The sequence below is a fragment of the Schistocerca nitens genome, chromosome 2 (genome assembly GCF_023898315.1).
Source record: "Schistocerca nitens isolate TAMUIC-IGC-003100 chromosome 2, iqSchNite1.1, whole genome shotgun sequence".
Classification (NCBI taxonomy): Eukaryota; Metazoa; Arthropoda; class Insecta; order Orthoptera; family Acrididae; genus Schistocerca; species Schistocerca nitens.
Genome location: NC_064615.1, coordinates 703,417,183 through 703,561,361, shown reverse-complemented (window position 1 = coordinate 703,561,361; position 144,179 = coordinate 703,417,183). Strand labels below are relative to the sequence as shown.

General features: G+C 43.5%; 1 protein-coding gene across 1 annotated transcript; it reads left to right on the top strand.

The window, feature by feature from the left end:
* Window positions 1–25,082: 25,082 nt before the first annotated feature.
* Window positions 25,083–143,870, top strand: LOC126235275 (gastrin/cholecystokinin type B receptor-like). Its single transcript, XM_049944004.1, has 9 exons — window positions 25,083–25,123; window positions 49,752–49,842; window positions 70,685–70,872; window positions 83,573–83,657; window positions 90,401–90,576; window positions 110,200–110,317; window positions 121,228–121,420; window positions 131,910–132,155; window positions 143,242–143,870. The coding sequence occupies exons 2-9, from the start codon at window positions 49,780–49,782 to the stop codon at window positions 143,868–143,870; spliced, it is 1,698 nt and encodes a 565-aa protein (XP_049799961.1). The 5' UTR covers window positions 25,083–25,123; window positions 49,752–49,779.
* The last annotated feature ends 309 nt before the right edge of the window (window positions 143,871–144,179 follow it).

Below are 144,179 nucleotides of genomic sequence, written 5' to 3'. Positions count from 1 at the left end.
CGCAGAATCGTATAACTATTGATGAATAAGCTCTTACAGCTAGAAGGAAGAAAGATTACAGTTTAAGTGTCGTCACAAGGAGACGTATTGCAAGCTCGGATTAGTCAGAGATGAGGAAGGCTGTCAGCGTGCTCTTTCAAAGGCACCACGCCAGCACAGACTTTAAGTAATTTATGAAAAACACGGTGAAACCTAAATGTGGATGGCCTAATGTGGATTTGAACCGCCACTTTCTGGAATGCGAGTCCGGGGTCTTAGGGTATTATCACTGCGCCATGTATTTCGGCCTCTTATACTAACAGCACAGAGTCAGAATTAATGTACCCAAATACCTCAACGATTCGGGTCTGCCTGGCGTATGCCAGCGTTTGTTAATGTGTTTCATCGTCGTACGTGCTGTGCAAAAATGGAACAACACTGATACCGGGGGTACCTGCAGGTCGTTAGTATCCCAAATCATCCTTTCCTGTTGTTAGTTTCGTCTTTCGTTTTATTTCGTCACTATTAAGGTTCAATAAAAGCAGTTTTTATTCTCAGCTGCAAGAGTATATTGCTTAATGTCAAATACAAATAAGGAAAATGATGGGGACACAGGTGTTTTGTGATTGGATTAAATTATTATTACACGATACAGTATAAACGTAGAACTTAGGGGAGCTGAAATAAGTACAAAGACCAATAACAGCGTGCATTTTGACTTTAACGGTAGATCGCCTTTAAAAGTTACGTATTTTTACTACCAGCTGTTTAGAAGATAGCTAAATACGAGTACAATACATTATAAGTGTTAAACGAATTGGATAAATTGCTGCTCTGCAGAAAAATCTGACAACACGGTCCCATTGAAATGCCAGTCAATTACAAGCGTACCTAAATTGTTAATAATCTCTCTGTGTAAATCCCAGCACGTACGCCATGATTTGTTGCAGTTATTCACAACACCGTCCACTACATCACTGTATCCATATAATTTGGAGGCTCTACCAAATTTTTCAAGAGCGGTTTTGAGATCTTACACGCTAATGAACTACAAACATCTAATCACAGCGGTTTGCGACATGCAAAATTTTATTCATTGATGTTCTAATGTTACACTGCATTTATCTTATCAGCAATACATTTGTTTCCTGTTTAATCATGAGGCGTAGAAGTTATCTGTGCGACTGGCTATCAACAGAGATTTGTTGTGTACACAAACTGTTCCCGTTGAACGATATCTTTAGTGGATTACTTTGATCGTCATTTGAATTTTTCATGCTCTATAGCTCTAAACCATCGGTCGGATCATCTACAAATATTACATACCCTGTGTATCAACAAAGCCTTACATTTAATTTCAGAGGTTAGTTTTTACAGCAGTCGGGGCAAAACAGCCTAAGAAAATTAATTGAGCTCAGTAGCAATGATACACTCTGCCTGTAAACAATACGACAGTTGAAACAATGAAACTCTTCCGTCTATTTCAAGTAAGGGATGTATGAGGAGCCGGCCGAAGTGGCCGTGCGGTTAAAGGCGCTGCAGTCTGGAACCGCAAGACCGCTACGGTCGCGGGTTCGAATCCTGCCTCGGGCATGGATGTTTGTGATGTCTTTAGGTTAGTTAGGTTTAACTAGTTCTAAGTTCTAGGGGACTAATGACCTCAGCAGTTGAGTCCCATAGTGCTCAGAGCCATTTGAACCATTTTGATGTATGAGGAATACCAACAACAACAAAAATGGTTCAAATGGCTCTGAGCACTATGCGACTTAACTTCTGAGGTCATCAGTCGCCTAGAACTTAGAACTAATTAAACCTAACTAACCTAAGGACATCACACACATCCATGCCCGAGGCAGGATTCGAACCTGCGACCGTAGCGGTCGCTCGGCTCCAGACTGTAGCGCCTAGAACCACACGGCCACTCCGGCCGGCTACCAACAACATTCATACTTCTCAGAACAGGAGAATTAACGCAAAATCACATGCTCGTTATTATCATGGAAAAAAACGTATCGATGTCGCCAGGAGAACAGCACACTGACTCTGACGTACCAACTACTTGGAGAGCAAAAATTAAATTCTTAGCCAGTACTCAGTTTGTATACCACATTTGGCGTTCGTTGTCCTTTCTTTGTACTTTACCTACGACGATTTGTGAAGAATTTAATGGACGCCAATTGTTTCTGTTAAACGGTAGAATGTTACTTTTTAAGATGATTTTATAGAAACAGCACCTGCACCGTGAAAACCTTTGCAAAGTATTACACATATGTGTGTCCGCCTAAAAACTAACACACAAACTGATTTCATGAAAGCAGCATAGTCACAATTTTTAACAAACGACTATCTTTGCAGATTCACAACAATGCTGGAATGTCTGGCCGCTTGTAACGCTTATCCCATAGAATCAACGATCTCCTAATCCAGAAGGTGGGTACACATCCAGGAACGATTTTTGTTTTTTAGACTAAGCGCCAAGTTTAGTAACTCCAAACGCTTTTTTTTAAAGTATAGATTCCAGAATTTCACTGTAGTTTATCTAACATTCGTATTTTACATACAAATGAGATCGGCCTTCTTTCAGAATGCATTATCCATTATGTGGAAAAAGTATTTAATTCGAAAATGAATATTAACTTCTAGATTATAGTGAAATAAGTCTACAGATTATAATAGAGCAGCAGTGCTGATTAATCATGATGCTTTGACTAATATTATATCCATTGTCTTCTGAGAATTATCCGTGCCGATGCGTTGAGACTCTTCAACTCTGCTTCCTGGGATAATTATAAAGAGATTTTATCGTTTACACGAGCACTGAGAGCCCATGCTCACACACATATGTTTTCGTCTGTTACAGGGCACATCAGATCCTCCCATCATCTGACGGCGTCCTACTGAAAAATAAATCACATTACTCAACGTGCTGAAGCTTTGACAGAAAACAGTATTTTCCTATTTGCTATTTTCTGTTTACTTATGTAACTGATTGATTTCTTCTAAGAAATGTATCTAAATTTTTATTAGAAAAGTGAGAACGGAATTCGAGAACTGTCAGCCTTTTTTGTAGCTAAACTATGTGCTAACCGTAGAGGCATTATAACTCGCTTAGTGTCACTCAGTTCTTTCTGCAGTCCCTCTTTTCCTACTAATCGCCTAAAAATAAAAAATAAATGCATTTCTAATTCGTAAATCAAGTTATTAGGAGCTACAATGGTTAAATTAACAATTATTGTATTCACTGAAATTATAGTTCAAGAGTAATGTTCCACAGAAAATAAATATACAGGCCTAACAAGCTTGGAATTGTAAAGCGTTCATTATCGCCAAAATCTAGCATATTCAATGGAAGTCAAGCTGGTGTCCGACGAAGTTCTGACGACGTTTTTATAGACACTCATGTTACTGTGTGTGTTTTTCTGACGAAACGGTATTGCTGCATACTGCTCCAAGCTCGTAGGGAGGTCACAAGATAAGCAGGAAGAAGCTAGAAGGTTATAATTTGCAGCATTCTGGTTTTTCCCGACAGTGCACGATAATAAACCAGCGCTTTTAGACAAAGTAACAGCTTCAATTTATTCTTGAGTTACTAGTCCATTGTGCATTCATAGAGGAAGTTCCTAAGAAAACTGAGCGATGTGGTACGATTTTTAAGGTACTGGACTTGATTTCAGGAGAAACCGGGTCAAACCCACGTCTGGCTTTCCAAATGTAGGGGTTTCGTGGTTTGCCTGTATCAATTAAGCTAAATGACGGGGCGGTTGCTTTGAACTGTCGCTTTCCAGTTACATTCTAGTCAAATACGGGCTTCTGCTCCGTCCATAATGCACTTGTTGTCGACAAGATGTTAGACACCAACAATACTAAAAACAGCTAATGAGGAATATAATGGAACAGCTATTTCGATACTAAAAGACATCCTGTTTAACAAGGCATGTGGTGCAAAAACAGTGGTAATTTACCTTACTGGTAGAGTGTGAAAGGGATGTGGCAGTAGAGGAGTACCCCACATCGGAAGGGTGGGTCAGACAGAGAAGGGAAAGAGAGAATGATCCAGATTAGCCAATGGAATCTGAGAAAATTTAATAAATTGTGGAAGACTGTTACACGGGCATAGCAAGTCTATATCGTAGTTTTGAGAGAGCTGTATTTAAAACAAGTGATCAGAATAAAAGCCAGATTTGTAGTGTTAGAGAAAGACAACTAAATAACAGGAATAAAAAGTCAAATATCACAACAAAAAATCTAAAACTTCAAGCAACACTGACTGAAAAAAACCACAACATAAACGAAAGTTGGTAGGCGTGTTTCTACATCTGAAACAAGATGTCTCTTCAAATTTCACGTCAGTCGTATAAGACTCTGAGGATATAAATCAGGTTTGCTTTAAATACACACTGTAACTGTTGTGACCGTTAGTTACCTGTGAGATTGGACATATTGAGCCGATGTTAGTCAAGAAAGCCTTTAAGGCGACAAAGACGCCATTATGAACAACTCACTAAATTTGAACATGCTCGCGTAATAGGGCTAAGAGAAGTTGGACGTTCCGTCCGCGATACTGCAGAGAAACTTGGCAGGAATGTGGCCATTGTACTTGATTGCTGGCAGCGGTGGTCGTGAGAATATACGGTCGCAAGTAGACATGGTTCCAGACGACCACGTGGCACTACCGAGAGGGAAGACTATCGTGTACCGAGACGCAACCACGAATCCAGCAGTGTTAGGTTGGCAAGCCGCAAGATGGTTCCTGGAATAAAGCATCTGACGGTCGCCATAATATCACGTAATCGTCTAGCGTAGCGCTGCACCTACTGTCTCATCCGGACCGCTATTGATCTGATGGTGGCCCGTCCGTCAGGTTCCTTACGTGTAACTTTATTTTGTGTTTCTACTTCTGAAAGATCATGTCTCTTCAGATTTCGCGCGAGTCGTGCAAGAGTGTCGGTAGTCGCACCACTGTGAGAATGCAAATCAGGTTTGCTTTAAATACACGCTGTAATGGTGGTGAGCGTTAGTTATTTTTTGAGATTCGACGTGGTGAACTGATGTTAGTCAAGAATGCCTTTGAGACAACCAAGACGCCATATTAACTCCTCACTGGGTTTGAATGAGGTAGAGCTGTAGGGCTACCAGAAGCTGCATGTTCCTTCTGCGATACTGCAGACTTGCCAGGAACTTAGCCAATGTTTATGATTGCTGGCAACGGTGGTCACTAGAATGTATGGTCGCAAGAAAACAGAGCTCCGGACGACCACGTGACACTACCGTGAGGGAAGGCCATCGTGTTCGACATATGGATCTGTTGAATTGTACTGCATCTGCAACAGCAACATGAGCAGCAGTTGGCACCACAGTGGCACGACGAACTGTTACAAGCCGGATACTTTATGCACAGTTCCGAGCCAGGTGCCGTGTAGCGTGCATTCCTCTGACCCCAAATCACCTCCATATGCGTCTTCAGTAGTGTCAAGCGAGAGCTCATTGGAGGGGAGATTGAAGGTCTGTTGTGTTTTCTGATGAAATTTGGTTCTGCCTCGGTGTCAGTGATGGCGGTGGTTAGTTAGGGGGCCAGTTGAGGGCCAGCAACCAACCTGTCTGAGTACCAGACACACTGCATTTGCACCTGTAGTTATGGTCTGGAGTGAGATTTTGTATGACAGCAGGTTATCCCATGCAACCTGATTGCAAATTTTTACGTCAACCTGGTGATTCGACCTGCTGTGTTTCCGTTCATGAACAGCGTCCCAGGGAGTATTTTCCAAAAGGATGAAGCTCGCTCACATACCGCTGTTTTAACCCAACATCCCTACAGAGTGTCGACATATTGCCTTGGGCCACGCGATCACCAGGTCTGTCTCCTGTCGAGAACATACTGGACATCATCAGGCGACAATTCCAGCGTCATCCACAACCAGCAATAACCGTCCCTGTACTGAGCAATCAAGTGCAACAGGATGGAACTCCATGCTACAAACTGACATCTGGCACCTGTGCAAGACAGTACTTGCACTTACGCATGCTTTCATGCAATAGTCTCGCATTTACACCGGTTATTAATGAACCAGAATTTCACATTTGCAATGGCTTATTCCGCGTTTACATTAACCTGCGGGCTTGCTATTTTAAACACTTAAAGATTTTCCTAGACAAATGTGTTCCCCAAACTTCAGCACTCTTCATAATTTTTTGGTGTTTTTTCCGTCAGTGTATCATCTGACAAAATTTAAACACAGTCCGTAGTAGGCTGTAATGTGATTTTTAATTAACTGTGCGATTAGCTAATTTCTACTACTTGACAATGACAAGTAGTCGAAATTAGCTAATCGCACGATTAAATAAAAATTACGTTACAGCCTACTAAGCACCATATCTATGTTTATTAAGCATCTGGAGGCTGTGGATTCCCACAAATACAAAATCTGACAAAATACCAGATAAACTATAGCAGATCTTCAGTGAATAACTGAAGACTGAACGAGAGCTTACTCTCGAAACAAGAAATTGTGCAAGAAAACCATTAGCGTAGCGGAAATACGTATATGCATGTAGTTGACTCCAATAACGAATTAGCAGGTGACGGTGTTGTATACAGGGAGTTCGGAGTCCAAGAAAGTTGTATCGAAATGCGGGAGATCTTATAGAGGAGGGCCGTTTAACGCAGCGGCTGGGAGTTGATCCTCACGACAAACTAAGTAGCGTACAACTATACAAAAATACTTATTATTTTTGGATTGCCTGATTACTCATTGGTCACTAGGAGCAAGAAAGATTTGGGTTTTACGTCCCGCCGACGAAGCCATCATGTACCTGGACAGAATCTCGATTTGGGTAAGGGTGGGGCGAAGGAAACTGGCCGTGTCTTTTTTCTGAAAGGAACCGTCCCGGACTTTGACTCAGCTGATTTGTTATAAAAATGAGGGAAAAGAAGTAAACAATATTGTGTATAAATTTCGTTGATACACTGCACTCAGTTTTTGAGAAAATGTTCCTCATAGATGAAAATTTTAAAGCTTCAGGAAATGGCTTGCAAAGTTTTTTAATACATTCGTGCCCCATGTGATGGATTATCAGCATCTTCTTCTTTTTCCAGTGCTTGTTTCCTTTTCACTGGTCTTTTCTTCCCTTTTGCTGCATGTTGTAGGCTTTTGTCTCTTCTTCCTGCACCTCTTAGTCTTTCTTCATCAGTTAGGCGCATTGTGGAAATGGTGTTGTGTCCTGGTTGAAACCTAAACGTTTCAGCACATCATATTTGATCATGTTTCCTTCATTGTATGTTGCCACTGCATCATACACTTCAAAATGCAATGTTGTTATCTGTACAAACACTCTTTTGGGAAACCTAATCCAAATTAAATTATTTGCACTTTCATTTGGATTTTTTGTTTTCCCATGTAAACACTTTTCCAATAAACTTGGCTGTGATAAATCTCTGAATATGGGCTTAATTACATCAGTTATAGCATTTGGCAAACTGTTTTTATTGGCATACTCCTTTCCCGATTGGTACCTACACTGTATCACCTGTGGGGCTTAATGCATTTTGTGGGTGCTCATTTGTTGATGCAGTATGAAAAAATAATGCCCATACTGCTCTTCTCATATGCTCAATGATTCTTGTATTTTGCCTAATTGCACACAGATAATACTTCTGCAACCCATCAATTGCATCATCTGTCAATCTTCCTCTTCCTTCAAGGGTCTTACCATCACTAAGTTTCTGGGATCCTAATGTCTGCTTTAGTTTGCGCAAGCGAGCCCCCATGCGTTTCTGCACATGTCCAATGCACTCCTGTTTTTTAATGTGAATTTCATTGTCATAATGTTTGAGTTCCTTTACAACTTTATATCCCTTAGAATCAACATCTCCTAATAGTTAGTGTATCGTCCATTATACCACTCCTGTGATCTGGAAAAAATTGCTTTCACTCCCACTACTTCCATCGCTCCACTCGTGCCGTGAAAATTTGCTTCACAACTTTCACTAAGTTCGTCCTTGGTATTGCCCTTACATCTACAATGTTTTGAGAGAACAGCAACATAAATTACTTTGCAACTGTCTCCACTGGTAGCTGTCAACCCCATTTAGAGATTTATGACCTCTACGTTGCCATGATCCATCTAAAGCAACAGTTAAATCTCTACGATTCCCATTATCTGTCACAGCTTCTTCAACTCCTTTCTTCATTGTTGCCTGAGCAATTTCCTCAGCAAAAGATTCCACCAGTTCATTATAAAATCCGAACTTGGTTGGTGGTTTTGGCAAGTTCATAATTCCACATAACATTGTCACTGCAGCACTGCCCTTGCCAATGCAACGCAAGCCATACACTAGCCTAACATTTATATCATATACCTTCTTTCCACTATTACCACTACGAGGAATACTGTTAGAATTAGAAAACGAAACTTCTGTAGCACATTTGTTACACTTCAATAACATTTTACATGCCAAACCAATGTGTGAAGTTATTTTCAATTCCAGTTCTCTTTCTTTGCAAACTTGGCATAATACGTAATGTTTCAAAATATTAGTGAGCAAGGAAATGTTAATTATTTCATTCACATCATTACTGTCACTTTCATGGTTTTCAAATCTTTGCTGTCACAAAGTCTTGCTGGAAGAAGTTCTATCACATTCATTTGGATTCAGTCTGAGCAGCATCTCCCTTCGAAACAACAGAAGATTTCGTCTTCCACTCATTGTGCCTTTTCTTAAACACTCGTTTGCTGAAACGGGGCATATTGATATCCACAAACCAAATACGTAAAACAGGTACGAACAAAATTCGTCAAATGCGTAAAATTGAACAGCTAAACAACACAAAGCAAACTCCACAAGTCAACACACGCGGTATAGCGTTTATGTTCACCGATATGAACAGAGCTAAAGCCATACAACGTTGGAAAACGAAACACTGTCTAATTCCGCAAAGATTCCCCAGTTGCAGCCAGCGAGCGGCGCCGTCAGAGTTGACCACACCAAGTCGCTACAATCGTTTACGCGGCGCGTCAACTTTGCAGCAATAAAAAACACACTTAGAATTCACTTACAGGGGTGTTGAACCTTGATTTGTTTTATTCAGAAAACTCCAAATAATTTTATAAGGAAAAACAAAAACAAAACGTTAATTTTGTCATTTTCATCGTTCCGGCTCCCCTTAAGTTCAGAGAGTATATGCCGCGAATGACTTAAAGTGAGACAGGCACATATAACCATTTACAAGTTCGGCGGATGCCAGAGTGAGATTCATTGCAAGAATCCAGTAGGTATATAATCTACAAAGTACCGGGGTTAGATAAGTAATATGAACTTCAGTGAAAACAAAATCTTTATTAGTAGTCTGTTACCTCTCATTTACGGTGAAGTGCGGCCTATATCTGACGTTGGTCGAACAACAGTATGTCATACACAAAAGGCAGAGGGATACGCATATCTCATCCTGCATAAAAAGTTCTAATTCAAAAAGTGACTTTGAAAGATAGATCGCGTAGCTTGTCCTTCAAAAATACCAAACACAGATTTACTTACATTCAAGTCAGGTAACTGAGGGGGCCTCATGGATACTTGCATCATCATTGTATTCAGTGAAAAAGTCTCTGACAATTCCAAAACAGCGAAAGAATGAGATCATTATCACCTAGGTACACAGGTACACATACTGACCACCACGGAACACAATTCACAGTGTTGGGGAAGCTGATCGCTCACAATACTGGCGATCTCAGCCTGTAAACCACCCACACAGGAAAAATAAGGAACAAGACCACACTACAACATCGCTCCCCACAGCGTCAGGCGCTAATAACCTCGACGCTGAGCGCCCATAATCCACAGAAACACTCGCACACACACACACACACACACATATATATCAGCAATAGACCCGTGCAATGATTCACAGTAGCAGGAAGACAGCAAGCTAGGTAGGCTTTACTGGTGATTTCGAAACGTAATTTGGGAATAATGTCAATGACGATCCGCCTCGTCAGCGCTCGTTTGCACAGGAGCGAACACAAGAATCCTTTCTAGTGTAAATGACAGGCGAACGCGAGCGATAAGCAGTCGGTCGTATTCGGTTGCCATTCACAGGTGCCCGCTCGTATATCGCTAGCTGTTGGTCTTTCAGTACTTTGGTGCTCGTTTCAGTGTGAACAGAACAGAGTACATTCGTTTTGAAACTCTGCTCTTTTCGGGCGTGAACAACTTTTGGTACTGAACGTGAGTTGTGCGAGTGATGGAGAGGTCAGAACGGAATGTAATGTTGCTAATAAGAGAATATAAATAACATAGAAGCTTTTGGATTCCATGAGCGCAACAACACGTAATTACGAACAAAAAGAAATATGTTTGCTAGGATTTTGGAGAAGTGCGCATAGGCCCAAGTGCGTTCGTGAAGGAGATGAAAAATTCATTTCCTGTTTCCATCAGCTGGGAACAGTGAAGACGCACAAGCTTCTGGGAAGAGCCGGCCGATGTGGCCGAGCGGTTCTAGGCGCTACAGTCTGGAACCGCGCGACCGCTACGGTCGCAGGTTCGAATCCTGCCTCGGGCATGGATGTGTGTGATGTCCTTAGGTTAGTTAGGTTTAAGTAGTTCTAAGTTCTAGGGGACTGATGACCTCAGATGTTACGTCCCATAGTGCTCAGAGCCCATTCTCAAGGTAGCTGCAAATACATCACAGATATATGGCTGTTATTTTAGGAGCTTCTAATGTAATAACTTGTAAAGTCTTCCCGCGACCGCACGGGTAGCCGCGCGGTCAGGGGCGTCTTGTCAGGGTCCGCGCTGCTGCTACGGTCGCAGGTTCGAATCCTCCCTCGGGAATGGGTATGTATGTTGTCCTTAGCGTAAGTTAGTTTAAGTTAGATTAAGTAATGCCTAAGCTTAGGGACCGATGACCTCAGCAGTTTGGTCCCATAAGACTTTACCACAAATTTCCAAATTTTTTCTTCACGTTGTTACCTGAGGTATTTTACTACCTGAATTTTCTGCATGGTCGAAGCTGCACCACGAAGTGGACTACACCTCTCAGTATAGACTACCCGTTTTGCGTCCCAGAGTCACACTTCAATATCTGACCTGCTGCCTAGTAGGAAATAAACGTTAATGGCGTACTTGTGTCTTGCGTTTTTCCAGGTAATAGCCAACCTAAATATTTACTGCTCCTAATATATATACGGTATTCCAGAAGGAGTAGTCAGTAGTCAGTATTTAGTGATACGACAGGAATGATCATTTGAAGCAAAAACGTGTAGTAAATATGAGATTTAAAATGCATGCCTTAAGACCTAACCCTATGAGCACTTGTTCATCTTCTATACAGTGAAATATATCTTTTCTAATGGAAACAGTTTGCTGTCCGTATTTTGGGAGGAGACAGTACAGACCAAAACAAGAAAACTTTGTCTAGTAAATGTGGACTCTATAAAACGCATTCTTAAGAGCTATGAGAACTTGTTCAGTAGAAGAGACGTATTTCACAGTAACATGCAAAGCTCTTAGGGTATGCTTTTTAGAGTCCTTGTATTCTGGAAAATTTTCTTGTTTTGGTCTATATCATCACCTCTCAAAATATGGAAAACAAAGAGCTCGCATTAAAACATTTTTGTTTCAAAATGTCGAAGATGATAAACTGTTCACAGCTCTTAAGATGTGCATTTTGGATTCCATGTTTACTATCTGTTGTACTCGAATGAACGTTCGAGTTATATGCATAAATATTGAACATTAAGCTTGGGACATCCATTATATACTGTGTTGTGGATTGGCAAGAGAGCCAACCCGTTATGAGAGGAAGCCGAAAGGCACGCGTTTTAGCTCACGCAGGCTGGCGTGAGGTCTGGAACAGGTCAAGGAAATTAGACTAGCAAAAAAGGACGTAGCTGTGGAATACTTAACTTTAATCCATAAATGGTGAACATCGCTCTTGACGGTACATGTTTTACAGCATCAATAGTAACTGGTAACGGCGCCTTGCTAGGTCGTAGCAAATGACGTACCTGAAGGCTGTGCTAACTATCGTCTCGGCAAATACCAAACGTCCTTTGCCGACCCGCATTCGAAACGATGTTCATCCGTGTCAATCACTTGGCATGGGGCACACAAGGGTGAATCAACGAGGTGGATGTGATGTAGGCGGGACTGGCACAACTGTTTCCCATTAACAGTTACGTACCATACAGATTGCACGTCAGTATCAAGGGTGGTGTCATTCACTGCCTGCCACACAGTGCGCCACTTTGTAGTGGGGTGTTTGCTTTCAATCACATTCGGCGTCCTGTTCATTTGCATGGCAGCATATATCGCCCTCGTCATCATCAAGCGTGTGGGTAGTAGTGCGGTACGGATGTAGCTTAATTCAAGGAAGAATTGGCTAATGTAGAAGAAAGGTGCTGGGATGTCCGTTATCATCACAGGGGGTGCGAGTGAGGTTGGTCGTAAGGCTTCCAGTAAGAGACTTGTGAGGCACGTCGGACTTCGTCGCCACAGTTGCAGGTGACAGCTGACGAACAGGGCCTTCGCTCTGTTCTGAACATGACAAAGGCCTAAACCCCCTCTGCTCCTCGGTAGGGTTAGGGACTCGTAACGAATCTTAAATAACATGCCCGTATTAACAAAGGATCCCAAATCCGCCAACATGCGGTGAGCCAGGGTAGGTGGTATGGGGAGTATCTGTGCAAAATGGGGGATACGTGACGCCAAATAGACGTTAGCATATCGTGTCCGTTGCAGGAGGTCTAGATGTCGCAGACGGTGGTCACTTATTCCTGCTCTCATCTGATTCAATAAACGCCTGTAGTTAAGGGCTGTTGAACGCTTCATGTCAGATGTGAAATCAATGCCAAGACAGCGGATTGTGTCACTGATTCTTAGCGGTGCGACACTCTCGTCGGGTAGGCCTCTGCCTGTAGACAGGGCGTGTGATTTGTGGAGATTGAGATGGCTCCCCGATGCCGCGCCGTAGGTCGCCACCCACGCCAGTGCTGCACGAACTTCGTCATTATTGCGAAGAAGGAGCACCAGATCATCCGCATAGGCAGTGCAGTAAAAAGTGTGTCCACCAAGGGACATTCCAGTCAGGCGTTGTCGGAGGCCGCAGAGGAGTGGTTCCAAGACGAGGGCGTACAATATCGCCGAAAGAGGGCAGCCTTGTCGCACCGATCGCTGGATCTGTATCGGCGGCGGAAGACGGCCATTATATAACACCTTGGACGTCGCGCCGCGTAGGAGACGCATCAGTACATTAACTGTGACGTCCGGATACCCCATGTGTCGCAGTACCTCCATCAAAAATGTGTGGTCGACTCTGTCAAAGGCCTGGCTAAAGTCGAGTGAGGCCAAAACTCCTGGCAGTTGGCGAGCTTTGGCTAGCGCGATCATATCTCTATATCGGCACAATGCAGTGCGAATATTATGGTCACCACCTAACGATGCCTGGTCCTGCGGCACAACACATCGTACTGATCGCTTTAGGCGTGCCACCAGAAGCCGAGTGAAAATCTTCAAGTCACTGTTGAGTAAGGTCAAGGGCCGATAGTCACTGATCCTGGATCCGCCTCGTGGTTTGTGTATAGGCACAATCAGTCCTTCTAGGAAGGCCCCAGGTATCTGCGTCGTGGGAGACATAAGATCGCGGCAAATATCATTCCATGCTGGTGCCAGTAATTGTTGATACGTCCGGTAAAATTCCAGAGGAAGGCCATCAGGCCCCGGGGACTTATGAGCAGCCCCAGCCTGTAGTGCTTCAATGATTTCCTCTTCCGTTACATCTGCAGTCAAATCCGCCGCCGCTGTCGGAGAGATCGAGCCATAAGTGAGTTGAGAGACTTCGGCGATCACCTCTGGGGGATGTCGATGTTCCGAGTACAGCCTAGTGTAGTGAGCATGAAGGGCGTTTCCCATGTCGCGCTGAGTGTCAAGGCGTCGTCCGTCTTCCGCCGTGATAGCTTGGATCAGTGTCCTGCGTCGGCGCCGTCGTTCTGCAATGACGTGGTATATAGACGGTTCCTTCTGGGCCACTCTGTCTTGAGTGCGCGCTCTGACGATCGCACCCATTTGGAGGGTCTCCACTGTAAGCCATGCTGTTGAGTCATGGCATGACACCGGGCCAGAATTAGGCATTGACCGACTTGCCTGAATCAGAGTAGCAGGCCGCATGCATTGCAGTGACCATAGTTGCAGCTGGGAAGTACCGAATGTGTCAGTGTGGTCAGTTGGTGGACAGTCAACTACGGCGCCTACTGCACAGATGGCGTGCCGAGGGGCTGGATTTGCGGCTTCATTAACGGCAGCAGAGAGCGGGCACGAGCAGCCGAGGAGCGCGGCTGGTGTCTCGTCCAGGCGAGAGGACTTAGATTCCGGAGGATATTCTGACATGAACTTCTGTGTCACAAGAGGAGTAATGAAAGAGTGCTTTAGTGGCTAACATTCGTATGTTGGTTGGTTGAGCTGATTCAGGCTATGCTTCGTGAACAGTAAAGTGCACAAATGGTGTGCATAGAGGAACAATTTATCTATCACATTCTGCACTCTAACAGTGACCATCCTCTTATAGCCCAAAGTCGATTAATTAATTTTGAAGCAAATTTGAATTTGGGCGGCTGGTCTCAATTTCACAGCACTTGGCACTCAGAGATATTGACTCATTGCAGAGAGAGGTAGCATCGGTAGAATTTGAATAAAGAGTTTTCAGAATACTTGTGTGTTCTTTTTCTTCCTTGTTGTCGAAAGTTGTAGGCAATGCAAAGGGGCCCGGGTTCGATTCCCGACTGCGTTGGAGCTTTTCTCCGCTCAGGGTCTGGGTGTAGTGTTGTCTTCATCACCATCTCATCATCCCCAAAGACACGCAAGTCGCCGAAGTGACGTCAACTAAAAAGACTTGCACCAGGTGACCGGTCTACCCGACGGGAGGCCCTAGCCACAAGACATTTCATTTCATTCTAAGGTATGATTGGCTTCATATTATTAAAAGATATGAGCACTGGTTAAGTTTCTGGTATCGAATAGATATATTTTTAGTTATTTGGCTTCACAACACAACACATACATAACTCGTTTTCCATACTCGTACTGAACAAGAACAAAGATTTACCTTCAACAAAATGTAGCATAGGAAATATCATCATATGTCTAGCAAGTCCTCTAATCGCTCCTTGGTACAGTCGTTTGACTATTGAAAATGGTTCTAACAAGTCACCACTAGAAAATACCGCTCTGTATCGCAGTAACTCAAGATGTAAAGTAATAGCACGATGCTACTAATATCAGGGAAAACCTTATCACAGATAAGACTGTCCTTAAGGCCTGTAAGCTCACATTTCTTACAATAAATGACATAACTGAAATGTTACCATTCTCATTATTACGTAAGATAGGTAACGCACGTAGTAAGTTCGTCGTATTCATGATTTCCTCTTCAAAGTAACATACAGTACTTATTATGTAACACTAAATGACATTAAAAATTTAAGTTATCCACGAGCTGCTAGTTGAGAATATGTATGAACTTCAAATGACACGACGAACCGTCTCGTTCTGCATATGGATTCAAACCCAGGTCAGGCAGACTAAGCAAAGATTTCGTGACTGACGCAAACTAACAGTCATTCCTGATTAGGCTTACAGAGAGTGATATACCTCGATTTTAGAAAGTATCACTTAGCAAATATCAACTTTAAATTACATAACTATATTTATGAAATGCCACATATGCACACCTCTTGAGTATGACACAGCATACCAATTAAACACAGACCCAATCAAAATCTAAGTGAGTAGTGTTTTACAAATTCGTGTCGATAGAGGCATGCTTGTGTACAGATAGTTTTATTAAAACAGACTTTCGTCGTAAGGTTATCAAGGTAGTTTTATTTCATTTCTTATAATGCAGTGCACAATTTTCGTAAGGTTTCCTTTAGTGTTTTTGAAACAATAGTAAACATGAGAGCGAAATTAATCATCAACGATATATGCAAATTCTCTGATGTTATCTATAACAGTCTGACGATGCATATGCAGCTTATTGATTACATGCATGTAGAAAACTTGTTCTGAGTTAAAGCTGTCAACCAACGTTTGAAGAAGAATAAAATGCCACTACCACACGACAGCTAATGTAGAAAATATTTTTCTGACGTATTTGGGCACGATGCGCTCTCCCCATACATAATACAAAAGTTTCGAGATGCATCTGCTGCCTGGATGTCTATTAAACCTGAAAAGAACATAATGTCACAGAAGTTAGCCCTTTTTCCACATGCGACTATTTTGGGTTGAGAAGTGAAGGGAATTATCTTCAAAGTTACAATATATTGGCAACTTCAGCAGACAGCAGAACTGCGCTTTAAAAAAATTAAACAGTAAATGTATTCGAACTCGCGACATCTTATCGATGGTGCACGGCACTTGCCCTTACGCTACTAGCTGACACATAACCACAACAACTCCAGAGCTTCTGCATACCACAGCGCTGCGAGATAATGCAAATGGCCAGGTCTAGACTTCTGAGAGAAACGGTTACAGCTTTTCTTTTGCACTGCACGAAGATTTTTACAAACAGATAGCGCAATAGAATAGCTCAAGTGGAAAGGAACACTTCCTATTTAAATTTTTGCATCCTACACTGTTCGCAGTTCTGTGTAGGTGACAGTTACGTGATTTTATTTCGGTGATTACAAAATAGAGTCGAATGTATGCACTGCGTAGCCGAGGCAGCTAGTTCATGGTGATTCGGTCAACCAAGTAAATGAATTTACTGAACATGCTGAAATTTACTACAGGGAGCCTGTGTGTCAGAATTCTCATCCAGTGTGGCGCAACTACGTTACGATAGAAAAATGAGTCACAGAAAAGAGGGTTTGGTGGTCTGTTGGACTGATGGTATGTTCTTATACCTATGGTCTGGGTTCGATTCACACTTTCGTCAATGATTTTAGATAGGGAGAGAAAGATTCCATTCTCTTCTGACTACACCAAGTGAAGAAGATATAATGGCAGTGTGGTCTCAGGTTCACATTAAAGATGATATTCCTTCTCTGCCAAGTAGACGTTAGGTTGAACCACAATAAAGTCTGGAGTGGCGACATGTAGAAACTCTATCACCAGTAACCTTTCTTATACTAGTTATTTATTTCTAGTGACGAAACACTTATTCCATCTTTTATCTGAGCTTCTGTATGGCGATAAAATTGGTTCTGAACTGAGAATGCAACTCAGACCGCCTTTAATGCGGAATTTGATCCCTTCGTGACACTACAGCTAGGGTACAATTTGTTGTTTGTTCAAAACTGCAGATTCCTCAAAATCTCCACATATTACGCGTGAATGGGTTCGAATCCGGACCCGGCACTAAAGATTTCGTTATGTATTATCAAGCTCTAGTATGAGAACACCTATTCGCTGGTGGATAGTAATTTTGATTTTTAATGTTTTTTCATTCGTTGTCAGCACTAATGATATCTGACGTTATTAGACTCCCAGTGGGACACACAACTATTTGCGAGATCACTGTAAGTTCAAGATGTTATTCCGAGCTGCTGGTGGAGAAAAATTCGATAGCTGACGTCTCTTTGCGTGTAGTCAACAACGATACATGCGGGGCTCTATTCCCAGTGAGCACTGAACTCTGCGTCATATTACTTCTAGTTCAAACATGCTCACATGTCGTTGCTGGTGCAACAAACCCATATTTAACGTTCGTTTGCTCTAGAATATAACAGCGATAGGTGCCGGGTTGGAGTCCTGGGAAGGAAAAAATTAATGTTTCGCCTCGTCATTTCAGTTAAAACATCTAGCTACTGCCGAGAAAATCCGATATGTCACAGTTGGTTGTGCTTCGATATCAATCCGATTAGGTTCTGGGTTTGAATCCCTGTCCAACACAAAGCTTTACCTCACGGCATTTCAAGTAAGTTACTTGTGAAGAAGCAATATTTAACATCTCTCGTAGTTCGTTAACAGGGACAAGAGATGCTGGGGAGGTATTTGCGTCCGTTAAAAATGTTTGCGTTATGTAATTTAAACTTGATATTTGCTAAGTGATACTGTCTAAAATCGAGGTATATCACTCTCTGTATGCCTAATCAGGAATGACTGTTAGTTTGCGGCCCGCATCTCGTGGTCGTGCGGTAGAGTTCTCGCTTCCCACGCCCGGGTTCCCGGGTTCGATTCCCGGCTGCGTCAGGGATTTTCTCTGCCTCGTGATGGCTGGGTGTTGTGTGCTGTCCTTAGGTTAGTTAGGTTTAAGTAGTTCTAAGTTCTAGGGGACTTATGACCACAGCAGTTGAGTCCCATAGTGCTCAGAGCCATTTTGTTAGTTTGCGTCAGTCACGAAATCTTAGTCTGCCTGACCTGGGTTTGAATCCATATGCAGAACGAGACGGTTCGTCGTGTCATTTGAAGTTCATACATATTCTCAACTAGCAGCTCGTGGATAACTTAAATTTTTAATGTCATTTAGTGTTACTTAATAAGTACTGTATGTTACTTTGAAGAGGAAATCATGAATACGACGAACTTACTACGTGCGTTACCTATCTTACGTAATAATGAGAATGGTAACATTTCAGTTATGTCATTTATTGTAAGAAATGTGATCTTACAGGCCTTAAGGACAGTCTTATCTGTGATAAGGTTTTCCCTGATATTAGTAGCATCGTGCTATTACTTTACATCTTGAGTTACTGCGATACAGAGCGGTGTTTTCTAGTGGTGACTTGTTAGAACCATTTTCAATAGTCAAACGACTGTACCAAGGAGCGATTAGAGGTCCTGCTAGACAGCCGTGTTATGCCGGTTGCATGCGAATCAGGCGAAATGCAGTTCAGGTCGATCGGATACTTTTGAGTATGACTGTACGTATGATAAGTCAGAGTCGTATCTAGATGTATCGGGAGTCCCATATCACTCCAAGTGACCACGCTCTACACCATTGCAGAGCCTCCACGAGCTTGAACAGTTCCCTGCTGAAATGCAGGGTCCATGGATTCCCGAGGTTGTGTCATTACCCGCACGCGTCGAACGGCTCGATACAATTTGAATCGATACTTATCTGACCAGGCAACATGTTTCCACACATCAACCGTCCAATGTCGGTGTTGACGGACCCAGGCGATGCGTAAAGCGTTGTATCGTGCAGTCATCAAGGGTACACGAGTGGTTCGCACGCTGACACTTTTTGATGGCCCAGCATTGAAATCTGCAGCAATTTGCGGAAGGGTTGCAATTCTGTAACGTTGAACGATTTTCTTCAGTCGTCGTTGGTTCTGTTCTTGCAGGATCTTTTCCCGGCCGCAGCGATGTCGGAGATTTGATGTTTTTCCGGTTTCCTGATATTCACGGTACACTCGTGAAATGTCATACTGGGAAATCCCCACTTCATCTCTACCTCGGAGATGCTGTGTCCCATAGCTCGTGAGCCGAGTATAACACCACTTTCAAACTCACTTAAATCTTGATCATCTGCAGTTGTAGCATCTGTAACCGATCTAACAACTGCGCCAGACACGTGTTGTGTTGTATAAGCGCTGCCAACCGCAGCGGCGTATTCTGCCTGTTTACATATTCTGTATTTGAATACGCATGCCCATAGCTGGTTCTTTGGCACTTCAGTGTATGTGTTGACGTTTACGTATTTTCGTGTAGCTATTTGGTAGTCAGCCAACGGCGTTGTCGCTATGGTAAAATCGGTTCCCGTCAGATCACCGAAGTTAAGCGCTGTTGGGCTTGGCTAACACTTGGATTGGTGACAGTCCAGCCTGCCGAGCGCTGTTGGCAAGCGGGGTGAACTCTGCCCTTGTGAGGCAAATTGAGAAGCTGCTTGACTGCCGTCGCGTCGCGAAAACTAGCAACGGCCGGAAGAGCGGTTGGATAACCACATGCCCCTCCATAACCTCATCCAGTGACGTCAATGGGCGGAGGATGACATGGCGGTTGGTCAGTACCGCTGGGCCTTTCCGAGGCCTGTTTGGATGGATGTTAGTTTACTTTTAGTTGTTTACTTGGTAGTGGATTTCTGGGTTTTGAGGTTGTGACTTGCTAATCGGTCATCCCATATTATTCAAGGTCGGTTAATGCATTTTATCTCACCATAATCAGTTTTATTACAACACAGCAGGACCATGTGCAGAGTGTGTTGTGTTGAGGTTAGTGTGTTCATTTACACGTTGTGCATGTGTTTGCTTCCTTGAAAAGAGAAATATGTTAAATTTCATCCGCTATTATCATTATGTGCTCTTCACCAGAACTGAAATGAAATCGTACAGGGAACTCTAATAGCTAATTTACATAGGTAGCGTTGTATGGTTCAAACGGTTCAAATGTGTCTGAGCACTATGGGACTTAACATCTGAGGTCATCAGTCCCCCAGAACTTAAAACTACGTAAACCTAACTAACCTAAGGACAGCACACACATCCATGCCCAAGGCAGGATTCGAACCAGCGATCGTAGCGGTCGCGTGGTTCCAGACTGTAGCGCCTAGAACCGCTCGGCCACGACAGTTTTACCTTTGACGCATCCATGTTTGATCTACAGTGTATAGCGCTTTACAAAATCTTGCAAAAGGCCCATATTGAGAATGGCTAAAACACTGTCAGCCGGAATGTCGTTATAAGAGTTTATAAAATTCCAGACGCACTCGTGAGAAATGAAGGAATAAATGCCTTGAAACCAATGTCATTTAAAATTCTTTGCATTGACGAAAAGCTATCTATGAAGCCAGTTTGTTCAGGCATCATTGTAACGAGTTTTTGTGATGTCGAGTATTCTCTTCTTATATACATTATATACACGAAGGGCTTTTAAAACATCGTTGTCAAAACCGCTATTTGTGTTACAGGTTTCTTGTGATTTCGATGCTTTCCAGGCGAGACAAAAACAAACTTTCCCAAGGTATCTCTAGCTCCGACACTTTTGTTTCCTATTCTTTGTACAGTTTTCTTACCGACCCTTGCTTCTGCAGTTCTCCACTCTTCAAAATGTCCAAAATAGATGCCTCGCTTTCAGATTCATATTTGAAAAAGTTGTAATTGCGGGACATAAACCTCGACTGCTTGTGAAGAATCTACATATACATCTACATCTACATGATTACTCTGCAGTTCACAGTTGACTGGCAGAGGGTTCATCGAACCACCTTCAAGCTATTTTTCTGCCGTTATACTCTCGAACACCGCGCGGGAAACACGAACAGTTTAATCTTTTCTTGCAACTCTAATTCTCTTATTTTATTTTCATGATCATTTCTTCCTATACAGGTTGGCGCCAAGAAAATATTTTCACACTCTGTGGAGAAAGTTGGCGACTGAAATTTCATGAGCAGATCCTGCCCCAACGAAAAACGCCTTTCTTTTCATTATTTCCGGCCCAATTTGACGTTAATGGGCTAGGGCTATATGACCGAAGCGAGAGCCTTTGCTAATAGCACGACATCGCCTGCAGCGCCTCTCCTGGGCTCGTGACCATATCGGTTGGACCCTAGACGACGGGAAAACCGTGATCTGGGTAGATGAGCCCCGATTTCAGTTGGTAAGAGCTGACAGTAGTGTTAGAGTGTGGTGAAGTCTCCACGTAGCCATGGACCCAAGTTGTCAACATGCCACTGTGCAAGCTGGCGGTGGCTTCATAATGAGGTGGGCCGTGTTTACATGGAATGGACTGAACCCGCTGGCCCAGCTGAACCGATCGTTGACTGGAAATGGTTATTTTCGGCTACTTCGAGATCATTTACAGCCATTCATCGACTTCTTGATCCCAAAAACTATGGCAGTTGTATGTATGAAAATGCACCGTATCAGCAGGCTAAGTTATTCGTGATAGGTTTGAAAAAACATTCGAGACAGTTCGAGCGACTGATTTGGTCACCCATCGAACATTTATGGGATACAATCGAGAATTCTTGCACCGGCAACACTCAATATGTCTGCAGGGTACTTGTTGAATAGCTGCACTATGTCGGGTAAAGGAGGTCCAACACGAATCTAGGAGGTATCCCATGAGTTTTGTCACCTCAGTGTCTTGACAACGTAATTTACATTTAGATGTGACAACAGCGACAATTTCATTCTTTTGTTGTTTGATGTCAATGATTTTGTATTCGCCTAATGTGATGTTGTAAATACTTTAAAGAGTCTGATAATGGTCTGTCGACTGAACCTGTTTGTTAATTGAAGAATTTTACCAGCAGCTCGAGTCACGATTGCCCTTGCAGACAGTCGTCCTTCCTGCGCACCAGTCGTGAAAGAAACGGGAAATGGGGAGAAGTCTGTTTCCCGTACAATGACCTCAGTATGATTTTCATTTCATCTTTAGCAACTTTTGTATTGATTTCCTAGTAAATCATTAAGTAGTATTTCCTTTCTGCAGCAAGCATATGACGACTTTAATAGTTTTGCACTAAAATATCTCACTCGTTCTCAAGAAATTTTACTGTAGAACTCTGACATTATATAGCACGACACATACTGTATATGCTGTCAATAACAGCAACTATGCGTTTGCGTAACTGCAGCTTGCTATGCCTGAAGGCGGTAAGCTGTGGTGTTGAGTGACAGAACTTTGTCTGCTCCGAACATGCAACATCCTTTTCACAATGGTTCCAACATGACATGTTAGATTGGTATATGACATGTCTTGCCCATAAACCGGCTGTAATCTTGGCATGGAACTAGACTTCACGTCCGCAGCTCGTGGTCGTGCGGTAGCGTTCTCGCTTCCCACGCCCGGGTTCCCGGGTTCGATTCCCGGCGGGGGTCAGGGATTTTCTCTGCCTCGTGATGATTGGGTGTTGTGTGATGTCCTTAGGTTAGTTACGTTTAAGTAGTTCTAAGTTCTAGGGGACTGATGACCATAGATGTTAAGTCCCATAGTGCTCAGAGTCATTTGAACCATTTTGAACTAGACTTGACGATCTTCGGTAGTTTAACACGAAATATCGTCCGAGGATATTTCATCCAATAACTTTCATCACCTAGATTACTCCACACGAGCAGGATGACTTATCTAGGGACATGGCCTACTGTGTTATGGATTAGCATGCACAAAACTAGCGCGCTTCCATTTTTCTTAACTTACTCTACTTCACATTTAGTTACTACACAGGTACTTTCTCCTTTTCCTACCTACAAAAAGTTTCCTCTCCATAGGTATGCCGTCTTGCATTTCTTAACGCAAAAATTAAGTAACAATGACTCTATATTACACATGGTGTTAGTTCCAAAATTTCGAAATATACGCTGAAGAGACAAAGAAACTGGTACACCTACCTAATATCCTATAGGGGCCCCCGCAAGCACGTGGAAGTGCCGCAACAAGACGTGCCATGACTCGACTAATGTCTGAAGTGGTGCTGGAGGGAACGGACACCATGCATTCTGCAGGGCTGTTCATAAATCTGTAAGAATACGAGGTGGTGGAGATCTTTTCGGAACAACAAGTATCCCAGATATGCTCAATTATGTTCATGTCTGGTGAGTTTGGTGGCGATTGGAAGAGTGTTCCTGGAGCCACTCTTTAGCAATACGTTAGGTGTAGGGTGTCGCATTGTCCTGCTGGAATTGCCCAAGTCCGTCAGAATGCACAATGGACGTGAATGAATGCAGGTGATCAGACAGCATCCTTACGTACGTGTCACCTGTCAGAGTCGTATCTAGACTGCACACGCCCCACACCATTACAGAGCCTCCACCACCATGAACAGTCCCCTGCTGCATGCAGCGTCCATAGATTCCATCTGCTCGAGTCAATCTGAAACGAGACTCGTCCGACCAGGCAACACGTTTCCACGCATCAACGGTGCAACGTCTGTGTTGACGGGCCCAGGCGAGGCTTACAGCTTTGTGTCGTGCAAACATCAAGGGTACGTGAGTGAGCCTTCGGCTCCGAAAGCCCATATCGATGATGATTCGTTGAATCGTTCGCACTCTGACACTTGCTGTTTGCCCAGCATTAAAATCTGTAGCAATTTGCGGGAGGGTTGCACTTCTGTGAAGTTGAACGATTCTTTTCAATCGTCGTTGTTCCTGTTCTCCCAGGACTTTTTCCGGCCTCAGCAGTGTCGGAGATTTGATGTTTTCCTAGATTCCTAATATTCATGGTACACTCGTGAAATGTCGTACGGGGAAGTCCCCACTTCATCGCTGCCTCGGAGATGCTGTGTCCCATCGCTCTTGGACTATAACACCGCGTTCAAACTCTCTTAGATCTTGATAACCTGCTATTGTAGCAGCAGTAACTCATCTACCAGCTGCACCAGACACTTGTTGCCTTATACAGACGTTGCCGACCGCAGCGCCGTATTCTGCCTGTTTACGTATATCTGTCTTTGAATGTGCATGCCTATACCAGTTTCTTCGGCGCTTCACTGTATATATTCTTCTACTTTCACATGAAGAGATTGGCAGTAGCAACTGTTAAGATTCAGCATTCCTTACGTACAGTTGAAATGTATCAGAAATTTTTCTCATTGTCTGATCAAAAACATATAAACTAGAACATTATGAACATGTAGCAAATGATGACCACAGATTCGAGTCAATAGCGAAGAACAGGAAACAAATGATAGCTTCGAAACAGACAGTTGTTTAATCTTCTAGTGAATCAATGCAAGAATCAAATGGCTCTGAGCACTATGGGACTCAACTGCTGAGGTCATTAGTCCCCTAGAACTTAGAACTAGTTAAACCTAACTAACCTAAGGACATCACAAACATCCATGCCCGAGGCAGGATTCGAACCTGCGACCGTAGCGGTCTTGCGGTTCCAGACTGCAGCGCCTTTAACCGCACGGCCACTTCGGCCGGCCCAATGCAAGAAGAGTGGGTAATAGCGTGTGCCATACGGCTATGTTCCTGGACCTTTGTTTTTGTTGAACCAATGGAAGACTTGCCGTCACAGTCGGTTTAGACCAGGAACAGAGCTGCCCGCAATCTGTGCTGTGTAAGCGGCTTATCGATAGTCATAACTGGTGTCGAAAGGACGGACATCGATTCGAACGTCGGCGTCGGCAGCGGCTCGCTCGTGGACGCGTGCCCGTACTGTGCGAGAGTAGATAAGCGGGGGCGGCGCGCGCGCCGGCCACTCGTCGCCAGCCAGGCGACCGCGCGGGAGATGCGAGCAGGCCGCGGGAGGCGCCGGCTGCCGCACGTGAGTACGCTCTCCGTCCGGAAACACCTGCTGTCCACAGGCGCTCAGCGCGCGCAGGCTAGCTGTGCATCTGAGTGCCGAGGACGACTACGATGCCCGTTACTTATCAGCACCACAGAGGCTACGTCTGTCAACCTTCCAGCTCAGTTAAAGCGATTTTGAAAATGGCGTTTCTGTGACCTAGGTGACAATGCCAGCTGTTTACCGTTAAGTGTCGGGATTTTGCTAACGTAATTAATCAGTCAAACTGCCCCGTTCGCGTTTTGTGTGTTACTGCTTTCTTTCATCTGGCGCGAGTGTCAGCAGATATTCATTCCCCGAATCTCGACACGTTAAACAGAGTCTTAAAACTACCGAAGACTATCGTAAGTAAGGTTTTCCTAGCAGCTTTGGTCAGTTAATATCGTAACCACGTTACCCGTACGTTTGGTGTGTTGCATACCTATACGGCGGTACCTCATTTCGATCGCTTTCTGTGTATATGCTCTCAGTGCCTTACTAGAGTCCCTTAGAAAGTGGAAGCGGTGAACCAACTAGAAACTAAATGTGGATATATAAAGCGCCACGGAACATACGGAATATTTTGATCCATATAGTTATACACCTGTCTATTACTTAAAAATAAACAGTATTTATAGAAAAATTGAAAATGTCAATGTTTAATTCCGGTTTGATCTGAATATTATTGATTTGTAACGTGAAATAGGCGGATGCTGAAGTAAAAATTTAAAAAAATTAAAAAAACAATACAGATTTAGCGTATAGCGCTAGAAACCACAGGCTCCACAAAGAAAGGTAAAGTTAAAAATGCAAAACAAAAACTTATCAAACATCGCTTCACTACTTCGTCAAGCTTGTATGAAACATGCGTCTGTTACGACTAAACAACTTTCTCACTTATCACTTGTAACAGGAAACTCTTGCCTTTGAAGGACCGTTGACTGTAGCAGTCTGATCCCTTTAGTCCCACAAACCAACCAACTTCTTGCCTTTGATCATGATGAACATCGATGTCTTAAGCAAAAAATAACAACAATAATTATACAGATATTTTTTGTGTTCGTACATGTAAACTGTACTTGCATGAAAGGCAATTGTTTGGATTACATAAAAGTGAGAAGTTACACGAGCAGCTATTTCTACTTGTAACCTGCAATTTATATTTTCTAACGATACAAAATACAGAATTAACTGAACACTGAACGATGTGCCGTTCTCATTAGTGTACGTGGAAAACGAAGAAACAAGAAACAAAGAGAGGTCGTCGCTCCCAGGTGCTCTCTCGCACATTAATTTACACTTCTTTCCCCATCAACGCTACCAATACTATCGGGAACACCACCCTTCACTATGTCATTTATGTACTGTAGCAAAATTACTGAAGCGTAGTTTTCGTAGTGCACAACCTCCAACGTTAAAGGTTAACACTCCGCTCGACATTGTCATCAAAACAGAATGGCATGAGTCTGGTGTAGACTTTCCATCAGGACTATGAATAAACTTCTCACAACATTATCATCAACAAGGAGTGGTGGGCATTTGATGTGAATTTCTCATCAGGGTAATGAATATCTGACGATACTTGCGTCTAATGAGCGATACTAGTTATAAATAATTTGATACGCGGTCGGTGGCGGTTCATGTACATCTACATGTACGTCTATAATTCGCAACCATTTGACCGTGTGTGGTGGAGGATTCTACTGCCACCACTATCTGATAACCCCCCTTTTTTTCCCCTCCCATTCGCTAAAGGCGCGTCGGAAGCATAATTTCTCAGTAAACAACTTCGTGATGGTCAGCGAATCTGCAGCTGGAGTTTGTCGAACATTTCCGTAACGTTCCCGCGTCGACTAAACAATGCCTCACGAAACGCGCCGCTCTTCACTGGATCTCATCTCTCTCTTCTGTTAATGCAACCTGGTAAGGGTCCGAGATTGATGATAGTCGAGAATCGGTCCAACAAGATTTTGCAAGCTACTTTTTTCGTGGATGAATTACACTTCCTTCTGCCTATGAATCACTGTGGTATCTGCTTTTCCTGTTACATACTCTATGTGGTCATTTCATTTAATGTCGCTAATGATCGGTACTCCTAGATATTTTGCCGTAGTTGCTGTCTCCAGCAAACTGTCACCAATAGCGTAACTGTGCAGTAGTGAATTTCATCTTTTATGTGTGCGCAATATATTATATTTATTTAGGATTAGGCTCAACTGCTAGTTCCTGCATCAACCATCGATTCTCTGCAGGTCTTCAAATGGTTCTAATGGCTCTGAGCGCTATGGGACTTAATTTCTGAGGTCATCAGTCCCCTAGAACTTAGAACTACGTAAACCTAACTAACGTAAGTACATCACACACATCCATGCCCGAGGCAGGATTCGAACCTGCGACCGTAGCGGTCGCGCGGCTCCAGACTGCAGCGCCTACAACCGCTCGGCCACTCATACCAGCTGCAGGTCTTCCTTGAGTTCGTTACATTTTGACTTGGCTACCTTCTTATAGAGAAGCGTATCCTCTGAAAACAGCTATGTGAGGCTTCCGATGTTATCCACTAGATCATTTTCATATATTATAAACAATAACGGTCCTATCACACTTCGTTGGGATACTCCTGAAAGAGCCTTTATATCTGTCGACTTTGTTCCATTAATAGTTCCATTAATAGTTCTTTCTGCAGGGACGTCTTGAATCCAATCACATATCTAGTCCAATAGTCGGTAATCTCGTAGTTTTTTTAATCAAATCATAGTTCGGGGCTGTACCAAATACTTCTGAAATGAAGGAACACAGTACCAACCTGAGCGGCTATACCAACAGCGCTGTCGATCTCATGGAGGAAGAGAGTTTCTCAGTTACGGAACATCTCTGTTTGCGGAATCCATGTTGATTTTTTCAGAGAAGGTTATCGTTTTCCAAAAAATGTCATAATACGTGAGCATAAAACATGCTCCACGATTCCACGACAGACTGATGTCAGCGAAATAGATCTGTAATTGTGTGCATCTGTCCTACGATCGTTTTTGAAAACGAGAATATCCTACGCTTGTTTTCCAGCCGTTAAATACTCTTCGTTGCTCCAGTGAGGTACAATAAACTTCTTCTCGAAGGGGAGCATGTTCTTTCGCTCAATCTCTGTAGAATCTTCCCGGAATCTCATCTGATCTAGCTAGATATCTTTCCTATTATGCGATTGTAACTGCTTTTTTGTATTTGCCATTTCGACTTTCGGGCCATGACTGAAAGGAGGGAATGTATTACTATCTTCTGGGGCGAAACAGATCGTAAACTAGGTCGTCAAAGTTCATGTATTCCCTGAAGCCGACGCCCGCGTTTACCATTGAATGAATTACTTCATCGGGCGAAGCAGAAGCCGTCTGATAAATTAGAACTTAATTATGATGATACTGTAAATAGATCCCTAGCCGTAACGCCGCTCAAATATTTGTCTTTGTCAGTTTCGGGCACTCTCCTGCTGATGCTGCTTTATAGTGATTATTGTTTGTCGTCAGCACTTCAGATCCAGTATCATTTCAGGATTAGAGGCTGGTACATTTTCAGCTTTGGTCGTATGTTTCACCACCCTTAATGAATATACTACAGAAGTAAGTGTATCGTTTCATTAAGAGCTTCGTCATTCCAGAATGAGATTTTCACTCTGCAGCGGAGTGTGCGCTGATATGAAACTTCCTGGCAGATTAAAACGGTGTGCCGACCGAGACTCGAACTCGGGACCTTTGCCTTTCGCGGGCAAGTGCTCTACCATCTTTTTTTTTTTTTTTTGTTTTTTTTTTTTTTTTTTTTTTTTTTTTTTTGTGGTAAAAAAAAAAGAAAAGAAATACAGTTGGACGCGAACAGGCGACTATAAGTTTAGAACGCACGACGCTTGCCACTTTTTTTTTATAACAAAAATGAAAAAAAAGGAAAAAAGATGATTTTGGAAGGTTTGTTTTTCTGCTTTTCTTATTTTATTTTATTTTTATACAAATGGATAAAAGGAAGGCCGTTCTTCTTCGGCTACATAAACAGAATAATAGGAAGTCGTCCCGTTACGACAAAGGATGCTCCATACTATAGCCCGCTGCGAATTTTTCGATGACTGTCTTCTCGTTGCTGTGTTGTTTCCGTTGTTTGTTCAATCTCATAAAAAAAAAAAAAAAAAAAGGAACTGGGAAGAGGTGCTATGGTTATCTTCTCATGTCATCGATAATCCAGCTGCGAGGCGGATTATGGAATGCGCTCCAAAGAAAATTAGAAAAATATTGCCTATATCTAGGGTTCTTGACGATCGCACAATGTCGTTCGTTGAGGTAATACCAAAAATCGGGTACCGTCTTTTCACCATTACCGAAGAGGTAGTGAACAGCGTGGCCGCTGATCCACGTCACAGAGTTCGTTTTTGCTCTTGGGAAATAAATCTGATCGGGGAAAAGAAGTGATCGGGTAGTTATCCTGTCGGGAGTCGTGCGTGTGAGAAAAGCCAATATCTGACGCACCAAATACCAAACGTCCTTTGCCGACCCGCATTCGAAACGATGTTCATCCGTGTCAATCACTTGGCATGTGGCACACAAGGGTGAATCAGCTAGGTGGATGTGATGTAGGCGGGACTGGCACAACTGTTTCCCATTAACAGTTACGTACCATGCAGATTGCACGTTAGTATCAAGGGTGGTGGCATTCACTGCCTGCCACACAGCGCGCCACTTTGTGTTGGGGTGTTTGCTTTCAATCACATTCGGCGTCCTGTTCATTTGCATGGCAGCATATACCGCCCTCGTCATCATCAAGCGTGTGGGTAGTAGTGCGGTGCGGATGTAGCTTAATTCAAGGAAGAACTGGCTAATGTAGAAGAAAGGTGCTGGGATGTCCGATATCATCACAGGGGGTGCGAGTGAGATTGGTCGTAAGGCTTCCAGCAAGAGACTTGTGAGGCACGTCGGACTTCGTCGCCACAGTTGCAGGTGACAGCTGACGAATAGGGCCTTCGCTCTGTTCTGAACATGACAAAGGCCTAAACCCCCTCTGCTCTTCGGGAGGGTTAGGGACTCGTAACGAATCTTAAATAACATGCCCGTATTAACAAAGGATCCCAAAACCGCCAACATGCGGTGAGCCAGGGTAGGTGGTACGGGGAGTATCTGTGCAAAATGGGGGATACGTGACGCCAAATAGACGTTAGCATATCGTGTCCGTTGCTGGAGGTCTAGATGTCGCAGACGGTGGTCACTTATTCCTGCTCTCATCTGATTCAATAAACGCCTGTAGTTAAGGGCTGTTGAACGCTTCATGTCAGATGTGAAATCAATGCCAAGACAGCGGATTGTGTCACTGATTCTTAGCGGTGCGACACTCTCGTCGGGTAGGCCTCTGCCTATAGACAGGGCGTGTGATTTGTGGAGATTGAGATGGCTCCCCGATGCCGCGCCGTAGGTCGCCACCCACGCCAGTGCTGCACGAACTTCGTCATTATTGCGAAGAAGGAGTACCAGATCATCCACCATCTGAGCTACCGAAGCACGACTCACGCCCGGTCCTCACAGCTGTACTTCTGCCAGTATCTCGTCTCCTACCTTCCAAACTTTACAGAAGCTCTCCTGCGAACCTTGCAGAACTGAAGTTTGGAAGGTAGGAGACGAGATACTGGCAGAAGTAAAGCTGTGAGGACCGGGCGTGAGTCGTGCTTCGGTAGCTCAGATGGTAGAGCACTTGCCCGCGAAAGGCAAATGTCCCGAGTTCGAGTCTCGGTCGGGCACACAGTTTTAATCTGCCAGGAAAGTTTCAGCTTCGTCATTATTTTCAGTGACACGTGGTCTGTTACGATCGTGTCATGCTTCATTTTTCACACTGAGAAAGTTAACGACGTGTAATTAGCATGAGTGACTCGCCATAAACGCAGATGTAGTTCTCTTTGAGGGAGGTGTTGGTCACGACAAGCCAGATGGCACGATTACGTTGTCGTTTGAGTATAGCAATACTATGGACGCTCGATGTTGCTAACTCGATAAAAGGGGAGTTTGCTACATGCACCGAGGCCAAAGCAGTGTTTGTGAGCATTTCATTAGTTTTATAGTAGCAAACTCCAGGAACGCGTGGCTGTCACGTTTAAAAATACACAGTTAACGTTTCACCACTGATCGTGAAATTTCAGACGTAAAGCAAAAAGACTGCATCAATTTTTGGATAAGCGTTCGATATCGTTAGTATACTAATTAAACAAGGGAAACCCTCCACCTCGATTAATTTAACTAATTTAGATGTTTCTCTTAAAAGCTCACAAACTGTGAAAATTAGATAATGGCGAATAGAAAACATATTTGCACTTTTCTGTTCTAATGTCAGTGGAGGTATTAAATTATTATGCACTTTCCTCGCTAGGTTGCTAGGGCTGACAAGACGAATCCTTCTTTGAAAAGCACCAAGCACTAAAGAGTTTCTAATTTTTTTATGTATACAGCGAGAGTGATGTAAGCTCTATTTTCATGCGATGTGTTATACTTCATGTCTATACTCTAGATATTTTTCAACCAGTAGTTTTCATTAGGCGATACGTTACGCCACAGAGGTGCTGAATAGCTACAAGGAGTGTGATCTTTGGCTGCCAGTAGGCTTCTGTGAGAAGTACGTATGGAGTCAGGTGTTGGTCACACTATTGAACGGTCTAGAAAAAAATACAGAGGATGTTGAATTTTCGAAACATGATTTGGTAAAGATTTAATTGCGAAGTTTGAAGAGTTTCAGCTAATTTTATTGCTGTTTTGCTTCCTGTGCGTAATTTATGATGTGTTCGGAAAACGGAAAGTTGTTGTGGGATCTTTTCTTTATTGGTTCGGGTTAGTTAGTTCGATGGATGAGACGTGTTTAGATAAGGTCATCATTTCACATGGCCTGCATTCAGAAGTTATAGATTTTCCACTTCTTTAGCATTTTAATGATTAATTTCACGACAGTCATATTTTTAATAACAAGTAACGTTTTGAAGGTGATTGTACTTATAATAGTCAGAGAATGACTTTTATTATTCACAATGTAGTTTTTGGATGCTAGTCTTTTGGCAATCATTTTGTATATGCAATATCCTCCACTGTCTCCTCAGGAAAATTAGAATTTTTGTTACTGTGTGTCGCGCCATTGTGCTTTGTGGAACACAGTGGCTACAGTCAAAGCTTAATGTGTTTAGAGTGGCTGCACGTCCTTGCACTGCACTACGGGAGACTTCTTTTTCTTTTAGTTGGTTTGCTGCTACGCTGTATTTTTTATGTTTATCGCTTTCGGGCAGTACCGAGTTTCCGCTACCGCAGGAAAGCCACATAAATTTGTTATGGCCAGTTTTACATTACAGTCAGGACAATAAAGTTTTCGTGAGGAGACTATGAAGGATATTGCGGGCAGAGTTATTCTTACTGTGCAATTTGACATTTGCGTGTGTATCATCTAGTGTTTGGAATTTTATTTAGTCAGTTTTCGCACGTATAATCATACAGCATTTTCATAGAATCGTTTGGTTATCTATTCTTTCAAAATTAAATTTGTCATTTTATCCAGCATTTTTTATTCTGTTAGTCTTGTACGTTGTTAACTGCAAGTTGCGTATTGTGACGTCACGCACTGTAGCCGTATTCACTACACTGCACAATAGAAAGTCGACAGAACAGCTTATTTAACATACAGTTCTACATTTTCTCATTAACTTGATAAATGTCAGTTCAAATATAGTTACGCAGCGTGATATAGTTTTGGTGACTCATTCTTATCAAATAGCGTTTCCGTAATTACACTATTTACATTTGCTCAGGATTACAACACATGCACACACGAAGTTAAAGATAGGAACTCATTTCAGCGCAGTACAGTTCTAGTTGATAATATTCAGCTTATTATTTATTTTTATTCAGTAAAAGTTATGGCGTTTAACGCTATTTACTCAATCGCACAACTATCAAACTGAGAACGCTAATAGTACATTCTGAAATCTGTAACTAGTAACCGCCTCACTGACATCATTTGAAGCTCATGTCGTAGACATAAATTGTAAACCACATAAGAAATCTTTTTAAGAATTTTCTGTACGTGTACTACAAATCTGTGTTTATCTTAAATTTTAAAGATTTAAGTTCCACAACAATTCAGGACAGTACAGACTCTTTCACGTTGTCACTGAAGTTTCGTGAACAGTGCAGTTGCTGTTTACGAGGCGCTGCCGCAGACAGATGAAGGTTAAGTTGTATGAAACTGTTGGCTTGGAGTCTCCAGTGGTACAAACTGCAAGGGTTCAAAAATGGCTCTGAGCACTATGGGACTCAACTGCTGTGGTCATCAGTCCCCTAGAACTTAGAACTACTTAAACCTAACTAACCTAAGGACATCACACACATCCATGCCCGAGGCAGGATTCGAACCTGCGACCGTAGCAGTCGCACGGTTCGGACTGCGCGCCTAGAACCGCGAGACCACCGCGGCCGGCAAAAACTGCAAGGGTCTTCAATGCGTAATGCAACATATTTTTTCAGAAAGCAGTTTGGGTTTATTCAGGATTCCAGTACGTCATATTATTCCCCTCTCTTTTGGATACAAAACCTTACTTTGGCACGTAATCTTCGTTCAATGCGTCGGCCTTACGCCCACATGGCATCATCTATGTACTGCTTCCCTCGGAGTGCATCTTTCATCCTTCATTGAGAGTTTCTGCATTTCACAACACTGCAAGAGCTGTATGCTGACGGCCGGCACGCGGAACATCGCACAGGTGTGCGCCAACTCGTTGCGATGACGACAGACGCCTTGTCCAACGACCCACCATGTTTCTGTTCACTGCCAGGTAGCCGTAGACATTATGCAAGCGCCTATGAATATCTGCGAAAGTCTTTATTAACGCAAAAAAGGAACTCGATGACAACTCTCTGCTTAGAACGCAACTCCGTCACAGGCGCCATTTTGAAGGCAGCGTTTAGCGCCGCCACCTACAGGAGCTTCCTGAAACTATAGGGGCTGAAGCAGGAACATTTCTCAATGTCTCACAACGAGCTCGGCATTTTTTCAACCGAAATTGGCAGAGAAAAAAGTACTGCGTTACTTATTGAACGTCCCTCGTACCTAGAAAGTTTCCATTATTTCCGCACGTGGCATTTTTCTTTCACAAAGGCTGACCGTAGTTCACCTGTTTAATATACCTATGACGAAATGTGCAATATGTAATGGCTCCTTGTGTTTCTGATTAAGATGAAAGAGAAAGAGAGGAACGTGCACGTGAAACTGACGCGCACACACAGCTTACCGCTCTCGAATAGCACTAACGAGTGTGCCGAGCTGACAGTCATCAACAGTGTCATCTGCCTCACTCCGTGAGACACTGCGAAGAAGTCTGGAATCAACTTAAGACTCTCACACGAGCTGTGCTGACTACGAACTTCACGTTTGCAGGTATGGGTGACACGTATACAACCTCACATCATCTATAGAGAAATGGCTTTTACCCCCTCTGCCGAAACATTTACTCCAAGCAAATAAGTTGATAAGAATTTTTGCAACAATTTAGAGTCAATTTAGATAGAGGGTGTTCGATAACGTTTATGAAAACTATAATAGAAATGACTACGACATGAGTACCAAAGAAATCCTCGTCGAAAACGTTCGTCAAGAGTATCAGTTTTTCATTTTGAAAACGGTGCTGAATAACTTAGCTCATTGTTATCTGGAAAAGAACGTTCTGGTTAAAATCTTTTCTCCCAAAAAATGCATTTTTTGTAGCTTCGCAGTTAATATGAGCAACGATGGAAATGTCGGTTAGATCAATTTTGTAAAACTCGAAACGTGATACAATGGCAATGTTGCATCGATTAGCAGCTTCTGGATGAGTGAAGACCACTTCCGAAGCGCTGATTCCAACACCTGAGTTTTCCAGACGTATTTGCTGAACATCATTAGATTTTAAATAAAATTAGTTTGAAATTTTGAACATGTAATTGAATGATTTGGTCGTAGGTTGTGTTCCAGAAATGAGCAGCATAGAGACAGAAGTGATGATTCTTTCTGCAGGACCTGACCATCATTTTGCTGAACAATGCTCAAGCACGTACAGTGCAAGCTGTTACTGATTTGTTTGACTGATGTGGCTGCTAAGTGCTATACCACCTACTGCACTCCCTTGACTTAAGCCCTCGTAAGTTCAACTCGATTTCTAAACTGAAGGGAACACTTCATGGCATTCGCTTCAGAAATGCTACAAATTCGATGGGCAATACACCGCGCCGCTCGAACTGTCAACACAACTGGCACTGCTAAGAGTATCCTGCGACTTCCACATCGCTGTCAACGGGTTATACACAATGCTGGTGACTACTTTGAAGGGCAGTAAAACTTTGAAACATGTATCTATTTTGTACGAGCTGTAAATAAATAGTCGCCACTATTAAAGTTCCTACCCTCCTAGTAAGGTAGTAAGGATCAGTGAAGTGAAGTGGAAAGAAAACAATGATTTCTAGTTAGACGAGTATAGGGTAATATCAGCAGCAGCAGAAAATGGTATAACGGGAGTAGGATTCTTTATAAATAGGAAGGTAGGACAGAGAGTGAGTTACTGCGAACAGTTGAGTGTTAGAGTTGTTCTCATCAGAATCGACAGCAAAGTAACACCGATAACGATAGTTCAGGTACACATACCGAAGTCGCAAGCCGAAGATGAAGGGATGGACAAAGTATATGAGGATACTGAACGGGTAATTCAGTACGTAAAGATAGATGAGAATCTAATAGTCACAGGGTATAGGAATGCGGTTGCAGAGGAAGGAGTAGAAAAATGGGTTACGGTAGTGTATGGGATTGGATGTAGAAATGAGAGAGCACAAAGACTAATTGAGTTCTGCAATAAATTTCGGCTAGCAATAGCGAATACTCGGCTCAAGAATCACAACAGATGCAGAAATATCTTGAAAATGCCGGGAGACACGGGAAGATTTCAGTTAGATTACATTATGGTTAGGCAGAGAACCCAAAATGAGACGCTGCGTTGTAAGCGTACCCAGGAGTAGACATTGACTCAGATCACAGCTTAGGACAAATGAAGAGTAAGCTGAAGATTAAGAGAGTAGTCAGGAAGAAGTAATGCGCGAAGAGGTAGGGTACGAAAGTACTAAGGAATGAAGAGATACGCTTGTAGTTTTCTGAGGCTATACATATTGCTATAAATAATAGCTCAGTGGACAGTCCAGCTGACGAGAGACAGACATCAGGAAAAAGGGCAATCACAGAAGTTATAAAGAAAAACATAGGTAGAACGAAGTAAAAAAATGCTCAGGGATATTCAGAAATAAAAGTCACTTAGGAAAGAAATAAATTGGAAGCGCAGTGAAGATAAGGCAAAATGACTGCATGAAAAATGTAAAGAAATCGAAGTAGAAATCACTGTCGGAAGGGATGACTCAGCGTATAGAAAATCCAAAACAAACTTCGGTGAAATTAAAAGCAAGCGTGGTAGCAAGAGTGCAACGGGAATTCCACTGTTAAACGCAGAGAAGAGAGTGGATCGCTGGAAAGTAAATTGAAAGCCCCTATGAAGGGGGGAACACTCGTCTGGTGACGTGATAGAAGAAGAAATAGCAGTCGATACAGAGGAGATAGGGGATACAGTATTAGAATTTAAAAGAGCTTTGGAAGATTTAAGATCAAGTAAAGCAGAAGAGACTTTTAACATGCCATCAGAATTACTAAAATAATTGGGAAGAAGTGTCAAAAACGACCATTCACGTTGGTGTGTAAAATGTGTGTTCGGCGATGTACGATCTGATATTGCAATTCCGAATTGCGATGCGAAGTTCCTTCGGACATTCACGCGTGTGAATATGGACTACTATCAGCTGTAGACTGGAATGAGAATGATAATTTGTGCCGGAACGGGACTAGAACCGAGATTTCCCGCTTATAGCGAGCGATCGCTTTAACATTATCCGCCGACATTGGGCAAGCGACTTTCAACTAAAATGTTTCCCCTGTACGGGAATATACGTAATGTATGTAAGAGTACTCGTTGTTGACACAAGGTTGATGACATATCGAGGTTTGTGTCTGGCCGTGGGCCGTGCACGGATAGCCAAACCGAAGAGAGATCGCACGCGATAAGTGGGATATTCGGGTTCGAGTGCCGGTCCGGAAACAATTTTTATTGCCGTCATTCAGTTCTACAGCTGATAGTAGTCCACATTCGTAGTTACGGATACATTTCATGTATATACCATTTGACTTGCGTAAAAAAATCGCCCCACACAATTCGACGACTGCAAGAGCCGACAAGGCGAGAATTATCGCACAGTTAGCTTAACATACGTCCAATTTGCTGATAAGAAAAAGCTAAAGATGTGTTAGATGACGATCAGTTTGGCTTTAGGAAAGGTAAATGCACCAGGTAGGCAATTCTGATGTTGCGGTTGATGATGGAAGCAATACTAAAGAAAAAGAAAGACATGAGCATAGAATTTGTCGACCTGGAGAAAGCGTTCGACAATACGAAATTGTACAAGATATTCGAAATTCTGAGAGAAATATGGGTAGATTATAGGGAAAGACTGGCAATATACAATGTGTACAAGAGCCAAGAGGGAACAATAAGAGTGGCAGATCAAGAGGGAATAATAAGAGTGGCAGACGAAGAACGAAGTGCTCAGATTGAAAATGGTGTATGGCAGCGATGTAGTCTTTCGCCCCTACTGTTCAATATATGCACCGAAGAAGCAATGACGGACGTAAAAGAAAGGTTCGAGAGTGGAATTAAATTTCAAGGTCAAAGGATATCAGTGATAAGATTCGCTAATGACACAGCTATCCTCAATGAAAGTGAAGAAGAGTTACTGCATCTGCTGAATGGAATGAACAGTCTAATGAGCGCAGAATATGGTCTGAGTGTAAATAGAAGAAAGACGAAAGTAATTAGAAGTGACAGTAGTGACAATAGGGAGAAACTTAACATCAGAATTGGTGATCACGACGTAGATGAAGTTGAGGAACTCGACTATGTAGTCAGCCAAATAACCCATGACCTAAGGTGCAAGGAGGAGGACATAAAAAGCAGACTAGCACCGGGAAAAAGGGCATTCCTGGCCAAGAGAAGTCTACTAGTACCAAACATAGGCCTTAATATGAGGAAGAAATTTCTGAAAGTGTGCGTTTGGAACACAGCACTATTTGGTAGTGAAACATGGACTGTGAGAAAACCGGAACAGAAGACAATCGAAGCATTTGAGATGTCGTGCTTCAGAAGAATGTTGAGAGTTTATGGACTGATAAGGTAATAAATGCGAAGGTTCTGCGCAGAATCGGAGAGGAAAGGAATATGTGGAAAATACTGGCAAGGAGGTGGGGCAGGATGATCTGATAAGACATCACGGGAGTACCATGGTACTAGAAGGAGGTGTAGAGGGTAAAAACACTAGCTGCTGTGCGTATAGTCTTTACGGATTAGGTCTCTGTCTGCGCGATGATATTCTCAACTACCGTACGGCTAGAGTGATGAAAATACACGTTCTACGCCCACTTCAGATCGATGGCATCGATTCTTTACCATTTTAAGGATGATAACTGTATGAGATCAACCAATATGATCTTATTTGCTGTCACCGCTTTTGAATGGTACAAATTAGCTGATTTTCTTCGCTGTTGCTGCTGGCTGAACCACTTGCCCTCGAGAAGAGACGGTTTCAAAACGACAGGCACCATCGAACTGTGGGCAAGTTATCTAGCTTCCATTAAAAAGTTTGCAACCACAGTAGTTCAAGATATTGTCCGCCGAAACATGTGGTTTTAACATAATTGATCTTCACAATTTGGTTTTAATAGCAGTGATCACTCGAGCACCAGATACCGTCTTTCTTGGGATGGAGGACATGTTCCGCGCCCAGAGTGATCGCTGGATCCCAGTCCTGTAGATATTTTTCTTTGGAGTTATATACAGTCGTCTGTGCATCAGACCACAGCAGAAAATGAACTGGTTGGTGAGGCCTTGTTATTGTCTTATTGTACAACAGGCAAAACGGATGTTTCACAGTGTGACAAAATTTTGGTACCATTTTATTGCATGTGACTAGCTGTCGTATTTGAATAGACGTTCCGAGCTTAGATGACTGCTACGAGATGTAAGTTGTTTACGTCAACAAAATCTGAATATCCAGTATCGACCAATAGTTCCTTATCTCAAAGTTATCAGTCTAGGACCCTCTTCTGCTTGTTTAACTTTGATCTCAAATATTTGCGAAAGTCTATATGCATCAATTTTATGAAAACTAAGACAAACTCAGAGGACCTACACATCGTCTCGGGATACTCATCTCTTGTCCAACAACAGCTTGAGAGCCAAGCGTAAAACTTTTTTATACTTTAATGACAGCCGCGAATCGTGAAATCGAGAGGTTATGGGGAGGAGGGCGTGAGTAATATTCTGTTGCAAAAGATTTTTTGCGTGTTAGCGCCTTGACGTACATATAAACGTGAATGTATCTGATATTTTTATTTTCATTTTTTAATCTTCGTATTGGCCAACTAGGATTCCGTAAAAATCTTACTTCTTCTTCCTTCGTCGTTTCGTGTTTTTCTACCATTCCTTCATTTTCTCCTAATGATGTATCTTTCTTCTGTGCATGCGAAATGGTAGGGAGGTAGGATCTGGGAATGGTGAGTTGCTGTACATAAAGATAGGTTTTAAACATGTATTTACTAAAATGAAAAATGCTCCTACCGTAGCTCAAAAGAGGCGAATCTGTGAGGAACAGAGTTGGGGATGTAAGAGAACTAGCTTTTCGACTTATCTGGTACCTTTACAGACATTTAGTCAGAACATCTTGACATATATGCGCTTTTTTTACTTGCTGCTATTAGTACATGTACGTAATTACTTTAGTCATGTAATATAACAGATGATCTCATGTAAAGCAACATGATACCTGGTGTCACGTCGTGTATCACGACACATGCCATCATGCCATCCAACATAGCATTTGTCATGTCTGACACAACATGTCATTAAAGATACACGCATCCCCACTCTAGGATCTTCCTATTATACATGCGTCCCACTCTCTGAAGTACATAAATGTGTCTCTAGATGCTCTTACGCCCCTCATAACATATGTAACACCTTGTGGGTTTGGTCCCCTCGGGGAACAATCCGTCCCAATCTTCTCACCCAGAAATCAAAAATCTACCCTAGAAATTTTATTCCTACTCCACCACAGAAAACAATATTTTAGCCATGATATGTATGCTCTTCAGCCGATGATATTATGTAATGTTTCCTATGACTGGCGAATCTTCAGAATTTTCAACACAGGACCAGGGACTTAAGCCTATAAATTGCAAGAGTCAGGTGTGCCAATACCTTGCGGATGAAAGAGCTCACTGCGCTGGGGAAATAGTTATATTGTAAAAAAGCGCGAGTACGTCAAGACGTTTTGATTTAAAATATTTTTGAAGGTACCAGATGCGTCGAAAGCTAATTCCCTTTTCGTATATCCCTAACTCTGCCGGGACATATTCGTCTTTTTTGTGCTATGATGGGATCATGTTCCATTCTTGTTCCAACTTTTATTCTACCATAAGTTTGACGTTAGACCGCCATATCTTGGCAACCGACGTAGATTTTTTTGTTGACTCGGGCGATGACTGATCTGGTATAGGTTTTTTTGTCGTTTCTCGAATCATGTTGCTTGAGTTGGGCGTCGTTAGTTTGGCTCCTCTACGATTACCTGTCTCATATGGTTGAACTTGTTCAGTATAACAGGTCTCACCACCACGTCAAGGTCACATGCTCGTAGAAGGTTTTGTTTTACTTTTTATGCATTTAATCTTATTATATATTATTTAATTATTTTGTTGTTTTGTTTTATATATTTTTATTTTTTCATTTTGTTTAGTTTTTATTGTCTTTTTTATTTTAGAAAAGGTTATTTTAGATATGTTTACTATATCGCAAGCTAAACATTTCGCAATACAAATAGTAAATTACTGGAAACCATACATCCTGTTATTATCTTTGATCTTAAAATTCTTGTCTTTGTTTATTTAAAGTATGTTGTTGTTGTTGTTGTTGTTGTTGTCTTCAGTCCTGAGATTGATTTGATACAGCACTCCATGCTACTCTATCCTGTGCAAGCTCCTTCATCTCCCAGTACCTACTGCAACCTACATCCTTCTGAATCTGCTTAGTGTATTCATCTCTTGGTCTCCCCCTACGGTTTTTACCCTCCACGATGCCCTCCAATACTAAATTGGTGATCCCTTGATGTCTCAGAACATGTCCTACCAACCGATCCCTTCTTCTGGTCAAGTTGTGCCACAAACTCCTCTTCTCCCCAATCCTATTCAGTACCTCCTCATTAGTTATGTGATCTACCCATCTAATCTTCAGCATTCTTCTGTAGCACCACATTTCGAAAGCTTCTATTCTCTTCTTGTCCAAACTATTTACCGTCCATGTTTCACTTCCATACATGGCTACACTCCATACACATACTTTCAGAAAAGACTTCCTGACACTTAAATCTATACTCGATGTTAACAAATTTCTCTTCTTCAGAAACGCTTTCCTTGCCATTGCCAGTCTACATTTTATATCCCCTCTACTTCGACCATCATCGGTTATTTTGCTCCCCAAATAGCAAAACTCCTTTACTACTTTAGGTGCCTCATTTCCTAATCTAATACCCTCAACATCACCCGACTTAATTCGACTACATTCCATTATCCTCGTTTTGCTTTTGTTGATGTTCATCTTCTATCCTCCCTTCAAGACACCATCCATTCCGTTCAACTGCTCTTCCAAGTCCTTTGCTGTCTCTGACAGAATTACAATGTCATCGACGAACCTCAAAGTTTTTATTTCTTCTCCATGGATTTTAATACCTACTCCGAATTTTTCTTTTGTTTCCTTCACTGCTTGCTCAATATACAGATTGAATAACATCGGGGAGAGGCTACAACCCTGTCTTACTCCCTTCCCAACCGCTGCTTCCCTTTCATGTCTCTCGACTCTTATAACTGCCATCTGGTTTCTGTACAAATTGTAAATAGCCTTTCGCTCCCTGTATTTTACCCCTGCCACCTTTAGAATTTGAAAGAGAGTATTCCAGTCAATATTGTCAAAAGCTTTCTCTAAGTCTACAAATGCTAGAAACGTAGGTTTGCCTTTCTTTAATCTTCCTTCTAAGGTAAGTCGTAAGGTCAGTATTGCCTCACGTGTTCCAGTATTTCTACGGAATCCAAACTGATCTTCCCCGAGGCCGGCTTCTACTAGTTTTTCCATTCGTCTGTAAAGAATTCGTGTTAGTATTTTGCAGCTGTGGCTTATTAAACTGATTGTCCGGTAATTTTCACATCTGTCAAAACCTGCTTTCTTTGGGATTGGAATTATTATATTCTTCTTGAAGTCTGATGGTATTTCACCTGTCTCATACATCTTGCTCACCAGATGGTAGAGTTTTGTCAGGACTGGCTCTCCCAAGGCCGTCAGTAGTTCCAATGGAATGTTGTCTACTCCCGGGGCCTTGTTTCGACTCAGGTCTTTCAGTGCTCTGTCAAACTCTTCACGCAGCATCGTATCTCCCATTTTATCTTCATCTACATCCTCTTCCATTTCCATAATATTGTCCTCAAGTACATCGCCCTTGTATAGATCCTCTATATACTCCTTCCACCTTTCTGCTTTCCCATCTTTGCTTAGAACTGGGTTTCCATCTGAGCTCTTGATATTCATACAAGTGGCTCTCTTTTCTCCAAAGGACTCTTTAATTTTCCTGTAGGCAGTATCTATCTTACCCCTAGTGAGATAAGCCTCTACATCCTTACATTTGTCCTCTAGCCATCCCTGCTTAGCCATTTTGCACTTCCTGTCGACCTCATTTTTGAGACGTTTGTATTCCCTTTTGCCTGTTTCATTTACTGCGTTTTTATATTTTCTCCTTTCATCAATTAAATTCAATATTTCTTCTGTTACCCTAGGATTTCTACTAGCCCTCGTCTTTTTACGTACTTGATCCTCTGCTGCCTTCACTATTTCATCCCTCAGAGCTACCCATTCTTCTTCTACTGTATTTCTTCCCCCATTCCTGTCAATCGTTCCCTTATGCTCTCCCTGAAACTCCGTACAACCTCTGCTTCTTTCAGTTTGTCCAGGTCTCATCTCCTTAAATTCCCACCTTTTTGCAGTTTCTTCAGTTTTAATCTACAGTTCATAACCAATAGATTGTGGTCAGAGTCCACATCTGCCCCTCAAAATGTCTTACAATTTAAAACCTGGTTCCTAAATCACTGTCTTACCATTATATAATCTATCTGATACCTTTTAGTATCTCCAGGGTTCTTCCATGTATGCAGCCTTCTTTTATGATTCTTAAACCAAGTGTTAGCTATGATTAAGTTATGTTCTGCGCAAAATTCTACAAGGCGGCTTCCTCTTTCATTTCTTCCCCCCAATCCATATTCACCTACTATGTTTCCTTCACTCCCTTTTCCTACTGACGAATTCCAGTCACCCATGACTATTAAATTTTCGTCTCCCTTCACTACCTGAATAATTTCTTTTATCTCGTCATACATTTCATAAATTTCTTCATCATCTGCAGAGCTAGTTGGCATATAAACTTGTACTACTGTAGTAGGCATGGGCTTTGTGTCTATCTTGGCCACAGTAATGCGTTCACTATGCTGTTTGTAGTAGCTAACCCGCACTCCTAATTTTTTATTCATTATTAAACCTTCTCCTGCATTACCCCTATTTGATTTTGTATTTATAACCCTGTAATCACCTGACCAAAAGTCTTGTTCCTCCTGCCACCGAACTTCACTAATTCCCACTATATCTAACTTTAACCTATCCCTTTTTAAATTTTCTAACCTACCCGCCCGATTAAGAGATCTGACATTCCGCGCTCCGATCCGTAGAACGCCAGTTTTCTTTCTCCTGATAACGACGTCCTCTTGAGTAGTCTCCGCCCGGAGATCCGAATGGGGGACTATTTTACCTCCGGAATATTTTACCCAAGAGGACGCCATCATCATTTAATCATACAGTAAAGCTGCATGCCCTCGGGAAAAATTACGGCTGTAGTTTCCCCTTGCTTTCAGCCGTTCGCAGTACCAGCACAGCAAGGCCGTTTTGGTTAGTGTTGAAAGGCCAGATCAGTCAATCATCCAGACTGTTGCCCCTGCAACTACTGAAAAGGCTGCTGCCCCTCTTCAGGAACCACACGTTTGTCTGGCCTCTCAACAGATACCCCTCCGTTGTGGTTGCACCTACGGTACGGCCATCTGTATCGCTGAGGCACGCAAGCCTCCCCACCAACGGCAAGGTCCATGGTTCATCGGGGGGATTTAAGGTATGCCATAACAAAAATTGAAACTGAAGAAACAGCCTTTAAAAACCCACATGAATAACTTTGGGGCGAAATATTGCAGCAACCAATCCGAATTAAGTATGATTGCCTGAAATAAGCAGAAGAACTGCGAAATAATGTATGTACGATAAAATACTGTCAACATTTCAAGCTTGTACGAAAACAGGCGAACTTAAGAATGTTTTGTCCAGAAACAAATTTTATGCAAAACAGCATAGTAGTTCTAGATGAAAAACGCAGCAAAACGTTTTTCATTGGTGAGAAATACGGTGATATTTTGCTTGACAATTATGTTCACAGCCGGCCGCGGTGGTCTCGCGGTTCTAGGCGCGCAGTCCGGAACCGTGCGACTGCTACGGTCGCAGGTTCGAATCCTGCCTCGGGCATGGTTGTGTGTGATGTCCTTAGGTTAGTTAGGTTTAAGTAGTTCTAAGTTCTAGGGGACTAATGACCACAGCAATTGAGTCCCATAGTGCTCAGAGCCATTTGAACCATTTGAGCCATTATGTTCACAGTAATTTTCGGGATTAATTTTCTGCGTGGTCATCGATAAAGCTTTAAGCGCTCGATCAGATAGTATATCATTTTGTACCGGACTGTTCATAATTCTAGTTTGGTACAAGCATTGTTTTGGACGTCCGAAGATTTATCGATGAGTTGAAGCCACTGGTGAATAATATCTTTAGCTTATAAACAGCTAAACGATAATTTACTGCAAAAGTCAGTTTCTTCAATTACATCCAAATGCCACGCTAAAATTGCAATTCATTTCTACGAAACGCATTTCCATGTGCATACGCATGGTTTTTTGCACGTAAAATCCGAACAATGAAATATTTTTGCAAATGCTCATTTAAATTACTATACGAATATTTAGTTATTATCATCTGTATCACTTTAAACCGTTTCAACACGTGTGACTAGCGTAAAACTGATTTCATGTATGCCGGCCGGTGTGGCCGTGTGGTTCTAAGCTCTTCAGTCTGGAACCGCGTGACCGCTACGGTCGCAGGTTCAAACCCTGCCTCGGGCATGGATGTGTGTGATGTCCTTAGGTTAGTTAGGTTTAATTAGTTCTAAGTTCTAGGCGACTGATGACCTCAGAAGTTAAGTCGCATAGTGCTCAGAGCCATTTGAACCATTTTTTTGATTTCATGTATATTTTACGTGAAGCTACAGAACGCTATATCGTGCAACTATTAACGCTTTCACAAAACAACAGGACGACCCTTAGTTACTTGCGTTTGTCTACCTTCATACAAAATTTTAACTGATTTGCACAAGTTTGTCACATCATAATTTTGTAACAGCGCATCCACGTGTTACGATTACACAGGCCGAATTTAAAATTACACTTTCTACAATAGTACAGACAATTTTAAAAGCGAATAACGCCTCAGTGGCATTAACTGAAATTCAATGGCCTTTTACATAGAAATCGCTCTTACAAGGACCGCAGTACACGTACACTTTGATCATAAAGCTGTTTTAAGAAAAACATAAAAAGAAACATAATAACAGATACTCCTGTACTGGCTTTAAAACAAATGGCGAACATTGGTAAATAAATACCTACAATTGAGCAAGCACTAATGCAAACATAATACCGCTGAAACGCTTGTGTTAAATAGCGCACGGTAAGCGGCTTGAGATCAGCCTACGCCCCGAACGGTTGCACAATTCAGCACAGATTCTAAAACATACACACAGAAAATACATCCAAGTTACGTAATAAAGTATCAAACATGACAGAAAATTTGGGATGACAACTGAGTCTTTTCGACCCGAAAATACTTTAGCAGAATAGAAATTGACATGAGTAAATAAACTGTAACACACACGGGCCTTTTGATCTTAACTGACATTAAAAGCTTAATACATCCGAACAAACAAAAGCACGCACTAGTAGTGCAAGTAAAAAAGGTAAATTGACAATTAAAAAAATTTTTGAAATACAAAACCTTGAAGAATACTTATACCAATAGTGTACATAAAAGAAATCCTTCATAAACATCTGTTGAATGAGAGTCAATGTTTAACTCATACATGTTCTTATTATTGGGATGCTGAACCACATAAGAGTTCAAAAACGGCTCTGAGCACTCAACATCTGAGGTCATCAGTCCCCTAGAAATTAGAAATACTTAAACCTACACTACTGGCCATTAAAATTGCTACACCTCGAAGATGACGTGCTACAGACGTGAAATACAACCGACAGGAAGAAGATGCTGCGATATGCAAATGATCAGCTTTTCAGAGCATTCACACAAAGTTGGCGCCGGTGGCGACACCTACAACGTGCTGACATGAGGAAAGTTTGCAACCGATTTCTCATACACAAACAGCAGTTGACCGGCGTTGCCTGGTGAAACGTTGTCGTGATGCCTCGTGTAAGGAGGAGAAATGCGTACCATCACGTTTCCGACTTTGATAAAGGTCGGATTGTAGCCTATCGCGATTGCGGTTTATCGTATCGCCACATTGGTGCTCGCGTTGGTCGAGATCCAATGACTGTTAGCAGAATATGTAATCGGTGGGTTCAGGAGGGTAATACGGAACGCCGTGCTGGATCCCAACAGCCTCGTATCACTAGCAGTCGAGATGACAGGCATCTTATCCGCATGGCTGTAACGGATCGTGCAGCCACGTCTCGATCCCTGAGTCAACGATGGGGGCGTTTGCAAGACAACAACCATCTGCACGAACAGTTCGACGACGTTTTCGGGAGCATGGACTATCAGCTCGGAGACCATGGCTGCGGTTACCCTTGACGCTGCATCACAGACAGGAGCACCTGCGATGGTATACTCAACGACGAATCTGGGTGCACGAATGGCAAAACGTTATTTTTTTCGGATGAATCCAGCTTCATGACGGTTACATCCGTGTTTGGCGACATCGCGATGAACGCACATTGGAAGTGTGTATTCGTCATCGCCATACTGGCGTATCACCCGGCGTGATGGTATGGGGTGCCATTGGTTACACGTCTCGGACACCTCTTGTTCGCATTGACGGCACTTTGAACAGTGGACGTTACATTTCTGATGTGTTAAGACCCGTGGCTCTACCCTTCATTCGATCCTTGCGAAACCCAACATTTCAGCAGGGTAATGCACGACCGCATGTTGCAGGTCCTGTACGGGCCTTTCTGGATACAGAAAATGTTCGACTGCTGCCCTGGCCAGCACAATCTCCAGATCTCTCACCAATTGAAAACGTCTGGTCAATGGTGGCCGAGCAACTGGCTCGTCACAATACGCCAGTCACTACTCTTGATGAACTGTGGTATAGTGTTGAAGCTGCATGGGCATCCAAGCTCTGTTCGACTCAATGCCCAGGCGTATCAAGGCCGTTATTACGGCTAGAGGTGGTTTTTCTGGGTACTGATTTCTCAGGATCTATGCACCCAAATTGCGTGAAAATGTAGACACATGTCAGTTGTGGTATAATATATTTGTCTATTGAATACCCGTTTATCATCTGCATTTCTTCTTGGTGTAGCAATTTTAATGGCCAGTAGTGTAACTAACCTAAGGACATCACACACATCCATGCCCGAGGCAAGAGTCGAACCTGCGACCGTAGCGGTCGCGCGGTTTCAGACTGAAGCGATAAGAACCGCTCTTCCACAGCGGCCGGCAACATAAGGGGCGTGGGCCGAATAACAGCCAGCGAAATAAACCAGGACAGCTCACGACAAGAACCAAACGAAAGCCAGTAGAAAAAGCACAGGAGTTTTCACGAACTGTGGTGAGCAGTTAGGGGATAGAAGAGGGTGACGCTCGATTTTGGAACCGGTATTAATTTTTTCAATAAAATAACAAATTATAAATCTAACCTTAGACCTTTTTGTACACGCTATTACGTATGTTTGTAACGTAAAAAACTTGCCCCACGGGGGCACTACACGGCATCGACGAAAGGCCTTCGCGGAGTGCGAGGCGGTTGGGGGGAGCTGTGAACTTCACAATTGCCAGCTTAGTAAAAAATTTCAAAAACGGCTTTAAAACTGCCTATGTTGTCTAGCGTAGCAAGTAGGAGTATTGAAAAAAAAATGCTTTTAGAAAAGTGGTGGTACTCTGAAGAAAAGTCAATTATTCAACAAATAGGTCGTTATAAAAACACGCACCAGAAATCGAAATTGAAATATATCGCAGAAATCCTCCGTACTACACTGAAAAATAAGACTACCCACAAGTTACAAAAAGATGTGAAGTAACCGCAAGTGTATTTCATGAGTTATAGCTCCCGCCATTTCAAAACTGCTGTTTTGGAAATACAAGCGTTTAAAATTTCAACTTGTATTTTTTAATGTTGAAATTGAAGAAAACCTTTAATAGACAGTGCCAGCACCGTACAATTGGCCATTTTTTCGACGATGTCGAAACACACTGCTTTTGACGAAATAATATCGATTAACTGACTTCCGCTTAAGAATGGAAGCGTTTTTTGCGGGGCTGGGTTTACTTTTCGAACCTTTTCTAGCCGTATAAATACGAGTGTTTGTCAATTTCAAGCACTCACATTTTACTTCGTATAAAAACAAGCGAAGTGAAAAGTTAACCAGGCGCAAGACAAGCACGCTCTTTTGTGGTGTTTACCATAAACGAATCATGTTACGAGGAGAAATCTTGTTGAGAATAGCATTTTATTAGGTAATAACGTCCTCTGTGACGCTATCCGAAACTAACAGGACCCCCGTCCCAACGGTAACTATTATAGTATTGGAGCGGTTGCATTCGGGCGCTCGGATGGTGCAGACATCCACGCAGTAAATTGCAGTTTTATCACACTTTTAACATTTATAACATACTAAAGAACATTTTAAGCCAATAAAAACATTAGGTTAAAAACGTTTTTACCCTAACTTAGCCCCTTAACAGCACAATGCTCAGAGTTATTCCTGCATCAGCCTCAGAAGCACTTAGGACGGTATATGTGGGCACGTCTCCAAGCAAGTCAGCAGGAAACAGGTCTGGTCAAAGTCCAGAATACGCCTCTGCAGTCCAGAGACAGAGGAAAGCAGCTACTCTAGTAGGCTGTACACGTGTCCAAAGTTTTCGCTACTACTTCTGATTTTTTTATTTTCATAAAAATTCGCACAGCATGTAAACCATACTATAGATAAACTTTCTGGCAACTAGTGCAAGTGCCCTTCATTAGGATATACTTTAATTGTTTTAAAATATGATGTGGTCTTCAGTCCGGATGGGTTGTCTTGAAACTACGGTCTTTTGTCTGCTTCACAGATCACGTCGGAGATTCGTGACTACTGCAATGTCTCCAGACGCAATCATTGACAGTGAAAAAGTCGCTATTTACAACGGACCCATTGCAACGGTAAGTGACACACGTAATTGCTCTTTCATATTTTTTAATACTTCACAGTTTAGGATGTGTAAAGCATCCCGTGTCGTTAACACTATTAAACATGGTACGATGTACTTAAAATTTACAATGCGTTTATGTTCTGTAGTTCTGCTGGATCATGATCAAACAAACAAAGCATTTGTATTAGTCTTCCCGTGCTATAATCCACGACAATGAAAGCCAGAATGTAAAAATGTTTTGATACTCTCCTTTTTCTTCGTGGGAAGAATTCTTTTGCATTAGCCGTGCTATTGAAACCGTCCACCGCTGGGAGAACCAGACTCTTGAATCTAGCGGTCGTCTCCCTTTGCAACCCTGCCTAGCAACACTGGTGAATCCTTCACGTAGTGAGTCGGCTATACTGTATGCTCCAGGAAGAATAGTAATTATTTTAGGAGCTACAGACTACGTCGAATAAAATATTTCGTGTAAGGTATGTGTAGTAGCACAAGTACCTACGAGCCGAGATAACGATAAGTCAAGGTCACCGCCCACGCCTCTAAGGCAATTGCGTGTGTTATATTCAAGGTCGTGATGTCACCTAATACTTATCACGTATCAAGATAACCCCCATTCCGCCGCCAGCGCCTCTAGGGTAGTTGTATGACACTGATCTAGGTCAATAGAATAACATAAAAATGGCGGGAAAATAAAGTTCCGCTCCCACTACATTTCCCTTCCTCTCACTAGTTCAATTGAGTGAGTCTCATAATTCGATCTGTTTGCACTGTATAATTGGATGTTCTCATAAATATCAATCCATCCACATCTCTCATTATTATTCATATATTAATATTCTACGTACTTTTTGCACATACATACGATTTTTCTTCTCAGAAAGTGTAGTGCCTCCCAGGTGCAGTAGGGTGGGAATCAGCACTAGCTGAAATGTTGGGACGTGACGCATAGTTGTTGAAGTCTCTGTTGCCTGCACCATAGAAGTGGCGCATACTTAAATTATGAGATCAGGAAACGCAGCCGACGTCTGCACCTCGGCAGCAGCAACATCAGCAGCAGCAACATCAGAAGCAGCGACATCAACAGCAGCACCACCACAGCGGCGATCCACAGCGACGGCCAACCTGATACGCGGCACTGTTCCCAGGCAATGAGTTCATATTGTCGCCATCGACGGTACCGCCCGTCAGACAGCTAACATGGTATAAATCGGCCATTAATGTGATGTTATCCTCCATAATGTACAGTCCAAGTGTGAGTGGTAGTATACGTTTGGTTGTTTGTTCTTAGATCGTAGGCTCAACATACTGTTAAGGATCGAAAATCGTCAGTATAGTGGTATGAATGTAATGCGTTCACGCTATGAATGTGTATTATGTCACATTTTTTCAGACATATCTACAATGTTCAGTTCTCCTGTGTTACTAAATTACGAGACAGTATGAGTAGGTGACTACCCGAGAACAGTGATAGTATTTAACAATGTATGGGAATACCGAGAAGTGGAGTTCAAAATTTGGCTTGTTAGCTCAGCCATCAGTGTGCTGCGAAAGAGTGTCTCAAGTGTTGCAAGTATGTGAATGGATTTTTAGGAAATGTATGGCATGTGCTTACAAAGCTTGCTCATCGGAAGACTTCTTGATAAGAAATTCATTGAATGGTTTGCTTATGTATAAATTATTTTACCCTACAATGTTAGCTGAAATTACAAAAAAAGGAAAATAATGAATGTATCCAATATACAGTGCATTATTTAAACAAATGAACTCTCATTGCGTATCAAGTGTGTGTTTCACTGTAATGAACTTGTCTCTGCAGTATTAGTGTGTTTAAACAAATGAAATCACAGTATATTATAAACAGTGGAATTTTCTGCAAGCACTCTAACGTATAACCACCTACCATTGCTGTTTTACAATTTTGGGTTAATTTGTTACATTTATGACCAATTTTCCCTCAGTAGTCAAAAACACACTTTTCAAGTTTGTCAATCAAAGTTCCAGATTTGGGTATTCAACAATTACTGCAGTGCATTGTTTACACAAATAAACTCTCCCTATTTGCCAAGTATTCGATTTTTTACAATGAACTTATCCCAGCATTAGAGGTGTGTTAAAAACAATGGCAAAACTAGAAGACTGCCTTAGAGGAGACTGCTACTATAGGATAATGGTAGACTCGTTAATAACGGCAGAAAATGCAAATAGGCACAAATACACACACACACATAATTACCTCCCACCCACCACCACAACCAGCAAATGATGGTAATAGGATAGGCAAGCAGTTTGTTGGAAACAAACTGAAAAGAATACGATGTGGCGTCCTGCATTAATGATTTCCGTGCTCACATGCAGCTCCCCAGATAGCCAGCTGAAGATCTACTGCTGCAACAGCTCCCTGCCACCAGATGCTGCCCACCCACGTCAGAAGCTGCACTGTCGATAAGACATGGCAGGTCCTAACTAGCAGACATGACGCACCGGCCAGAAACCTACAGAATCGCCCACACACCTGATGGATAACGCTACTGAACAGTAAGAGAGGTGGAGAATGGCCCCTTGGTTGCTTTCCACATACACTGTTATGTGTTTGTAGCATTAAAGCAGTTAGGACCCTGATATACGTCCAGGAATTTCACAGTTGCTACCATTTCTGGAGGCTTGTTGCTTATAGCATAGTGGGATTGAAGCAGATTTCTACATACATTAATTTGTGTTTGTATCGTTAGAGCAGTAAGGGTTCTGGCAAACGGGTGCACATCGAAAACATCACGAACCAATCACTTACGTGACACAGTTTCATCAATGGTCCCGAATGTGTCCTAAATTTAGGAGTCATAACCGGAAGTAATGTTATGTCACACCACCAACTTATAAGCATAAAACTATCTAGTTTTCTGACTGACATTAGATTCTTAAGTGATTCCTTATATCAAAAACAATGAAAGACTAGCTGCAATACCAAGAACGATAGCAGTTGTGTGAGAATAGTAAAGTAGAAATAATGTATGATTTTGTTTGCATGTGATTCGAGGATATACAGGGTGTGGTTATGAGAAAGTACAGCTGAAGCTACATTCCTGTATAGCTGGGTGTCCTTTATAGTATTTGATTCTTTAGAAATATAAGTGTGATATAGGGCCTTAAGTAAAATTCGAGCAACCTACCTTAACGGAGAAATCCTGTACTTCACATACATCTTCATTTGACGAACTTCAAATGGTTCAAATGGCTCTGAGCACTATGGGACTTAACATCTGAGGCCATCAGTCCCCTAGAACTTAGAACTACTTAAACCTAACTAACCTAAGGACATCACACACGTCTATGCCCGAGGCAGGATTCGAACCTGCGACCGTAGCGGTCGCGCTGTTCCGGACTGAAGCGCCTAGAACCGCTCGGCCACAATGGCCGGCCATTTGACGAACTGTAGCGTCGAGCAGAAATGCAAATCGATTTTTTTCAGTTTTGCTTTGAAATAAATGAATTTTTACGTTGAAATAGGTTCTCCTGTAGTTTGTATCTGATAGCGAATTGTAGAGGATGGCTGAGTGCTACATGAATCTTGACACAGGTATGTGTCACGTATAACATATAAATAGGCGAAGAGACCCACCACTGTTGTAATACACTATAAGTGAATTGGAGTCTTTGTCAGCGCATGGTTTATAACTCATTCCACCCCTTTGGGGAAGGGGAGGGAGGGGACGTGACTTGTACAGAGTGCTGCGACCGTATCTGAAAAAAGTGCTGTTTATTGCTTAGTACATTTAGACAGACTTCCGCGGGGTCAAATAAACAGCTCATTCCACAGAGAGAAATCGTAGCGTATAATATCGTAATACCACGATCCTTACCCAAGGAAGATGTAACAGTTTTGTCGTAGTTTACAGTAACATTACTGCTTCCTTGGTAGTCTTCTTCCACGCGGAAGTCATGGATTTTATGTAAGTTCGTCATACATCTCAATTTTGTTAAAAACCACAGGCAAATCGAGACGTTACTCCACGTTTTGTAATGAGAGCCAGATGAGGCGTTTCTCGAAGTGCGGCAACAATTTAACAGTTTACAAGTGGGGCAATATAGAACATTACAACTGACGCGATGTGGAGGCAAGCCTCATTGAGGATGGATAATTTTGCTAAGAAGTGCACGACGTAGAGCGTCACAGGAACATTCTCGGCTTTTACCACAATTTACCTTATAAAAATCCAACCTCTTGTAGTGTACTAGCAGATCTGCGTTGTATTAGGTCATTGCTTTGGCTGGCAAACATCATTCTTCGGAAACAGAATCCGATAAGGTCAGTGCAGTTTTATTTGTAAATTGTTTCAGACCGACAAAAAAAAATCGGAATAAATGTCTGTGTGGTTTCGGGGCACTCAGTTGAAAACTAATTGACGAAAGGACTCTAGTTATGTCCCCTCGTTCGTGCCCGAAGAATCAGCCTATTTTTCTTGTTGTAACATTCAGAAATATTAACATAATTGATTAAAAGACAAGATAATGGCTTGAATCAAAACTGAGCCGACACAACAGATAAATTTAAATAACCTCTATCGAACAAATATTATTACAACTATGACAATTACATCTCGTCAGCTCGAGCTCTCAACAACAACAAAGTGATAACACAACAAGAAGATAAAAGAACAGCCATCTTCCATTTATTCTCAGTGACTTTGTTTGCGTTAACCACTCTGACAACTTCTGGAAGTTTCGGGTTGATAATTGCAATCTTTGATCACATACCAAAATGGTGTTCTTTACAATTAAAATATTGTTTTTTTTCTTTTTTACGCAGCATTACATTATCAATTATGAAATAAAAATTAAGGCAAAAAGACAATGAAACTTTTTAAGATCTTGTGTTATATACACATCCGTGAGGTGGTTAGCGTCTACATAAAATTGATGCAATACTCCAGATACTTGACCCTTTAGAGCACGTATTTTAACACCGGATAGTTCCACATTATACGAGTATGATATAGGCATAGGTTTTTTATATTTCTTCGATATGTTCCAATGTGCCTATTCGTGATACAGTTGTACATATGTTGTGGAATACGGCAGTTTCGTCTTGATCAAAATCTGTAGAATGTCTTGACTTTCCAGTGTTAAAGCACATCCCTGGGGTTGTGAAGCAGCTGAATGGGTTGAAAATAAATAAATCGCCTGGTCCTGATGGGATTCCAAATCGGTTTTATAGAGAGTACTCTACTGCATTGGCTCCTTACTTAGCTTGCATTTATCGCGAATCTCTTGCCCAACGCAAAGTCCCGAGGGACTGGAAAAAAGCACCAGTGACGCCTGTATATAAGAAAGGCAGGGATCCTCAAAATTACAGACCAATATCCTTAACATCGGATCAAATGGTTCAAATGGCTCTGAGCACTATGGGACTTAACTTCTACAAGTTAGAACTACTTAAACCTAACTAACCTAAGGACATCACACACATCCATGCCCGAGGCCGGATTCGAACCTGCGACCGTAGCGATCGCTCGGTTCCAAACTGTAGCGCCCAGAACCGCACGGCCAGTCCGGCCGGCCTTCTATCTACATAAATGATCTTTTGGATAGGGTGGATAGCAATGTCCGGCTGTTTGCTGATGCTGTGGTGTACGGGAAGGTGTCGTCGTTGAGTGACTTTAGGAGGATACAAGATGACTTGGACAGGATTTGTGATAGGTGTAAAGAATGTCAGCTAACTCTAAATATAGATAAATGTAAATTAATGCAGATGAATAGGAAAAAGAATCCTGTAATGTCTGAATACTCCATTAGTAGTGTAGCGCTTGACACAGTCACGTCGATTAAATATTTGGGCATAACATTGCAGAGCGATATGAAGTGGGACTAGCATGTAATGTCAGTTGTGGGGAAGGCGGATAGTCGTCTTCGGTCCATTGGTAGAATTTTGGGAAGATGTGGTTCATCTGTAAAGGAGACCGCTTATAAAACACGAATACGACCTATTCTTGAGTACTGCTCGAGCATTTGGGATCCCTATCAGATCGGATTGGGGGAGGACATAGAAGCAATTCAGAGGCGGGCTGCTAGATTTGTTACTGGTAGGTTTGATCATCTAGCGAGTGTTACGGAAATGCTTCAAGAACTCGGGTGGGTATCTCTGGAGGAAAGGAGGCGCTCTTTTCGTGAATCGCTACTGGGGAAATTTAGAGAACCAGCATTTGAGGCTGACTGCAGTACAATTTTACTGCCACCAACTTACATTTCGCGGAAAGACCACAAACATAAGATAAGATTAGGGCTCGTACAGAGGCATATAGGCAGTCATTTTTCCCTCGTTCTGTTTGGGAGTGGAACCAGGAGAGAAGATGCTAGTTATGGTAAGAGGTACCCTCCACCACGCACCGTATTGTGGATTGCGGAGTATGTATGTAGATGTAGATGTAGATGTAGATGTATCGTCTCTCTTCTGCATCTAGTGTTTACATTGAAGTCCTACAGGTTCTACCGCAACTTCCGATTACTCCCTCTGCATGATGTTTTTTCTAAGTGTATCTTTGGTTTCATCACTCTCCTGTATCGAGTGCTTACACTGAAGTCTCTTAGTTTTTCTATAAATTTCGATTATTCGCTGTTTACAAGGCTTAGTTTTCTAAGCGCATCTATAAGAAAGTATAGGCAGATAGATGTAACTGATATGTTACAGAAGGTTTGTGTATAACAGAAGTAGGTACGTTTCCATGCAATAAACCTGAGTACACCATCAAGTTGCTGCTAGCGTGTAAGGTGTCAGGCAAATCCAACATCTTCCATGAAAACCCTGACATGAAAAGCAAATCCAGTAGTCCCCCCAGGGGGTCCACAACTCTTTTGTGGATACATGCGTAGCGAGCACGGGACCCCGAGCTAATGTGGCCTTCCTTCCTTTCCGGGCTGCATACCTTCCCTTTCCGCATCCTTCCCTATCCCCCATCTTCGCCCCCCCTCCCCTCACCTCTGGCTCTTTCGTTCCCTTTCTCCCCCTCTGGGAGTATGGTTTGTGCCTATGTCCGGAGACGGACGCTCGTAAATGTAACGCATTCTTCACCTTCCCTGCTTGTATGTCTTCATCCTTCCTTTGTCCTTCTCTTTTCCTTACCTCTTCTCTTTACCCTTTTCTCCACTGCGGTGTTTGAGACCTCTCTTCTTTCCTTTCCCTTTCTTTGTTTTTCCCTTTCTCTTTCTTCCTCCCTGGGCGTGTCTGAAGGCCAACCCACGCATTTTTGTGCATAGCCGGTGATGTGGTAACGCGTAATTCCCCACCCCGGGTAAACAGGTAGGACACGTATGTACCTCATGGTAACGGCCAGGCCCAGGGAGGGGCGATTACCCGAGCTGATACCTTCCGAAAGTGCCGATTGGCCCCTCCGTCCGTTTGTCGTGAGGTGTGAACAATCACCTAAGGTGGGAGTGCCCTCAGAGAGGGCCCCCACAAGGGAGGAGCACGCCATCGGAGACGCCGGTAATCATGGGGGATTCTGTCGCAATGGTTTCCTCACCTTCCACTATGTCTGCTCACAAGTGTAAGTTCACTGAGTCTCGGCCACAGACAGTTCTTCCATCGTTGCCACAGTTCCTTGTTGTTTCTCGCTCTGATGAAGGTCATGACTTCTCCACGGTCAACCCTTTCATTATTCAGAAAGGTGTCGACGCAATTGCAGGTCCTGTAAAGTCTTGTTCCAGATTACGGAATGGCACCTTGTTGTTAGAAACAGTCAGTGCCCTCCAGGAACAAAAATTGCTGCGTACTTCACTTCTCCACACATTCCCTGTCCGGGTGGAACCGCACCGTCCTTTAAATTCCTCGCGTGGAGACGTTTATACACGCTCCCTCGATGGAATGTCTGACGACGAAATTCAGCACTACCTGTCTGACCAGGGTGTAAGGGCTGTTCATAGAGTTATGAAAAGGGGTGACACTAACATCATTCCAACCCGCACTGTCTTCTTGACATTTGACAAAGTTCAACTCCCATAGAAAATCAAAGCAGGCCATGCGATAATTTCTGTTCGCCCTTACGTCCCAAACCCTACGCGTTGCTATCAGTGTCAGCGGTTCAATCACACCAGCCAGTCCTGTTCCAATCTGGCCAAATGCGTTACGTGTGGCAAGGATGCCCATGAGGGTGCTTGTCCACCTCCATCCCCTCGCTGCATCAACTGTATGGGTGACCATGCTGCTTCCTCTCGAGATTGCCCCGTTTTAAAAAGACGAAAAGCTCATCCAGGAAATCAGAGTGAAGGAAAAGGTTTCGACTTTTGCTGCTCGAAAATTATTCGCCAGTCGACAGCCCACCGTGCCTCAGACAGGAAAATACAGCACTGTCCTTGCTTCTCCTCGGCCAACAAAGGAGGTGACCACGCAGACTTGCGACCTCACCTTTAGTGCCACGGTCGTCAGATCGGCCAGCTCACCCTTCATCGGGTTCTGCTAAATCTCGAGCCCAAAAGTCAGACACCAAGACTTCGAAAAAAGAGCATACCCGTGAAGATTTTTTACGTATCCCAACTTCACAACCATCGGTTCCTCCTTCATCTAAACATCATATTTCCAAGAAGGCTACTAAGAAACCCAGTTCATCTCTTCTCCGCCAAGGCATGTCCCATCTACAGCACCACCTGGCGGAAATCGCCCTCGGCCGTCTTCTGTGTCGCCGAGGCGCACTGCTGGCGGCCGATCAACCAGCCGATCGCTGGTGGTAGGAGCTGCTCCTGAACAACCTATGGATCAGGATCTTCTGCCTTCGGCTGAATGCCATTCCATGCTGTCGGTCGCAAGCTCTGAGCAGTCGTTGAGTTGACGGCAACCTTGGTCACATTCCTCCATTTTCTGTTCACCCTATGTCCATTATCCGCTGGAATATCCGCGGCATTCGAGCCAATCGGGATGAATTGTCGATCCTCTTACGATGCTACTCGCCGGTCATCTTCTGTCTTCAGGAAACAAAGCTGCGTCCCCATGACCGCTTTGTTCTCCCCCATTTTCAGTCTCCCCTCTGTTGAAGGCACTCCAGCCCATGGAGGACTCATGATTCTTCTCCATGATACTCTCCATTATCACCCAATCCACTTAAACACTTCCTTCCGAGCTGTCGCTGTCTGTCTTTCCCTTTCTGGATATACCTTTTCTCTTTGTACTGTATACATTCCATCGCCCTCACCAATGGCACGAGCTGATCTCCTTCATCTTCTTGGTCAGCTTCCACCCCCCTATTTGCTGGTTGGGGACTTCAATACCCACCACCCGCTTTGGTGATCTCCACATCCTTGTCCTCGTGGCACACTATTGCTGGACGTCTTCCACCAAGCGGATCTAGTTTGCCTCAACACTTGGGTCCCTACATTTTTGTCTGCCTCCACGACAAATTTCTCTCATTTGGACCTTTCGGTCGGTACTGTTCCGCTAGCTCGGCGCTTCGAATGGTTCGCCCTTGATGATACACACTCGAGTGACCACTTTCCATGTGTCCTTAGACTGCAGCCTCAACTGCCATATATGCGCCCGCGACGCTGGAAGTTTGCCCAAGCCGATTGGACACTTTTTTCGTCTCTAGCGACATTCGATGACCGTCACTTTCCCAGCGTCGACGATGAGGTGACACATATTACCGACGTTATTCTTACAGCTGCGGAACGTTCAATACCAGGCACCTCTGAATTGCCCCGGCGCCCCCCAGTTCCTTGGTGGAACGAGGCGTTCCGTGACGCAATACGTGAGCGGCGACGTGCTCTTCGCGTTTTCCGCCACCATCCTACTTTGGCCAACTGTATCCGCTATAAGCAGTTCCGTGCGCGATGCCGTCGCGTCATCCGCGATAGCAAGAAGGCAAGCTGGAAATTCTTTATTAGCTCATTTAACACCTTCACTCCCTCCTCGGAAGTTTGGAGTCGGCTACGACGGTCATCAGACGCGCCTAGTTTCTCCCCGGTCTCTGGGCTCACTGTCGCGCATGATACATTAGTGGACCCCATCGCAATTTCTAACTCATTGGGTCAGCACTTTGCTGAGATTTCGAGCTCTTCAAATTACCCGCCAGCGTTTCTCCCGAAGAAACGTGCAGCGGAAGTGCGACCTCTTGCTTTCTCCTCTCAAAATCGCGAAAGCTACAATACTGTTTTCTCCATGCTGGAACTCCAACATGCACTCTCTTCTTCTCGCTCCTCCGCCCCAGGACCGGATGCTATCCACGTCCAAATATTGCTGCATTTATCAACCCATAGTCTGCGTTACCTCCTTCGCCTTTATAATCGAATTTGGACCGACAGTACTTCTCCCAGACGATGGCGGGAAGCTATCGTCGTTCCTGTTCCGAAACCTGGAAAGGACAAACATCTCCCCTCTAGCCATCGCCCCATTTCTCTCACGAGTAGTGTATGTAAGGTTTTGGAGCGTATGGTGAATTGCCGTTTAGCTTGGTGGCTGGAGTCCCGCAGTCTTTTAACACCTGCTCAATGCGGATTCCGAAAGCATCGTTCTGCAGTTGACCTTCTTGTTGCTCTCTCCACTTATATCATGAACAATTTTCTCCGGAAACGCCAAACAGTAGCAATATTTTTTGATCTGGAGAGAGCATACCATACCTGTTGGAGGACAGGCATCCTCCGCACACTGTTCTCATGGGGCTTTCGAGGCCGGCTGCCCCTTTTTCTTCGCGAATTTATGGCAGAGCGCACGTTTAGGGTGCGGGTGAACACTACTCTCTCCCGTACTTTCTCCCAAGAAAACGGGGTACCCCAGGGCTCCGTGCTGAGTGTTGTACTGTTTGCCATTGCCATAAATCCAATTATGGATTGTCTCCTTCCTGATGTCTCGGGCTCCCTCTTTGTGGACGATTTTGCAATCTACTACAGCTCTCAACGGACCAGCTTTCTTGAACGACGTCTTCAAGGATGTCTCGATCGCCTCCACTCTTGGAGCTTCGAAACCGGCTTCCGTTTTTCTCCCAGTAAGACCGTTTGTGTTAATTTTTGGCGACGTAAGGAGTTTCTTCCACCCTCCTTACATCTAGGACCTGTCAACCTTCCGTTTTCGGACGTCGCTAAATTCTTGGGTCTTATGTTTGACAGAAAACTGTGCTCGTCCTCCCACGTTTCCTATCTTTCGGCTCGCTGTCTGCGATCCCTCAACACCCTTCGTGTTCTGAATGGTACCTCCTGGGGAGCGGACCGAGTGGTCCTTCTCCGCCTCTATCACACCTTAGTGCGCTCGAAATTGGACTATGGAAGCATAGGCTACTCCTCTGCTCGGCCGTCTATTCTACGGCGTCTCGACTCTTTCCACTAACGTGGATTACATTTAGTGTCTGTAGCTTTTTACACCAGCCCTGTGGAAAGCCTTTATGCTGAGACTGCTGAACCTCCGCTGTCCAATCGGCGAGCAGTCCTTCTGAGTCGATATGCTAGCCATCTGTCTTCCATGCCTGCTAATCCAGCCCATGCCATTTTTTTCGACGCCTCCTTTGATGTAGGGTATGCAGGCCGCCCCTCCCCCTACTACCAGCGGGAGTCCGCTTCCGTCAACTGCTCCATTCTCTTTCCTTCCGCTTTCCTAAAACCTTCTTGTCAACTTGGGGTACAGCACCGCCTTGGCTCCGTCCCCGGATCTGCCTGCTCCGTGACCTTTGTCAGTTTCCCAAGGATGGTACCCCTTCACTTGTTTATCGTCGGGCATTTTCTGCTCTATGTGCACAAATGAAGGAAGCCACATTTATTTACACTGATGGCTCAAAAACATCGTTTGGTGTAGGGAGTGCCTATATTGTTGGCGACACCCCAAATCAATTTTGGCTTCCTGACCAGTGTTCGGTTTATACTGCGGAGCTTTTCGCTGTTCTCCAGGCTGTCCACTACATCCGCCGCCATCAGCGGATACAGTATGTTATCTGTTCAGATTCTCTCAGCTCTCTCCTCAGTCTCCAAGCTCTTTACCCTGTCCACCCTCTCGTCCACCGGATTCAGGACTGTCTGCGCTTGCTCCACCTGGGGGGTGTCTCGGTGGCGTTCCTCTGGCTCCCGGGACACGTTGGTATCTGTGGAAATGAGGCGGCCGATATAGCGGCCAAGGCTGCAGTCTCTCTTCTTCGGCCAGCTATTCAATCGATTCCGTTCGCCGATCTACGGAGCGTTTTATGTCGTCGTGTTGTTCTTTTATGGCACGCACATTGGTCGACACTTCTCCATAATAAATTGCGGGACGTAAAAGCTCTTCCTTGTGATTGGACCTCTTCCTCCCGAACGCGTCGTCGGGAGAAGGTAATTTTAACTAGACTCCGGATAGGGCACTGTCTTTTTAGCCATCGACATCTTTTAAGCGGCGATCATCCCCCACTCTGTCCCCATTGCTCTCATCTGTGGACGGTAAGACACCTTTATGACACGCGCTCGGCCTATCGCGTTCTCGAGTTTATTAGTGCCAGTGAAATGACGTCAGTCATTTGAAGCTTTTTTTGGGGACAACCAACCCCTTCTGTAGTGGATTTTTAAGCCTTCCTTCTGCTTTTAGTTTCTCCAATTTCGTTCCCATTGCTGCTGGTTTCCATTTTCGGTTTTTTACTGTTTCCTAAGTCACGGACCGGGCGCTAATGACCATAGCCGTTTTGCGCCCTAAAACCAAAACAAAACAATAAAAAAAAACAAAAAAATCCAGTAGTATGTCACATAGCTCCGAATAAATCGTGACATTAAATTAACCAAAGTAATACGAGTAACGAGTGAGCAAATAGAATACCACAGACTAACACAAGAATGCCTAAATGCATGTCATACCTTCCCACCGTGAGACAGACGCAGTTCCGAGGGGAGAAACGAGAACAGAAGCCGAGAGCAGAACCGTGTTAAGCTGGAAGGCCCTACGATAAGGGATGGTCGGACACCCACGTCGACAGCTAACCGCTAGGACCACACCACCTGCAAGTTTTAGCGTGAGACTTTTTCGCGTCTCTGTTACGTTGCAAACTTTAAGAAACACTGCCCCACCACGAAAAGCATAATGTTTCTCATTGGATGGACAGAATTTTTGTAGGCAGAGCTTAAGGTTAACATTGAGACCCTGATTGGTCAGATGAAAACACAGCCAGATAGTTTTTTTAAACCAACTTCGGTGAATTGTAGTAAGGAGAAGTTAGGCGAGAGTTGCTTCCGAGATGGCGAGGTGAGCGGAGCTGCGCTGTCCGCCGCCCCCTGACGAACACCGACAAGGTAATGAAAGCACGCGATGCCGCATAACAGCGCATAAAGCTTCACTCAGAACTGCAGAAGTCTCATCTGTTACACCCCCTTTTTTGCGTAATACTAGTGTCGATCGTCAATTAAAGCTCATGGTGTTCACATTTGCCACTTGAAGTAAAAATCTGAAACGCGATGATTTTTCTGTTATATAGTTATTGAGAAGCCACATCAGGCACTGTAATTTACGACAAGTTAGATAAGAAATTAAAGATAATTGAGGGTCACTGTAGACCATTTTGATAGCTTTCTCTTTTGTGAAACTTAATTTAAACCTAGATTATAGATGTGATATGGCATAGGCCATCCTTGTATTAAAACATTTCCTTTTATCAATAGTGCAATTTATAAACGATGTTTTGTGAGTAGAATAAAATTTCCAATGGTAAACTTAACTGCTTTTTCGACGTTATTTTACCAGCTAACTAAAAATAGGAAAACCTTGAACCCCTTCCACTAAATTTAGTTAGTATTAAGATTCTTTTACAGGGAGTGCAGTGGAGCTGACGCTGAAATCATTAAGTATTTGGTTATATCATCGCTAGTCTCACTGAACTCTTCTGAATTCTACATGTCATGTGTGGTCTGGCGTCTCCTTACCAGCAACAGGTCCCAGGTTCAACTAGTCAATTCCCTAAAAAACACGCTCAGTGCGTCGTTGCGCGAAAGTGGTAGGGAGACACGATATAGAACAAACAGACACCACGCAGAATGTTAGAAGCCGGCAGCACAAGCTGCCTCTGGCATGCTTTTCGACCAATGGCACAGACCCAAATGTAAAACCAATAGCACACTGTGAGGAATAAAATGCCATATTTTTAAGCCTGCAGAAGACTGTCCACGTCGTCAAACGGGGATACTGGCTGTCAATTCTAAGTTTTAGTACTAAAATCATGATTCCTCAGTGTTAACCAATTTTTTTTCCAACTAAGAGCTAAGATCAAGATGTAATCACATTAAGAATTGATATATCTAGGCCGGCCGGGTGGCCGAGCGGGTATAGGCGCTACAGTCTGGAACTGCGCGACCGCTATGGTCGCAGGTTCGAATCCTGCCTCGGGCATGGATGTGTGTGATGTCCTTAGGTTAGTTAGGTTTAAGAAGTTCTAACTTCTAGGGACTGATGACCTCAGATGTTAAGTCCCTTAGTGCTCAGAGCCATTTGAACCATTTTTGATATATCTAGATATTACCTGTATGCATGCAGAATGTCGACCTGTCACATCTCATTTTAACAAAAAAGAAAAAAAAACAGCCACAGTGTTCAGATGTCTGCTTAGTTATGCAGCATTTTTTTCCATTCCCATCAAAGGATCTCTAATGAAATGTAAACTCTGCAGATTATCCTAAACACTTGCTTATCTACTGCGTCCGAAGCATTACGTAAACTAATGTGCATCTAGTAAACATCCTTGAAACCATCATTTTTGTCTGCAAAAACAGTAACATATGATCACTCTCCTTTAGTATTTACAGTAAATGCAGATATCCTGTATTCCCATTTCGCATCCGGATTTTTGCTATATTGTACCCATATTTTACATATTTTTTCATATTTTCCGTCCTCTAGGCATAAATGTACAACAATATTTACATTCTGTTTGTTTATCCTAGCACGTTTCTCCCCAACAAAACTAGAGAGAATCTACAAAGTGTCTTGAAGATCATTTCTCACACTTATTCCGAATGTTAACCTAGAAAAACTTCCATCAACGCGCAACTGCCAAGCCAACCCATACATACACTAAAATACTCATGGACTGCGGTGGAGGTAGGGTTCTGACTTCAGGAATCTTAAATACATCTTTATGTTTACTCCCTCTTACAAAGTCTACCTCCACGACCACCCAAGAGTAATGGCACTCATTTGTACTTTCTCCTATGTTGACAACATGGAATATATCCAACCACGGCTGTGAAAGTTTCGTATGAACTCTAAAAATACGAGATGTATGTAATAGATGTAAATCGGAATACTGATCAAATACAGCTCAGAGAATTTGGAAAAAATGTTCAAGAAACTAACGTTATCCACTTTTAAACACAAAGCTCAATTGCTTTATTTTGTGCGCGTGTGTGTGTGTGTGTGTGTGTGTATCAGCTTCTCATGGGACTCCCAAGCCTTATCCCAGACCTATGCTTCTGAATCCATATCCTAATACTGTTTCAAATGAAAGATGGTTGATCCCAGTCTGGATGCTACCCCAGACCCAACGCTGGTAGATCCACCTCCAAACCATATCCAGATGTATTGGGTGTATCCACGAACGTACCCTGTACATTGGCGGCCCCTACTAAAAATGGACACATACATACACAAAATAATGGAATTGGGCTTTGTGTTTAAAATTTGAGAAGGGAATGTTATTTCCATCTGTTACATACATCTTGTGTCTTTAGGCTCCTGGATACAGTTGGGCATGTTATGGTTGTTATGTGGTGGCACACTGGGCATGCTCATTCCTTTTTCTAAAAAGCGAGACTCATATTGAATTTGTTGTTTATATGACATTTGTATGATTTATTTTGCATGTGCCATTGTACAGAAGGTGTTTTTTTTATTATTAGGCTGTAAATGTGGACCATTTATTCATGCGACTGTATCGAGTATTCTCTTGTTATTTCATCCTGTAAGTGATATCTGCTTTGTATGTCATATTGTACAGAAAACTGAACTGAGAAATTTGCATACATAGTCCTGTAGATGGTTGATAGTAGCTTTGCTTCAATGAATAGTTGGTGACTGGAGTACTCATAGATCTATATTTAGTTGAGTGCTAATATAAGTAGCTTTAATTAAGTCAGAGAGTTGTCTTACAATGAGTTGTACTTGATTAATTGCAGAAATTAATTTTATTGTCATTTTATGTCTATAGCCAAGGACCACATAACAGACATTATTATTTTTAGAATGAGATTTTTACTCTGCAGCGGAGTGTGCGCAGATATGAAACTTCCTGGCAGATTAAAACTGTGTGCCGGACCGAGACTCGAATTCTGGACCTTTGCCTTTCGCGAGCATCTGCTCTACCAACTGAGCTACCCAAGCACGACTCACGCCCCGTCCTCACAGCTTCACTTCTGCCAGCATCTCGTCAAGTTTGGAACGTAGGAGACGTGATACTGGCAGAAGTGAAGCTGTGAGGACGGGGCGTGAGTCGTACTTGGGTAGCTCAGTTGGTAGAGCAGTTGCCCGCAAAAGGCAAAAGTCCCGAGTTCGAGTCTCGGTCCGGCACACAGTTTTTATCTGCCAGGAAGTTTCATTATTATTTTTGTTGGTCAGATTTTATCTGCTGGGGAGAAGTCTATTGAATTTTGTTTTCATTGTGCTAAAGGTACTTTGTATTTTTATGCTCTTTTTGAGCCTTGGCTCTAACAACTATCTTGAGGTATACATACAGTTCTGTTTTGTTATCCTTTCTCTGTTGTCAAGAAGAATGTTTATGTCAATGAATTCTTTGTGAAATTGAGCCCAGGACTGCATAGCCCCACTCAGATTGTAGACTAAAATTGGCAGTAGAGCGTGATTGTGCATTGTGCCAGTGTGGGGCCCTTAGCCAGGCAGATAAAAGCCTGCACCTTGCAATTGAAACCAAAACAAAACAATAAAAAAAACAAAAAAAATCCAGTAGTATGTCACATAGCTCCGAATAAATCGTGACATTAAATTAACCAAAGTAATACGAGTAACGAGTGAGCCACATATGAAGTGGTGGTACAGGAGCAGGTCTCTGTGAGCATGGGGGCAGAGCTATCCCAGCTGTTTCAGTGGGTGAAGGATAAGCAGGTGAAGTTGATAGCAGAAAGGTGCAAGCTTGTGATTGCTGAGAATAATACTATTTGGCCAGTCATGTTTGGGTTTAAGTCAGTGTTTGTTATGAGAAGGTGATTCCCCATTCTGGGGTCAGGCAGTACTCCAGCCTCGCTCTATCGTCTTCGGTTTCACAACCTTCGCATGGCACTTCAGTGATGGCTCTCGGACTGACCGTGGTGTCGGCTCTGCCGTCGTCATTGGCGCCACCGTTTTCGGTATCGTCTTCTGGAACACTGCTCGGTATTTACAGCAAAGCTCTTCATCATGTATCGGGCCACTGAGTACATCCGGCGACACAGGATTTTAAATTGCCTCATTTGCTCAGACTCTCTCAGCGCCCTTCAAAGCCTGTGTCTGCTGCACACTGTCCATTCCTTAGTGCAACGAGTCCAGGAAAGCTGTCACTTGCTCACTCTTGATGAAGCCACTGTGGTGTTTATGTGGGTTCCTGGTCACGTCGGTCTGACAGGAAACGAAGCTGCTGAGGTTGCTGCCAAGGCTGCAGTCCTCGTACTTAAGCCCGCTAGTTCCTACACCCTCTCCGATGACTGTGTTGTCCTCTGTCAGCAGGTGGTTTAACTTTAGCATCACCACTGGTACTCCCTTCATGGGAACAAGCTCCGGGATATTGAGGCCCTCCCAGCGGCTTGGACGACCTCCTCTCTGCCCTCTCGCCGCGAGGAGATTATTTTAACAATGTTGCGTATTGGGCACTGTCTTTTTAGCTATCGCCATTTATTTAGTGGTGCTCCCCCACCACTTTGTGCATATTGCGCCCAACCTTTAACCGTCCGCCATTTCGTAACGGAATGCCCTTTTTTTAACCGCTTGCGTTCCCGTTTGTGTTTGATGTCTGAGTTAACGGCCGTTTTAACGAACGACGCCCGGGCTGTCGACTGCGTTCTACTTTTATCCGTGGTCACAATATGGCGAAGGCCATTTAATTTTTAGTTCTGGACCTTCGTTTCTCTACGGCGTATTTTATAGACGTTTCTCCACGTCCCCGTTTTTAACTGTCTTCTCTTCCTTCGATTGCGGTTGACGCGTAGTCGTTTTTAGCTCCTCTCTTTGTCGTCATGTTTTACAGTTTTGATGTAGGCGCGTATGACCTTAGTTGTTTTTGGTCCATAAACAAAAAACAAACAAACAAAGAAATTTTCCGGGGGGCCAGGACGTTAGGTGCAATGATCTTGGAGTATGTGAATGATATTAATGCTTTTTTGACGGTTGTTGAAGGGAAACTAGTCTTACGTTCTACATCTACATGATTACTCTGCAATTCACATTTAAGTGCTTGGCAGAGGGTTCATCGAACCACAATCATACTATCTCTCTACCATTCCACTCCCGAACAGCGCGCGGGAAAAACGAACACCTAAACCTTTCTGTTCGATCTCTGATTTCTCTTATTTTATTTTGATGATCATTCCTACCTATGTAGGTTGGGCTCAACAAAATATTTTCGAATTCGGAAGAGAAAGTTGGTGACTGAAATTTCTTAAATAGACCTCGCCGCGACGAAAAACGTCTTTGCTGTAATGACTTCCATCCGAATTCGCGTATCATATCTGCCACACTCTCTCCCCTACTACGTGATAATACAAAATGAGCTGCCCTTTTTTGCACCCTTTCGATGTCCTCCGTCAATCCCACCTGGTAAGGATCCCACACCGCGGAGCAATATTCTAGCAGAGGACGAACGAGTGTAGTGTAAGCTGTCTCTTTAGTGGACTTATTGCATCTTCTAAGTGTCCTGACAATGAAGCGCAACATTTGGCTCGCCTTCCCCACAATATTACCTATGTGGTCTTTCCAACTGAAGTTGTTCGTAATTTTAACAGCCAGGTACTTAGTTGAATTGACAGCCTTGAGAATTGTACTATTTATCGAGTAATCTAATTCCAACGGATTTCTTTTGGAACTCATGTGGATCACCTCACACTTTTCGTTATTTAGCGTCAACTGCCACCTACCACACCATGCAGCAATCTTTTCTAAATCACTTTGCAACTGATACTGGTCTTCGGATGACCTTACTAGACGGTAAATTACAGCATCAGGTTGTTTGTGTTACTGGAGGGAATGATTGCGATAATAGTTTTAAGTAGCGCTGGGTTCACTGTATCTTCCGTGTTAGGTAGCTAGAGGGATTATACGCGGTTATGAATTTTGTAAGGGTTTTTTCACGCTTTGAGGTACTGTTTCTTGGGGTTACTTTGTTCGGTGTCTGGTTGAGTGTTTCTTTTTCGCTGGACATCATGAAGGTGCTGCCCTGTTGTGGATTGAAACAGGGAAAGCAGTAGTAGTGTGTACTATTTTGTAGATGTTCTTGTTTTTGTAATGGCTATGTATCAGCATGGCATGTTTGGGCTATGCAATATATTGTTGATTGTAATTGGTGTTTTCAACCGGTTTTAAATTGCAGGCTATGTGTGTGTGTGTGTGTGTGTGTGTGTGTGTGTGTCAACCTTGTGTGATGGAGGTTCAGAGACCACTGTTGTGGATGGGAGATGGTACCGTGTATTTATAATTCGTGGCATATCTTGTTTCCTGCTGTGCCTAACCCGCCATGTTAGCATTACTCTCACTATAGCGTTTGGATAAGGGGCACGATTGGCGGCGTTTGTGGAGTTGCTGGCGCTGGTGCAAGCCTGGACAGGGTACTGTGTGACAAGCACTGAGTCTTGGACTGACCAGTACTACAGCCAGAGTCTTGGGCTGACCAACAGGTGAGTTCTTGGACTGTGAGTGGCGGTGCATGGTAGACTTGATTTCGATGGCACCAAAGGACAATCACCCAGAACTGGGTTGCAGACAGCAGGGGTCATTTCTACTGCTGTGCATGCCATAAACAGGACCATCCATGCCGTCTGGTTGTTGTCTGCAGAGAAGATGAATGCAGTCAGTTGGTGAGGAGCAAAGAATGTGACGTTTCCTCCAATCTGCTACGCCAAGGAGCTCTATGGGACCTTCACTAACGATCATCATGGGATGTGTTCACTGTGTGGACCAAAAATGGTTGGAGTCTTTTCCTGGTCGAGAGAACAGCAATTGCAATGGAGACACAGAGGCTTCCAGATTAAAAAAGGAGAGCTAACTGGATGCTTTAGTAACCCATATTTTATTCAACTGAGTGACGCAGCCTAGTGTACGGTGAAGAGTTTAGTATGTATATTTAGTGCATTGGGTGACCAGTAATATTTCACACAGTAGATCCATGCATGCAGTGTAGTGTGTTACTGTTGTTGTGTGGTGGCATACTGAAGGTGCAGATGTTTTCTCTAAAAAGCAAGAGCTATATTGATTTTGTTTTTTATGCACTGTGAGCTATATCGATTTTGTATGTGTCCTTGTACAGAAGGTGATATTGTTATTGTCTCCAAACACCTTTATCAAGCGTTATTTAGAGAAATCAGGACTTCACCCGCCTACAGTCATTGAAATAAATCAGTGGTGGAGGATGCAAATTTGTGCCAGACGGGGACTTGAATCTGGATACCCTGCTTTTCTAGAATGGCTGCCTTAATCGTCTTGGCCATATAGACACAATTGCAATCCTACTCCGATTCTCACCCTACACCCCTATCCATCAGCCCCATTGCAGATAGCATTTGCTAAGTCTGACAGGAATACTAAAGATATCTGTCGAACACATCTGACAGAACGAACACCTCATACCAATACACCTTCATAATTGTTACCTGATCTGTCCAACATCCTGGCTGCTGTCGTTCACTGTGTACCAGTGATTCGTGGAGGAGGCGCAGCTGTAACATGGTGGCTGCGTGCGTGTGTGCAGCAGGTGGAGGCGCCGCGCGGCGCGCCCACGGTGCTGGTGGTGGCGCAGCAGGGCCAGCCGACGTCTGGCTCCGGCTGCTGCACGTGGCCCGCGCCGCTCGCCGCCTGCTCGGCCGCCACCGCCCTCGTCGTCATCGTCGCCGTAGTCGCCGCCGCCGCCATCTTTACCTGCACCTCGGACTACCACCAGTGAGTATGCTCCTCGTGCTCGCTCAACAGGTTTATAGTAGCTTTTTTGTGGTAGAAGCTAGGTGTGGTATTAACGTTTTTGTCGTATTAGCATTGTCATATTTATAAGTACCAGGAATAAATAATTAATATGTTCACTAATTATTTGTGAAGCATGACATTATCGGGAAAGGAGATTGTAGTCTTAACGTAATTTATTAAAATTAAGAAAAACTATACAAAAGTTATTTTTTACTGTCTAGATGGCAGTTTACATTAGACAATTAAAATATGACAATTAGTTTAGATTCCGTGTAGCAAACATCTTCATATTGTTCAAATTGTAAATACAGGTGAGCAGTGTCATAATGTTTTAGCTCATCATTGTAAATGCAAGTGAGTGTGCATAGAACGGTACCAACAGCGAACATCACACAAAAACATGCATCTGTATTAAAAACAACCAGACTAAGACAATATCGTTGTTTAAAGCATCATCAAGAGCAAGTCAGGTCTTAACCTGTAATCTTGTGAGACGCGGGTAAAAAGAAAGAAAGAGGTGGAGGGGCGGGGATCGCATAAGTAAAATTTCATTAAGCATTCATTATGTGCACATGTAAAACAGGTGATACAGTAATAAGCTTTGTCCGTGCGACTGCTACGGTCGCAGGTTCGAATCCTGCCTTGGGCATGGATGTGTGTGATGTCCTTAGGTTAGTTAGGTTTAAGTAGTTCTAAGTTCTAGGGGACTAATGACCACAGCAGTTGAGTCCCATAGTGCTCAGAGCCATTTTTTTGAATAAGCTTTGTTACTGAATTACCTGTTTTACCGATGGTATACCGATGGGGTTCGGGTTGGGTTGTTTGTGGGAGGAGACCAAACAGCGCAGTCATCGGTCTCATCGGATTAGGGAAGGAAGTCGGCCAGGAACCATCCTGGAATTTGTCTGTAGCGATTTAGAGAAATCACTGAAAACTTAAATCAGGGTGGGTGGACGTGATTAGTACAACAATAAATACAGATTACGGGAATGTTCGCTATGATCGTTAGCGGCAACGCATAAAGGAATCCGAGAAGGAGAATAAGAGAAACGAGATACCACCCACCGACGGAAGACAATGGAAAAAAAGTGGTATGACTCACAGAGAACCTTAAACAGAAAGAAACGTAGCTGGGAGAAGATAGGAGAAATGGCTTTACTGTTTGTCAGATGGAAATTTGGCCATACACTTTCCTTCTACTCCATTTCTTAGTGAGAGCACTTCTTAGTGAGAACAAGTGATATATATATATATATATATATATATATATATATATATATATATATATATATATATATAATCATTCGGCATGAATCATTCGTAGTTTGTTTTCTATAAACGGAGAACGCATGTTTGTTGCCTACGACTGATGCCGTGATCTAGAATGATTCATGCCAACCGCAGACTTATAAAGAAGCTGATTTCCGTAGTCTCGTGCATAGGGCAGTCAATATACCTATGAGCGAAAAAGATAGGGAGACTGAAATTAATACCGTTAAGAGAATAGCGATGAATAACGGTTACAGAATAGATATGGTTAAAAAACTGTTGCGGAAAAGTAATAAGCGCAAAAAGAAAAAACCTGATGGAGAGAAAGTGAAAATTATCACGATGCCACACTACGGAACAGTCTCACAAAAGATAGCAAATATTTTTAAGCCATGCGATGTTAAAATAGCTTTTCAGACTAATAACCTAGTGAGGTATAGCCTTAAGCACGATATTGGCGAGAAGAGAAATAAGTTTGAAAGATCGAGAGTTTATAAGATTCAGTGCAGAACTTGTGATGCAAAATATATAGGGCAGACAGGAAGATCATTCGCGATCCGGTATAAAGAACATAAAGATGCGTTCAGGTTAGGAAATTATGACAAATCAGCTGTTGCGAATCATATATATGAAACAGGCCATCCCCTTAATAGCATAGAAGACAACGTAGAAATATTGCATGTAGAAAAGAAAGGGAGGAAACTTGATTTACTAGAGAAATTCGAGATAGCATTTCATGAAAAGAAACAAAGCAATATTCTAAATGCACAAGATAATTTTAAAGAAATGAGATTTTTTAGCGGGTTTTTAGAATTATTTTAGGATAGGTATGCGACTGTAAACTTGTAGCATGTCACTGAGGGAGTTGCGAGAGGCTAACGATGACAGACCAATGCAATAAGGAAATGAGGCGCCCAATAGCATAGCGTTACCGTCAAGCACACGGCTGTAACCACGCCACAACACCTAGGCACGTCAGTCCAGAACAGCTCCCGAGCCGGCACAGTGCGACAGCATATTTGGTAGCTATGGGACGGCCATCGACTTGTGTCAACAACTCCAATGTAAGACGAGGACCCACAGTCCAATATACCTTTAATTCTGTTTTACTCTATGGACTTCCCAACTATTTGTGATGGTATTTTGTCTTTTTAGTCCGTTTAATTTCATGACATAGACTTTACAACCTGATGATGAGAGCATTGTCTCTTGAAACGCGTTGTTAAAATATGTATAAGAATCGCGGTTGAATGCTAACAGTGATAACCAGTATAACGACAACTGCTACCTCGACTCCATAATGGATTATATTAAATTGCTAACTATTGTCCTTGTCTAATGCAGATGCAGGACAGCTGCACTCACTTCCGCCATCTCGCCTTAGTTCATTGCGCGGTCATAATGTTGCTGGCCTAAACACACCTGACCCAGAAATGTATTCCCGCAATCATTGTCAGGCAACAGTGGCTGTCAGTGTTGCCGTATAACATGTGGCTGCAATACGCTTGGCCGCGATTTTGCCGCCCAGTATGCAATTTTATGGCCCGTGGGAACGTACCTTCAATTTTCGTAATGATGAAGACGACTAGAGAGGCTCGAACAAGAATTTTAATGTTAAAATCGCTGTAACAGGAAGTGATATTTTTTCTGTTGGACGATTTTTATTTACTACTGTATCTTCAGAAACTACAATGGAAAGCATAAAAACCAAATTAGGAACACAGAAAATAAAAATTGTATCACTTCTACTTGACAAAGCATACTTTGGAGTAAATATTAAATAGAATATGATCCATACCCGTCGATCAACATATGGTACATGTAATGTAATCAACAAAAGCAAAACGAGGATAATGGAATGTAGTCTAATTAAGTCGGGTGATGCTGAGGGAATTAGATTAGGAAATGAGACACTTAAAATAGTAAAGGAGTTTTGCTATTTGGGGAGCAAAATAACTGATGATGGTCGAAGTAGAGAGGATATAAAATGTAAACTGGCAATGGCAAGGAAAGCGTTTCTGAAGAAGAGAAATTTGTTAACATCGAGTGTAGATTCAAGTGTCAGGAAGTCATTTCTGAAAGTATTTGTATGGATTGTAGCCATGTATGGAAGTGAAACATGGACAATAAATAGTTTAGATAAGAAGAGAATAGAAGCTTTCGAAATGTGGTGCTACTGAAGAATGCTGAAGATTAGATGGGTAGATATCATAACTAATGAGGAGGTATTGAATAGAATTGGGGAGAAGAGGAGCTTGTGGCACAACTTGACTAGAAGAAGGGATCGGTTGGTAGGACATGTTCTGAGGCATCAAGTGATCACGAATTTAGTATTGGAGGGCAGCGAGGAGGGTAAAAATCGTAGAGGGAGACCAAGAGATGAATACACTAAGCAAATTCAGAAGGATGTAGGCTGCAGTAGGTACTGGGAGATGAAGAAGCTTGCACAGGATAGAGTAGCATGGAGAGCTGCATCAAACCAGTCTCAGGACTGAAGACCACAACAACAACAATGTATGTGATATGCGTTGTCATACTAACTGATAGTCCAGGAGATACACGTATGTAGGTGAAATTAGATGTATACAGCTTCTCCTCTCACTCCCAGCGCTACATGCGCGCGTCCCTCTATATGACTTCAAAACAGCAAAACGATTTTATCTGTTGGTATACTCCGGCCGGCTGGAGTGGCCGAGGGGTTCTAGGCGCTACAGTCTAGAACTGCGCGACAGCTACGGTCGCAGGTTCGAATCCTGCCTCGGGCATGGATGTGTGTGATGTCCTTAGGTTAGTTAGGTTTAAGTAGTACTAAGTTCTAGGGGACTGATTGTGGTGTCACCGTCAGACACCACACTTGCTAGCTGGTAGCTTAAATCGGCCGCGGTCCTTTAGTACATGTCGGACCCGCGTGTCGCCACTGTGTTATCGCAGACCGAGCGCCACCACATGGCAGGTCTCGAGAGACTGACGAGAACTCGCCCCCAGTTGTACGGACGACCTAGCAAGGCGCAGTTATCCATATCTGTAGAGAGTCTCATTTGTATTCACCATAGAGATGTACAAGAACAAATTAAAGATAAGTATATGAGAAGCTCCGTTCTTTTCTTTATAGCTTTCATCACCTATACTGTTTCAGATTTAACGCAAGACGGCGTGAGTTACGCGTGCCCTATCGGCTACCTTATTGTGGACTGGCTGCTCTTGTCAGTCCACAACACTGATGACCTCAGAAGTTAAGATCCATAGTGCTCAGAGTCATTTGAACCATTTTGTTGGTATAAATCTGCATATCATTGTCATTATTAACAACTGGAAGGTATGTGAGCATTATAAAATTTTTTATGAAGTAAGATATACATTAAAAGGACATAATAACCAGGAAAAAGTTTTTTAAGGTGGTAGTCCACAACACGATTTTCCACATTAAGGTAAAGTATACATTGTAAAAGAAGGAAAACCAGGATTGAAAACAAAATGGTTCTGAGCACTATGGGACTTAACCGCTGAGGTCATCAGTACCCTAGAACTTAGAACTACTTAAACCTAACTAACCTAAGGACAGCACACTCATCCATGCCCGAGGCATGATTCGAACCTGCGACCGTAGCGGTCGCGCGGTTCCAGACAACCAGGATTTAAGCGCTAAAACTGCAAATACGGGGCATATCGCAGAGAGTTGTGTCGACCATTGATAGCGCCCTTTTTCCGGCAGCAGGGTGTTTACGTTGCTCGTCGTTTGCATGACAACGTCAGCGCTGTTCGAACAGGCCGGCCAGGACCTCGCTGTGCGCGCCAGAGAACTCCATCAGGCATAAACCACAAACACGACAGGATATTTTCTGAACCCCAGGATTTGCATATTTGTCTTTCTTTTGTAGTAGATTGTGAAGCATTCGTACCTTAATGTTAGGTGTTGGTCTAAACTCAGTTTTAATCCCATTCTTCCAAAATATACGTTCTAGCTTTCCTGACTGCTTCCCAATTGCTATCCTATTTTGAAATTAGACATAGAGGATGTGCGAATATAAGGATAGGAGTGGGAGGAGAAGCTATGTACAACTTACTTCACCTATACACACGCACAATCCTGACCTTTCAGTTAGTATGGCAACACATATTATGTACCTTACATTTCATATACCAGCCAAAGGTATGAGCTATATTTTATTTCATATTTATTATAAAGTATGCTTTTTCCAAGTAGAAGAGATACGTTTTTTAAATTAATTGTTTGCAATTTGGTTTTTATGTTTTACATTGTCCCTGAAGATAGTCGACGTTGGACGAAACCAGTCATAAGTAAAAATTTTGTGATTACGTCAGAGAGGAAGTAAAATAAATTATGAAAGAATCACTGTGTTTGGTACATGATATGTCGCTTTTCCAGGAAGTGTTCATGTTCTGTCTACGGATTTTTCGAAACAAAGCAGACTGGTTTCACACATTATCCTGGCTCTGTACTGGGTAAATGGCAAAAGAAAAATGTCATTTAGGACTGTTTAATTAAAATCAGCTTTTAAGCATGTAGTATTTAATTTTTTAAATTTATATGCTATTATTTTTATTTTGTGCGTTTTCGTATACGTCATCCAATATTAGGCCGATGAATTTATTCAAATTTTGGTATTTGCAGAATGCTTTCAAACACCAAAAACCACCAGATGCCACCAGCCTCCTCGTACCTTTTTACTGTTTTTTCTAGAGTTTCGTCAAGTTTCATGATGTTGTTTGCTTTCGGTTACCTTCCACACTTAGCCCTGACTTCATTAACGCACACACTGAGTTTTCTGCTTCTGTCTTCATACAACGTATCACATCTTTAATTTTGGGATTATTTTTCCGAACAAATTGTTAATTTTGTTGTTCCGGCTTTCTACAGCGTTGATGATAGAATGGCGCCATTTTTAGCAATTTCATAGACTGACCGGGACTTCATCCTTTTCCAACCATCTACGAACAAATTAATCGAAAAACTAAGGAAAGTTGGCGACATCCCGTGATTATGAATGCGCCTCCAACCATCCGCAGCAGACATCTTCAGGTTGAAGAAACACAAGTGCAGCACACATGCTGATTTGCAGCCTTACTTCTTTATTTCTCTTCATTCTCACTTAAGTGAGCATGGCTGTGTTGAGTAGCCGCCATCTTGTTGCGCAATGCGGGTGACCTTGAAACGGACTTAGTCGCTGACGAGGCTGCCGCGCAGGATCGCGCTCTAGTTTTAACAGAGCGCGATCCGCTACGAAAAAGAACTTCCGGTGCGGCAACGCCCTTCCGGCGTGCGCTGATTGGCTGCTGGGGCGCTCTTATCAACCGCAACTTCCGCTGGGGGCGCAGTCTCGCTCGTGAGGCAACAGCATGCTCATTCGACTCGAGGCAGCCGCACAGTACACACAGCCATGCCTTACCGCAGCAGCAGCAGAAGATATAGAAGAAGGAGTAGGTTACCGGTGTACAAGAATGTAGATACATTTGATTTGACTCCAAAGAATACAGTACAACAACAGCTACTTGGAGGACCAATTACTTTTGTAGGATGTAAGATTAATTTTTCTTGCACTACCACAGAGGTCGTGAGTGGTAATTATTGGTTGACTGTAGCCATACTACGAGGAGGTGAGACACCTTTGGGAGGACTTGAGAGCTATAATGAGAGAGATATTATAGCTTTTCGTACCTTTTCTATTGGTGTACAACCAAATAAGAGTTATGGAACTTGTGTTGTAACCACAGACAAGTCTTTGTATTTGTATACCAGGAACAAGAGGAAGATCAACGGTAATGAGAGATTAAATGTATGGTCCTTCTTGTAGTTTTCTACTGAGAGATTTCTTCATGTGGAAGTGTAGGCATACACTTCAGTCGAAGGGTACACGAATTTTAGCGCAGAATTCACAGCTGATTCGAAATCAGCGGTGACTTTTATTTTAGGATTTCATTGTGGTAAATTATCGATAACATTGCGGAAAATACAGATATATGACTTTTTCTTTTGTTAGGTAAGAATGCAAAGGGCACGGAATAGATGTTTGTCTCACACTTCGACTTCCAACGTCTGCTTGAATACTTTATGAGAGGTGATCAAAAAGTTTCCATTTCAGGGCGTTGCTGCAGATTATATACAACGTTGTGCGCCTGCTTAGCTGGGTGGTAACGTGCTTGCCTCGCATGCCAGCGGGTCCGGGTTCGATTCCCGGCCGGGTTGGAGAATTTCTCCGCTCGTGGACTGGGTGTTGTGTTGTCCTTATCATCATTTCATCCTCATCACCGGCGCGCACGTCGCCCAGTGTGGCGTCGGATGACATAAGACTTGCACTTGGCGGCCTAACTTTCCCGGCCTGCCGAAGTGGCCGAGCGGTTCTAGGCGCTTCAGTCTGGAACCGCGTGACCGCTACGGTCGCAGGTTCGAATCCTGCCTCGGGCATGGATGTGTGTGATGTCCTAAGGTTAGTTAGGTTTAAGTAGTTCTAAGTTCTAGGGGACTGATGACCTCAGATGTTAAGTCCCATAGTGCTCAGAGCCATTTTCTTTAACTTCCCCGAATGGGGCCTCCCGACCAACGATGCCATTCGCTCGTTTATATGCAACGATGGTCGGCTCCGATGCGGATATAGAACCACCGACTTGTAGGCAAGGGATTAGTGTGATGTTCATGACTTTCTGAGGCGCGTGCGGTCAAATCGAAAACTTGAACTATGGTGACGGTATTACCAATTGTATCCAAACAGGACGAACTTTCTGTTATTATTTTCTTGGCTGCTGAAGGACAAACAACGGTAGGAATACATTGGAAAATGTAGAATATGTTTGGGGCAGCATGTCTGTCGAAAGCCACCGTCGGGTTTGCTTCGTGGTAACTCACGACCCAGTAACGCAGAAGTAACGTCAACTCAAGTGGGAAACACTCGAGCACCCGCCCTATAGTCCTAATCTTTTACCACGAGATTGTCACGCCTTCGTTCCCTTTAAAAGGGCCTGGAAGAGTCGACGATTCTTGTCGCACGAGGTTTAGCAGCAGGCAGTTATGGACTTCTTCACCCAGGAGGACACGGCGTTTTACAGTGCGTGTATCTTCAGCCTGGCGCGTCAGTGAGATGACTGCCTCAATGCTCGCTCCAATTTTATCTGATTGGCACTCTCATATATTTACGAAAATTGCTTGATGCTGCATTTGAAGGTTCCGTCTATAAAAAAAGCCTTGTTTGCTGTTTAGAGTCTGTCTTCCTTCTTCGTGTGTAAAAACTATGCTCCTGTCTCCAAAGTTGTCATCACTTAAAACAACACTGCTACCGTCATTGCCGTTAGTACCCCCGTTTGAATAAAACTTACTGTCGTATTTTTGGTTCTAATCGTTTGAATAACAATTTACTGTCGTATTTTTGGTTCTATCTGGTTTCCGTATGATTTTTCCGGTGATTGTATAACAGGTTAAAATCAACAGTGGAGATCCCAATAATATTTGTTTATTTATCGGTTTCGCCTTATGTTAAAGCCATCTTCACAATTTTTTACCCCTTGTGGCTGCTGCTGGCGGATTCTGGGTATTCTCGTGATACCACAATCATACACAGCCATAGGGGGCCAAAAACTCTGAAGATGGTTTCAACATAAGCCGAAACGGGAAGTAAACAAATATTATTGCGATCTCGACTGTTGATTTTAAGCTAAATATAGCACCAGATCGCTACACTCTGTAGACAGTGTTGTCTAAATGTATGGTTCTAAAATACCCCCTTAGTTGCTTGCTGTTCGGACATTTCAGTAACAAAATCATATCCTCGATTATGCAGGTCAACTAACTCTTCGGCATGTATTTTGGAAGTCAAAGTGTCGCGTGACCTCTTTTTCTCCTGATTCGCTCTCTTTTGTGCTTCTAAGCGAGCGTTATTGGGTGGTCCACGGTGATGCTCGTTTGAACAGTCTCTGGCCTTAAGCATTCCCCTGTCTATGTTCTGAACAATGCCAATACGCATTCCCGCCTACTTGGTTATCTTTGCTATTTAGAAGTAACAGTCGTAGTCACCACATGGCTCACCGCGGATGGTCGTTGACGCTTTCATATCGAACCTGTAAGCACACATGAACACACGAGGCATACTGACTGAACATTGCCAAAGTCAGAATCGTACCGACAGTGATCGTACATACGGTCAGCCACTGGGATGGACTTTTGGAGCGCAGGTAAACTGTGTCCCACAAGGAGCGTTTCCGGTGGACGACGACTTTCGGGGTACATGTAGGCCTTGCCCTTGAGCATCTAGCTTCCAGGGATACTGGATGCAAATTTCACAGATTTCCGTTTGGGTGCAATTTTCACTGTGTGTGGTTTTCAGAGACCCGAAGAACATAAAGTCGAACATTGTTGCCATGTTGCTTTCTGCTGTGAGGCTGCCAACTTCCTTCTACCATCTCGACGTGAACTATAGCCTAGATGGGGCAAGGGTCGAACTAAGGTCCTCCCAGCCCCGAGCCACTGGTGTCCGACAAAGCCAGCGGCCACTCTCCAGCCATCCATCCGCGGTTTGAAACTTGATAACACTGCGACTACTGCTGGGCCTGAACGTCGGCTCTCTCCGCTCACAGCTCAACTGATGCACCACCACCTGGCGGCACAAAGGCAGCTCTTAATCACATGCTAGAAACGCCGTAACCGAGCCGTGCGGACGAGACGCATCTCTGCCTGCCCTTCGCAGCCTGAGTTTCACCGCCTCTCAGCTTACGCCCGCCTCCTGTGGGTACACAGTTTCTACGCCTACATAACTATGGAACCAATAAATTGTACTATCAACCACTAGCTGCTTACATATTCTGCACACCCCCAACACAACCACCAGAGAACCACTCGCTCTCATCCATCTTCAGAAATATGGTTAAAGTAAATAACAGTTGTATAATGATATCCTGTTTGATCATGTTTGGCCGGCCAGTGTGGCCGAGCGGTTCTACGCCCTTCAGTCTGGAGCCGCGCGACCGCACCGGTCGCAGGTTCGAATCCTGCCTCGGGCATGGACGTGTGTGATGTCCTTAGGTTACTTAGGTTTAAGTAGTTCTAAGGGACTGATGACCTCAGGTGTTAAGTCCCATAGTGCTCAGAGCCATTTGAACCAATTTTTTGACATATTTGGGTACAATAGGCTAAGGATTATCATGTGCATGCACATTATACATTTATTTCTGACAAGGTTATTATTACAATTTCAATGATGACATTATTAAGATTTTACACTTACCCCATGTTAATAAGGACCATCCACATATTTTGTTGTAAATTCATATTATCTAATCTCGTTTTAAACATGTTCTGAATTGTTGAGAATCTCTTCATGATGGAGCTATGATACAAAAGATGTGTTTAATCCAAACTAGCATAACGTTGACATTTATATACATACATCAAAAAAAGTTTTGCATCACCTCGGTTCCGAGAGTTTCGGAACCAGTACAGAAAACTGAATTAGAGATCAACAGAATTGCTCATGAAAACCACAACTTGCATGTTGTACCACCATACAACGAGACTTTCACAAGTGGTGGTACAAATTGCTGCACACACCGGTACCTCCAATACCCAGTAGCACTTCCTGTTCCATTGATACATGCCTGCATTTGTCGTGGCATACTATCCACAAGTTCATCAAGGCACTATTGGTCCAGATTGTCGTCCCACTCCTCAACGGCGATTCGGCGTAGATCCCTCAAATTAGGTTGGTGGGTCACATACTCCATAAACAGGTCTTTTCAATCTATCCCGGGCATGTTCGATAGGGTTCAAATGGTTCAAATGGCTCTGAGCACTATGGGACTTAACATCTGAGGTCATCAGTCCCCTGGAACTTAGAACTACTTAAACCTAACTAACCTAAGGACATCACCCGAGGCAGGATTCGAACCTGCGACCATAGCGGTCGCGCGGTTCCTGACTGAAGCGCCTAGAACCGCTCGGCCACACATGCCGGCCTCAATAGGGTTCATTCCTGGAGAACATGGTGGCCACTCTAGTCAGGCGATGTCGTTGTCCTGAAGGAAGTCATTCACAAGATGTGCACGATTGAGACGTGAATTGTCGTTCTTGAAGATGAATGCCTCGCCAATATGCTGCCTATATGATTGCACTATCGAACGGAGAATGACATTCACGTATCGTACAGCCGTTACGGAGCCTTCCATGACCACCAACGGTGTACGTCTGCCCCACATAACGCCATCCCAAAATAGCAGGGACCTCCAACTTGCTGCACTCGCTGGACAGTGTGTCTAAGGCGTTCCAAACACGTCTCCGACTTGTCTGGTTGAAGGCATATGCGACACTCATAGGCGAAGAGAACGTGATGCCAATCCTGAGCGGTCTAGTCGGCATGTTGTTGGGCCCATCTGTACCGCACTGCATCATGTGGTGGTTTCAAAGATGGACCTCGCCATGGACGTCGGGAGTGAAGTTGCGCATCATGCAGCCTATTGCGCACAGTTTGAGTCGTAACACGACGTCCTTTGGCTGCACTAAAAGCATAATTCAACACGGTGGCGTTGCTGTCAGGGTTCCTCCGAGCCATAATACGTAGATAGCGGTCATCCACTGCAGTAGCAGCCCATGGGCGGCCTGAACGAGGAATGTCATCGACAGTTCCTGTCTCTCTGTATCTTCTCCATGTCCGAACAACACTTTGGTTCACTCCGAGATGCCTAGGCACTTCCCTTGTTGAGAGCCCTTCCTGGCACTAAGTAACAATGCGGATGCGATCGACCAGCGATACTGACCGTCTAGTCATGATGGTTGAACTACAGACAACACGAGACGTGTACCTCGTTCCTGGTGGAATGACTGGAACGGATCGGTTGTCGGACCCCTCCGTCTAATAGACGCTGCACATGCATGGTTGTTTACATCTTTGGGTGGGTTTAGTGACATCTTTGAACAGTCAAAGAGACTGTGTCTGTGATACAATATCCACAGTCAACGTCTGTCTTCAGGAGTTCTGGGAACTGGGGTGATGCAAAACTTTGTGATGTATGTATTAATAGGTTCATATTTTAGAAGCACCGTTTGTTTTTGCGTGAAAAGACATCAGTCAGACATTCTTTTAATAACGAAAATGCATTTATTTAGTATCATGGATATTTCATTGCCCACTGACCACGTACAGGAATTTGTCGTTCTATTATTGTGTTCTCATATCTGCAGTATAATTTTTTGTGATAAGACAGAAGAGGTTGCAAATTATTATCCACAGAGCAAGTTTCCAGACTGACACAGAGAACTTGCTCAGTAATATGACCAAGGATGTACACAAAGCACTTCATTAAAATGTTGCTTCATATACACCTACATATCTATCTGAATGATTACTATATTTAATAAATTTAAACAGATGCGAAAACTGCAATCTTTAACGGTCTGACAAACTTTTTTCAGCCCTGGGCAAAGATCCTTACGAGTGCTAACATCACCAAGACGAACACTACTGACGATTTACAATATTACAGACAATGGAACCCAGGTACGTGTTATTTACACCATTTCCTCATATGATGGCAGCAAGTATGAATATATGTGAGCCTATAAGCTGTTACTTGGTCACATACTTACTACAAATAATTATCTTGATATGTAGACACTTTGTTAATAACAGTAATTATTATATCCTTGTTTTATGCCAAGTTTTGCAAGGAAGAAATAAAAATAGCCCATCTGGGCATCTGCTGATAAGCAGTTTTAAAATGAATTAGATAGTTTTTCTTGTACCTCTAAATTAGTGTTACGTTTGCGTTGTCAGATTATATAAAATTACTTAGAAAATAAATATCAGAATAAATATTCAGCGAATTTTATGATGTAAATTTAATGAAACGATACTTGCAGAGAGCTTTGATTTATTCATTCTATGACTTTTATTACCCTCTGTATTCAGCATGTAACTTTCTTTAACATGTAACTCAAACTTTAAATACACAAACACTATTTATATTGAAATATACGCTAATGGTTTGACTCCATTACTTGCTCCCAATTTATTAGCCAAACATTATAAATACTAGTAGTTATATGAGGAGAATTAATAACTGAAGCTACTGAGATTTTGTGTTTATTTCCATAAAGGAATTTTCAGTAAGGTAAATAACTTATTATTTCCTTCTTTAGTTCCCGAGGAGTCGGTAGAAAATTCAAAATTAAACCTTTTCAAACTAAGTTTGAACCTCATTTCATAATTATGACAGGTTGACCTATAACTCAGTTAGCATTTTAACTCCACTGTGTCTAAAATTAAAGCAATAAACCGCTATTTCCCCGTTCTGTGTCTAATTCACGAGCCGAGCGGTCTAAGGCGCTGCAGTCATGGACTGTGCGGCTGGTTCTGGCGGAGGTTCGAGTCCTCCCTCGGGCATGGTCTGTGTGTTTGTCCTTAGGATAATTTAGGTTTCGTAGTGTGTACGCTTAGGGACTGATGACCTTAGCAGTTAAGTCCCATAAGATTTCACACACATTTGAACATTTGAACATCTAATTCACGACATAATCATACAGATTGTCAACAGATGTCTGTACGATTGTGTCTTGCACGATAGGTGGCATTCCGGCCAACGGTCAACCACGCCATCGATGGCGTCAGGACACCTATCAAAAGGGGTAGTGGTTGCTGGGTAGTTCCACATCCACAATCGCTGTGTACACAGTCACAGATGAAACTGGAAATTTGTGCTAAGATCCTAAGGGACCAAACTGCTGAGGTCTTCGGCCCCTCAGCTTACACACTATTTAATCTAAGTTAAACTAACTTACGTTAAGGACAACACACACACGCATGTCCGAGGAAGGACTCGAATCTCCGACGTGGGGAGCCGCCCGAACCGTGAAAAGGCGACTCAGACGGCGTGGCTCTCTCGCGCGGCTAGTCACAGACGGTGCAGTATGGTACAGAGAAGACGCGTGTCAGACACACTGGAGGGTAAGGGGGGGGGGGGCGGGGGTATAGGAAGAATAGAACCAGAAGGGTCACAAACTGATATTACTCGATGGCTTAACGTGAATCGTTTTGTTGTCTCCCAGATGTGGCGACAGTTGATAGAGACAGAAACGGTATCCCGGAGACTAGGGCAGGGCTGACCATGTCTGACATCAGAGAGACAAGACCGTTATTTACCAGTGAGGGCACGACAGTGCCGCCTTAGAACTGCGCGGAGAATGGTATCTGACGTCGCAGCATCCACGGGTCTTATAGCATCGAGGCAACGCTGTACAGAAGGCTTCGGTAGAGTTGCCTTTATTGTCGGATACCTGCTGTATGTGCACCTCTGACGCGTCTTCACAGAAGGGAACGTCTTGAGTGGAGTCGTCAACATGCTGTCTAGAAGGTCGATCAGTGGGCCAATGTTATTTTCACAGATGAATCCCGACTTGGTCTGGAGAGTGATTCTCGGCGGATTCGTATCTGGAGGGAACTTGGGATACGATTTCTGGCCCAAACATTGCGGAAAGACACAGTTGTCGAGGAGAATCCCTGATAGTGTGGGCATGGATTATTTTGATCACTTGACCATCTCCTCATGAAATAGTATGGGTGAGTCAGGTATTGTGACGAGATCTTGGGACCTCTTGTACGGATGTTGAGAGGTGCTGTGGGTCCAGACTTGTACCAGTGGACGATAATTCTCGACCTCGTAGGACGTAGATCAAAGGTGGTTGCAGTACTGGACGCATGGCATGGCCTGCTCGCTCTCCCGCTTTGAATCCCACAGAGCATGTCTGGGATGCAATAGGGAGATGGGTTGCATGACGTCAGCATCCACCAACCACTCTCCAACATTTGCTAGCAGCTCTGCGCGAAGAATATGCGTTATTGCCTCAACATGAGACCGATGACATCATTCACAGCATGCACCGTCTTTGTCAGGTCTGGACTGTTGTCAGAGGCCATCACACCTCATACTGAAAATCATTAACCAGTTGTCGGAATACGTGTGCGAACCTGTTAAGTTCGAAAAAACGAAAAACATTTTTGCCAACAGTTATGCATGTTGCTGTTGTTTACATTCTGAATTCTTCACATTGCTTCTACTCTACTACCACCTAGTAATACAGTTTTGGGGGAAAATAAGGTCAGTCTTGCAAAATTTCATTTGTTTCTTTAATTTTGGACACCAGTTAAGTCAGAAGTTATGATATTAATTTCATTTGGTATGTAATATAACTATTTGTTCTCCTTGTATTATGCCCATAACCATCAACTTACTCAACGTATCTCTCAATAAAGTCGACTATTGCATAGTACTACTTTCGCACAAAGTTGATAATGTGTACAGTGTTACAACTGGTAGTTGACCTGGAACAAACATGCGATGAATAGAACTACTCGTACTTCCAAAAACAATTTATTGACAGATATGTCTATTAACCAAATAACTGTATCTAAAAGTGTTATCTCACTCTATAATGTTACAAATTTTCGATATATAGCAAGTTCTTGTCTGAGTAAATGTTATACTATCATTACCAGAAGTATTATTATTATTATTATTACAGAATGAGATTTTCACTCTGCAGCGGAGTGTGCGTTGATATGCAACTTCCTGGCAGATTAAAACTGTGTGCCCGACCGAGATTCGAACTCGGGACCTTTGCCTTTCGCGGACAAGTGCTCTACCATCTGAGCTACCGAAGCACGATTCACGCCCGGTCCTCACAGCTTTACTTCTGCCAGTATCTCGTCTCCTACCTTCCGAACTTTACAGAAGCTTCGCAGGAGAGCTTCTGTAAAGTTCGGAAGGTAGGAGACGAGATACTGGCAGAAGTAAAGCTGTGAGGACCGGGCGTGAATCGTGCTTCAGTAGCTCAGATGGTAGAGCACTTGCCCGCGAAAGGCAAAGATCCCGAGTTCGAGTCTCGGTCGGGCACACAGTTTTAATCTGCCAGGAAGTTTCATTATTATTATTATTATTTTCATGAAACTTCAAGGTGTCACCTCAGAAATGTCACGTAACTTGCTAAAATCAGTTACATACGGAACTTATTAAACTGAGACAAGTATCATAAATAAGATAATTAGCATTTCATCCGAAAACTGATACACATCATTTTGTCTAATAAGATCGAGAAGCTTTCATTTCTGTGTGTTAAATACTGACGAAAAGCTATCTTCTGACTGACCTCAAAAAGGAGAGAATAGTTTAAGTTTGAACTCGTTTCTCACTTAGAAAAAATATTGATTTGTATTTAAAAAATTAGAGCACTGTGATTGAAAATTAGTGACATGAAATAATTAACATAAACAAACACTGAAAATAATAAGCACTTCCTTCACAGTAAATCAAAGAAACTTTGAAATAATATAAAGTATGTTACGGTATTGTACAAACGGAGCACTCGTACAGTGAAGACGCTCACCAGTGGACCAGAAAATGAGATTTGCTTCACTGACAAAAACAAGTGACATGCGAGCGTCGCAAATTGTCATTCTTCATGAAAACCTGTACGGCACCCCCTATGAAGTCAGAAGATTGTGTACATATGTAGCAGTCCTACTAAATGAGGTCATACTGAATTTCTACTTTAAAATCATTGATTACTTATTATACTGAATACTATGTTGTAGAGCACTTTCAAATAACCCTCAGGTAGTATACAGTATCTGTCAAATTCGTTGTTAATTCAATTCTACAAAATTCCTAGTGAAAAATCACATGTTTCTATATTTAAATATTTGTTTACGAGATATCGCAGTTTTAGGTGCTAACATAGCACTTTTTGGTACACTAGTAATTCGAAGATAGTTATGATGGAGGACTGAAGTGTTGATTTGTGATTAAGATGATGACTATTTACTTCACTGTCCACTATGTTTGTCGTATTACTTCACTGTCCACTATGTTTGTCGTATTTCACCAAAAAATATGCCAACTACGTTAATTATTGCTTACAAAAGGCAACACTTAATCCAATATAATGCCGCATGTATTTATAATGGTTAGTATGTAGTCTCCAAATGTCAGTAGGGCTACCTCGTCGGAAAGGTTCTCAATCCTCGTGTACTGACACCCTTCTTGTAGGATGTGTATACCGAGTACAGGTTACTGTACATTTTATGGACATCGTGTTGTTTATGAACACAAAGAGAAAAACGGCTGTGGACTCCAGTGCAGGCGCATAGTCTGCGCCTGTCGATTGCCTTCAAAGGAACTAATGTATCATTCGGCAGAATAATCGCAATCATCAGTACCCACGAGACAGTGCAGAGCAGTTTGGTATTCAGTCCACGTCGTTTGCGCGCAATCTGCTAGTCAAGAAGGTTACACCACCCAACTGACCGAACACGTGTGACGAAAATTTCTACCGCTACCAGGATTCGATGTGGTGACCTCTGGTTTGAGCGGCCCTCCAATAGAGTGCATTAGTAACTTCTGTCAGCGACAGTAAGTTTCTATTTATGTTTATTTTGTTGTTTGGGTCGTCTAGAAATGTTTCATTTCTGTCAGATTCTTGGAGGTAGTGAAGAAAACTTTGAACAGATGATTAGCTTTATTGCTTTCTTTTTTGAATTTATCGTCAGCCAGTAATTAAGAGTCTGGCTTCTACTTACCTGACACGAAAATTGAATTACTGTGTATCAAACTGCACTAAACCGTCTCCGGAGGTCCTTGTGTATACACGCTGAACAACACAGTAAGTGCATTTGTATGATTTGTTACGTGGAAGATCAGCTACCTTCGAAGCCACACATTCAGAAATAAGATTATACACTGAGATGACAAAAAACATCGGACAGTGATATACACATCACATATACAGATGGCGGTAGCGTCGCGTACACAAGGTACGAAAGGGCATTAGTGGAGTTGTCATTTGTAATTCGTGTGAAAAGGTTTACGACGTGTTTTTAGCCGTTTATGGCCTTTAGACGGGAATTAACAAACATCGAGTGCGGAGTGGTAGTTGGAGCTAGACGCTAACGCCATTCAATTTCCGAAATCCTTAGGGAATCCAATATTCCGAGATCCACATTGTCAACAATGTACCGACAATACCAAAATTCAGGCATTACCTCTCCACACAGACAACGCTGTGGCCAACGGCTTTCATTTAACAACCTTGAGCAGAGGCGTTTGCGTAGAGCTGTCAGTGCTAACAGACAAGCAGCGCCGCGTGAAATAACAGTAGAAATCAATGTGGGACGTATGGCGAACGTATCCGCTAGGACAGTGCAGCGAAATTTTGCGTTAGTGGGCCATGGCAGCAGACGACCAACGCGAGTGCATTTCCTAACAGCACGACATCGCCTGCAACAGCTCTCCTGGGTTAGTGACCATGTCTGATGCGTTGCACCCTAGACGACTTGAAAACCGTGGCCTAATCTGACGAGTCCCGATTTCAGTCGGTAAGAGCTGATGGTAGGGTTCGAGTGCGGGGCACACTCCACGAAACTATGATCCCACGTTGTCGACAAGGCACTGTGCAAGACTGTGATGGCTCCGTAAGGCGTGGGTTGTGTTCACACGGAATCGATCACTGACCAGTGAATGGTTACGTTCGGCTACCTCGAGACTATTTGCAGCTATTCGTGGACCTCCTGTTCTCAAACAACGATGTCACGTAGCGTGCTACAACTGTTCCCCATTGGTTTGAAGAACATTCTGGACAATTCGAGGGAATGATCTGGCCACCCAGATCGCGCGACCTGAATCCCATCGAATATCAGTTCGTGCTCAAAATCCTGCACCGGTAACACTTCCGCAATTATGAACGGCTACAGAGGTAGCATCGCTCAATATTTCTGCAGTGGCTTATATCGACTTGCTGAGTCCACGCCCCGTAAGGATGTTGCACTACCCCGGGTAAAAGGAGGTCCGACGAGATATTAGGAGGTATGCAATTTTGTCCGATGATGACATGGTTGTAGACTGTGGCTGTTACTTGAAGACAAATGTTGATGGTGTTGAGACAGCGACCAGCCACAAATTTATTTTCAGTTCCTTTATTCAAAAGGTACCGTTACCGGTTTCGAATCATTAAGATTCATTTTCAAATAGTTTTCATGCTTTCATTAGAACATATGATGCGCTTTTTTTTACAAATTAATTAACCTACATTTCAAAACACTCCAAGCTGACATTTCACAATTAATCTGTCTCAACACCATCAACATTAGGAGGCATCCCAAGAGTTTTGTCACCTCAGTGTACAGTCACTGTCTGTTCGTCTTACAAAAAGCCACGAGTTCTAACAAACTTCTTTCGGCGGCGTCGCGAGCAGTTTCCCTGGATGGCGAACTGCGAGCTGCCGCCCAACTCGAACCTGTCGCTCGCGTTGTGGAGTGAGAACACCTACCTGAAGAACGTCGACCGTGTCGTCTACCTGGTGCTCTTCGGGCTGGTTGGTGGAGCCGCCATCGCACTGAACGTAGCAGAACTGTACGTCGTCTTCACCAGGTATGCAGCGCACATGCTCAGTGTATTACGACCGTTGTTCACTTCAGCGTCGAAATAGGAGGCACAGTCATTAACTTCATAGATTGATGTCAGTGAGACGCCCGCTAAACCCGCTGGGCAGAACAAGTAATTAGGATTGTGGAAAGGGCCAAATAAGGTGTCGGTCAGTTTCACTCAAAATTGTAATTTATTGTAATTTAATAACACCTTTAAACCATAACGGCACATAGCCGAACCTTTACGACGACGAGTTTCAAAATGAAATTCCTTCACGGCTGAACGGCTCAAAACAGGAAATCTTAAAAATCAACAAGATAAAAATGTAGTTAAAAATAGGAAATAAAATAGTTTATATATAAAGAAAGCCTCAAGGCAAAAGAAGATAGAACAAACATGTACAAGGTGCAATACAAACGGCTGAAGGCCACAATTAAACTTCAAAATTTGAAAATATATTACCATAATCTTTTAAGGCAGAAGGCCGCAATGTTTTCGCTTAAGGACAAATTTTGAGAATAAAGCTTTAAGCGGTCGAAGGCCCACAGCTGATTTTCCAAAAATTCAAAAATACCTTAACCTTTAAATTTTCAATGGCCAAACGCGCACTAAATGAAGAAGCAATGCAACGACAATAACTAAATATAAGAATAAGGTTTTAAGCTGTTGAAGACCCACAATTGATTTAAATAAATTGATTTACATAAAACACAATAAAAAAAATTTCTTTTAAAACATTGGCTATAATAGATTACCAACAGACCGCTAAACACCTATGAAAAGGACAGTACAGACAGCGGCACTTAGACGCCTCCAGGGAGGGGGCGGGGGTGTTGGGCCTGCCCTCGAAACATTAACGTTCTCTTAGGTGAGAAAGGTGGTGGGTCCAACTACACTTGATCCGTCGGTAACCCAACCAAGAGACAGTCAAAGACTGAATGACCAAACGGCTTGCTCGCCACCAATCGGTACATAAAAACTCAAACACCAAACTCTTACGGACGTAATTATCCACAATGAAATATGTGTTAAGCTGTCAAAAATACACACCACGTTGGACAATGACATCAGGTGAGGAAAGGACACTGCCTGAATTTACGTCAGTGGCCAGGGCAGGTAACCAGAACACTAACGGCCACAAGGCAGAAAATTCCGCAGGTGCACTTGAATTGTAGTGAACCCATATAGTTAACTCCACCGCACCGCGGCTCGATTTCACCACTACAAACACTCGGTTTTGCTCACAGGAAAATCTCCCCAACGGCGAACCACCGAAACGAACGACACAACATGACGGACGTGGCATGGGTACTAAACACACCACTCAACTTTGACGTTCTGCGTGTGTGAGCCACGAAGCTCGTAGGGATGGACAGCTCCACATAGGCTTCGACACTGTGCAGGGACTGCCAGCGGACACAGCCGACTGCACCGCATGGAGATCCTCCCTGGTCCGCACCAACCGACCGACTCGCCTTCGAATGCCGACAATATCTAAAATAGTCGTCAGTGCAAATAACGCCAACTACACACACAACCTGACAAACACTTGTATGAAGACCTGTACAATACCCAACAGTAACTAAGCACGCACGAAGACAAATCGGGAGTCGATGCACGCACGCACGCACGCACGCACACACACACACACACACACACATTCACACACACACACACACACACAACAGACTCACGAATGATCGGCGAGCCAAAACGCGTCGTCCGGTACGACGACTGACCGACGATCCACCAAGACCGTGGTCCGGCTCAATTGATGTGGCGGCAATGGCTGGGCAAGCCGTGTCGACGCAGACCTCACAGCTCCAACGCGACTGCACTATTGCCGCTATGTAACTCCCCAACTGGCAGTACCGGACTGCCCTCGTGGCAAGTTTCAACTCACTGGCCGCCCTAACTCGCGACCGGAACTCGCTTACGACAGACAACGACCCGGAAGTAATAGCAGTCGAGCAAAGATACTACGAGAGGGGATATATTGATACGCGCTGCTAGCGCCGCTACAGTCAGGCAAAGCAGCAACTCAGTCTTCTTTCTTTCTTTTGCTAATGCCTTTATCCCGCATTGGGTGCAGGGTCGGCAGGGTTAAGTACGGATTTGGCATGGTGAATTTGAAGGGGTGGCCGGAAGCCCTTCCTGCCGCCACCCCATACCCTGCGGGACGGATTAGTGTACCGCAGCTGTCTGCATCTAGTGTAAATCGTGAAATAGTGTGAATGTGTTGCAAATGTCTGCGAGTCGTGTAACTGAGGCGGGACGTGGGGACCAGCCCGGTATTCACCTAGTAGGATGCGGAAAACCGCCTAAAATCCACATCCAGGCTGGCCGGCACACCGGCCGTTGTCGTTAATCCGCTGGGCGGATTCGATCCGGGGCCGGCGCGCCTACCCGAGTCCAGGAAGCAGCGCGTTAGCGCTCTCCGCTACCCTGGCGGGTCAAAGCAGCAACTCAGTGACACCCGTAATTTAAATTAACGTAGTGAGGTGGAAGTACGTTAAAAACAGGGTTTAAAATACATGATGGCGGGAACATGAGCCACGCACGGCTCAGTCAGTTTATACGATACAGGAAAGAGAACGACTCATATTTTACGGAAAGCCATTAAAATATCCAGAAGTATGCACATCCTGACATAAATTAACAATACAGATAATAAGATTAAAACTATAAGGAAAATTGTCGAACAGGTGACAGGACAACCAGTCAGTGAACTATATACCATAACAATTAAACTAAATGACAATGTTATGACGGATAATTCACAAGCTGCAAGTGCTTTAATAATCACTTTCTGAATATAGCAGTAAAAGTAGGATTAACTGGTTCAGTTGGAGAACAAAGAGTATAACCGTTTATTAAAAATGTCACTCCAACAAAACTTTTAGCAATTAGGAGTAGCACCAACATAATTCATTGAAATTAACAGAATTATAAGAATTATAAGGAACAAAGGTTCATATGATGTTGACGCAATTTCAAACAGCATTCTGAAACGTTGTTCGAACTTAGTAAGTAATGTTCTTAGTAACCTGTGTAATGCGTGACCTACACAGAGAATTTTTTCAGGCAGGTTAGCATATGCAATGTTGTTAAGACTCTCTACAAGAAAGGCGACAACAAACATAAAATTATCGTCCAGTTTCCTTATTAATATATTTTTCCAAAATACTGGAAAAACTGATATAATCAAGGGCAGTCTCACACGTATGTAATAAGAATTTAATCGGCATATCACAGTTTGAATTGCAGAAAGGTTACTCAAGCCAGAGTGCTATCTACACATTCAGCCACCAAAAACACTGACGGAAAAAAAAATCACAGCACCAAGAAGGAGTTATGCGACATGAACGAAAGTTGGTAGGCGTGTTACTACATCTGATGTCTGTTTAGATTTCGTTCCAGTCGCCTAAGAGGATGCAAACCAGGTTTGCTTTAAATACTCGATGTAACGGCCGTGAGCGATAGTCACCTTTGAGATTGGACGAGGTGAGGTGATGTTAGTCAAGAATGCTTTTAAGGCGACAAAGACGCCATTATCAACACTTCACTGAGTCTAAACGTGGTCGTGTAATAGGGCTGCGAGAAGCTGGATGTTCCTTTTGCGATACTGCAACAGGAATTGGCAGGAATGTAGCCACTGTATATGATTGCTGGTTGAGGTGGTCACGAGAATGTTCGGTCGCAAGGAGATCGGCTCCGCATTGCTACGTGACTCTGCCGACAAGGAAGACCATCGTGTTCGCTTTCTGGCTCTGGCACATCATACTGCATCTGCAGTAGGCAACAACATGAGCGTCAGTTGGCACCACAGTGACACAACGAACTGTTACGAAACGGCAACAGCTCTGACCCAGAAGCCCCGTAACTTCATGTCACCGATCCAAAACCACCGCCATTTGCGAATTCAGATGTCATGCGACAGCCGATTGGCGGGCAGGGTGGAGGCCTGTTGTGTTTCCTGATGAGAGCGGGTTCTTCCTCGGTGCTAATGATGGCCATGTGTTCGTTAGGAGGAGGCCAGATGAGGACCTGCAACCAACATGTCTGCGTGATACACACTGGACCTACAGTTATCGTCTGGGGTGTAATTTCGTATGACATCAGGAACACTCTCGTGGTTATCCCAAGCACGATGTTTGCGAATTTTGTAAGTGAGAAGGCGTTTTACCTGTTGTGCTGCCATTCATGGCCAGCATTCCAGGGGTTGTCTTCCAACCGGATAATGCTCGACCACATCCCGTTGTTGCAACCTAACATGCTCTTCAGAAAGTCGACATGTTACCTCGGCTTGCTCCGTCAGCAGATTTGACTTAAGCCGAGCACATATGGGACGTCATCGGACGGCAACTCCAGCACCATCCACAAACAACATTAACCATCCCAGTACTGACCGACGAAATGCAACATGCATGAAATTCCATCCCTAAAACTGACGTCCGGCACTTGTAGAACACAATACATGCCCGTTTGCCAGCTTGCATTCAACATTCTGGCGGTGACACCGGTTATTGTTGTACCAGCATTTCACATTTGCAAAGGCTTACCTCTTGCTCACATTAAACTGTGATCTTGCAATACCTTACATATGTTATCTAGACAAATGTATTCCCCAAATGACATTACTGTACATAAATCATTTTTGGTGTTATTTTTTTCTGTCAGTGTATTGCAAGCCTTAAATAATAAAATACCGCCAATTGGTATGTTTTGTGTACTTTCCAAGGCGTTTTATTGTTTATATCGTATTATAGTCCTAGAAAAACATAAGTTTTATGGAACTGAAGGATTTACTAAACAAACAGAATGGAAACACTCACTCGATGTTGGAAAATTAGAAAATGAATTCCAGTTAAACATTAGCGTATCCACCAAAAGTGTTCCAAACGATTGTCAGTAAACCACAGTGTGCATTGTACACCACAATTACCAACCTCTAGCGAAGCTAAGATTCAATGGTCTACTATACCACAAAGAAAAGCAGTCTCAATGAAGAAAGATACCCTCTATAGCATGAGAAGATAACAGTGCCACTCTTCCTGCAAAGATAAATCAGATACATTAGCGTCCAGCAGAACTAAATGGCACTACAGAAGATGGAAGGAGCCGGAAACAGACCAAATCTTTGCTGAGGATTGTCTGGAAAGCAGAAAATGATGTGTAACGCAGCAGAAATACTGCACTGTCAACAAAAACTCTTTATGCTTTAAATATTGGAGGTAACGAGTCACCACAATAACCATCCTGAACAGTTGCTACGTGTATAAACAGACTAGTTGGTTTCCACTCCTTGATTCTCTGAAAACAGCATTCGAAAAACCTGACTGACTACCCATTCCATCTTCCTTATGTTGTTCCGTATTATAAAGGAATTTTCCAGTAATTAATTTTAGTACTTTACCATTTCATATGTATTATTCAGGGAAGATCAGTTTGGATTCCGTAGAAATACTGGAACACGTGAGGCAATACTGACCTTACGACTTATCTTAGAAGAAAGATTAAGGAAAGGCAAACGTACGTTTCTAGCATTTGTAGACTTAGAGAAAGCTTTTGACAATGTTGACTGGAATACTCTCTTTCAAATTCTAAAGGTGGCAGGGGTAAAATACAGGGAGCGAAAGGCTATTTACAATTTGTACAGAAACCAGATGGCAGTTATAAGTGTCGAGGGACATGAAAGGGAAGCAGTGGTTGGGAAGGGAGTAAGACAGGGTTGTAGCCTCTCCCCGATGTTGTTCAATCTGTATATTGAGCAAGCAGTAAAGGAAACGAAAGAAAAATTCGGAGTAGGTATTAAAATCCATGGAGAAGAAATAAAAACTTTGAGGTTCGCCGATGACATTGTAATTCTGTCAGAGACAGCAAAGTACTTGGAAGAGCAGTTGAATGGAATGGACAGTGTCTTGAAAGGAGGATATAAGATGAACATCAACAAAAGCAAAACGAGGATAATGGAATGTAGTCGAATTAAATCGGGTGATACTGAGGGAATTAGATTAGGAAATGAGACACTTAAAGTAGTAAAGGAGTTTTGCTATTTGTGGAGCAAAATAACTGATGATGGTCGAAGTAGAGAGGATATAAAATGTAGACTGGCAATGGCAAGGAAAGCTTTTCTGAAGGAGAGACATTTGTTAACATCGAGTATAGATTTAAGTGTCAGGAAGTCATTTCTGAAAGTATTTGTATTTAGTGTAGCCGTGTATGGAAGTGAAACATGGACGATAAATAGTTTGGACAAGAAGAGAATAGAAGCATTCGAAATGTGGTGCTACAGAAGAATGCTGAAGATTAGATGGGTAGATCACATAACTAATGAGGAAGTATTGAACAGGATTGGGGAGAAGAGAAGTTTGTGGCACAACTTGACCAGAAGACGGGATCGGTTGGTAGGACATGTTCTGAGGCATCAAGGGATCACCAATTTAGTATTGGAGGGCAGCATGGAGGGTAAAAATCGTAGAGGGAGACCAAGAGATGAATACACTAAGCAGATTCAGAAGGATGTAGATTGCAGTAGGTACTGGGAGATGAAGAAGCTTGCTCAGGATAGAGTAGCATGGAGAGCTGCATCAAACCAGTTTCAGGACTGAAGACCACAACAACAACAACATGTATTATTTTGTGGTTAGTGTTCTAGGTTAACTTTTAGATGGTTGTAAATTCGTTGCTTCATTTACACAGGATGTATCATACAACGAGGTAACAAAAGTCATGGGATTCCTCCTAATATCGTGTCGGGCCTCCTTTTGCCTGGTGTAGTCCAGCAGATCGACGTGGCATGGACTCAACAAGTCGTTGGACGTCCCGTGCAGAAATGTTGAGGCTTGCTACCTCTGTGGAAGTCCATAATTGGGAAAGTGTTGCCGGTACAGGATTTTGTGCACGAATTGACTTCTCAATTATGTCCCGTAGATGTTCGATGGGATTCATGTCGGGCGATCTTGGTGGCCAAATCATTCGCTGGAATTGCACAGAATATTCTTCAGATTAATCACGAACAGTTGTGGTACGGTGACATGGCGAAATGTCATCCATAAAAATTCTGTCGTTGTTTCGGAAATAAAAGCCATGAATGGTTCCAAATGGACACCAAAAAGCCAAATGTAAACATTTACAGTCAGTGATAGGTTCATTTGGGCCAGAGGACCTAGTCCATTCCATGTAAACACAGCCGACACCGTTATGGCCGGCCTTGGTAGTCGAGCGGTTGTAGGCGCTTCAGTACGGAACCGTGCGACTGCTACGGTCGCAGGTTCGAATCCTGCCTCGGGCATGGATGTGTGTGATGCCCTTAGGTTAGTTGCGTTTAAGTAGTTCTAAGTTCTAGGGGACTGATGACCTCAGAAGTTAGGTCCCATAGTGCTCAGAGCCATTTTAACCATTTTTGACACCATTATGGAGCTACCACCAACTTGCACAGTGCCTTGTTGACAACTTGGGCCAATGGCTTCGTAGGGTCTATACCATACTCTAGGCATACCATCAGCACTTAGGAACTAAAATCAGGATTCATCTGATCATACCACAGTTTTCCAAGGGTCCATCTGATATGGTCACTAGCCCAGAACGTCGTTCTACTGGCAAAGGTAATAGTGTCGGTCGTCTGCTGCCATGGCTCACTAAAGCAAGATTTCGCCGCAATATCCTAACGGATACGTTCGTCGTTCTTCCCACGTTGATTTCTGATGTTATTGCAAGCAGTGACCTTTTATTAGCACTGACAAATCTACGCAAACGCCGCTGCGCTCGGTCATTTAGTGACAGGTAATGCCCGAAATTTGATATTCTCGGTATACTCTTGACACTGTGGATCTAGGAATATCGAATTCCCCAATGATTTCCGAAATGTAATGTCCCACGTGTCTATCTCCAACTACTATTCCGCATTCAGAGTTTGTTAATTTACGTCGTGTGGCCATAATGACGTCGGGAAGCTTTCCGTATGGATCTCCTGAGTACAAGTGACAGCTCCGCCGACGCACTGCCCTTTTATACCCTGTGTACGTCATACTACCGCCACCGGTGCATGTGGATATCGGTATCCCATGACTTTTGTCACCTCACCGTAGTTGACAGTGAAAACTGCTGCATAGATCGGATAGTAGAAGAGAAATCATTCCAGTACACATGAGTCCGCGAACGAGATAATGGGGAATATGTGGTAACGAGCGGAAACTGACTGCAGTAGGCTGGCTCAAATGTCTCTGAGCACTATGGGACTTAACTTCTGAGGTCATCAGTCCCCTAAAACTTAGAACTACTTAAACCTGACTAACCTAAGGACATAACACACATCCACGCCCGAGGCAGGATTCGAACCTGCGACCGCAGCGGTCGCTCGGCTCCAGACTGTAGCGCCCAGAACCGCACGGCCACTCCGGAGGGCGATTGCAGCAGGGAATACTGCCCAGGTAGTACAAGTGTGTGTGAAATAAAAAAAAATTCCCATTAAGCCTCACTTCCGTAACAATTACGAGAAGTGATCTAGTGCAAGTGAAGTTACATCTGAGGTCCCAGAAGGAAGCGATTTTGTCCCGCTGCTTTTCTTAATCTGCTTAAGCGATTCAGGAGACAATCTGAGGAGCTCTCTTTACTGCTTGCATATGACTGTGTCGTTTGCCGTCTAGTAAAGCCATCAGAACATCAAAACGAATAACGAAATGATTTAAACAAGAGATCTCATGCTGCATAAAGTGACAATTGACCTACAATTAAAAAAAAGATATGACGAATACTACAAAAAATTCGATAAATTTCTATTACCCGATAAATCACTCAGATTTAAAAGTAGTCAATTCAACTAAATACCCAGGGATTGCAATTATGAAGAACTTAAACTGAAACAAGTACATAGAAATTTTTTGTATGGTAGGTCAACTCAAGAAGGTTTATTTGACAAAACATTTATGAGACACAACAAATCTTCTAAACAGACTGTGCTCATACGCTTGTCTGCCCTTTTCTGCAGTACCACTGCGCAGTGTGGCTTACTTAACAGATATGACTGGCGGAGGATTCGAAAAAGTCCAAAGAAGGGCAATCGTTTTCTATTATCGCGAAGTAGGTGACTGTCGCGCTTATCACAACTTGCACCTACCCCATATAGGTATGACCACTGTCATAAAATAAGAGTAGTCAGAGCTCGCTCGAAAACATTTAGGTGTTTGTGTTTCCCGTGTTACGTTCGAGAGTGAAACGGTAAAGAAACGTTCTGAAAGCCTTGCTATGAACCCACGTGCAAATACTTAAGTGTAAATTTTGACTAATCATGTACGCACTATAACATCATCGACAGTAACTTTAGACAACGAAATAAACCTGAAAACAGGGTCATGTAGGCACAGTAATAATCTGGGAAACTGTGTTTCTCATGGTGCAACGAACTTTCTACCCTCAGTGAATCCCGTCTTCAGCACAGAGAACAACTAAATACGTAGGATTGAAGTACTAAATAAGAAAGACAAATTTATATTAGGAATGGTGCGTCGAAGAACCACTAATTTCAAAATTAGTTTCGGAACAGAAATAAATTTATAACAGAACTGATGCCAATCCTTATGGCCGAGAGTAATGAAGTCTTACGAAGGCTACTTAATGGAAAGGACAAGCTACTTTTAGCACAATATGTGTTAATAGTAAAAGTACAGTCCATCTACAAAGGAAATAACATAGAAGAACCTAGTCCGCCCAGCGTTCTAATGCTCAAGCAAATGATCAAGCAGTCATGGTAGCTGACATCTGATTCGGGAACATGGTGCTACGATCGTTAACAATATAGAATAATGTAACAGGGATCTTACGCGAACTTAAACTGGTCTCTTTGGAAAAAAGCTGACGTTACCTGTTGGGTAGATTCACCATGGGTATTGGAGGAAGATTCTGGTGTCGCCTTCGTACATAGTCATTTTTGCTTCGGTCAATAGACGCATGAAGAAGTGGAACATGACAGAAAATCTCTAAAACTGTATTGGAGTACCGTCCTTCTCGAACTGTACGGTGACTTGCGAAGTATATCCCCCATACGTAGATATAGATGTTTGAACACACTAGTAAATAGATCAAAGTTCGATAAAGATCGGTGAGGAGTCACTTCGTTAACATGAACCTATGGGAAGTGTACTACTATATGTTAAATAGTTCTGCCGTCTGGTAAGTAATGTTACATAAGACAGTCGAGACAGGTAAGACATCAGAAGCAACCTAACAACGAAAGACCTTTGCTTGTCGCAAATAGTGACTTGGAATTAAGGAATGGGTTCCTGAAACTTTACGTGTGGAGCTCATAAATATGTGAACCGAAACGTGGTTGTCGGAAACAAGAGAATACGAAACTGGGAGCATTTTAAAAATGTTAAAATCGTGTGAACTGATGAAGTACCAACAAAGAGACAAGTTGTGGAACATCTTTACCAGAACAAGGAAATGGATAGTGCGACACGAATAACCCCCACCTCCGATTCTGTATATCACACTTTCAAACGTCTGATTCTTCAACAAATCAGTTAATGTGAAAGATTACAATGACATGAACACCCTTAGCCGCATACAGGCGTTGATATAAGTCAACAGGGACAGTTGAAAATGTGCACCCCGACCGGGACTCGAACCCAGGTTCTCCTGCTTACGTGGTAGACGCTCTATCCATATTTTTTTTAAATCTCGTTTTTTGTTCGTTTTTTTCGTTCGTTGCATCTTCTCGTGGTGGACTTCGCAAGACACCCGGTTCAGTTCGTCGTTGGTCCATTAACTCAGTTTATATTTATTACAGAGGGCAGCTAACCCTCTGACCGAACAAGCTGAGATACCGTGCCGGCATCCATCTGAGCCACCGAGGACACAGAGGATAGTGCGACTGCAGGGACTTATCTCTGGCACGCCTCCCGTGTGACCCACATTTGCAACTTATTGTCCCGCACTATATTCATAGTGCCCCTGCCCATCATACTCATTATTCGCGGCTTTACCGGCGATTCCCGTAAAAGTTCGGGCACTGATTGTGCACCCGCACAGAGGAAGGTGGTCAAACGACCGGTGAGCCTTATATATATATATATATATATATATATATATATATATATATATATATATATATATATGAAGATAGTATCTGTTCTTTCGGACATGTCCGAAAGAACATATACCATCTTCATATATATAATGTGAAAGATATTTGACGATAAGTATATAAGGAGCAGAAGCTTAAAATTACGTTTAAAGTTTGTTGTAAGTCTACAAATGCTCCCAGTCTCAAATACTGGTTTAATACAGTCTGGGTCATTTGGGCGTAGCGAGTTACAGTGCCTGAAGACATATACACAGTTTCTAACAGTAATACTTATTTATTGTGTTAACGGAAGATGATACGTTTGCAAGAGGTCGACGTGGGCTTTGACTAAACTGGTCAGTTAAATGCCGGATTCCGTTGGAACTAACGGGAATCAGAAACCCGCCTCCGAAATTGTTCAGATACGTAATATCAAAATTTCACACACTGGATAAAGCAATGAAGCCTTCGTAAATAATTTACCATTGTTACCGGTCTTACGTTAATTATTTAAATGAAAGGGGGCACGGATTATCGGACTATGGAATAGACACAAATAAAGAAAAGAAAACTGCAGGTTATGCACAAGTGACAGAAAACCGTTAATGAAGATAGAAAAGAACCAATTGGATTATACATTAAACGCTTATGGGAAGGCCAAAGAGAAATATGAAAGACAAAAATGAAAGTTAGCAGCTCTGAGGAACTTTATCACATTTACATTCACCTGTGGTGCGGTAGCAGTTGCATGGATCAAGTCATCTGAAACGGATGTTAATCAAACAGGCAACAAATTAACTGCATACACTTGGCACTGCAAGAGCAATCTTGCGGAAACGCGTGGACACAATTCTCTACTAAGACGCCCACTTGCAAATCGGTCAAGGGAATTAATGATATCATTGTTACAGAACTGAAAAAAATCATGTTTCTCCATGAAATCCTTTCGGGATTACGAACGCTTACGCAAACCTGTGTCCTATTAAGCACTTACCAAACTAAAAATCGGCTTCATAGTTCAAAGGCAGCATCCGCGCCCCACGATGTCTGATATCAGTGTCCAGGCTATGACGGGTACAGTCAATCTCAACACAGAGTCAGAAAATCTGCACCTCTCCAGATACGACACCAGGGCGTCGAAAAACGCCGCTTCTCTATCCTCCTGAGTGTTCCACGGAAAATCAACCGCCCTAAAAATGTTCATCAGGCACACACAATGTGTAAATAGCGGTCGGCCAATGAAACGAAGGTAGCTCGACTCTTCGGGTCCTTCCCCTAGGAATGTTTTTGAAAACATTGAACAGAAAGTTTCCACGCAAGAAGATAGAGAGACAAAAAGAGCGAGAGAGAGATATTATTACGTGCACGCCGCCTCCTAGCCTTGAGAAATAACTTTGGCAGGGCAAGGATTGAGTTCCTCGCTTCAAACTACTCCGTGCGTGACCAATCCATTGTCTCCACAATGAAAGACAGAAACTTGCAAGTAGATGCCGCTTTGTCACTTCCAGCCTACATGAAAACAGTTCTCAGATTTGTAACCTACAAATTTTCCCAACACACAAGAGGATGGCGTTTCCTGAACTGGTAGACAACACAGTGATGCTTCAAGGTCAGCCTCTGTGAGCTTAATTGGCGTCTGTACTTTGAAGCCTCCATCCCGACAAAATTCCTAAATGCAAGCTAAATGAGCTACCTCTTGTGAAGGGACACAAAAGAAACAAATCAGCGCAATTCGCGGCTGGATTATGGTTACCGCAGAGTAGCATTTTCTCATGCCATGTGGGGTAAAGAATATAGAATAAAGTTGTAGGGATCTCCCTCCCCCTCCCCCTCGCCCCCGTCCCAAGACAAAGTCCGAATCTCGCTACCATATAGATTAAACTACCACAAGGGGGCTCGTCATGATTAAAAAAATAGCTCATACTTTCTCTCTGCCAGGAAGTACATGCAAATTACAGTCGGAAGATGATATGTGGGAGATGCTAGCTACTGATCTTATCAGTTACAATGAGGTAACAAAAGTCATGGTTTAGGGATGTGCACATATACACAAGGCGGTAGTATCGCGTACATAAGATATACGAGGACAGTGAATTGGCGAAGATGTCATTTGCACTCATGTGATTCGAGCGAAAATGTTTCCGACGTGATTATGGCCGCACGACGGGAATTAACAGACTTTGAGCGTGGAATGGTAGTTGGAGCTAGACTCTACATCTACATTTATACTCCGCAAGCCACCCAACGGTGTGTGGCGGAGGGCACTTTACGTGCCACTGTCATTACCTCCCTTTTCTGTTCCAGTCGCGTATGGTTCGCGGGAAGAACGACTGTCTGAAAGCCTCCGTGCGCGCTCTAATCTCTCTGATTTTACATTCGTGATCTCCTCGGCAGGTGTAAGTAGGGGGAAACAATATATTCGATACCTCATCCAGAAATGCACCCTCTCGAAACCTGGCGAGCAAGCTACACAGCGATGCAGAGCGCCTCTCTTGCAGAGTCTGCCAACTGAGTTTGCTAAACATCTCCGTAATGCTATCACGGTTACCAAATAACTCTGTGACGAAACGCGCCGCTCTTCTTTGGATCTTCTCTATCTCCTCCGTCAACCCGATCTGGTACGGATCCCACACTGATGAGCAATATTCAAGTATAGGTCGAACGAGTGTTTTGTAAGCCACCTCCTTTGTTGATGGACTACATTTTCTAAGGACTCTCCCAATGAATCTCAACCCGGTACCCGCCTTACCAACAATTAATTTTATATGATCATTCCACTTCAAATCGTTCCGCACGCATACTCCCAGATATTTTACAGAAGTAACTGCTACCAGTGTTTGTTCCGCTATCATATAATCATACAATAAAGGATCCTTCTTTCTATGTATTCGCAATACATTACATTTGTCTATGTTAAGGGTCAGTTGCCACTCCCTGCACCAAGTGCCTATCCGCTGCAGATCTTCCTGCATTTCGCTACAATTTTCTAATGCTGCAACTTCTCTGTATACTAAAGCATCATCCGCGAAAAGCCGCATGGAACTTCCGACACTATCTACTAGGTCATTTATATATATTGTGAAAAGCAATGGTCCCATAACACTCCCCTGTGGCACGCCAGAGGTTACTTTAACGTCTGTAGACGTTTTACATTAAGAACAACATGCTGTGTTCTGTTTGCTAAAAACTCTTCAATCCAGCCACACAGCTGGTCTGATATTCCGTAGGCTCTTACTTTGTTTATCAGGCGACAGTACGGAATTGTATCGAACGCCTTCCGGAAGTCAAGGAAAATAGCATCTACCTGGGAGTCTGTATCTAATATTTTCTGGGTCTCATGAACAAATAAAGCGAGTTGGGTTTCACACGGTCACTGTTTCCGGAATCCATGTTGATTCCTACAGAGTAGATTCTGGGTTTCCAAAAACGACATGATACTCGAGCAAAAAACATGTTCTAAAATTCTACAACAGATCGACGTCAGAGATATAGGTCTATAGTTTTGCGCATCTGCTCGACGACCCTTCTTGAAGACTGGGACTACCTGTGCTCTTTTCCAATCATTTGGAACCTTCCGTTCCTCTAGAGGCTTGCGGTACACGGCTGTTAGAAGGGGGGCAAGTTCTTTCGTGTACTCTGTGTAGAATCGAATTGGTATCCCGTCAGATCCAGTGGACTTTCCTCTGTTGAGTGATTCCAGCTGCTTTTCTATTCCTTGGACACTTATTTCGATGTCAGCCATTTTTTCGTTTGTGAGAGGATTTAGAGAAGGAACTGCAGTGCGGTCTTCCTCTGTGAAAGAGCTTTCGAAAAAGGTGTTTAGTATTTCAGCTTTACGCGTGTCATCCTCTGTTTCAATGCCATCATAATCCCGGAGTGTCTGGATATGCTGTTTCGAGCCACTTACTGATTTAACGTAGGACCAGAACTTCCTAGGATTTTCTGTCAAGTCGGTACACAGAATTTTCCTTTCGAATTCACTGAACGCTTCACGCATAGCCCTCCTTACGCTAACTTTGACATCGTTTAGGTTCTGTTTGTCTGAGAGGTTTTGGCTACGATTAAACTTGGAGTGAAGCTCTCTTTGCTTTCGCAGTAGTTTTCTAACTTTGTTGTTGAACCACGGTGGGTTTTTCCCGTCCCTCACAGTTTTACTCGGCACGTACCTGTCTAAAACACATTTTACAATTGCCTTAACCTTTTTCCATAAACACTCAACATTGTCAGTGTCGGAACAGAAATTTTCGTTTTGATCTGTTAGGTAGTCTGAAATCTGCCTTCTATTACTCTTGCTAAACAGATAAACCTTCCACCCTTTTTTTATATTCCTATTAACTTCTATATTCAGGGGTGCTGCAACGGCCTTATGATCACTGATTCCATGTTCTGCACTTACAGAGTCGAAAAGTTCGGGTCTGTTTGTTATCAGTAGGTCCAAGATGTCATCTCCACGAGTCGGTTCTCTGTTTAATTGTTCGAGGTAATTTTCGGATAGTGCACTCACAAGGGAACCTCCCCATCGCACCCCCCTCAGATTTAGTTATAAATTGACACAGTGGATAGGCCTTGAAAAACTGAACACAGATCAATCGAGAAAACAGGAAGAAGTTGTGTGGAACTATGAAAAAATAAGCGAAATATACAAACTGAGTAGTCCATTTGCAAGATAGGCAACATCAAGGACAATTTGAGCAGAGGAGCGCCGTGGTCCCGTGGTTAGAGTGAGCAGCTGCGGAACGAGAGGTCCTTGGTTCGAATCATCCCTCGAGTGAAAATTTTACTTCCTTTATTTTCGCAAAGTTACGATCTGTCCGTTCATTCATTGACGTCTCTGTTCACTGTAATTAGTTTAGTGTCTGTGTTTTGCGATCGAACCGCAAAACCGTGTGATTGGTAGACGAAAGGACGTGCCTCTCCGATGGGAACAGAAAAAACTTGATCGCATGGTCATAGGTCAACCGATTCCTCCACAGGAAAACACGTCTGATATATTCTATAAGACACTGGTGACGGCATGTGCGTCACATGACTGGAATATGTTGTCGACCCACCTAACTTGCACACCTGGCGAATGGGTAAAAAGATTCTTCTACCTTGCCCGATTTAGGTTTTCTTGTGGATGTGATAATCACTCCCCAAAAAGTGATGAAAACATAAGAGTTTGTCACATAAACTGCAACAAATGAATGCAACAGTTTCACAGTCGCACAGTTTTCGCTGTGCTGTGTCAAAACATATGTTTTTTACGTTTTCAAATGTTTCCATGTGTAGACCGTCAAATCCTGCATATGTCCAAGCAAATCTGAACATGTCCTGGAATTTGGAAGAGTGAAGTTGATTATGTGTGAGTGCGTGAACTTTGATAATTGTCTGAAAATAAAAAAAATTAAATTTTTCACTCGAGAGAAGACTTGAACCAAGGACCTCTCGTTGCGCAGCTGCTCACGCTAACCACGGGACCACGGCGCTCGTAAGTTCAGATTCGCCTTGATGTTGCATACCTTGCACATGGACTACTCAGTTTGTATATTTTGCTTATTTTTTTCATAGTTCCACACAACTTCTTCCTGTTTTCTCGATTGATCTGTATTCAGTTTTTCAAGGCCTATCCCTGTGCCATCTTATAACTAAATCTGAGGGGGGTGCGATGGGGAGGTTCCCTTGTCAGTATAATGTCACTCGATGGTCTGTCCCTACCACCCGTCCTAAACATCTGAGTGTCCCAGTCTATATCTGTTAAATTGAAATCTTCACCTAAGACTATAATATGCTGAGAAAATTTATGTGAAATGTATTCCAAATTTTCTCTCAGTTGTTCTGCCACTAATGCTGCTGAGTCGGGAGGTCGGTAAAAGGAGCCAATTATCAACCTAGCTCGGTTGTTGAGTGTAACCTCCATGGGACATTCCATTTCGGAAATCGTTAGAGATTTGATATTCTAAGACCCACATTGTCAAGAGAGTGCCGAGAATATCAAATTTCAGGCATTACCTGTCGCCACTGACAACGCAATGGTAGACGGCATTCACTTAATGAACGAGAGCAGTGGCGTTTATGTAGAGTTGTCAGTGCTAACGGACAAGCAGCACTGCGTGAAATAACCGCAGAAATCAATATGGAACGTACGACGAAAGTGTCTACTAGGACAGTGCGACGAAATCTGGCGTTAATCGGCTATGGCCCAGACGACCGACGCGAGTACTTTTGCCGACACCCCGTGACTTCGCCTCCAGCGAACCATATCGGTTGGATCCTAGACCACTGGAAAACCGTGGGCTGGTCAGGTGAGTCCCGATTTCAGTTGGTAACAGCTGATGGTAGGTATCGAATGTGGCACGGATCCGTCGAAGCCATGGACCCAAGTTGTCAAAACGGTTGGTGGTGGCTGCGCAATGGTGTGAGCTGTGTTTACACGGAATGGATAGGACCCTCTGGTCTAACTAAACCGATCATTGGCTGGAAACGGTTATGTTCGGCTACTTGAGGTCCCCATTTACAGTCGTTGATGGGCCTTATATTCCCACACAACGGTGGAAGTTTTGTGGATGACAATGCGCAATGTCACCGATTCACAATTGTTCGCGATTGGTTTGAAGAACATTCTGGACAGTTTAAGTGAATGTTTCGGCCAGCCGGGTCACCCGGCATGAATCCAAGAGATATACTAGACAGGTGAGTTCGTGCACGACATCCTGTATCGGCAACACTTTCGCTGTAGAGGCAACATAGCTCAGTATTTCTGCAGTGGACTCCCAATGACTTGTTGAGTGCATGCCACGTCGAGTTGCTGCACTAGGCGTTGCAAAAGAAGCCCGACACGATGTTAGGAGGTACCCCATGACTTCTATCACCTCAGTATACTTCTGTTACTTCCTTTTATCAGAGTGACGGAAACTGGTCTCACATGTAACTAGTCAGCCAGACCACTGGCGGAAGCGATTCACTCTTAATGATTAGATTATACCAGCATTATAAATTTTTAAACTTGATCAGTAATTATATGAAATACTGAAAATCAAATTTCTGTTGCCCCTCTAAACCATTAGAGACGCAGTCTGCAACTGGTATCTTGCACCGTGAACCATTAACCGGTTACCCGTTTAGTAATGTAGAAGTGGAGAGGTATTCTGGATCAGTTAAACTGTCATTGGATGAAGCAGCGCAGAAGAATATGTCAGAAACAAACAGAAACTGGGAAAATTCATCGGCAATGCATTTACTATTAAGTAAAATGTCATTTGAGTTACTAATCTATGTTCTTAGTTAAAAGTATGGCTACGTGTTTGCCTTCCATCTACCTAATTGTTTTCTTGGTTTCTTTCTGTCACTCTTTCTCTCCCCTCTCTCACTATACATCAAGTACCTAATTCAATGCTCATGAGTGCGTAGTGGTTGCAAATCTCTAGACAAACTTTGTTTGCGTATTATGATAGAATAGAAAATTGAGTGCTCACATCTCTTGCGTTTGTTCCAGTAATTTCCTGTTATTTGTTTTCTCACAGCTGAGTACCTGCATCTAGGCTATTCCCGTGTATAGATCTCACAGACGCAAATTCTGTGAAAAGAATGATATGTCCAACGTTACTGTGCAGAATGTATCTTGTACGCAGAATTACAAATGGGACCAGACTAATTATGACAAGCATCGCTCATAAGATCGCCGAACTGAGTGACTTTTTTCCAGACACTACATCCAATGATAGATTTGTTAGTAACACCTTCATCAGAATCCTGTAACTTATTTGAAACACCCAATTCTTGATGCTGCTTTGGTATCTTTTTTTTCTATATCCATACCTACTCTCACAGGAGGACAAGACAAAAATCAAACGTACATGAGACTCATCACGTTATGTCATGCATGTCATGTGTGTTTTAGGGTTTTATTTTGAAATGCTTCTTTATTTGTAATTGAAAGGCTGAAAAGCAACACCATAGCGTTTAATTTATGTGAAAATGATGATAATCAGTTACCTAATGTTGTTTTGTAATGTTTAATTATAACTGTACTGCGCAGTGCCCCGTAAACAGAATTACGCCACACCAGACACGTCGTCCGGCCGTAAATACTTACAAGTTAGTGATACCCTTGCAAACCAGGGATGGGCCGCCAGTCACTGGTAACAGGAATATAGGAAAAAAGATACCAAATCAGTATTAAGAATTGGCTGTGAAAGACGCTGGAGTGTATGTGAACTAAGGAAGTGATAGTTTGATGTCAGTCACTAGGATCTGACTTAGGCAGAAAGCGGATGGATTAGAGCCTTTCATTGAGCTACGACGGCTACAGTAGTTGTAACTGGTCGAATGGATAAATCTAAGGGAGATCGGGTTGATTACAACTGCGATGGGAACGGTTATGGAGTGATTGTGTATGAGGGGTGTTACGTATGCAGACTGAGGTTGTTCCAGCAGACCAGGCTTTTCAAGGATTGTAGATACAATGTAGTGCTGGAAACCGGGCTGAACAGTTGTGGTAACATTTCAAGCTAGTCAGAACACGAATGGATACGGAATGATAGGCCAATTAGTGATGTACTAATAGATTCGTTGTGTTCCAGGAAGTACCGGCTGATGTTACGCTGCTGTCTGGGCTCGCTGGCTGCAAGCGATCTCCTGTTATCAGTTTTCGCTGTCATAAGCAACACTTCCAACCTCAGTCATCCCATACTTAGATGGGTAAGTCCATTTTTATGAGAACTCTGTTATGATGAAGCGACGTGAGATGCTTCCTAACCGGCCGCGGTAGCCAAGCGGTTCTAGGTGCTTCAGTCCGGAACCACGCTGCTGCTACGGTCGCAGGTTCGAATCCTGCCTCGGGCATGGACGTGTGTGATGTCCTTAGGTTAGTTAGGTTTACGTAGTTCTAAGTCTAGGGGACTGTTCACCTCAGATGTTAAGTCCCGTAGTGCTTAGAGCCATTTGAACCATTTTATGCTTTCTAGCGAAGAATTCATTGCACGGTACTTAACACCTCTGAAAGGGAAAACATATGTGCTTGACCGAGATACAATGTCCGACTCCTATCTATTGCCTTGATTGTCCTATTTAGCAATCCGCTCACGTTTCACAGACTATTCAAAGAAATAGTTCCACTATCCCATATCTGAGGATTTTTTATATGGTTTTGCATAAAGTCATTGGTGTTTAAAATCCCATTAGGAACTGGGGAGGGTCCCAGTTGAATGTCACTCTGGACAACAGATAATAGGCAAAATTTAATGTCTATTGCAAAGCAGATCGTCAGTCTGAACTGTTGCTATGAGGTTAACTTCGTGCTATTAGGTTTTGTGCTTCTCTATGATATTTGTAAAGTTTATTGCGTCTAAGTTTTTGAAATGAGTTTCTGCCTGAGGAACTTCGGGTTTAATCTGGATTAGAGAGGCTTACTGCAGTACATTGGTTCCGTTTTTGAAAGTACGGTTATCCACTGATGGCTGGCTGGGCCTGTCGTAGCTTCATCAGATCCCCGTTGGCCGTCACTTTTCGGAGTTCCCGTAGGGCCTTCAAAACTACCGTAGCGGTCTCAGGGCACACTCAGTGCCCGCTCCGCCCCTATGGACAATAGGACAGTCTCTTGCTTCATGCCGTTGCCCTCCTCCCACGAGTGGACGAAACGTTGGGCTTTTGGCAGGTAGGAGGACTTATAAAGACTGGAATAACGGAGCAGTTATACCAATATTCAAGAAAAGTAATAGAAAATAATGCGAAAGATATCGGGAATCACACTGATGAGTCATTGTATCTTTGAGAAAGCTTTGGAAACTCGAATTTGGACAAAAACAGGAGAAAGTACTAGAGAAAACCAACATGGCTTCAGAGCAGGAAGGTCTGCAATAGGTCTAATTTTCACCGAAAGACATGTACAGAAATATCAGTATTAAAATGGAACAGCTCTGCTAATCGCCTTCCTGTACTCTGAAAAAGGACATGATTACGTAGAATCAAGGTATGGAAGTCTCTGGAGAACAGAGGGGTAAACACCTGTACGAAGGGTAAGACCAATGCACAATATGAGTGCCAGCTGTGTTAAACTGGGAGAAGAGAGATCAAATTGGCTGAAACAGAAGAACGGTTTGAGACAGTGGAAGTCCACATTCACCATTCGTCCTCATTGTGGTGATGGATGAGATAAGGAACGTAGAGGCTCAAGTAATCGGCGAAGGAAATAGGAAACAATAGTGTTTACAAATGATTTGATGATTTGGGGAAACACAGAAGAGGAAGAGGAGGGACGAATAACACAAGGATACGGGAATTATTGTATTTCTGTAAGTAAATGTAACATGATGATTACAATCAAGAATAAGAGAGAGTCACATCTGGAATAATAACTGGTGGGGAACAACTGACGTCGGAGGAGAGTTTCAAATATCCGGGGAGATTAATATATGACAATGGAAGATGCTACAGAGAAATAAGTAACAGGGGGGAAGCTAGCAGGAAGATTACAAGAGAATGTTAGAGGTGTGATATGGAACAAGGACGTCCCTCAAAACAGCAGAACAATTATATATCGAGTGTCGAGTGTACTACATTGACGGAGAAAATCGCATCACCAAGGGCGAGTTTTGAGACATAAACATAAGTTGGTGGGCGTGTTCCTACATCTGAAAGATGACGTCTTTCAGATTTTGGGCCAGTTGCCTAAGAGTGGAGAAAGTAGCGCCGTTATGAGGATGCAAATCAGGTTTCATTTAAATACACGCAGTAAAATTCGTGAGATTCAGTTATCTTTTAGATTTTAGATGATGGGTTGATGTCAGTTAAGAATTCCTTTATGTTGACAATGATGCCATTATCAACACTTTACTGAATTTGAACGATGTCGTGTAATAGGGCTACGAGAAGATGGAAGTCACTTATGCGATAATGCAGCAAGACTTGGCAAGAATGTAGCCACTTTACACGAGTGCCGGCAGCGGTGCTCATGAGAACGTGCGGTCGCAAGAAGATCGAGCTTCGGACGACCATGTGGCACTACCACTGTGTTCGGCGTATGGCTCTGAGCAACGTAATGCGACTGCACAACAATTTGAATAGCAGTTGGCAGCACAGTGAAACGACGAACGGTTACAAATCGGTTGCTTCAAGGACAGCTCCGAGCCAGACGCCCAGTACCGTGCATTCTCCTGACCCCTGACCACCACCATTTGCGACTTAAGTGGTGTCAAGCGAGAGCTCATTGAAGGGCAGGGTGGAGGTCTGCTGTGTTTTCTGATGAAAACTGGTTCTGCGTCGGTGGCAGTGATGCCGTGTGTTGTTTAGGAGAACAGCAGTTGTGGGTCTGGAATCAACCTGTCTGCGTGCTAGACACACTAGACTTACACCTGGAGTTACGGTCTGGGGTGCGATTTCGTCTAACAGCAGGAACACTCTCATGGCTATACCACGCACCCTGACCGCAAATTTGTACGTCAGTCTGGTGATTCGATCTGTTGTGCTGCGATTCATGAGGAGCATTCCATGAAGTGTTTTCCAACAGGATAACGCTCGCTCACATACCGCTGTTGTAACCCAACATGCTGTCCAGAGTGTCTACATATTCCTCTAGCTGCGACATAGTCACTTATATGAACAGTGATTCAGTACTGTCAAATGTTTTTTTTATTACAGTCTTTGATCACAATATCAATTCTTTTGACGATGACCGGTTTCAGTCAGTGATGACCATCCTCAGTTCTTTTTTAAACCATGTCTTAAAGTGATAAGGCCGTAATGGCATCGTCAAAAATATAAATATACTCTGCACAGCACCGTCACGTCGATCTAAAATAAGATGTAGAATAGGCCACATCGTCCACACAGTCAATTTTGCAAAATTGACTGTGTGGACGATGTGGTCTATCCTACACCTTATTTTAGATGCTGTTTAATTTTGGTTTTTATTTTAGTTCAAAGCACGAAGATGATAGATACTTTACTGAAAGAGATCACACGTTGCTGTTAATCATTTTCTATTTCCAATGGTCTAAGACTATTGTCAGATTATGAACCACCACACACACAAAAAATATTGACGTACAATATTATAAAAAAATATAATGTGAGGCTTTCTTGGATTTTTGTACCAAACACGTCTACCCAGCGATTATTTTCAACTGTTGCTCGATGAAGGTAATTTGCCAAGCATTAATTTTCCTTTCAAATAACAACATTACTGAAAATCTACATATTCCTCATTTGGATTTATATCCATCAGACAGGGAGCACAAAAGTGGCGATCAACAATGTCGCTCGAGTATGAGGACATGCATGCACTTGTATTACTGTTCACGTACAGCTATGTACAAACTGTCTATTATTTTATTTTTGTAAAAATCTTCTAATCGCTGTGAACTTGAAAGTTCCGCATATTCTCAGACCGGTTGTTACTGTAGCCTGGAATGATAATTTTGTGCGTATAGTGCTGCTAAGTATTTAAAAAAGAAAGACGTGATTGCCGGGAAAATGCGCGTGTGATTTTAGACGACTGACTTCGATTGCTAATTATCTCTGGTTCGAAGGCAATTGAGTCATTCTGGTTAAGTACGGTGACCTACTGTCATCACATGTCTTGAATGATAAAACAGAGCACATTTGTATAAGTTCATATATAATGAACTTCGTCTACGAAATCTCTAAACTTTGCAATAAAGATGTTAATTTTTTTAATAAACCAAAAGACGGCCGCAGCCAGTACTACCAACATCGCATTCCAATCCTTCAACAGCTCCTGGTAGAGACATCGGCCGACTTTGCTGTGCACAGTGAGTTGCTACTAACGTGGTTTTTCCCACAAGCCACCGTGTTCCTTGCATCACCGCCATGGACCGCTAATTTAGCATCAGAAGTGGCATCAGCAGAGGTGCTCCTGGTATCTATACAACCTTAGATATTTTTTCATCCCGTTGTGCTTTTACATGTTATGTCGAGAACACTCATTCTCTGCTAGCATCTATACAACCTTAGATTTTTTTTCTCATCCAGTTGTCCTTTTCCATGTTATGTCGAAAACAGACTTATTCGCTGCCGGCTGATTCGCCACGGCAGCAGAGTCGTCCCAGTTGGCTGCTGCCAAACCTATCAACATCACATTCCGAGGCTCAACGATTCCTGACTAGGGACACTGGCTGACTTTGCTATACAGAATGAGTTGCAGCTAAAGCGGTTTTATCTTCATACCAGCTTTTTCCTTGTGCCACTGCCACTTCAAATGGTTCAAATGGCTCTGAGCACTATGGGACTTAACATCTGAGGTCATCAGCCCCAAGAACTTAGAACTACTTAAACCTAACTAACCTAAGGACATCACACACATCCATGTCCGAGGCAGGATTCGAACCTGCGGCCGTAGCGGTCGCGCGGTTCCAGACTGAAGCGCCTACAACCGCTCGGCCACAATGGCCGGCGCCACTGTCACTGACTGCTAATTTGGCATCAGAAGTGACATTAGCAGAGGTGCTACTACGCTCGTCAGCAATGCAAGTGAGACACAGCACGTGCCGTTTACAATCATTCATGGGCTCGTGGTATCTATTCTACCAAGCATTTCTCCTCGTCTTAGTGTCCTGTTCCCCGTTATGTCGAGTATAGACTCACTCCCTGCAGGCTGCTTCCCCAAGGCAGGCTGAGTCGATACTGCCTACTCAGGAAGGTCACATCAGCTGGTTGCTGCCAGCGCTACCAACATCACATTCCGATGCCCAACGTTTCCCGACTAGGGGCACAGGCGGACTTCATTATATAGAATTAGTTGCCGCTAAAGCAGTTTTGTCTTCACGCCAACATTTTCCTTATATCACCGCCATGTACCGCTAATTTGGAATCAGAAATGGCACTAGCAGAGGTATTACTGTCTTCAGCAATGCAACTGAGAGGCAGCATGAAGGAGTTTTGGCTAGAGCGGTTTTGCCTTCACGCCAGCCGTGGACCACTAATTTGCATGTGTATTTTATAGGCGCACGCGGGCTCCTGATATCTGTTTGTCCTTTTTTCTGGTCCCGTTGTCCTGCTGCTTGTTATATCGAGTACAGACTCAATCAGTGCTCGTTTTTTCACCACGGCATGCTGTGCTGCCACTGCCTACTCAGCACGGTTGCCCCAGCCGGCTTCTGCCAACACTACCAACGATCACATTCTGGTGCCTCAAAAATTCCTGATTAGGGACGCTGGCCGACTTTGCTGTACAGAATGAATTGTTGCTAAAACGGTTTTATCTTCACAGCTGCATTTTTCTTGCGTCACTGCCATTGACCGCTAATTTGGCATCTGAATTGGCATTAGCCGAGGTGTTACTGTCATCAGAAATGTAACTGGGAGGTAGCGTGTGCATTTTATAACCTATCGTAGGGTCTTGGTGTATATTCTTCCTTGGATTTTTCCTTGTCGCATTGTTGGCTCTGAGCACTATGGGACTTAACATCTGACATCATCAGTCCCCTAGAACTTAGAACTACTTAAACCTAACTAACCTAAGGAAATCACACACATCCATGCCCGAGGCAGGATTCGAACCTGCGACCGTAGAGGTCGCGCAGTTCCAGACTGAAGCGCCTAGAACCGCTCAGCCGATTATAGACCTAGTTTTGGTCGTTGTCGTTATTTTTCATACAGCACACAAATGTAATCCACAGCTATATGTTTCTGGAGTCAGGTTTCCAACATCTGGCTGTTTGTGTCCTAGCTTTCAAGCATACGCAGTTAAAAGTGCAAGCAATAGTCATAAAATAAAACAAATAAAGCTTTTAAGGTTTAATGCCCTCGTCTTACTTTAAAAGCGAGAACACCTAATTCTCTGTTTCGCTTCTCCATACACTGCCCATTCACCAGAGTGCTCCTTTCCTGTTGTTGTAACTCCGGTCACATCTGGTCATGTCACATCAGCTGCCCTCTCGTGCACTAGCTTGTTCTGTAAACAAGTGTACAGGTTATTGGCTGGGAAGCGGCCAAGCGACGAGTCAATAATACCGGCTGTGTGTACACAAAGTAGCTTGCAAGGACATGGGGCACCGAGCACTGGTGTGTAGTGTATGATACAGGAAGGGACATTTCGCAAGTCAATTCAGGGAGAATACATGGTTGAGGCGAGAAAGGCCGTGGTTGTCGGGGAAGTATAAGTCACTGCAGACAGAAGCGATTTTAGGTATAGTTTGTTCAAATGCGAGTGAATTCCTAAGGGACCAAATTGCTGAGGTCATCGGTCCCTAGACTTACACACTACTTAAACTAACTCACACTAAGAACAACATACACACACCCATGCCCGAAAGAGGACTCGAACCTTCGGTGGCAGAGGTAGGTATAGTTTGTTGTGAATAGTGTTTACATGTAAACTAGGAATTTTTGAGTTCTCCAAGAATCTACACTAGTAGATTATGTGGTTTGACATCCAGAGTGCCTCATTTGTGTGCAAGGTTTTCCTCTTCTTTTTCCGTTTCTGCGTTACACGCCTACTACTTATTGTGTTTTTTAGTAAGACAGATGTAAACCGTGGTACAGCGCTCCCAAAGTGGAACATAGCTAAGTGTCGCAACGGCGTCATTGGTTTAGTGAATTCTGTCTTTGTAGTACGCGAACTGGTTCAACGCAGCGTAGCAAGGTGTCGGGATTCCACGGCGAGCATGATAACCGGAAATTCACCTGGGATACTGAAGTTCAAGTCTTAGAAGGAGTTGCATTCATGTAAGAGGGTTGTGTAATAGCATAGAGGAGACATTCAGCTGCAGTTAAAGGGTGGGATGATACAATATGTTGAACTAGATAAGATGTCTATTTACAAGGAATGTATAAGGTTCTAATGGGTTCAGTGGAACGTTAACATTTTAATTTAGCCTGATAAGATGTTGATACATTGCAAAGTGTGATAGGATACCTTGTTTAAAAAAGACAGATACAAAGATGTTAAGATTAAGTATTAGAGTGAATGAAGGCAGATGATGAGTAGGAGTGAATACATAGTTTAGTAATGTGGCAGGACGGCTACGGATCTACAAACTCCTATTTGTGCGAGGTGGTTGGCACTGATGCCAAATGGGCTGGGCGAAGCTAAGGACGTTACGCCGTGAGCAGTGACTGTTAATAAGAAGAAGAGAAAAAATTTGTATATAATGAGTGCGGGAAAATTAAACGTAAATACAAAAGATTCATGCCATTATAGCAAGTTCCACAGTTCAGGAGCAGACTGGAATCCGGAGGATCTAATTACTCCCAAGAGGGGAGAAACTGTAGTGGCTTCAGCTCGAGCGGGCCACAGGTTGGCTATCACTTATGAATTCCACTGGTAGGCACTCTACATCCTGCATTCTGGAAGCTGCCTTACAACAGGACGGCTTGCCCAACTTAGAACGTATGGGGCAGTGCTTTTCAGGTGGACGTGACATTAAGTGAGGCTTTTTGTCACAACAGCGCCGCCTGAATGCGTATATCTGGGTCTGTAGCCTAGGGTAATATTACTTGCACTGGGGACCTGTCTGTTGTCACCTAAGTTTTGACCTGGCCGGTCCTGGCATCAGACAGGGCTTCTGACGTGACTAGTGCTGGTGCGAGCTTCTCACGTGATTACCACCACCAGTGCCACGCTGCGCTTCCGACGCGGCCCTTACACTCCAACTCAGCGCCGATGCATTTCACGCCCCAGCCGCCCGCTTCCAACGTCCACATCGGCTACGAGGTACAGTCAAGGACCTGCTAGCGCCAGCAAGCCTGATGCACTCGGGCGTCAGGCCGGGTGCAATCCACTGGAGCCAACATGCACACTCCAGTGCCTAGCACTCCGTCCTCTCCGCAGAGCCTGGGTTCGTCCGATGCCACACCGAGTCCGATTTCCAACCTCCCGGCCTGCCGACAGCACTCGCTATTGGCTGCTTCTCCTTAGGGGACTGAGATGACACCTCCTTCTCAGCAAGGCTATCCCAGCCGGCTGCTGCCAACAATGCAGTTATCGCTATCCGACACCTCAATAGTTCCTCACTACTGGCTCTGGCAGACTTCGCTATATAGAATGAGCTGCCAATAAAACTTGGTTACCGTCTTAGATTATTCTCTGCCTTCGCCATCGCCACCAACTCGGAATTACCCATTCACTGAGGTCATACCGATACTCGACATACTGACAACTTGGTGACCATGCTGCTATCCTTGGGTGACTGTGTAGCAGTCAGCAACACGGACCGCTACAGCGCCGCCGCAAAATCCAAGCTGAAACGTGACGCGTCCATTACGGCACAGAGATGCACACGTGTTATATCGCCGAAGTACCTTTCGCTCTGCAGTGCCACAGAAAAAAGGTATACAGTTCCAACAAAAAAAAAAAAAAAAAAAAAAAAAAAAAAAAAAAAAAAAAAAAAGGTTGGTGTCGTAAGTTGTCAGCTACAATAGTTAAAAACCGCTTGCTTACCGTAGACTGGATTTACTTTGACCGCCATCGTTACTTTGACCACTTATACACAAACATTTTTACAGTTCTCTGCTGGCTATCATTTGGATGTTTAGTATATATTATTTGGTGGTAAAGTTCCATGAATATACAATAAATGGCGCAATGTAGTACCGATTTTCTTGCGCAACTGTTAGCGAACCTGTTACAGTTTATAATTTAGTTCGAGAAGTGTGTTAAAATCAGGTTGTGCAAAAGCCACCGATATCATTCAATTGCAAAGCGATCGGTACTTTCAATTATATCGTGTATATTATTCGATTAATTCTCAGAATAGACCACTGATTAATTTTTTGTTCACATTGATATGTCTGTCACTATATTACGATTTCTGAGGTCATGTGCGTGATTTCCCTGTTTCGGGGTTACATTGACCAGTGGTCATTGTTACTCCAGGTAAACAGAGACACAATTTAGTGAACATTGTTGATGCCAGTGACAATGTGAAACTGAAGAATACATACATTAACCATCGGTACTTGGACGAAGGCTCATTCGTAATTGGTGATGTGCCTACAACTAAGAAAAACGAATGTCAGTCATATCTTCTAACTTCAAGCTGCTGTGGTTCAGGCAGTGATTCAGGTCTAACATAGAAATAATGAATAAAGTTTCTTTCGCCACAAGTTCTAGATACTGTCTCCATAAATGAAGAACAGACCATTTTAATTCTAACTGCATGGGATTTTCTGATACGAGGATTCATGTCGAAGATGGCTGACATTGAAGGTATTACGCTCAGCTAAAATTGGAGCTATGTGTGTGGTACTCCATCATAGTATCTTTCATTATATTTATAATTTTGATAATGGATCAAACTGAGTGATTTATCTACCATACTAGTTTTCTTCTTTTACGAGGCTTAATAAAGCACTTAAGAAAACTTTAGATCAATGTTTTTATTTTTGAGTGCTCAAAGTTTCAATGTATTTTCAAAGTACTGACCACAAATAGAATGGTAGCTAACAATTGTGGTGGAAGTATAGGCAGGTAAATGTATCCCCAGATCTATGATAACTTCGATCACCTACATTTTCTCCGTCACTTGCTCTGCGTTTTAGAAAATGTATTGCACTAATTAGTATGTAATCCTTTCATACTAGCTTCTATGTTCACTGACATAAATATCACAAAAGTTATAAAACGATCACGATAATCACATATGAATCTGAAAATTGCTCCAAGTGTACCAAGTTTCAAACCAGACCTCGAGGTATATTTACTCATTCCAGATGTATCAGCGGAGGCCTTTCTTAGTTATCTCAGTCTGCAGGCTATATAGAAGCCATGTCTCCTGTTGTTAGTATTTCACAAATTACATAACAAGTTTCTGTATATCCATCCTTGGGAATGACGATAGGCTAGACTTTGGCCATTCACATATTTAATAAAATGAAACAACTGTAGCCATCGATTGCATGTTATTGTATTGTATTGATATTGATATTGTATTGTATTGATATTTGATGATTTGTATTCCAACCAGTTTCGGTGACTTAATACACCACCGTCATGCCTTAACTGACGTTGATGGGGTGAACTCCAATCCTATACATAATTCAGTCAATGGCCTACATCTATGAACTGGCTTCCATAGTATACTGTAAAAGTGATGTGAAATCTGCAACCATGGTTCCATAGAATACTGTAAAAGCGATGTTGTGTCTAGAGCCATGGTTTCCATAGAATAGTGTAAAAGTAATGTTGTGTCTCCATCCATGGTTCCGCAGAATAGCGTAAAAAGGATGTTGTGCCTGCAACCAGGGTTCTACAGAATCCTGTAAAAGTTATGTTGTGTCTGCAACAGTGGTTCCGCAGAATGCTGTAAAAGTTATGTTGTGTCTGTCTATGGTTCCACAGAATACTGTAAAAACGATCTTGTGTCTGCAACCATGGTTCTCTAAAATAGTGTAACTATTGTTGCAGACATAACATCTCTTTCACAGTATTCTACAGAAGTCAGTTCATAGCTGTTGGCCACTGGTGGGATCGTGTATACGACTTAAGTTCACCCCTTCAGTGCAAGTTGAGGCATAAAGATAGCGTACTGGCCCCTGTGGCTGATTGCAGTACAATAAAATAACATCAAAGCGTAGGCTGCAGGTGTTTCATTTCATTACGTTGCCTGCAGCTGCAGTGGAGGAATATAAAGCCGAGTGTGTGCTTTTGTCAGAACCTGGGCGCCGCGATGTGCGGCTCGGTGCCGCTGATGGAGTTCGCGGGCGCGCTGGCGAACGCGCTGACGCTGGGGCTGGTGGCGCTGGACCGCTACCGCAGCCTGCTGCTGGCCGCCGGGCCGGGCCGCTGGGAGCCCGCCGCGCCCGCCTGCTCCACCTGCCTCGCCATCATCTGGGTCGTCGCCTTCGGTCAGTCGCTAACTGCTCTGCAAACATTAACTCTACCTCTCCGGCGTCGGTCTCTTGTTGAACTATCCAAAGCTCGATGCCGGGTTCCTCGACTCTGGGAAGGCGTTCGTTGCGGCCAGTTGCGCCATTGGGCTGAAGGGTTCCTACACTGAAGAGCCATCAACTGGTACACCTGCACAATATCGTGTAGAGCCCCCGCGAACACGCAGAAGTGCCGCAGCGTGCCATGGACTCGACAAATGTCTGAAGTACTGCTGGGGGGTATTTACACCATGAATCCTACTTGTCTGTCCATAAATACGTAAGAGTACGAGAGGGTCCCACAAGGATCCATCTTAGGGCCATTGCTTTTTCTTGTGTACATTAATGATCTCTCATCAGTTACACTGCCAGAAGCAGAGTTCGTTTTGTTTTCAGATGACACAAGTATTGCAATAAATAGTATGTCGAGTGTAGTTCTAGAAAGATCTGCTAATGATATTTTCACGGATATTAATAAATGATTTAAAGCCAACTCACTGACATTAAACTTCGAAAAGACTCATTATATGCAGTTCAGAACCTGTAAGAGGTTTCCACCCAGCATATGCATAAAGTATGAAGAAGAGCAGATAGAAGAGGTCGACAGTCTCAAATTCCTGGGATTACAACTTGATAACAAATTCAGTTGGGAGGAGCACACCACAGAACTGCAGAAACGACTTAACAAATCTGTATTTGCGATTCGAGTGTTGGCATACATAGACGACATAAAAATGAAAAAGCTTGCATACTTTGCCTACTTTCATTCCATAATGTCCTATGGTATAATATTTTGGGGCAACTCTTCAAGTCAAACAAAAGTTTTCAGAGTCCAAAAGCGTGTAATACGTATTATTTGTTGAGTAAATTCACGGACGTCCTGTAGAAACCTCTTCAAAGAACTGGATATACTAACTACTGCCTCTCAGTATATTTACTCCTTAATGAAATTTGTCCTAAATAATATATCTCTTTTTCCAACAAACAGCTCAGTTCATACGTACAATACCAGGAACAAAAATGATCTGCACAAAGCACTTACTTTAGTTCAAAAAGGGGTCTACTACTCAGAAACACTCATCTTCAATAATTTGCAAGCTAACATAAAAAATTTAGTTACAAATAAAGATCAGTTTAAAAGGAGCCTGAAAGACTTACTAGTGGCCAACTCCTTCTACTCCATTGACGAATTTTTTAATAGAAACAAATGATCTATTGTGTATATTCATACTATTAGTATTTTTATTTCAGCTTTAAAAAAAATTGACATGTTCCACATCCACGAGGATCTCCTCAGCACGGATCTATGGAACGAAAAACTAATCTAATCTAATCTAATCTAGGGTGGATGTCTCTTCTGAACAGCACGTTGCAAGACATCCCAGATATGCCCAATAATATTCATGTCTGGGGAGTTTAGTGGCCAGAAGAAGTGTTTAAGCTCAGAAGAGTGTTCCTGAAGCCACTCTTCAGGTATTCTGAACGTGTGGGGTCCCGCATTGTCCTGCTAGAATTGTCCAAATCCGCCGGAATGCACAATGGGCGTGAATTCATGCAGGTGATCAGACAGGATTCTTACATTTGTGTCATCTGTCGGAGCCGTATATAACTGCGCATGACCCACATCATCACGGAGTCTCCATCAGCTTGAACAGCCTCTGCTGACATGCAAGGTCCATGGATTCATGAGGTTGTCTTCATACCTGTACACGTCCATCCGCTTGATACAATTTGAAACGAGACTTGTCCGAGCAGGCAACATGTTTCCTCATCAACAGTCCAGTGTCGGTGTTGACGGGCCCAGGCGAGGCATAAAGTTGTGGGTCATGCAGTCATTAAGGGTACACGAGTGGGAATTCGGCTCCGAAAGACGATATTGATTATGTTTCTTTGAATGGTTCGCACGATGATACTTGTTGATGGCTCAGCACTGAAATCTGCAGGAATTTTCGGAAGGGCTGCACTTCTATCATGTTGAACGATTAGTTCAGTCGTCGTTGGTCCCGTTCTTGAAGGATTTTTTTCCGATCGCAGCGAAGTCGGAGATTTGATGTTTTACCGGATTCCGATATTCACGGTACACTCGTGAAATGATCGTACGTGGAAATCCGTAATTCATCGGTACCCCGAAGATACTGTGTTCCATCACTCGTGCGCCGACTATAGCACCACGTTCAAACTCACTTACATCTTGACGACCTGCCATTCTAGCAGCAGTAACCGATGTAACTACTGCGCCAGACACTTCTCGTCTTATATAGGCGTTGCCGACTGTAGCGCTGTTTTCTGCCTGTTTACATATTTCTGTATTTGAATACATATGCCTGTAGCAGTTTCTTTGGCGCTTCCGTTTGACAAACGGAACACATCGCATCACTCTCAATGGAGACAAATCTTCAGACGTGAAAGTAACTTCGGGAGGAGCCCAAGGAAGTATTAGAGGACCATTTCTTTTCACAATGTGTCTAAACGAGCTACAGTCCGATCAAAATTACTTGGTAGTTGACGTCTGTCACTTGCCGCTACAGTGTTGCCTCTTCTGCTGTCGGCTACCACTCGGCTATAGGCGACATACGAACACGGAGGGTAACTTCGCAAATGATGTTCAATGCGTAACGCGGAACGATGTTGAAAGCGGGCGCCGCGAGGTATGACGGAAGTGCGACATACTCTACCGACAGCTGGTTTTAAGCGACCGATAACTGAATTACGTCAGACGCAGGGTTTTGTGGCCCCGAATTTAAACTCATGTCCTAACCTAACCACAACTCGTGATCTGCAGTGTATCCGAGAAAAGGGCGATCAGCAATCTGCGACAGAACTAAAATCGCGACTGCTTTTTTCGCCGCGTTTAACGCTAACTTCTAAGAGCAAACTGAAGAGAGAAAAATTTCAAAATACGTTTGTTTGCATAACCAGGTTCAGCAGCAAAATTTCAGTTTCAGCGGTAAAAGCGAACTGTTATTGCTCGCTGTCACTGATTACCTGAAACTATCCTCACTCTGTCATCGCATTACCGACAGATGAGCAGTCCTGGCTGGCACTTGGTTGCAGATTATAGGCGACAGAAGCAGACTCCAAACGAAAGAAAAATGATAGGAACAAAAATAAAAGCAAATAAAAAAGTCAGTGCCATGATGAAAATGATGCGGTAAAGTATTAGAAATAAAAACCAATTAACCGAATAAAAATGATACGAAGCCTATTCAGAAAGTAAGGTCCGATCGGTGTCACAAAGTGGAAACCACTGTCAAAATCAAAAATGTCTTATTTGTAACAGTTGCCGGCCGGAGTGGCCGAGCGGTTCTAGGCGCTACAGTCTGGAACCGCACGACCGCTGCGGTCGCAGGTTCGAATCCTGCCTTAGGCATGGGTGTTTTTGATGTCCTTAGGTTAGTTAGGTTTAAGTAGTCGTAAGTTCTAGGGGACTGATGACCACAGCAGTTAAGTCCCATAGTGCTCAGAGCCATTTGAACCATTTTTGTAACAGTTAGCTGCACCTTCCAGCTACCTCTCTACATAGTCACCGAAACGATTTAGACATCTGTCGCAGCGTTGTACCAACTTTCCAGTGCCCTCGTCATACAAGCAAGCCGCCTGTGCTTCCTGCCAATTCTCTTCTCTGATCTACAGCTCGTTGTCTGTGCCAGAACATTGTCTTCATAACTAGAGGTTCACGTGAGCAGAGATGAAACTCAGGGAGAGTCAATTGTGGGCTGTATGTGGCTGAGCAAACACTTCGCATCGAAAACGCTGCATGAGCATCTTCATTGCCCCTTCAGAGAGCGGCCGAGAATTGTCATGCAGAAGGAAACGCATGGCACCTATGTTAAGCAGGCTGCATGGCCTCGGGCGAAATATCACACCAGGCCCTCGTACTTGGCGGGAGACACTATTGTTCTAAACATTTTTACGTGCACACTGTGCGCTCAGAACTGAAAAGAGCGACGTGACACCATCGACGGGCGTACTAGAGACACTGCCCAACATATCTGGGCAAAGCTTCATCGGATTTTCACTGTGGTTTCCATTTCGTGACCGATCGGATCTTACTTTCCGAACAGCCCTCGTAATTACAGTCTTTTGATTAGAAAAATGGTTCAAATGGCTCTGAGCACTATGCGACTTAACTTCTGAGGTCATCAGTCGCCTAGAACTTAGAACTAATTAAACCTAACTAACCTAAGGACATCACACACATCCATGCTCGAGGCAGGATTCGAACGTGCGACCGTAGCGGTCGCTCGGCTCCAGAGTGTAGCGCCCAGAACCGCACGGCCACTCCGGCCGGCTTTTGATTAGATATAGAAAAAAAAATCACCAGACGAAATTCGAACCTTCGACCTTCTATGCGTCAGATTTACACGCTAAGCACTATGCTTTGCCATTACACTGCTAATAGTTGTCATATTTGTGACTGTCGTCTTCAGGTCGCAATGATTAATTGACAGCCTTCAAAAATTCAGCTTCACACACTGTGGCACGAAGCGTTCCTAATGTAAGCCGTTCTCTGTGTTTATAATAGCTGTATAAATGACGCTGAATCGCGTCTTGTACGGAACAATCCGGCAGTATTTGGCTAGTGCTGTGTATGAAACGTGGGCATTTCGGTGTGAGTGTGTGTGTGCGTGCGTGTGTGTGTGTGTGTTTTGTTTTTAGTCTGGTTATAATACTTGATGAAATACGAAATAAAAGGACCAGACCGAGGATTCGGAATCCAAAGACATCAAGAAAGAAAGCCGGACTAGGAATTGGAAGTGAACTACTTGTTGTGGTAGTCTGGCAGCAGCGAACGGTTCGGGCGTGACTTGAGCGCTCTGATTGCGGGAAACCAGCAACAGCGCGTGAAGTGTTAACTATCAACTAATTTTAATTTAGTCAGTAACGTCGAAAGTTCGATGAGGCTTTTCGTGGATGATGCTACCGTATAAACAGAAGTCGCAACGCTAGAAAACTGTAGCAGAATGCAGGAAGACCGATAGAAGATCGACCTTTTATGTAGGCATTGACAACTTGTAAGGTACTGCGCATAAAGAGGCAGAAATATCACTTATTGTATGATAACACGATTCCAGAGCGATCACTGGAAGCAATCACATCCATAAATTAACTAGGAATATGGGCACTGAACGATTTAAAGTGGAACGAACTAGTTGGACGTAAGGCAGATGCCAGACTCAGATTCATTGGAAGAATCCTCAGGAAATGTTCTCCAACCACACTCTTCTGAGTCCTCCTACCTATATTTCGCGAAAAGATCATGACGACAAAATTGTAGAGATCCGAGCCCACACGGAGGCTTGCCAGCAATGGTTCTTCCCGCGAACCATTAGCGTCCGGGACAGGAAAAGAGGGAGGACACTGGTACACAAAGTACCCTCCGCCAAACGCCGTAATGTGGCTTGCGGAATATAAGCACAGGTGTAGAAGCTTTCTAGTATTGTTAGAAATTTGTCCCACCGAAATAAAGGGCAAAATTTAGGAGTTTGTCATTTTTTGCACAGTGGTAATCTAACAGAAGTACAAGACTTAATTTCCCTGTACATCATCGACAAGAAACAAAGGAATTATGTTTGTAGAATCGTTATGTGGCTGGAAATAGGTTAGTATGCGCAGGAGGTACACGCATTTTTCACAAGCATCCATGAGAGTTCAACTACCTTACAAAAACCGCTCCAAAAGCATTACACATTTCGTGACAGGATATTGCCCGTATATTGTGTGTTTAGGTAGAATTAACATGATCAGGACACAGACGTGCAACTATGGATTGAAAGGCATATCTGAACATACTCTGGTTGAATGTGACAACATATGGAATTTACGCAGGGAGTAGACATGAGATCGCATACTCTGTAACGCAGAAAAGCTTCTACTGCCTGGTATTCTCGTGAGTAATACATCCTAAATCAAACCAGATTAATTCAAAATACAACAGATTTCGGACAACAAAATGAAAAGAGCAATTGAAATAGCTCAAGAGGAATTACAGACCAGCAAGTTCCACCGGCAGCTGCGGATGCAGAAACAGCACTGGAAGTTACGACAACATTAGGGGCAAGAGGTAATAACCTCCCAACGCTGTGAGTACTCAGGTGTCTATGAAAGATCAGTCACAAAAGAGCTGCTAATAGAAGACAATTTTTCTGAATATGAGGGGGCGGGGTTGGACGTCGAGTATCGTGCTCTCCTGGCGCATTCCTGGAGAAATGGCTCCTGATTTTTGCGGTGGGGTTGAGGTGTTTGATGTTGGCACAGAGCCTCTATGATAGTGTAGAGCCTCAGATACCAGGAAAACTTTCCTAATGACTCGGTGATCACCTCCGCTCAGAAAAGGGAAACTATTTCGTGACTGAAAGGCTTCCAGCGCACTCAGTAATATAACACTGGACAATGAAATCACTACTACTCTGAGAGTAGTAGTACATCCTAAAGCTATAGTGAGTAGTTACACTTAATATTTTTTTGAATAGTTAATTTTATATTCTGAGCACAGGAGCACCTGTTGGTCCAAGAATACTACGTCGTAATTCTAATATAAACTGAAGTGATAAAAGTCGTGAGATACCTCCTAACACCGAGGCGGACCTTTTTTTCTCCGGCGTAGTGCAGCAGTTCTATGTGGCATGTGTTTTTTATAACCTCCAATAAGTATTGAGATTGGCGTTTCAGATTTTTATCGGTAGTAACTGAATAATAAAAGATACAGAGCTTCAGAGCATACGATCTCAAAATGTTCAAAGTTTGCTCTTTTTGTTGCTCTGGTCCTCAGTTCTCCACGTTGGTCTCTCGTTTGCATGCCAATCACAATCTCATTTCATTGAATTTGCTTACAGTACTCTATCCTCGGTCTCCTTCCACAATTCTTACCCCTGAAATTTCCCTCCATTACAGACGATTCCCTGAAGACTGATGACATCTGCTATCAGCTGATCCCTGCAGTTACTCAAGTTTTACAACAAATTACTTCTTTTCCCCAATATGATTGAGTACCTCCTCATTAGTTATTCGATCTATCCATTTAATCTTCATCATTCTTCTGCAGTACCACATTTCAACAGCTTCTTTCTGCTCTTTTCTGAGCTGCTTATCATTTACGTTTCACTTCTCTACAAGGTTTCACTGCGAGACGAATAACATACGACAAGATTTCCTAACATTTCAGATTATAACATATTCAAACGAATTTCTCTTTGTCAGGAAAACTTTCCTCACTTTTCTCAATTTGCATATCCTCCTTACTTCTGTCATCGTCAGTTATTTTTCTTGCCAAATAGAAAACTTGCCTACTATTTTCATCTTCTCACTTCGAAACATAATTCCTCAGTGGTACTTGATCTGTTTCGCCTGTACACCAGCGACCTTGCTTTCTGTAATCGATATTCATTTTATAACCTCTTTTCAAGACATTGTATATCACGTTCAACTAATATTCGAAGTCCTCCCCCGTCTTGCCGTAGTTACAATGTCATTGGCAAATCTCAGTGTTTTTATTCTTCTCCCTGGACTATAATTTCTTTTCTAGATTTCTCCCTGCGTTCCTGTAGCGCTTATTAACTGTGTGGTAAAATAACATTAACTTCCTTTTCAGCTACTGCTTCCCTTTCATATACTTCGACTCTTAGGATTCCATTCTGGTTTATGTACAAGTTAAAGATATCCTTTGCCTCCGTGTATTTGATTACTGTTAGTTTCAATATTTCAAAGGGAATATTCCATACAACTTTGCCAAAACCTTTCACTGAATAAAAATATGCTACAAACGTTGATTTGTCTTTCTTTAAGAAAACTAGCAGGGTCAAAATTGCCTCGCGTATTCTTTTGTGTGCAATTCGTGTCAGTATTCTACGACCGTGACTTAGTGAACTGATGATTCTATAATATTCACGCCTGTCGGCGTCTGCATTCTTCGGAATTGGAACTGCCACATTCTTCTTGAAGTCCGTGTTTCACCTGCCTCATATATATACGTATTTGGAAATGAAGTCCCATGCTTCTTGACAGAGCATAGGGGAACGATGCGGGAGACCCGCACCGCCGTACTAGGCAAGGTCCTACTGGAGGTGGTTTGCGTTGTCTTCCTCCGACCGTAATGGGGATGAATGATGATGATGAAGACGACACGACAACACCCAGTCATCTCGGGGCAGGTGAAAATCCCTGACCCCGCGGGAAATCGAACCCGGGACGCCGTGCTCGGGAAGCGAGAATTATACATCATATACCAGCTGGAAAACTTTCGTCATGGTATGTTCTTCTAAAGATCTCAGTAATTCTGACGGAATGTTTACCGCTGCAAGTGGAATGTTTCGATTTGGATGTTTCGTTCTTAAAATCTTCTCACAGTATCCTGTCTGCAATTTCCTCCCCATTTACCTTCTCTTCCATAATATTGTATTCACGTTCTGCTAACTTTTGTCGAAAGGTTTCTTTAAGTTATCTCGGACGTCATTGTATTAAATGGGTACAGAGCCTGCGCTTACAAATTTTTGCCACACCCTGCCTAAAACACGAGGACCAACACGTTTAACCATCTAGCCATGTCTACCTGAGTGCGATGTACGATGTGCCAATGGCCCTACGTTGCACTTACTACAGCTGAGCTGTCTATTCCGACTTTTTCGTCGCACTGTCATAGCACATTCTTTTGTGTTGCAGTGAGACGTACACCGAGATGACGAAAATAGTGGAATACCTTCTAATATCGCGTCGGACTTCCTTTTGCCCGGCGCAGAGCAGCAACTCGACGTGGCATGGACTCAACATGTTGTTGGAAGTCCTCTGCGGCAATATTGAGCCATGTAGCCTTTATAGCAGTCCGTAAATGCGAAACTGTTATCGGTGTAGGATTTTGTGCACGAAACGTCCCATAAATGTCCGATGGGACTCACGTCAGGCGATGTAGGTGGTCAAATCACTCGCACTAATTGTCCAGAATGTTCTTCATCTCAATAGCGAGCAACTGTGGCGGAGTGACAGAGAGCGTTCTTATCCATGACATGAAGTCCATGGATGGTTGCAAATGGTCTCCAAGTAGCTGAACATAAACATCTCGAGTCAAGGATGGGTTCAGTTGGACCAGAGTACAATGTAAACACTGCCTACACCATTATGGATCCACCACCAGCTTGCAATGTGCCTTGATGATAGCTTAGGTTCGTGCTTCATGAGGTCTGAGCCACACTCGAACCGTACCGTCAGCTCGTACCAACTTAAATAGTGACCAGTCTACGGCTTTCCATTAGTGTGGGGTCCAACCGATACGGTCATTACCCCAGGAGAGGCGCTGCAGGCGATATCGTGATATTAGCAGGGGCACTCGCGTCGGTCGTTTGCTTCCATAGCCCATTAACGCCCGATTTCCCCGCTCTGTCGTAACGGATACGCTCGTCGTACGTCCCACATTGATTTCTGCGACTGTTTCATTAAGTTTTGCTTGTCTGTTAGCACTGATAACTCTACGAAAACGGTCCGCAGCTCGTGGTCTCGCGGTCGTGTTCTTGCTTCCCGAGCACGGGGTCCCGGGTCGATTTCCGAAGGGGTCAGGGATTTTCACCTGCCTCGAGATGTTTGTGTTGTCCTCATCATTTCATCATCATTCATGAAAGTGGCGAGATTGGGCTGAGCAAAGGTTGAGAATTTGTACGGGCGGTGATAACCGCGCAGTTGAGCGCACCACAAACCAAACGTCATCATCATTATCATCTACGCAAACGCCACTGCTCTCGGTCGTTAAATGAAGACCGACGGCCACTGCGTTGTCTGTAATGAGAGGTCATGCCTGAAATTTGGTATTCTTAGCTCAATCTTGACAGTATGAATCTCGGCATTGGCTGGCTCTGAGCACTATGGGACTCAACATCTTAGGTCATAAGTCCCCTAGAACTTAGAACTACTTAAACCTAACTAACCTAAGGACATCACACACACCCATGCCCGAGGCAGGATTCGAACCTGCGACCGTAGCAGTCCCGCGGTTCCGGACTGCAGCGCCAGAACCGCTAGACCACCGCGGCCGGCATCTCGGCATTATTGAATTTCTTAACGATTTCCGAAATTGACAGTTCCGCCAGTCTAGCTCCAACTATCATTCCGTGTAGGAAGTCTGTTTATTCCTGTCATACGGCCACAATCACATTGGAAACCTTTCCACGTGAATCTTTTGCGTACAAATGAAAGCTCCACCAATGCACTGTCGTTTCATACCTTGTGTCTGCGATACTATCGCCATTTGTAAAAGTACTTATCCCTATACAATGACTTTAGTGACCTGAAAGTAGCATTCTTTTCATTTCGTGTATACAAGAAGATTGAAGCGTCGCTGGTTGGCGTGTAATAATGTCTTACTGCACTAATGTATTAGAAATTTACTCTGCGGTCGTATTAGTATTTTTAAGTTCCGTTGAGTCTTTCCATTTTGGAAACTAGCCTACGTTGGACAGTGATGTGGCACTGCGCCATCCCGCAGGCGTGGCGAGCCCTTCGGTGTCGCTGTACGAGGTGACGCTGACGCTGGTGCTGGTGATGGAGGGGGGCCGGCCGGCGGACTGCCGGCTGCTCGACCGCTGCTACGAGAGCACCGAAGCCAGCGGCAAGACCTACATGCGCGTCCTCTTCGGCTTCATCTTCATCCCGCTGCTGCTCGCCTTCCTCGTCCTGCACGCCGTCGTCGCCAGCTTCGTCTGGAGGAAGAGGAAGCCTTTCGCTTCTGCCCGTAAGTGAGACGGCCGAATCGAGCAGGACGGCTCTATGAGACAGACGATCTGCTTTCTTTCGAGCAGTTACTTCACATAAACTGCAGAGAAAAAGTATTTGCACCGCTGGCATATCTGCATACGTGAAAGGAGGTACATTCCAAGGAGTTGAGAATGAAAGCATAAGTCTTACGAAATTAATGATAGTAATACTACTCTATAGTTATAAGAGTCGAGTGGCATGAATGGGAAGCAGTGGTTGGGAAGGGAGTGAGACAGGGTTGTAGCCCATCCCCGATGTTATTCAATCTGTATATTGAGCCTAGCAGTAAAGGAAATAAAAGAAAAATAAAGAAGAAATAAATTATTTGAGGTTCGCCGATGACATTGTAATTCTGTCAGAGACAGCAAAGGACCTAGAAGAGAAGTTGAACGGAATGGACAGTGTCTAGAAAGGAGGTTATAAGATGAATATCAGCAAAAGCAAAACGAGGATAATGGAATATAGTCGAATTAACTCGGGTGATGCCGAGGGAATTAGATTAGGTAATGGGACACTTAAAGTAGTAAATGAGTTTTGCTATTTGTGGAGCAAAATAACTGATGATGGTCGAAGTAGAGAGGATATAAAATGTAGACTGGCAATGGCAAGGAAATCGTTTCTGAAGAAGAGAAATTTGTTAACATCGAGTATAAACTTAAGTGTCAGGAAGCCGTTTCTGAAAGTATTTGTATGGAGTGTAGCCATGTATGGAAGTGAAACATGGACGATAAATAGTTTAGACAAGAAGATAATAGGTTTCGAAATGTGGTGCTACAGAAGAATGCTGAAAATTAGATGGGTAGATAACACAACTAATGAGGAAGTACTGAATGGAATCGGGGAGAAGAGAAATTTGTGGCGGAACTTGACTAGAAGAAGGGATCGGTTGGTAGTACACGTTCTGAGGCGTCAAGGGATCACCAATTTAGTTCTGGAGGGCAGCGTCGAGGGTAAAAATCGTAGAGGGAGACCAAGAGATGAATACACTAAGCAGATTCAGAAAGATGTAGGTTGCAGTAGATATTGGGAGATGAAGAAGCTTGCACAGGATAGAGTAGCATGGAGAGCTGCATCAAACCAGTCTCAGGACTGAAGACCACAACAACAACAACAATACTACTGCGCAATAAAAACAAAAAACAATCAATATGAAAGCATTCTTTCCGATGCTGCATATCTGCGATATCAGAACCTTCCGCTTAGTAGTACTACATACCTCCTGCGTATCCTGTGTATTACTTGAGGGGCGATCAATAAGTAATGCAAACATTTCTTTTCTCAAAGCTGGTAGGTATTATTCAGGATCCCAATACACCACATTATTCCCCACTCTTTTCTGTACAACACCCTATTCTTTCAACATAATCTCCGTTCAATGCGACGGCCTTGCGCCACCTTACTACGGCGCCTTATATGCCTGAATGGCGCCACTCTAGTGGTCGACGTGGAAGCCAACGTCTTTCTGCCTCGATAATCTTCCCACCATCCATGTACTGCTTTCCGTGGAGTGCATCCTCCATTACGCCAGACAGATGGAAATCAGAAGGTGCGTGATCCGGGCTGTAAAAAGAACAGTCCAACGAAGGTTTGTGAGCTCCTCTCGGGTGCGCACGCTTGTGTGAGGCCTTGCATTGTCATGAAAAAGGACGAGGTCGTTTGCATTTCTGTACCGACAGACACACTGAAGTCGTTTCTCCAATTCCTGAGGGTAGCACGATACATTTCAAAGTTGATCGTTGGACCACGAGATAGGACATTAAGCAGAATAACGCTTTCAGAGTCCCAAAAAACAGTAGCAATCACTTTCTCGGCTGAGAGTGTGGCTTTCAACTTTTTCTTCAGAGGAGAGACGATGTGGCGCCACTCCGCGAACAGCCGTTTCGTTTTCTGGTAGAAGTGATAAGCGAAAGCCGGCCGAAGTGGCCGTGCGGTTAAAGGCGCTGCAGTCTGGAACCGCAAGACCGCTACGGTCGCAGGTTCGAATCCTGCCTCGGGCATGGATGTTTGTGATGTCCTTAGGTTAGTTAGGTTTAACGAGTTCTAAGTTCTAGGGGACTAATGACCTCAGCAGTTGAGTCCCATAGTGCTCAGAGCCATTTGATAAGCGAATGTTTCATCACCTGGACGATGTTCGACAAAAAAATACTCACGATCAATTTGTCATTCGTGGCCCTTCGTTGCTCTTTATGGTCTTCCGTTAGACGGCTAGGAACCTAGCGGGCACAGACCTTTGAGTACTCCAAGTGACGGACGAGTGTGTCAGCACTACCAACAGAAACCCCTAGTTGTGCAGTGAGATGTTTGATTATGATTCGTAGATCACCTCGAATGAGAGTGTCCGTACGTTCCTACACCGCAGGAATTACAGCTGTATGCGCGGGAGATAGGCCATTTTTGCGCGACCTTGTTGCGATAATGACAGACGCCTCGTCCAACGACTCACCGTGCTTTTGTTAACTGCCAGTTCTCCGTAGACATTCCGTAAGTGCATGTAGATATTTGCGATGCTCTGACATCTCTCTCCATGGAACTCATATCCGTTACAGACGCCACTTTGAAGGCCACTATACAGTTACCACCTATCGGAACTTCATGAAACTATAGGGGCTGACGCGGGAACATTTCATGATGTCCCACGACAAATTCCGTACATTTTAAAACCGAAACTGGCCGAGAAAAGAATGCGTTGCGTTACTTAATGAACGTCCCTCGCAATATACTTGGATCATTTTCGGCATGCTGTCGAGACACTGCTTCAGCCTATCGCTCTCCTTGATTGGGGGCTCTCTTTGCGCCATCAAGTGTATGAAGACTGTTCCTTTTAACAAACCACTGTAAGGTTAACTGTTCCCGAATCCACTCATTAGGGTTCACGTCACCAATTACCATATGCCATCTGGTTCATTTCTGCCTCCTGTTCAAGAGATAAGCGCGGCATGCTAGTGCACTATCGTATTGAAAGACAGTAGGCCTGAAAATAGGTCTGAGACTCCTGTACCGTTACTGCATACCCCTCAAATTATTCTCGATAATGATGCGAGACGTTCGTACGTGATACTGGTCGAAAAAATGACTGATCCATCCCGCTTCTAAACCAGTGGGGCCGCACGGTGTGGCCGCGTGGTTCGATGGGCCATCTCTCGGATTGCGTGGCGCCTCACGCCGGAGGTTCGAGTCCTCTCTCGCGCATGGGTGTGTGTGTGTTATTCTCAGCATAAATTACTTTAAGTAGTGTAAGTCTAGGGACCAATGACTTCAACAGTTTGGTCTCTTAGCAATTCACACACATTTGAACATTTTGGAAAGAGTGGGGACTCCATGCCTGAGACCTGCATGTGTAGCCGATCACGTTCACAGTCTTTGAAGACGACCATTATCTGCAGTCATCGGTGAAGAAAACCCGACACCATTTATTTCGTTTTCGTTCCACGTGTCATCTTTCCCACCTGTTTCACGGATCACGGTGCTAGACGGTTTGCAACTTTTTTGTAATGGACGCCAAAGGGCAAATTGACCGTCTGAGTCAAGATAGCCCTTCATCCCACCTCCCCTTCAGTTGTCATGAAAAAGTCAGCGCACAGTTCTGTTTCATTCTCCTCGGGATACCTAGGAACCATAAGATGTAAGTTGCGGTCAACAGATATTTTTCACCAACGCCACGAAGCACACCTTCAGTGCGTCGTTCCTATGATAGAGGTCCAATGTTAAGAGTAACTACGCTGTGGTGGTCGGCATTTCGGTTAGCAGCTTCCAGTGCTGACAACGTTTCTCACCGTAAAATGACATCACACGCACGGCCTACACTTGAAAACAAGTTTACTTCTTCCCCCATTGTACAGGCAGCTGCATGTAGCGATATCCTGTGAGAAAAAGACTGGTTTTTGGTCAAAAAAACATTGCCTATGCAAGTATTGAGGCTGGTGAAAAATGTTCACGTATTGAGTTAACAGTGGACGACGGGTACTACTACTATCAGACGTCCTCTTATGTTTTGAGAATGAAATAATGATTCAAATAGGCTTTATTCTTTTTATTATCTGTGCCATCGACCAGTTTCAACCTTATATCATTTTTAAGCACGTATCTTAAACTTTTAGCTTCATTTTACATTGTAATACATTGCATGACCCTCTTATGTGTCCAACACACGTGTCGAGTGCGAAACAAATTACCCCAAGAACACCTCCGTGCGAGCGAGTACTTAGGTCACAGTCACTTTCTAAAAACTCCTTAATAAGAGATGTGAAAGGCAGTCTAGTATAGATTAATAGAGTATTCTTATTAATTGACAAGGCTGTTTTGTTCAAGTTGTGAATAGTCAAGGTCGCATATACAGTTTTAATCATTACTAGTTTCTGCTTATATGCAAGCCATCTTCAGATCCTAACAAAATACATTACTTAGTGTACACTTGCCAAACGGCGGGACACATGGTCATCATTTACGTGAGCAGGATCGTTTATTATACAGTCCAATGGAACAGTGATGTGAATTATTCCAGAATAATGCACACTAACAGATCAGACAATTTATATACGTCGACACTGAGGTCATGCTTTGGCTGGTTCAAATGGCTCTGAGCACTATGCGACTTAACTTCTGTGGTCATCAGTCGCCTAGAACTTAGAACTAATTAAACCTAAGTAACCTAAGGATATCACATACATCCATGCCCGAGGCAGGATTCGAACCTGAGACCGTAGCAGTCGCTCGGCTCCAGACTGTAGCGCCCAGAACCGCACGGCCACTCTGGCCGGCAGGTCATGCTTTCCATGTTACGTTATTCGAAGGTGACGTCAGAAGTAGTGATAGTTATGGACTCTGTAGAACGATATGCCAGTTCCACACTGGAAACTAGTGCTATGTGAACTCCATAAGTAAAGCAGTCATCAATTCAAAGATTGTTTTAACACTAGAAAACTAAAGGGGGGATGTTAAATTGTTACCAAACCATCGTAAATTTTACTACTACATATTATATTCAAAGGAAGTCGTAATTCATACAACTATGTAAGCTTCCACGGCCGGTGTCAGGATGATTAAAATTCTTCTGGGTGTTGTACCGCGTCCTTATAAAACATACTTTTAACTACGGACTGTAAAACTGACATTGCGACCGTATTACAGCGGCCTTCCTCAGAGCAACCAATCATCATAATTTATGGTTTATGAACTTGTTAATTACAATTACAAACTCTCCAACGGTTTGTCACATGCAAAATAAGTACAAAATGTCCTGTTTTACGCCATATACTGACAATACCAGATTTTCGGGAACTGCGAATTGGTATCAATTACAACTGTAAATTTTACGAGTGTTCAGTGATCTAAGGTTTATCACCACAGTGCTTTAATAGGTATGATCCTGTTAGAGGTGGTATGCCGTTGTGTTCCTTCCACTTTTGAAGCGACTCACCCAGCCAGCCACGGTGGGGGGGGGTATTGTCAGTGGAGAAGCAGCAACTTCAAAATGGGTCGGTCAGGAGAGCTGAGTGACTTCGAACATAGACTAGTCGTTAGATGATATCTCAGTAACAAATGCAACAGGGTCATTTCAAGCGTCCAAAGGCTGCCAGAGTCGACTGTAGCTGATGCGATTGTGAGGTTGAAACGGGAAGGGACAACCACAGCTAAACCAAGACCAGGTAGGCCAAATGTACAGACCGTCACTGACTGACGATCATTGTGGACGGTGGTTGCAAGAAATCACATGAACTCGCATATTCCAAAGCGCTACCAGAATTCCGGACAGCGTAAGGAGTTAAAAAGAATGGGGTATAACGGCGAGCAGCTCTTCATATGCCACACGTCTCTACACTCAATGCTAAGCGACGTTTCACATGTAAAGAGCGACAACACTGGGCAGTAGATCAATGGAAACGAGTGATCTGGAGTGAAGAATCACGCTGCACCCTATGACACTGCGATGGAACTTCTTGGGTTTGGTAATGTCTGGAGAACGATACCTGCCATCATGTATAGTGTCAACAGTTAAGTAGCGAGGAAGTAGTCTTAGGGTACGGAGTGTTTTTCATTCTACAGATTTGTAGACTGCGAACATTGGAGGAACATTTCGGAGACGATGATTGTATCAACATGACTGTGCGCCTTGTCATAAAGGAGCATTTCTGAGGCAACGGCTTGTGGACAATAACATTGCTGAAACCGACTGGCCTGTCCAAAGTTGCGACCCGAAAGCAATGGAACACCTCTGGGGTTACTTCAGTCCAGACCCGAACGTGCAGCGCCATACTCTTGTCCGGTTTCGGCTCTTGCGGAAGAACGGGCTGCCATTCGCCCACAGACATTCCCTCAGTAGAGTCTAAGCCGTCATAAAGGCGAAGGTTGGACACACCCCATAGTAATGTCTACCAACAGGTGTCCGGATACTTTGATCAAATAGTGTTTTCTGATTGGTGTTGCCTTCGGATACGCCGGAAAATAATTCCGTAGCACCTATAAGTCAGGCTACGTACTGAAATGAGCTCTGCCGAGGTCACAACTCAGGTATAGTTTTAAGAGTGAAATGTCAAACCTGTTTCGTCACTCACCGCAAAACTAATGAGTTCCCAGTCACCTCCCCCCTCCCCCCCCCCCAAAAAAGAAAAGGAGACGGTAAGCTGCCGTGACCTAGGTGTCTTTGTGCTATGCGGGCCGCTGTGGCCGAGCGGTTCTAGGCGCTTCAGTCCGGAACTGCACGCCTGCTACGGTGGCAGGTTTGAATCCTGCCTCGGGCATGGATGTGTGTGATGTCCTTAGGTTAGTTAGGTTTAAGTAGTTTCTAAGTCTAGGGGTCCGATGACCTAAAATGTTAAGGGGACACAGTCGCGAGGGAACTCCCATAAGGAATCAATGCTAAAACGAGCAAACGTCAGGTACACTTTCTGAAGTAACTAATGGAGATAAAGACCTGAAACTTTTACAGTGTACAGCTGAAACATCATTCTCAAATCACATAAAAAACGGTTAATGTATTTTATATATTTCATGAGTAATCATTTTTTTCTACAAGACAAAAAATTAAAACTTTTCTAAACACCTTGGAGCTTGTAAATCTGTTCTTTTTATCACTACTGGTCTATGTTTTATCTAATTAATCATCGTTGTATTAACAAGAGATACTGTAAGTCTGATGTCTGTAGCAGTCATAGTTTTTGAGAAAAGTGTACCAGAAGGTCAAAAAATGTAGTTTTGAGGAAAATGGTATTAAAGTTTTACATGCAAGAAAGCAATGTACAATGTCATACAGACACACTTTTAAAACATTCCAGAGCTATACCGTGGCTCAGCTTCTTGATCTTTATCTTCTTTTCTTCCTTTCTTTGATCTTCTGGCTATCCTGGCCTCCTTGGTAGCATTTCCTGCAGAAATATCAGCATAACCCATACGGTCCATGTTAATCTTTTTCAGTCCCCTTTCAGTATTGATACCATCCTTTGTTCCCAAGAGTCTTAATACACTCCTGGAAATGGAAAAAAGAACACATTGACACCGGTGTGTCAGACCCACCATACTTGCTCCGGACACTGCGAGAGGGCTGTACAAGCAATGATCACACGCACGGCACAGCGGACACACCAGGAACCGCGGTGTTGGCCGTCGAATGGCGCTAGCTGCGCAGCATTTGTGCACCGCCGCCGTCAGTGTCAGCCAGTTTGCCGTGGCATACGGAGCTCCATCGCAGTCTTTAACACTGGTAGCATGCCGCGACAGCGTGGCGTGAACCGTATGTGCAGTTGACGGACTTTGAGCGAGGGCGTATAGTGGGCATGCGGGAGGCCGGGTGGACGTACCGCCGAATTGCTCAACACGTGGGGCGTGAGGTCTCCACAGTACATCGATGTTGTCGCCAGTGGTCGGCGGAAGGTGCACGTGCCCGTCGACCTGGGACCGGACCGCAGCGACGCACGGATGCACGCCAAGACCGTAGGATCCTACGCAGTGCCGTAGGGGACCGCACCGCCACTTCCCAGCAAATTAGGGACACTGTTGCTCCTGGGGTATCGGCGAGGACCATTCGCAACCGTCTCCATGAAGCTGGGCTACGGTCCCGCACACCGTTAGGCCGTCTTCCGCTCACGCCCCAACATCGTGCAGCCCGCCTCCAGTGGTGTCGCGACAGGCGTGAATGGAGGGACGAATGGAGACGTGTCGTCTTCAGCGATGAGAGTCGCTTCTGCCTTGGTGCCAATGATGGTCGTATGCGTGTTTGGCGCCGTGCAGGTGAGCGCCACAATCAGGACTGCATACGACCGAGGCACACAGGGCCAACACCCGGCATCATGGTGTGGGGAGCGATCTCCTACACTGGCCGTACACCACTGGTGATCGTCGAGGGGACACTGAATAGTGCACGGTACATCCAAACCGTCATCGAACCCATCGTTCTACCATTCCTAGACCGGCAAGGGAACTTGCTGTTCCAACAGGACAATGCACGTCCGCATGTATCCCGTGCCACCCAACGTGCTCTAGAAGGTGTACGTCAACTACCCTGGCCAGCAAGATCTCCGGATCTGTCCCCCATTGAGCATGTTTGGGACTGGATGAAGCGTCGTCTCACGCGGTCTGCACGTCCAGCACGAACGAAGGTCCAACTGAGGCGCCAGGTGGAAATGGCATGGCAAGCCGTTCCACAGGACTACATCCAGCATCTCTACGATCGTCTCCATGGGAGAATAGCAGCCTGCATTGCTGCGAAAGGTGGATATACACTGTACTAGTGCCGACATTGTGCATGCTCTGTTGCCTGTGTCTATGTGCCTGTGGTTCTGTCAGTGTGATCATGTGATGTATCTGACCCCAGGAATGTGTCAATAAAGTTTCCCCTTCCTGGGACAATGAATTCACGGTGTTCTTATTTCAATTTCCAGGAGTGTACATCAGTCTTCCTTGACACACGAGCATTGAAGCACATCACTGCATCATGAGCACCAAATTTTAGTGTTTCTTTTCAGTTTTTGGTAGCCTTGTCTAAATGACAGAATTCAAACTTTCATTTGGGTTTTGAGTTTTTCCATGGAGACACTTTTTCAAGAGCTCTTGTTGGCTAAGGTCTCTGAAAATGGGTTTCACAGCTAGCAGGATTTTTTCTGGAATTGAATGTTTGTGCTTATAACTGGAATATGTAGTTGGCTCAAATGGCTCTGAGCACTATGGGACTTAACTGCTACGGTCATCAGTCCCCTAGAACTTAGAACTACTTAAACCTAACTAACCTAAGGACAGCACACAACACCCAGCCATCACGAGGCAGAGAAAATCCCTGACCCCGCCGGGAATCGAACCCGGGAACCCGGGCGTGGGAAGCGAGAACGCTACCGCACGACCACGAGATGCGGGCAATATGTAGTTGGGTTGTTGAATTTGCACCAGCTGTCAGGTCCCCGTTCGTAAAGGTTATGTTGTGGTTCCTCATCTGCTGAAATTTTATGAAAGAATATAGCCCATATGGCTCTCCTCATTGCTTCTACATTGTTGCAGTTATTTCTAATGGCCATACCATAATAAGTCTGGATCCTGTCTATTTCAGCCTTTACCACCTAACTTTCTTTCCTTATATATCTTTAGAAGTCGTGATCCCATTCTTTTCTGTACATGTCCTATACATTCCAGTTTATTAATTTTGACTCTAGGCCCATAAGGTTTATCTTCTACCACTTTCTGATAAGCCTTACTGTCTCCGTCCCCAAGATAGTCTGTATAGAGGATACCTCTTGACTGCACAGACCTTTTGAAAATGTTAGCAACACCAGCCACTTCCATGCCTCCACTATAACCATCATAGTCCTTTTTGCACACATGTTGTATAGTGGGATTTTTGCTACAGATGTCACAGAACTTAGTAATAATTTCAATATCTAGAACCTTCCCAGTATCAAAAGAAGTTGCTGACACAATGCCATTTAGGGATGTATGCCCACGTTTCTGCCAACTGCCATCAAAACCAGCAGAAATTTGCCTTGGGTCAGATTTCGTATCATTCAACTGAACTGCTTCTTTGGCTGCTTTCAACATTGTAGATTCACTTACCTAAGCTACAACTGCACCAATAGTCTTCTTGTAAACATCAAACTTTCTTGGAGGTGCCGGAATGTTCATCACTGCACAAAGAACAGCACCTGCACTTCGCCCTTTTCCAATAGATCTAAGTGCATACACTAATCTTATATTGTTTTCATACAGTCTGCTTCTTGTTACGTGGGGTGATATTGTATTGGCAGTACAGCTACATTCCAAACATGTCAAAACTAAATTACAAACAATTCCCTTGGTTTTCACCACATCTTCGTGTAAAGTAACGTTTCCACCACAGTTTTTACAATTTGTGTATTTTTCGATAAGTTCACGTAATAACCTCATGGAGATCAGAATGTTTGTGTCAGTAACAACAGAAACACTGTTCACACCACATATTGCATTGTCACGCATATGAGAGGCACTTGGAAAACCGGCAGCACCTAGAGGCTTCTTGCTTGAAGCACTGACACTCGCACTGACTTCACTTTCAACATTATTTTCTGCCCTCTGTTCAAAACTAGCAGTTTCGCGATTTATTTTTACATATTTATTTCCACGAAAATTAGGCTTATATCCAAACTTCCTTATTCTAGCCATTGTGTTATAACGTTTCACAAAATCATTGCATTTGTATGACCAAAACGTAAACAACTAGGGTGAAGAAACTGACAAACGATAGTCGACAATGCAGACAGGCTGGCAAACATCAGAATAACATTTCTCTCTTGCAACCCAAATAAAGAGTATTTATATCCGTGGAACATAAATGATTGTTGTACTATAGTCAATGCTGACTACTGCGCAAGACACAGCAAAAATGGACGTGGCGCTAGTTACCATGCTTCACAAACAAATTAATAACTCCGAATCTAATAATCAGATTTGTATGAAACAAACGGCATTTTGTAGCCAAATAATTGGAGCATAGATTAAGACTAAAAAAAATTCGATTTTTTTAGCCTGTTCGCGACTGTGTCCCCTTAAGTACCATATATTAGAGCCATTTGAACCATTTTTTTCTTTGTGTTATCTCTCTGCCTCAGCCGCCTGTGGCGCACAGAATGCGCGCTGCGGCAAGGACCGCGGAGACGGCACCACGTCCAACAGCAGCGGCGACGCGAACCGCTCCAACAACGCCACCAGCAGCTCGGACACGCTGAGCGGGCGCGCCCGCACGGCCGCCGGCGCCGCTTCCACCGCCACCGCCACCGCCACCGCCACCGGCGTGGCCTCGCCGTCGGGGCCCTTCCAGCGCGCGCCCACCGCCAAGAAGACGTCCCCGCACACGGTGCGCAACATCCGCTCCTTCCGGCGCATCATCGTCATGATGGTGCTCTTCTTCGTGTGCCGCCTGCCCAACTGGCTGTTCAACATCGTGCACGACGCGGCCGGCACCGGCGACAAGTACGCGTGGTGGCTGGCGCGCTACGGCGTCAACCTGCTGGCGCTGTTCAACAGCGTCGTCAACCCGCTGCTGTACTGCTTCTTCAACGAGACGCTGTCGGCGGTGGCGCGCGTGCGCAGCTGGCTGACGCGGCCGTGCCGGGCCGGCGCGGACCCTCAGTGTCAGCAGCAGCCCAGCAGGCCCAGGGAGCCGCCCAGACCGCCGTCCATCGTGCCTCGCGGGCCCTACTACGACGCCGAGCACAGGACCGCCAACTGGAAGCCCTAACACCCACACACCACCTGTAGTGAACTTCACAATCCTTAATAAAGAACATAGATTTCCTAAATCAGTCTGTGATCATTAAGGCGAAATTTTACTGGGACCAATGTAAACGACTATGACACATACTCCACAGACCATTTAGAACAGGGCGACACGAAGGAAGTAACTGAAATAAAAGGTTACACCTTTGTCATAAGTTTCATTAAGAAGTATTTCTTAATGGGCACTAGTTTTGGACACCTATGTCCATTTTTAAACCACTCATATTGTAAGTGTGATAATACATGCAAAAGCCTGTAAAGAAAACCTGGC

Coding starts and splice junctions, on each gene's coding strand:
- LOC126235275 (XM_049944004.1), top strand. CDS start 49,780: ATGTCTCCAGACGCAATCATTGACAGTGAAAAAGTCGCTATTTACAAC. Junction 121,421..131,909: donor CATCTGGGTCGTCGCCTTCG/GTCAGTCGCTAA, acceptor GCCATCCCGCAG/GCGTGGCGAGCCCTTCGGTG. Junction 132,156..143,241: donor GAAGCCTTTCGCTTCTGCCC/GTAAGTGAGACG, acceptor TCTCTGCCTCAG/CCGCCTGTGGCGCACAGAAT.